At 47.3% G+C, this 106,282-nt stretch overlaps 5 non-coding genes and 24 pseudogenes across 5 annotated transcripts; all 29 read right to left on the minus strand.

The window, feature by feature from the left end:
* Positions 1-1,422: 1,422 nt before the first annotated feature.
* On the minus strand, positions 1,423-1,541 carry LOC147039920 (5S ribosomal RNA; annotated as a pseudogene).
* Positions 1,542-2,512: 971 nt separating this feature from the next.
* On the minus strand, positions 2,513-2,621 carry LOC147039921 (5S ribosomal RNA; annotated as a pseudogene).
* A 4,012-nt stretch (positions 2,622-6,633) lies between these two features.
* Positions 6,634-6,752, minus strand: LOC147039922 (5S ribosomal RNA; annotated as a pseudogene).
* A 1,851-nt stretch (positions 6,753-8,603) lies between these two features.
* LOC147039923 (5S ribosomal RNA) lies at positions 8,604-8,720 on the minus strand (annotated as a pseudogene).
* A 14,895-nt stretch (positions 8,721-23,615) lies between these two features.
* Positions 23,616-23,734, minus strand: LOC147039924 (5S ribosomal RNA; annotated as a pseudogene).
* Positions 23,735-25,409: 1,675 nt separating this feature from the next.
* LOC147039925 (5S ribosomal RNA) lies at positions 25,410-25,528 on the minus strand (annotated as a pseudogene).
* A 653-nt stretch (positions 25,529-26,181) lies between these two features.
* On the minus strand, positions 26,182-26,300 carry LOC147039926 (5S ribosomal RNA). Its single transcript, XR_015063250.1, has one exon. It is a non-coding gene; the product is annotated as a 5S ribosomal RNA (ribosomal RNA).
* A 1,134-nt stretch (positions 26,301-27,434) lies between these two features.
* On the minus strand, positions 27,435-27,551 carry LOC147039927 (5S ribosomal RNA; annotated as a pseudogene).
* Positions 27,552-28,682: 1,131 nt separating this feature from the next.
* Positions 28,683-28,791, minus strand: LOC147039928 (5S ribosomal RNA; annotated as a pseudogene).
* A 4,012-nt stretch (positions 28,792-32,803) lies between these two features.
* LOC147039929 (5S ribosomal RNA) lies at positions 32,804-32,922 on the minus strand. The gene has a single exon (XR_015063237.1). It is a non-coding gene; the product is annotated as a 5S ribosomal RNA (ribosomal RNA).
* Positions 32,923-44,078: 11,156 nt separating this feature from the next.
* LOC147039930 (5S ribosomal RNA) lies at positions 44,079-44,197 on the minus strand (annotated as a pseudogene).
* A 1,676-nt stretch (positions 44,198-45,873) lies between these two features.
* Positions 45,874-45,992, minus strand: LOC147039931 (5S ribosomal RNA; annotated as a pseudogene).
* A 604-nt stretch (positions 45,993-46,596) lies between these two features.
* LOC147039932 (5S ribosomal RNA) lies at positions 46,597-46,713 on the minus strand (annotated as a pseudogene).
* A 1,131-nt stretch (positions 46,714-47,844) lies between these two features.
* Positions 47,845-47,953, minus strand: LOC147039933 (5S ribosomal RNA; annotated as a pseudogene).
* Positions 47,954-51,633: 3,680 nt separating this feature from the next.
* LOC147039934 (5S ribosomal RNA) lies at positions 51,634-51,752 on the minus strand. The gene has a single exon (XR_015063238.1). It is a non-coding gene; the product is annotated as a 5S ribosomal RNA (ribosomal RNA).
* A 1,853-nt stretch (positions 51,753-53,605) lies between these two features.
* Positions 53,606-53,722, minus strand: LOC147039935 (5S ribosomal RNA; annotated as a pseudogene).
* A 1,955-nt stretch (positions 53,723-55,677) lies between these two features.
* LOC147039936 (5S ribosomal RNA) lies at positions 55,678-55,794 on the minus strand (annotated as a pseudogene).
* An 11,280-nt stretch (positions 55,795-67,074) lies between these two features.
* Positions 67,075-67,193, minus strand: LOC147039937 (5S ribosomal RNA; annotated as a pseudogene).
* A 1,676-nt stretch (positions 67,194-68,869) lies between these two features.
* LOC147039938 (5S ribosomal RNA) lies at positions 68,870-68,988 on the minus strand (annotated as a pseudogene).
* A 604-nt stretch (positions 68,989-69,592) lies between these two features.
* LOC147039939 (5S ribosomal RNA) lies at positions 69,593-69,709 on the minus strand (annotated as a pseudogene).
* A 1,131-nt stretch (positions 69,710-70,840) lies between these two features.
* Positions 70,841-70,949, minus strand: LOC147039940 (5S ribosomal RNA; annotated as a pseudogene).
* A 4,018-nt stretch (positions 70,950-74,967) lies between these two features.
* On the minus strand, positions 74,968-75,086 carry LOC147039941 (5S ribosomal RNA). Its single transcript, XR_015063239.1, has one exon. It is a non-coding gene; the product is annotated as a 5S ribosomal RNA (ribosomal RNA).
* An 11,191-nt stretch (positions 75,087-86,277) lies between these two features.
* LOC147039942 (5S ribosomal RNA) lies at positions 86,278-86,396 on the minus strand (annotated as a pseudogene).
* A 1,676-nt stretch (positions 86,397-88,072) lies between these two features.
* Positions 88,073-88,191, minus strand: LOC147039943 (5S ribosomal RNA; annotated as a pseudogene).
* A 604-nt stretch (positions 88,192-88,795) lies between these two features.
* On the minus strand, positions 88,796-88,912 carry LOC147039944 (5S ribosomal RNA; annotated as a pseudogene).
* A 1,131-nt stretch (positions 88,913-90,043) lies between these two features.
* LOC147039945 (5S ribosomal RNA) lies at positions 90,044-90,152 on the minus strand (annotated as a pseudogene).
* A 4,018-nt stretch (positions 90,153-94,170) lies between these two features.
* LOC147039946 (5S ribosomal RNA) lies at positions 94,171-94,289 on the minus strand. Its single transcript, XR_015063240.1, has one exon. It is a non-coding gene; the product is annotated as a 5S ribosomal RNA (ribosomal RNA).
* A 1,853-nt stretch (positions 94,290-96,142) lies between these two features.
* LOC147039947 (5S ribosomal RNA) lies at positions 96,143-96,259 on the minus strand (annotated as a pseudogene).
* A 1,955-nt stretch (positions 96,260-98,214) lies between these two features.
* Positions 98,215-98,331, minus strand: LOC147039948 (5S ribosomal RNA; annotated as a pseudogene).
* Positions 98,332-106,282: the final 7,951 nt, after the last annotated feature.

Consider the following 106,282-nt stretch of genomic DNA (forward strand, 5'->3'; position numbering starts at 1 on the left):
ATTTATTGAGAGAAGAAGGGTGGGGGTGACAATTTACATGTGTGGTGGCCAAGGTGGGGGTGAAACACCTGGCCTCTGATCACATCATAGCGGGGATGTTTTACGATGTTGAGTAGACAGAACAACTTTGATTGCGTCTTCTACAATTGGTCAATCAGTGCAAAAGATCTTAGCACTTTGTTCTACTCCTTTGTTAAGACAGGACAAGCTTAGGTTAATTATTACTGATTACATTCCAACATAATATGATCAACCTAATCTATTCAACCCTAACATATGTGACTCAACAAAATATGACATGTTTAAAGTTAAAGGGAACCGGCATAAGTATTGGGACAATAGATTCCACATGGTGCAAATTCAATTTGTCACTGACTGTAACCTCTCCTCTCTCTCGTGCAGACATCTGGTTGTGGTGTGGTGATGACAAATTATATGATCGCTTGCCAAAGAATGCATCAGGTATCTGTGCCCTTGTGTCTTTGATAATTCCTGTGGTGGTTGTCCCCATTGAAATACAGAATCTCAATTGGGACCTGGAGTCCCCATTGGCGGAGCTCCTGAAGCGAGCCAAAAGAGACGTTTTGCCCCCGTGGTTGAGCGACGACGATCCAACATATATTGACGCTATAGGAGTGCCCCGAGGTGTACCAGATGAGTATAAACTCGTTAATCAAGTGGCCTCGGGATTCAAAAGTATCTTCCTATGGATCACCCCCAATAAAAATGTAGACCGTATTAATTACCTTCATTACAATGTCCAACGACTGGGTAATTATACAGCTGAATCGGAAGGACCGATAGCGCGCTGTTTTGCAAAACAGGCCCAGAGAGGGAGTTCCGGACGATAACACCTCAAGGTCGGTGAGGAACGAGAACAAAGAACAACACCACGTCCAGGTGGTCGGGCTTCGAGAGGAAAAAACCCAACTCCTGACCACAGTGATGACACCTCGACGGGGAGGAGATGACCATCGACCAATAATCACACAATATTTTGCATGCTTTAATATTCATATTGTGGTTCTTTAAAACTGGGCAACCCGGAAGAATGTGTCGTCTTTTGGTGGTCACAAAACCGCACGAGTTTTAGTGTGAGTGACCCGGGACCCAGGCCTGTATTAGTGTGCTTTGTTAGGAATCAACAATTGGTAAATTTGGCCTGATTGATCTACTGGTCTTCTCTTTGACAGAACGAACTCGCAAAATTGTTAGGTGCGCCAGTGTGTGGATTGGGACATAGAAACTTGTGTTAAGTGTTGATCGCAATTTGGAGTCAGATCAATAGCTAAAAATCCGTATCCTAACAAGTTTCAATGTCGGAGTTAAAACTAGGGCTGAAGTTTCCGAATGCCATACGTGATGGGTGTTGTAAAAAAATTGCTTGAATGATTGAATTGAAAAAAAATAAAATAAAATAAAAGCTTACAGCGCCTGGTATTCCCAGGCGGTCTCCCATTCAAGTACTAACCAGGCCCGACCCTGCTAAGTTTCCGAGATCGAATGAGATCGGACGTTCTCAGGGTAGTATGGCCGTAAGCCATCAGAATCTCCAGAGTTTTGCATTTTATAGACACAATCGTCCCTGAAAACCCGTGCCAAGCAACTTGATGGCTGTTGTAAAAGTTTCCTTTCACAATTGATGTGGGAAAAAAAAGGCTTTCAGCACCTGGTATTCCCTGAACATCTCCCATCCATGCTTTGCAGGCTGGCGCCCCCTTGGCTCCCCAGTGAGTTCCTAGCCCCCCCCCCCCCCCACTAAACACTCCACCAGTAACATTTTTGTCTCACACTTAATATTAATGGGATGGATGTGCTTGGTGCAGGGACACAAGCTTCTCAACATCAGGCTGGAACTCACTAAGAAGAAGTCGTAGATCCCCGTGGTCAGTAATTTTCAGTCGGTTTCTTTGCTTGGAAAGAAGCAAGGCGACTGCACTGAAGCCCCGTTCTACTAAATATGATGTTGGGAAGGCAATAAAGTACATCTTGACCTTGTTCCACAGCACTTGATAGCAGTCAGAGATTTTTTTTTGGAACCAAAAATCTTGATATGACTTTTTGAACTTTGGCCTTAGCTCAATGTCATTTTGAATTGAAATCAGTTCTTCCTCTGCCACTCCAGTTTCTTCACCGACGACATTTAGGAATGGATTGATCACCCAGTCTGGTATTTCAAGCAATAAAATGTCCTCAAATCTACCACTCGAACTTCTGACTTCGACTTCAGACTGCCGCCCCCCTACCGCCCCCTTCTTCCTCACCGCCCCCCCAGATCTTCCCACCGGTACCGCCCACTTTGGGAACCACTGCTGTACATAGTCTCCCCTCTAGCGGTAAGAAACGTGAACTGCAACGCTATGGATGACACCACACAATTTACGTTTAAAACTCGGGTTATAGTTTCAATGTCGGAGTTAAAACTAGGGCTGAAGTTTCCCAATGCCATACGTGATGGGTGTTGTAAAAGATTGCTTGAACGATTGAATTGAAAAAAATACAATAAAATAAAAGCTTACAGCACCTGGTATTCCCAGGCGGTCTCCCATCCAAGTACAAACCTGGCCTGACCTTGCTAAGCTTCCGAGATCGCGTGTTCTCAGGGTAGTATGGCCGTAAGCCATCAGAGTTCCCAGAGTTTTGCATTTTATAGACACAATTGCCCCTGAAAACCCGTGCCAAGCAACTTGATGGCTGTTGTAAAAGTTTCCTTTCACAATTGACGTGGGAAAAAAAAAGGCTTTTAGCACCTGGTATTCCCTGAACGTCTCCTATCCATGTCACAACCAGATCCGAAAAAGGCTTTCTTCCAAGACTTTTGGTGTTTCACGGAAACATGGCTATCGTGAAACGTTATTGACAGCTTTTTGTGTGGTAGCACGAATTTGCCGTTGCGACCTGCATTTCGCTGTATCAAAGTAAATGTCATGAAAAGGATAAAAACACTACATGGAAGCGCAATATGTATGTAATGTTGGGTTATTTTACAAATAAAGACTGCTGCTTTGAGTTCACAGGGAGCCAGGCTCTTTATTTACTGTACATAGTCTCCCCTCTAGCGGTAAGAAACGTGAACTACAACGGTATGTATGACACTACACAATTTACGTTTCAAACTCGGGTTATAGTTTCAATGTCGGAGTTAAAACTAGGGCTGAAGTTTCCGAATGCCATACGTGATGGGTGTTGTAAAAAAATTGCTTGAACGATTGAATTGAAAATAAATAAACCTTCACCTTCATCTTCTTCCGCTTATCCGGGGTCGGGTCGCGGGGGCAGCAGCTTTAGGAGGGACTCCTAGACCTCCCTCTCCCCAGCCACTTCCTCCAGCTCATCCCGGGGGATTCCAAGGCGTTCCCAGGCCAGCCGAGGGACGTAGTCTCTCCAGCGCGTCCTGGGTCGTCCCCGGGGTCTCCTACCGGTGGGACATGCCCGGAACACCTCCCCAGGGAGGCGTTCAGGAGGCATCCTAATGAGATGCCCGAGCCACCTCAACTGGCTCCTCTCAACGTGGAGGAGCAGCGGCTCTACTCCGAGTCTCTCCCGGATGACTGAGCTTCTCACCCTATCTCTAAGGGAGAGCCCGGACACCCTGCGGAGGAAACTCATTTCAGCCGCTTGTATCCTGGATCTTGTTCTTTCGGTCACGACCCATAGCTCGTGACCATAGGTGAGGGTAGGAGCGTAGCTCGACCGGTAAATCGAGAGCTTTGCCATTTGGCTCAGCTCTCTCTTCACCACGACGGACCGGTACAGAGTCCGCATTACTGCCGACGCTGCACCGATCCGCCTGTCGATCTCGCGCTCCATCCTGCCCTCACTCGTGAACAAGACCCCAAGATACTTGAACTCCTCCACTTGGGGCAGGCTCTCATCCCCGATCCGGAGAGGGCATTCCACCCTTTTCCGACCGAGGACCATGGACTTGGATTTGGAGGTGCTGACCCTCACCCCGACCGACCATGGACTCGGATTTGGAGGTGCTGACCCTCATCCCGACCGCTTCACACTCGGCTGCGAACCGCTCCAGTGAGAGCTGGAGATCACGGACTGAAGAAGCCAACAGCACCACGTCATCTGCAAAAAGCAGTGACGCAATGCTGAGGTCCCCAAACCGGACGCCCTCAACGCCTCGGCTGCGCCTAGAAATTCTGTCCATAAAAATTATGAACAGAATCGGTGACAAAGCGCAGCCTTGGCGGAGTCCAACCCTCACTGGGAACGAATCCGACTTACTGTCGGAAATGTGGACCAAACTCTGGCATCGGTGATACAGGGACCGAACCGCCCTTATCAGTTGGCTCGGCACCCCGTACTCCCGAAGCACCCTCCAGAGAACCTCCCGAGGGACACGGTCGAACGCCTTCTCCAAGTCCACAAAACACATGTGGACTGGTTGGGCGAACTCCCATGCACCCTCGAGGATCCTGCCGAGGGTGTAGAGCTGGTCCACTGTTCCACGGCCAGGAGGAAAGCCACACTGCTCCTCCTGAATCCGAGATTCGACCTCCCGACGGATCCTCCTCTCCAGCACCCCTGAATAGACCTTACCAGGGAGGCTGAGGAGTGTGATTCCCCTGTAATTGGAACACACCCTCCGGTCCCCCTTCTTAAAGAGGGGAACCACCACCCCAGTCTGCCAATCCAGAGGCACCGTCCCCGATGTCCACGCAATGCTGTAGAGGCGTGTCAGCCATGACAGCCCCACAACATCCAGAGCCTTTAAGAACTCCGGGCGGATCTCATCCACCCCCGGGGCCTTGCCACCAAGGAGTTTTTTAACTACCTCAGTGACTTCGACCTCCGAGATTGGAGAGTCCGCCTCAGAGTCCTCAGGCCCTGCTTCCACAATGGAAGGCGTGTCGGTCGAATTGAGGAGGTCTTCGTCACCGACTCACGACATCCCGAGTCGAGGTCAGCAGCACACCATCTCCACTGTAAACAGTGTTGACCGTGCACTGCTTCCCCCTCCTGAGACGCCGGATGGTGGACCAGAATTTCCTCGAAGCCGTCCGGAAGTCATTCTCCATGGTCTCGCCAAACTCCTCACACGCCCGAGTTTTTGCCTCAGCAACCGCCGAAGCCGCGTTCCGCTTGGCCATCCGGTACCTGTCAGCTGTCTCCAGAGTCCCGCAGGCCAAAAGGCCCTATAGGACTCCTTCTTCAGCTTGACGGCATCCCTTACCGCCGGTGTCCACCAGCGGGTTCGGGGATTGCCGCCACAACAGGCACCAACAACCTTAACGGCCACAGCTCCGGTCGGCTGCCTCAACAATGGAGGCGCGGAACAAGGTCCACTCGGACTCAATGTCCCCCGCCTCCCCGTGGGAAAAGCTCTGCCGGAGGTGGGAGTTGAAGCTCTTCCTGACAGGGGATTCTGCCAGACGTTCCCAGCAGACCCTCACAGAGCGTTTGGGTCTGCCAGGTCGGACCGGCATCTTCCCCCGCCATCGGAGCCAACCCACCACCAGGTGGTGATCAGTTGACAGCTCCGCCCCTCTCTTCACCCGAGTGTCCAAAACATGCGGCCGCAAATCCGATGACACGACTACAAGGTCGATCAACGAACTGCGGCCTAGGGTGTCCTGGTGCCAAGTGCACACATGGACACCCTTATGCCTGAACATGGTGTTCATTATAGAAAATCCGTGTCGAGCACAAAAGTCCAATAATAGAACACCGCTCTGGTTCAGATCGGGGGGGCCGTTCCTCCCAATCATGCCCTTCCAGGTCTCACTGTCATTGCCCACGTGAGCATTGAAGTCACCCAGTAGAACGATGGAGTCCCCAGAAGGAGCGCTCTCCAGCACTTCCTCCAGGGACTCTAAGAAGGGTGGGTACTTTGAGCTGCCGTTCGGTGCATAGACACAAACAACAGGACCCGTCCCCCCACCCGAAGGCGGAGGGAGGCTACCCTCTCGCTCACCGGGGTGAACCCCAATGTGCAGGCGCCCAGCCGGGGGGCAATAAGTATGCCGACAGCTGCTCGACGCATCTCACCGTGGGCAACTCCAGAGTGGAAGAGAGTCCAGCCCCTCTCGATAGGGCTTGTACCAGAGCCCAAACTATGTGTGGAGGCAAGTCCGACTATGTCTAGTCGGAACCTTTCTGCCTCACACACCAGCTTGGGCTCCTTTCCAGCCAGAGAGGTGACATTCCATGTCCCTAGAGCCAGCCTCTGCAGCCGGGGATCGGACCGCCAAGGTCCCCGCCTTTGGCCGCCGCCCAGCTCACTATGCACCCGACCCCTTTGGCCCGTCCTATAGGTGGTGAGCCCATTGGAAGGGGAACCCATGTTTTCTTTTCGGGCTATGCCCGACCGGACCCCATGAGCGAAGCCCCGGCCACCAGGCGCTCGCCTTCGAGCCCCACCTCCAGGCCTGGCTCCAGAGAGGTGCCCCGGTGACCCGCGTCCGGGCGAGGGAAAACGACATCCATATATTTTTTTCATCATAAGGGGTCTTCTGACCCGTGCTTTGTCTGGCCCCTCACCTAGGACCCTTCTGCCATGGTTACCCTACCAGGGGCATGAAGCCCCAGACAACATGGCTCCTAGGATCATAGGGGCACGCAAATCCCTCCACCACGATAAGGTGACGACTCAAGGAGGGTGAAAATAAATAAATAAATAAAAGCTTACAGCACCTGGTATTCCCAGGCGGACTCCCATCTAAGTACTAACCAGGCCCGACCCTGCTAAGGTTCCGAGATCTGACGAGATCGGGGATTCTCAGGGTAGTATGGCCGTAAGCTGTCAGAATATCCAGAGTTTTGCATTTTATAGACACAATCGCCCCTGAAAACTCGTGCCAAGCAACTTGATGGCTGTTGTAAAAGTTTCCTTTCACAATTGACGTGGAAAAAAAAGGCTTTCAGCACCTGGTATTCCCTGAACGTCTCCCATCCATGTCACAACCAGGTCCGAAAAAGGCTTTCTTCCATGACTTTTGGTGTTTCATGGAAACATGGCTATCATGAAAAGTTATTGACAGCTTTTTGTGTGGTAGCACGAATTTGCCGTTGCGACCTGCATTTTGCCGTATCAAAGTAAATGTCTTGAAAAAGGGAAAAACACTATATTGGAAGTGTTTTTCCCATTTCAAGACATTTGACTGCTGCTTTAAGTTCACCGGAAGCCAGGCTGTTTATTTACTGTACATAGTCTACCCTCTAGCGGTAAGAAACGTGAACTGCAACGCTATGGATGACACCACACAATTTACGTTTCAAACTCGGGTTATAGTTTCAATGTCGGAGTTAAAACTAGGGCTGAAGTTTCCGAATGCCATACGTGATGGGTGTTGCAAAAGATTGCTTGAACGATTGAATTGAAAAAATAAATACATAAATAAATAAATATTAGCTTACAGCACCTGGTATTCCCAGGCGGTCTGTCATCCGAGTACTAACCAGGCCCGACCGTGCTAAGTTTCCGAGATCAGGCGTTTTCAGGGTAGTATGGCCGTAATCCGACAAAGTTTCCAAAGTTTTGCATTTTATAGAAACAAATGCCCCTGAAAACCCGTGCCAAGCAACTTGATGGCTGTTGTAAATGTTTCCTTTCACAATTGACGTGGGAAAAAAAAGGCTTTCAGCACTGGTATTCCCTGAACATCTCCCATCCATGTAACAACCAGGTCCGAAAAAGGCTTTCTTCCAAGACTTTTGGTGTTTCACGTGAACATGGCTATCATGAAACGTTATTGACAGCTTTTTGTGTGATAGCACGAATTTGCCGTTGCGACCTGCATTTTGCTGTATCAAAGTAAATGTCATGAAAAGGGTAAAAACACTACATGGAAGGGCAATGTGTATGTAATGTTGGGTTATTTTACAAATAAAGACTGCTGCTTTGAGTTCACAGGGAGCCAGGCTCTTTATTTACTGTACATAGTCTCGCCTCTAGTGGTAGTACATGCAAGTACTAACCGGGCCCGACCTTGCTAAGCTTCCGAAATCGGACGAGATCAGGCGTTCTCAGGGTAGTATGGCCGCAAGCCATCAGAGGCTCCAGAGTTTTACATTTTATAGACACAATCGGCCCTGAAAACCCGTGCCAAGCAACGATGGTACTTGATGCCTGTTGTAAAAGTTTCCTTTCACAATTGACGTGGGAAAAAAAAGGCTTTCAGCACTGGTATTCCCTGAACGTCTCCCATCCATGTAACAACCAGGTAAGAAAAAGGCTTTCTTCCAAGACTTTTGGTGTTTCACGGAAACATGGCTATCATGAAACGTTATTGACAGCTTTTTGTGTGGTAGCACGGATTTGCCGTTGCGACCTGCATTTTGCCGTATCAAAGTAAATGTCTTGAAAAGGGGAAAAACACTACATTGGAAGTGTTTTTCCCCTTTTCAAGACATTTGACTGCTGCTTTGAGTTCACAGGGAGCCAGGCTCTTTATTTACTGTACATAGTCTCCCCTCTAGTGGTACGAATCGTGAACTACAACGGTATGGATGACACCACACAATTTACATTTCAAACTCGGGTTACAGTTTCAATGTCGGAGTTAAAACTAGGGCTGAAGTTTCCGAATGCCATACGTGATGGGTGTTGTAAAAGATTGCTTGAACGATTGAATTGAAAAAAATAAAATAAAAGCTTACAGCACCTGGTATTCCCGGGCGGTCTTCCATCCAAGTACTAACCAGGCCCGACCTTGCTAAGCTTCCGAGATCGGACAATCGGGCGTTCTCAGGGTAGTATGGCCGTAAGCCGTCGAAGTCACCAAAGTTTTGCATTTTATATAAACAATCGCCCCTGAAAACCTGTGCCTAGCAACTTGATGGCTGTTGTAAAAGTTTCCTTTCACAATTGATGTGGGAAAAAAAAGGCTTTCAGCACCTGGTATTCCCTGAACATCTCCCATCCATGTTTTGCAGGCTGGCGCCCCCTTGGCTCCCCAGTGAGTTCCTAGCCCCCCCCCCCCCCTAAACACTCCACCAGTAACATTTTTGTCTCACACTTATTATTAATGGGATGGATGTGCTTGGTGCAGGGACAAGCTTCTGAACATCAGGCTGGAACTCACTAAGAAGAAGTCGTAGATCCCCGCGGTCAGTAATTTTCAGTCGGTTTCTCTAGTCGCTACCTTCTAGCGGTAAGAAACGTGAACTGCAACGCTATGGATGACACCACACAATTTACGTTTCAAACTCGGGTTATAGTTTCAATGTCGGAGTTAAAACTAGGGCTCAAGTTTCCGAATGCCATACGTGATGGGTGTTGCAAAAGATTGCTTGAACGATTGAATTGAAAAAATAAATACATAAATAAATAAATATTAGCTTACAGCACCTGGTATTCCCAGGCGGTCTGTCATCCGAGTACTAACCAGGCCCGACCGTGCTAAGTTTCCGAGATCAGGCGTTTTCAGGGTAGTATGGCCGTAATCCGACAAAGTTTCCAAAGTTTTGCATTTTATAGAAACAAATGCCCCTGAAAACCCGTGCCAAGCAACTTGATGGCTGTTGTAAAAGTTTCCTTTCACAATTGACGTGGGAAAAAAAAGGCTTTCAGCACTGGTATTCCCTGAACATCTCCCATCCATGTAACAACCAGGTCCGAAAAAGGCTTTCTTCCAAGACTTTTGGTGTTTCACGGGAACATGGCTATCATGAAACGTTATTGACAGCTTTTTGTGTGATAGCACGAATTTGCCGTTGCGACCTGCATTTTGCTGTATCAAAGTAAATGTCATGAAAAGGGTAAAAACACTACATGGAAGGGCAATGTGTATGTAATGTTGGGTTATTTTACAAATAAAGACTGCTGCTTTGAGTTCACAGGGAGCCAGGCTCTTTATTTACTGTACATAGTCTCGCCTCTAGTGGTAGTACATGCAAGTACTAACCGGGCCCGACCTTGCTAAGTTTCCGAAATCGGACGAGATCAGGCGTTCTCAGGGTAGTATGGCCGCAAGCCATCAGAGGCTCCAGAGTTTTACATTTTATAGACACAATCGGCCCTGAAAACCCGTGCCAAGCAACGATGGTACTTGATGCCTGTTGTAAAAGTTTACTTTCACAATTGACGTGGGAAAAAAAAGGCTTTCAGCACTGGTATTCCCTGAACGTCTCCCATCCATGTAACAACCAGGTAAGAAAAAGGCTTTCTTCCAAGACTTTTGGTGTTTCACGGAAACATGGGTATCATGAAACGTTATTGACAGCTTTTTGTGTGGTAGCACGGATTTGCCGTTGCGACCTGCATTTTGCCGTATCAAAGTAAATGTCTTGAAAAGGGGAAAAACACTACATTGGAAGTGTTTTTCCCCTTTTCAAGACATTTGACTGCTGCTTTGAGTTCACAGCAGTTTCAAGCAATAAAATGTCCTCAAATCTACCACTCGAACTTCTGACTTCGACTTCAGACTGCCGCCCCCCTACCGCCCCCTTCTTCCTCACCGCCCCCCCAGATCTTCCCACCGGTACCGCCCACTTTGGGAACCACTGCTGTACATAGTCTCCCCTCTAGCGGTAAGAAACGTGAACTGCAACGCTATGGATGACACCACACAATTTACGTTTCAAACTCGGGTTATAGTTTCAATGTCAGAGTTAAAACTAGGGCTGAAGTTTCCGAATGCCATACGTGATGGGTGTTGTAAAAGATTGCTTGAACGATTGAATTGAAAAAAATACAATAAAATAAAAGCTTACAGCACCTGGTATTCCCAGGCGGTCTCTCATCCAAGTACTAACCAGGCCTGACCTTGCTAAGCTTCCGAGATCGCGTGTTCTCAGGGTAGTATGGACGTAAGCCATCAGAGTCTCCAGAGTTTCGCATTTTATAGACACAATTGCCCCTGAAAACCCGTGCCAAGCAACTTGATGGCTGTTGTAAAAGTTTCCTTTCACAATTGACGTGGGGGAAAAAAAGGCTTTTAGCACCTGGTATTCCCTGAACGTCTCCTATCCATGTCACAACCAGATCCGAAAAAGGCTTTCTTCCAAGACTTTTGGTGTTTCACGGAAACATGGCTATCATGAAACGTTATTGACAGCTTTTTGTGTGGTAGCACGAATTTGCCGTTGCGACCTGCTTTTTGCTGTATCAAAGTAAAAGGCTCTTTATTTACTGTACCTAGTCTCCCCTCTAGCGGTAAGAAACGTGAACTACAACGGTATGGATGACACCACACAATTTACGTTTCAAACTCGGGTTATAGTTTCAATGTCGGAGTTAAAACTAGGGCTGAAGTTTCCGAATGCCATACGTGATGGGTGTTGTAAAAGATTGCTTGAACGATTGAAGTTAATGTGTCGTCTTTTGGTGGTCACAAAAACGCACGAGTTTTAGTGTGAGGGACCCTGGACCCAGGCCTGTATTAGTGTGCTTTGTTAGGAATAAACAATTGGTAAATTTGGTCTGATTGATCTACTGGTCTTCTCTTTCACAGAATGAACTCGCAAAATTGTTAGGTGCGCCAGTGTGTGGATTGGGACATCCAAACTTGTGTTAAGTGTTGATTGCAATTTGAAGTCAGATCAATAGCTAAAAATCCGTATCCTAACAATTTCTTGGTGACCCCGACATAATGTCAAGAGAAGGGTAATTGGCAACTCGTGGTCTGAATCCAGGACACCGGACAGCGTCTGGGACGCTGTCTCTCAGTCGGCGAACCGTTTGGGTTAAGTGCACAACGTTGAGCTGGTACAACGTCTCCTCAACCCTGAGCGCTCATCACTGATAAGGTTAGCAGAATACCTGTTACTATAAGTCTAAATTCTGCAAATTGAAAGAGGAAATTTAAGAGGAGACTGTTGTTCAGATCAAATAAAGTGTGCAAGAAGTTAAGATACATACGGTGAATAAGTTTGGAACTTATGTGTGTGACGTGTACGGTAAAGTCAGGGACTTATGCGTATTACGGATAGGTCCGGGACCTAGCTTCGTCGTGGTGGACAAGGGTACGTTGACGAGCGTATTCAAATAGCCAGGTTTTTTGAGATCCTGGGAGAAGTGAGGCCTCCCCAAAACATCCGGTGGTAGCAGTTCCTCCTGTGAGAGATTAGACCGCTAAAATATCCTAAATGAATAAAATTGGGGGGAATGTGTGTGTGTGTGTGTGTGTGTGTGTGTGTGTGTGTGTGTGTGTGTGTGTGTGTGTGTGTGTGAGATGAGAGGAGTGCGTAAATAGGGAGTTGCAGCGGCAACTGAACTGACATATGAACAAATGCAATGGTTCAAAATGACAGAGAAAGGGGTGCCACACATTTCGCCGGCTATTGCCCCAGGACACGAGGCCAGACAATTGGGCTCAATGGTCAAGCAGTTGTTGCAACAGACCGATTGGCGGAAAACTCACGTTCCTAATTTGTACTGGTTTGAGTCTCAGAATGCATTCCAAATTAAACAACCCATGGCAGACAGGATTGCTGGAGATGATGTTGGTGTCCCGCGGTCCAGTAATCTGGACGGGGAACACCTAGACTCCTGTTTTTTGGATTTTTCAGAATTAATTTTAGTAGTGCTATTTTTATGATTTTGTGTGGACATTGATGACAATTGATGGGACCATCCAGCAGAAAACGTCCCAGATTCAAATTTCACCCACCTATAGACAATATTGATGCAGAGTGTTAGGGTTTATAAACTATCTTGATCGTATGATTATGTTGGGATGTAGACTAGAATGATGAACTTTGTTTGAACCTTTTACCTTCCCGTGACTCTGAAAAGTTTAACCATTCAGTTGTTGAAGCTTTCCAGATGGTGTGGAGGCGTCCTTGTTTTGCTCCACTAGGATTTATGTCCACGGCCTCGTGGAGCGATAAACTGGGACCCTCCCCAAGTGGTTAATCATTTGCTGAGGTGACCACCACACATGTCAAATTTCACCCCCACCTTGGCTGACTCTCACCCCCACCCTTCTTCTCTCAATAAATACTCTCTTGCATGACTTCAACGGCAGACTTTGTTCGGACATTGCTGTATCTACAGTAACGAACAAATTCTCCACTTGCAAGTGTTCAAAGGGCATATTGTCTCTCGCGTGGTTCTTGCAAAATAAGTTAGAGTCGGAACATCTCTAACATTTTGGTGCCGTGACCCGGATCCAACATACCCACTGCTGATCGACGGAGGACGACGTGCTGCATTGTCGACAAGCCAGCGTCCATTAGGAGGATCTGGTAAAGAAAAGACCTGGCAAGAAAATTCTTCGCTGGGCCAGCATCTTAGGTCTGCCTTCGTCGGACTACAGTGGATTGACGGGATCCGGCAGTGCAACGAACCAGGGGACAAGTAAGTTAAAGCCCTAAAATTGTGTGATTGTGCTGTTGTGAAACGCGTAAGAGTGGAAGGTGCACGGAATATAGCTTGGGTTTAAGTCCCAGTGGAAGGAACAGACTAAGGAAAACAGAGCTTCCTTTTCATTCATTGAAGAGGTGCGTAGATTCTTCTTTGTCTGTTCTTCCAAGCTGCAGGATTTCAGCTTTCAGCACCTGGTATTCTTTGAACATCTCCCATCCATGTTTTGCAGGCTGGCGCCCCCTTGGCTCCCCAGTGAGTTCCTAGCCCCCCGTCCCCCCACAGACACATATGGAAACAAATACCTCTTTCTTGATATTTGGTATGCTGCAATTTGAAAAGAGGTTAAACACTGATGTGTATTTCACAAATAAAACCCAATTTAGCAAACCAATTCATTTTTTAACTGTTTTAACTGTTTCAGCAACATAGAATGGTAAAGACCTAAACACTCCACCAGTAACATTTTTGTCTCACACTTAATATTAATGGGATGGATGTGCTTGGTGCAGGGACACAAGCTTCTCAACATCAGGCTGGAACTCACTAAGAAGAAGTCGTAGATCCCCGCGGTCAGTAATTTTCAGTCGGTTTCTTTGCTTGGAAAGAAGCAAGGCGACTGCACTGAAGCCCCGTTCTACTAAATATGATGTTGGGAAGGCAATAAAGTACATCTTGACCTTGTTCCACAGCACTCGATAGCAGTCAGAGATTTTTTTTTGGAACCAAAAATCTTGATATGACTTTTTGAACTTTGGCCTTAGCTCAATGTCATTTTGAATTGAAATCAGTTCTTCCTCTGCCACTCCAGTTTCTTCACCGACGACATTTAGGAATGGATTGATCACCCAGTCTGGTATTTCAAGCAATAAAATGTCCTCAAATCTACCACTCGAACTTCTGACTTCGACTTCAGACTGCCGCCCCCCTACCGCCCCCTTCTTCCTCACCGCCCCCCCAGATCTTCCCACCGGTACCGCCCACTTTGGGAACCACTGCTGTACATAGTCTCCCCTCTAGCCGTAAGAAACGTGAACTGCAACGCTATGGATGACACCACACAATTTACGTTTCAAACTCGGGTTATAGTTTCAATGTCAGAGTTAAAACTAGGGCTGAAGTTTCCGAATGCCATACGTGATGGGTGTTGTAAAAGATTGCTTGAACGATTGAATTGAAAAAAATACAATAAAATAAAAGCTTACAGCACCTGGTATTCCCAGGCGGTCTCTCATCCAAGTACTAACCAGGCCTGACCTTGTTAAGCTTCCGAGATCGCGTGTTCTCAGGGTAGTATGGACGTAAGCCATCAGAGTCTCCAGAGTTTCGCATTTTATAGACACAATTGCCCCTGAAAACCCGTGCCAAGCAACTTGATGGCTGTTGTAAAAGTTTCCTTTCACAATTGACGTGGGAAAAAAAAAGGCTTTTAGCACCTGGTATTCCCTGAACGTCTCCTATCCATGTCACAACCAGATCCGAAAAAGGCTTTCTTCCAAGACTTTTGGTGTTTCACGGAAACATGGCTATCATGAAACGTTATTGACAGCTTTTTGTGTGGTAGCACGAATTTGCCGTTGCGACCTGCTTTTTGCTGTATCAAAGTAAAAGGCTCTTTATTTACTGTACCTAGTCTCCCCTCTAGCGGTAAGAAACGTGAACTACAACGGTATGGATGACACCACACAATTTACGTTTCAAACTCGGGTTATAGTTTCAATGTCGGAGTTAAAACTAGGGCTGAAGTTTCCGAATGCCATACGTGATGGGTGTTGTAAAAGATTGCTTGAACGATTGAAGTTAATGTGTCGTCTTTTGGTGGTCACAAAAACGCACGAGTTTTAGTGTGAGGGACCCTGGACCCAGGCCTGTATTAGTGTGCTTTGTTAGGAATAAACAATTGGTAAATTTGGTCTGATTGATCTACTGGTCTTCTCTTTGACAGAATGAACTCGCAAAATTGTTAGGTGCGCCAGTGTGTGGATTGGGACATCCAAACTTGTGTTAAGTGTTGATTGCAATTTGAAGTCAGATCAATAGCTAAAAATCCGTATCCTAACAATTTCTTGGTGACCCCGACATAATGTCAAGAGAAGGGTAATTGGCAACTCGTGGTCTGAATCCAGGACACCGGACAGCGTCTGGGACGCTGTCTCTCGGTCGGCGAACCGTTTGGGTTAAGTGCACAACGTTGAGCTGGTACAACGTCTCCTCAACCCTGAGCGCTCATCACTGATAAGGTTAGCAGAATACCTGTTACTATAAGTCTAAATTCTGCAAATTGAAAGAGGAAATTTAAGAGGAGACTGTTGTTCAGATCAAATAAAGTGTGCAAGAAGTTAAGATACATACGGTGAATAAGTTTGGAACTTATGTGTGTGACGTGTACGGTAAAGTCAGGGACTTATGCGTATTACGGATAGGTCCGGGACCTAGCTTCGTCGTGGTGGACAAGGGTACGTTGACGAGCGTATTCAAATAGCCAGGTTTTTTGAGATCCTGGGAGAAGTGAGGCCTCCCCAAAACATCCGGTGGTAGCAGTTCCTCCTGTGAGAGATTAGACCGCTAAAATATCCTAAATGAATAAAATTGGGGGGAATGTGTGTGTGTGTGTGTGTGTGTGTGTGTGTGTGTGTGTGTGTGTATGTGTGTGAGATGAGAGGAGTGCGTAAATAGGGAGTTGCAGCGGCAACTGAACTGACATATGAACAAATGCAATGGTTCAAAATGACAGAGAAAGGGGTGCCACACATTTCGCCGGCTATTGCTCCAGGACACGAGGCCAGACAATTGGGCTCAATGGTCAAGCAGTTGTTGCAACAGACCGATTGGCGGAAAACTCACGTTCCTAATTTGTACTGGTTTGAGTCTCAGAATGCATTCCAAATTAAACAACCCATGGCAGACAGGATTGCTGGAGATGATGTTGGTGTCCCGCGGTCCAGTAATCTGGACGGGGAACACCTAGACTCCTGTTTTTTGGATTTTTCAGAATTAATTTTAGTAGTGCTATTTTTATGATTTTGTGTGGACATTGATGACAATTGATGGGACCATCCAGCAGAAAACGTCCCAGATTCAAATTTCACCCACCTATAGACAATATTGATGCAGAGTGTTAGGGTTTATAAACTATCTTGATCGTATGATTATGTTGGGATGTAGACTAGAATGATGAACTTTGTTTGAACCTTTTACCTTCCCGTGACTCTGAAAAGTTTAACCATTCAGTTGTTGAAGCTTTCCAGATGGTGTGGAGGCGTCCTTGTTTTGCTCCACTAGGATTTATGTCCACGGCCTCGTGGAGCGATAAACTGGGACCCTCCCAAGTGGTTAATCATTTGCTGAGGTGACCACCACACATGTCAAATGTCACCCCCACCTTGGCTGACTCTCACCCCCACCCTTCTTCTCTCAATAAATACTCTCTTGCATGACTTCAACGGCAGACTTTGTTCGGACATTGCTGTATCTACAGTAACGAACAAATTCTCCACTTGCAAGTGTTCAAAGGGCATATTGTCTCTCGCGTGGTTCTTGCAAAATAAGTTAGAGTCGGAACATCTCTAACATTTTGGTGCCGTGACCCGGATCCAACATACCCACTGCTGATCGACGGAGGACGACGTGCTGCATTGTCGACAAGCCAGCGTCCATTAGGAGGATCTGGTAAAGAAAAGACCTGGCAAGAAAATTCTTCGCTGGGCCAGCATCTTAGGTCTGCCTTCGTCGGACTACAGTGGATTGACGGGATCCGGCAGTGCAACGAACCAGGGGACAAGTAAGTTAAAGCCCTAAAATTGTGTGATTGTGCTGTTGTGAAACGCGTAAGAGTGGAAGGTGCACGGAATATAGCTTGGGTTTAAGTCCCAGTGGAAGGAACAGACTAAGGAAAACAGAGCTTCCTTTTCATTCATTGAAGAGGTGCGTAGATTCTTCTTTGTCTGTTCTTCCAAGCTGCAGGATCTGGCTTGGGTTTAAGTCCCAGTGGAAGGAACAGACTAAGGAAAACAGAGCTTCCTTTTCATTCATTGAAGAGGTGCGTAGATTCTTCTTTGTCTGTTCTTCCAAGCTGCAGGATCTGGCTTGGGTTGGAGTCCCAGTGGAAGGAACGTGCTAAGGAACACAGAGCTTCTTTTTTGTGATTCAAAGAAGGGTGTAGATTTTTCTTTGTACGTTTTTCCGAGCCATAGAACAGCTTGGGTTGGAGTCCCAGTGGAAGGAACAGGTTAAAAAAAAGACAGAGCTTCTTTTTCTTAATTGAAGAAGGGCGTAGATTCTTTTTTTGGTCTGTTTTTCCGAGCTGTTTGCATGAAAGTTGTGTGCTTGAGAGTGTGAATGGTAGGATAAATTGAAAAAAAAACAGTACTAGCAAAAACCAACGGTAATACACAGGCTAGTAATTTTGTTGAAGGGTAAATTTAATCCTGCATTGAGGATCCTCAAAAAAGAAAAACAAAAAATTGAAAAAAAAAAATTGGAAAAATCTAAAAATACCAAGTTAAGATGGGAAATAAAAACGGTAAATCTCTAGCTCTTGAAGGTGATGAGAAGTCCATTCCATTAACATTTAAAAAATAATTTAGGGTGCATAATGGCATTCCATTCAATGATGCAACACTAGTGAAGTCTAGTGTGGAGCTGGAGTTGGGGGCGGAACGGAACTCAGAGGCGGAGCTGGAGGCGGAGCTGAAGTCAGAGGCAGATCTGGTGTGAAGCTGGTATCAGAAGCAAAGATAATGTGGAGCAGGAGTTGGAGGAGAACTTGGAGTCAGATGCAAATCTGGTGTGGAACTGGAGTCGGAGGTGGTGCAGAAGTCAGACACTGGTGTGGAGGTAGAACCGTAGTCAGAGGCAGAACTAACCGCGGTGCTGTGGTCAAAGGTGGAGCAGGTGTGGAGCTGAAGTCAGAGGCAGAAATGGTATGAAGCTGGTACCGGCGCTGAAGTCAGAGGTGGAGCTGAAGTCAGAGGCAGAGCTGGTGTGACACTGGTATCGGAATTGAAGTCGGTAGCGAAATTGATGTGAACCTGAAGTCAAAGACGGAGCTGAAATTATAGTCAGATGCAAAGCTGGTGTGGAGCTGGAGTTTGAGGTGGAGCTGAAGTCAGGGGCATTGCTGGTGAGCAGCTGGAGTCAGAGATGGAGCTGAAGTCAGTGGCAGAACTGGTGTGGAGCTGGAGTCGGTATCGGCGCTGAAGTCAGAGGCAGAGCTGGTGTGGAAGTGGAGTCAGAGGCTGTTCCATTAAACCATATAGTGTACATTCCTTCCCTGCAACACTAGTGAAATCTTCATGGTATAGTGGATAGTGCTCTGGACTCTCACCCCAGCGACCCGAGTTCAAATCCCGGTGGGACCAAAAAAAATATGTCATCATGGAACAGGCGTTGGCGGCGGAGCTGGTGTGGAGCTGGAGTCGGAGGCGGAACGGAAGTCAGAGGTGGCGCTGGAGCTGGAGGCGGAGCTGAAGTCAGAGGCGGAGCTGAAGTCAGAGGCAGATTTGGTATGGCGCCGGAATCGAAGGCAGAGCTGAAGTCAGTGACAGAGATGGTTTGGAGCTGGAGTTGGAGGAGCTGTAGTCAGAGGTGAAGTTGAAGTCAGATGCAGAACTGGTGTGGAGCTGGAGTCAGAGGCGGAGCTGAAGTCAGGATCGGAGGTAGTGCCGAAGTCAGAAACTGGTGTGGAGCTGGAGGCGGAGCTGGAGGCGGAAGTAGGGCTGAAGTCAGAGGCAGAGATGCTGGAGTCAGATGTAGAACTGGTGTGGAGCTGAAGTCAGAGGCGGAGCTGAAGTTGGAGTCAGATGCAAAGCTGGTGTGGAGCTGGAGTCAGAGGTGGAGCTGTAGTCAGAGACTGGTGTGGAGCTGGAGGCGGAGCTGAAGGCAGAGGCAGAGCAGGTGTGGAGCTGGAGGCAAAGTTGAAGGCGGAAGTGGGGCTGAAGTCAGAGGCAGAACTGGAGGCGGAGCTGAAGTCAGAGGCAGAGCTGAAATTGGAGTCAGATGCAAAGCTGGTGTGGAGCTGGAGTTGCAGGCAGAGCTGATGTGGAGCTGGAGTCAGAGGTGGAACTGGTGTGGAGCTGGAGTCGGAGGAGGAGCTGTAGTCAGAGGCGGAGCTGAAGTTGAAGTCAGATGCAAAACTGGTGTGGAGCTGGAGTCGGAGGTGGAGCTGAAGTCAGAGGAAGAGCTGATGTGAAGCTGGAGTCAGAGGCGGAGCTGAAGTCAGGGTCGGAGGTGGAGCTGAAGTCAGAGATTGGTGTGGAGCTGGAGGGGGAGCTGGAGGCGGAAGTGGGGCTGAAGTCAGAGGCAGACATGGTGTAGAGCTGGAGTCAGAGGCAGAGCTGGAGGCGGAGCTGAAGTCAGAGGCAGAGCTGGAGGCGGTGCTGAAGTCAGAAGTGGAGCTGAAGTCAGAGGCAGAGCTGGTGGTGGAGTCAGAGACTGCTCCATTAAAACATATAGTGTACATTCCTTCCCTGCAACACTAGTGAAGTCTTCATGGTATAGTGGATAGTGCTCTGGACTCTCACCCCAGCGGCCCGAGTTCAAATCCCGGTGGGACCAAAAAAAATATGTCATCATGGAAAAGGCGTTGGAGACGGAGCTGGTGTGGAGCTGGAGTTGGAGGCGGAACGGAACTGCCTTCAGCTGTAGTCAGAGGCAGCTCTGGTGTGGGGCCGGGATCGGAGGCAGAGATGGTGTGAAGCTGGAGTTGGAGGAGGAGCTGGAGTTAGAGGCAGAGCTAGTGAGGAGCTGGAGTCAAATGCGGAGCTGAAGTCAGAGGCAGAGCTGGAGGTGGTGCTGAAGTCAGACGTGGAGCTGAAGTCAGAGGCAGAACTGGTGGTGGAGTTAGACACTGCTCCATTAAACTTGCTTATCAGCAACAGCTAAAATATGCGCTCCTCAATGGTTCCCCACCTGAATTAGACAACAGGGTGTGGAAACACTTGGTGGAAGCACACACTGCTTGTGTTACAACAACCATGTAGTGGGCCAGAGACGCTGACAAAGTGTTCAAGAAAGGCAAAGGTTCTGATGTATTTCATCTAGATGATGATGATAATCATGTAGATGAAGATGCAACAGTTTTCTTCCAAAGTTCCCAATGGGGCAGAGGAAGAGGTCAAGGCCAACAAGGTCGCAGGCCGCCATATGGTTCAAAACCCCCACCAGATTCTGACAACTGTTGGAACTGTGGGAGACGAGGACACTTTGCAAGAGTGTGTCGTTATGCAAAACGAGACCAATCAAAGGGTGGAGGGAGGGGCAGAGGAAAAGCCAAATTTTCAGCATAACGGGCTTCCTCCCCTTTGACCGCTCATCCTCCTACTTTTGGTTTAAAACATTTTTTTTAGGTTATTAGAACCCCTGTACATACAATGAAATTATGACAATGCTGATTGTATGCCCGGCAAATGACAAGGGGTCAAATTATGTGTGCACACTAAAGTTAAAATTTGCAAATCAAGTGGTAAAGTAATACAACTTGTTTCTAAAAGATAAATAGAAAAATTAGAATGTGCTGTCCTCGCGTGCGTGGGTGGGACCAGCTTCATGATCGACCGCAAGAAATGGCCAGCTTGTGACGAATCATTGTTGCCAGGTCCCCTCCCCTCGCACCGAGAGCTGTGCACGTGTGTGCATATTTGTTAAACTGATAAAATTGGCTAAACCTGTGTACAAAAGAAATTTGTTAGACTGTGGTCTATCCAATTTGCACCGCAAAACAGAAACAATTTTGAAGAATAAAATAAATAAATAAATAAATAAATAAGAGAAGAAAAGAAAGAAATCTGTTTGTAGACAGAAAACTGGTTTAATTCGCAAGCTGTGTTTTTTTTTTTATGTGTTGAGTTTTGTTTTTTTTTGGACTGGTGAATTGTTCTATCGGAAACATTAGGATAGGGATTGTGCTGAGAATGGTATATGAATGTTGTGTGGAGGACTTGGATAGCTTGGGACCAATGTGTTGAAAAGACTCCTCTTTGGTGACTGTGTGTGAGATGCAAATGAGCAGGGACGAATGATTTCCTGAATGAAAGGAAAGTATTGGTTGAATGGTTGAAGTTGTTGGAGACTACTATGGGAAATTGGTAGAGCAGCTTGGACAAAAGAGTGATTTTGTGCAAGTTAAATGCTAAGAAAACAAAAACAAAAAACCCAAAGAAAAAGTTGTTGCTAATTACTAACGAAGTTATGAGGAAGTGGTGTGGGTGTTTAGAAGGGCACGCGCTTATGCGCTTCCCTGGCTCATCAACATTTGTTTGACTGATCAAAGGAACCATTTGCTACAGGACTTAACATCCAAATCTAACCGGGATCAGAGAATCTCCTTTAAACCAGGAGGCAATAAATGGGATAGCCCCTGTCGTAAATGATCTTTTGTCAGGAGGGATCATTAGGAAGTGCTCAGATATTCCTTGCAACACTCCTATTTTTCCAGTCCAAAAGGCCAACAAGATTGATTGGCGAATGATACAAGATTTACGAGCAGTAAATGAGGCAATACAAACGAGCACCTAATGTGCCTGACCCGCACACACTTCTGAACACTTTGAAACCATACCAGAAGTTTTTCACGGTGATTGATCTTAGCAATGCATTTTTCTCAGTGCCAATCCACCCAGACTCACAGTTTTGGTTTGCGTTTACCTTTAAAGGACTAAGTTATACGTACACCAGATTGCCGCAGGGATTTGCTGATAGTCCAACTATTTTCACTCAAGCTATCATGGCATGTTTGGCTGATTTTCAAATTTCAAACAAAAGCCAACTTCTAGTTTATGTAGATGATCTCTTGATAGCCTCTGAAACTGAAGCTGCTTGCAAGGAAGACTCCTTAGCTTTGTTACACTATCTCTGTAAAGCAGGGAATAAAGTAAGCAAAAATAAACTACAATGGATCAAACAGGAAGTGAACTATTTAGGTCACACGTTGTCAGCTGCTGGAAGACAGATACAAAAAAACTGAAAACAAATCATTGCAGATGCACCAAAACCTGAATAAAAAAAAAAAAATGTCATTTTTGGGGCTCTGCAATTACTGCAGAGCATGGATCCCACATTATGCAGAAAAGACGCAACCACTGCTGAATATTGTGCATGGAGTCCGCCAAACTGTTCACAAAATAACAGGTTTTGCGCCATTCGAACTGTTGACTGGTCGCCTAATGCCAGGGCCTGCCTCCACCTTGGTCCCGCCAGCTGACGTACCGACACCTGATTTATCACACGCTGCATACTGGAAGTATCTTCATTCACTTGTATCCAGTGTGTCTACGCAGGTCGCAGACAAAGCGGTTGCAGATTTGTCATCAGCATCACCGGAGTCGGACATCACTCCGTATGTCTACCTCCGGGTGCTTTCCCGGAAGTGGACTGAACCTCGCTGGAAAGGACCGTTTAGGGTTCTGGCTAGAACTTCACACGCCGTCCAATTGGAAACTAAAGGACAAAAGTGGTACCATTACTCACAGTTGCGCCAGGCCCCAGACTTTGTGCCTGCCTATGGTGAGCATAAAGGTTGACCGCCCGGACGGGCAGGTCAAGAGAGGGAACGTGACGATGGCGAGAATTGGATCAAAGTCGGACTTGAAAGTGTCTGAACCAAGACGACGACGATGCAAATGTTTAACTTTATTGACTATTTTGCTTGCTGGCTTGTGCTTTGTGTGGACTATGTTGGCGTTTGAACATATGGTGCGGGATGGCAGAAGTGATGGAGCGAAAGGAGAACGAGTGAGGGTGTATCATTCCTGTAATGGAACGGTATGGTATGAAGCAGAGCAAGATGGTGGTAAGACGCTGACACAGACACAACAACTACTGCTAAATCTGAAGTATAAACAACCGACCATCGACAGCGTCCCCGCCCCCAGTTCAAATAGAGGCAGAATAATCCTCTTCCCCCTTGGTGGCCAGGTAGTCTCCCCTGGCCACTGAAGACTGAAGACGACAACCGCGCGGCAGACATTTCCAAGTTCTCCCCCGATGAAGCAGTGCTGCAAAGGGGGTGAGAATTGTGCTCACCCTCCAACAGTGGGCATGCCAAGCCCCCGACGGCTGAACAATCACGAGCAATTTTTGTCTTGACTGTTGTTATTGGTAACATTCTGGTCGCCTAAGGCAGAGGGACCGTGTGAGACTTTTCCTGCATTATGACATCTTGCCGCAGGATTGGGACATAGAAACTTGTGTTAAGTGTTGATCGCAATTTGGAGTCAGATCAATAGCTAAAAATCCGTATCCTAACAAGTTTCAATGTCGGAGTTAAAACTAGGGCTGAAGTTTCCGAATGCCATACGTGATGGGTGTTGTAAAAAAATTGCTTGAATGATTGAATTGAAAAAAAATAAACTAAAATAAAAGCTTACAGCGCCTGGTATTCCCAGGCGGTCTCCCATCCAAGTACTAACCAGGCCCGACCCTGCTAAGTTTCCGAGATCGAATGAGATCGGACGTTCTCAGGGTAGTATGGCCGTAAGCCATCAGAATCTCCAGAGTTTTGCATTTTATAGACACAATCGTCCCTGAAAACCCGTGCCAAGCAACTTGATGGCTGTTGTAAAAGTTTCCTTTCACAATTGATGTGGGAAAAAAAAGGCTTTCAGCACCTGGTATTCCCTGAACATCTCCCATCCATGTTTTGCAGGCTGGCGCCCCCTTGGCTCCCCAGTGAGTTCCTAGCCCCCCCCCCTAAACACTCCACCAGTAACATTTTTGTCTCACACTTAATATTAATGGGATGGATGTGCTTGGTGCAGGGACACAAGCTTCTCAACATCAGGCTGGAACTCACTAAGAAGAAGTCGTAGATCCCCGCGGTCAGTAATTTTCAGTCGGTTTCTTTGCTTGGAAAGAAGCAAGGCGACTGCACTGAAGCCCCGTTCTACTAAATATGATGTTGGGAAGGCAATAAAGTACATCTTGACCTTGTTCCACAGCACTTGATAGCAGTCAGAGATTTTTTTTTGGAACCAAAAATCTTGATATGACTTTTTGAACTTTGGCCTTAGCTCAATGTCATTTTGAATTGAAATCAGTTCTTCCTCTGCCACTCCAGTTTCTTCACCGTCGACATTTAGGAATGGATTGATCACCCAGTCTGGTATTTCAAGCAATAAAATGTCCTCAAATCTACCACTCGAACTTCTGACTTCGACTTCAGACTGCCGCCCCCCTACCGCCCCCTTCTTCCTCACCGCCCCCCCAGATCTTTCCACCGGTACCGCCCACTTTGGGAACCACTTCTGTACATAGTCTCGCCTCAAATTTTTGTCTTAACTGTTGTTATTGGTAACATTCTGGTCGCCTAAGGCAGAGGGACCGTGTGAGACTTTTCCTGCATTATGACATCTTGCCGCAGGTTTTTCACTCACACATTAAAATTGATCTACGTAGATTGCGTAAATGATGTTTAGCCGAGCATGTTTTACAGAACACTAATGATTTTGAAATGATGATCGAAAATGCTTTGCAAGTGATGGACACAATGATGTGCTGTTTCTGTGTTTAGATTTTGTTGTTGTTTTTCTTTCTTCATTATATTTTCTTACTTATGTTTTATTGATCGGGGTGGGCATAATCATATGATAAACAGGAGGGATATGTTAGGGTTTATAAACTATCTTGATCGTATAATTATGTTGAGATGTAGACTAGAATGATGAACTTTGTTTGAACCTTTTACCTTTCCTTGACTCTGAAAAGTTTAACCATTCAGTTGTTGAAACTTTCCAAATGGTGTGGAAACATCCTTGTTTACTTAGTCATCTAAAATGCTCCACTAGGTTTTATTTCCAAGACCTCGTAAAACAATAAACTGGGACCCTCTGCACTGGTTAACCATTTGCTGAGGTGACCACCAACTGGGACCCTCTGCACTGATTAACCATTTGCTGAGGTGACCACCAAACATGTCAAATGTCACCCCCACCCTACTTGTTCTCAATAAATATGCTCTTGTAAGAGACTAACGGCTGAGTCTGTTAGGACATTGCTGTACCTACAGTAACAGACAAGCTCTCCACCTGCAAGTGCTTAAAGGGCATACTGTCTCCAGTGTGGTTCTTGCAAAATAAGTTAGAGTCAGAACATCTCTAACAGGTGTTGTAAAAGATTGCTTGAACAATTGAAGTGAAAAAAAATAAAATAAAATAAAAGCTCACAGCACCTGGTATTCCCAGGCGGTCTCCCATGCAAGTACTAAGTAGGCCCGACCCTGCTAAGCTTCCGAGATTGGACGAGATTGGGCGTTCTCAGGGTAGTATGGCCGTAAGCCGTCAGAGTCTCCAGAGTTTTACATTTTATAGACACAATCGCCCCTGAAAACCCGTGCCAAGCAACGACGGTACTTGATGCCTGTTGTAAAAGTTTCCTTTCACAATTGACGTGGGAAAAAAAAGGCTTTCAGCACTGGTATTCCCTGAACGTCTCCCATCCATGTAACAACCAGGTCAGAAAAAGGCTTTCTTCCAAGACTTTTGGTGTTTCACGGAAACATGGCTATCATGAAACGTCATTGACAGCTTTTTGTGTGGTAGGACGGATCTGCCGTTGCGACCTGCATTTTGCCGTATCAAAGTAAATGTCTTGAAAAGGGGAAAAACACTACATTGGAAGTGTTTTTCCCCTTTTCAAGACATTTGACTGCTGCTTTGAGTTCACAGGGAGCCAGGCTCTTTATTCACTGTACATAGTCTCCCCTCTAGCAATAAGAAACGTGAACTGCAATGCTATGGATGACACTACACAATTTACGTTTCCAACTCGGGTTATAATTTCAATGTAGGAGTTAAAACTAGGGCTGAAGTTTCCGAATGCCATACGTGATGGGTGTTGTAAAAAAACTGCTTGAACGATTGAATTGAAAATAAATAAATAAATACATAAATACATAAATACATAAATGCATAAACGCATAAATAAATAAAAGCTTACAGCACCTGGTATTCCCAGGCGGTCTCCCATCCAAGTACTAAGCAGGCCTGACCCTGCTAAGCTTCCGAGATCGGACGAGATCGGGCATTCTCAGGGTAGTATGGCCGTAAGCCATAGGAATCCCCAGAGTTTTGCATTTTATAGACACAATCGCCCATGAAAACCGGTGCCAAGCAACTTGATGGCTGTTGTAAAAGTTTCCTTTCACAATTGACGTGGGAAAAAAAAGGCTTTCAGCACCTGGTATTCCCTGAACGTCTCCCATCCATGTCACAACCAGGTCCCAAAAAGGCTTTCTTCCAAGACTTTTGATGTTTCACGGAAACATGGCTATCATGAAACGTTATTGACAGCTTTTTGTGTGGTAGCACGAATTTGCCGTTGCGACCTGCATTTTGCTGTATCAAAGTAAATGTCATGAAAAGGGTAAAAACACTACATGGAAGGGCAATGTGTATGTAATGTTGGGTTATTTTACAAATAAAGACTGCTGCTTTGAGTTCACAGGGAGCCAGGCTCTTTATTTACTGTACATAGTCTCGCCTCTAGTGGTAGTACATGCAAGTACTAACCGGGCCCGACCTTGCCAAGCTTCCGAAATCGGACGAGATCAGGCTTTCTCAGGGTAGTATGGCCGCAAGCCATCAGAGGCTCCAGAGTTTTACATTTTATAGACACAATCGGCCCTGAAAACCCGTGCCAAGCAACGATGGTACTTGATGCCTGTTGTAAAAGTTTCCTTTCACAATTGACGTGGGAAAAAAAAGGCTTTCAGCACTGGTATTCCCTGAACGTCTCCCATCCATGTAACAACCAGGTAAGAAAAAGGCTTTCTTCCAAGACTTTTGGTGTTTCACGGAAACATGGCTATCATGAAACGTTATTGACAGCTTTTTGTGTGGTAGCACGGATTTGCCGTTGCGACCTGCATTTTGCCGTATCAAAGTAAATGTCTTGAAAAGGGGAAAAACACTACATTGGAAGTGTTTTTCCCCTTTTCAAGACATTTGACTGCTGCTTTGAGTTCACAGGGAGCCAGGCTCTTTATTTACTGTACATAGTCTCCCCTCTAGTGGTACGAATCGTAAACTACAACGGTATGGATGACACCACACAATTTACATTTCAAACTCGGGTTACAGTTTCAATGTCGGAGTTAAAACTAGGGCTGAAGTTTCCGAATGCCATACGTGATGGGTGTTGTAAAAGATTGCTTGAACGATTGAATTGAAAAAAATAAAATAAAAGCTTACAGCACCTGGTATTCCCGGGCGGTCTTCCATCCAAGTACTAACCAGGCCCGACCTTGCTAAGCTTCCGAGATCGGACAATCGGGCGTTCTCAGGGTAGTATGGCCGTAAGCCGTCGAAGTCACCAAAGTTTTGCATTTTATATAAACAATCGCCCCTGAAAACCTGTGCCTAGCAACTTGATGGCTGTTGTAAAAGTTTTCTTTCACAATTGATGTGGGAAAAAAAAGGCTTTCAGCACCTGGTATTCCTTGAACATCTCCCATCCATGTTTTGCAGGCTGGCGCCCCCTTGGCTCCCTAGTGAGTTCCTAGCCCCCCGTCCCCCCACAGACACATACGGAAACAAACACCTCTTTCTTGATATTTGGTATGCTGCAATTTGAAAAGAGGTTAAACACTGATGTGTATTTCACAAATAAAACCCAATTTAGCAAACCAATTCATTTTTTAACTGTTTTAACTGTTTCAGCAACATAGAATGGTAAAGACCTAAACACTCCACCAGTAACATTTTTGTCTCACACTTAATATTATGGGATGGATGTGCTTGGTGCAGGGACACAAGCTTCTCAACATCAGGCTGGAACTCACTAAGAAGAAGTCGTAGATCCCCGCGGTCAGTAATTTTCAGTCGGTTTCTTTGCTTGGAAAGAAGCAAGGCGACTGCACTGAAGCCCCGTTCTACTAAATATGATGTTGGGAAGGCAATAAAGTACATCTTGACCTTGTTCCACAGCACTTGATAGCAGTCAGAGATTTTTTTTTGGAACCAAAAATCTTGATATGACTTTTTGAACTTTGGCCTTAGCTCAATGTCATTTTGAATTGAAATCAGTTCTTCCTCTGCCACTCCAGTTTCTTCACCGACGACATTTAGGAATGGATTGATCACCCAGTCTGGTATTTCAAGCAATAAAATGTCCTCAAATCTACCACTCGAACTTCTGACTTCGACTTCAGACTGCCGCCCCCCTACCGCCCCCTTCTTCCTCACCGCCCCCCCAGATCTTCCCACCGGTACCGCCCACTTTGGGAACCACTGCTGTACATAGTCTCCCCTCTAGCGGTAAGAAACGTGAACTGCAACGCTATGGATGACACCACACAATTTACGTTTAAAACTCGGGTTATAGTTTCAATGTCGGAGTTAAAACTAGGGCTGAAGTTTCCCAATGCCATACGTGATGGGTGTTGTAAAAGATTGCTTGAACGATTGAATTGAAAAAAATACAATAAAATAAAAGCTTACAGCACCTGGTATTCCCAGGCGGTCTCCCATCCAAGTACTAACCTGGCCAGACCTTGCTAAGCTTCCGAGATTGCGTGTTCTCAGGGTAGTATGGCCGTAAGCCATCAGAGTTCCCAGAGTTTTGCATTTTATAGACACAATTGCCCGTGAAAACCCGTGCCAAGCAACTTGATGGCTGTTGTAAAAGTTTCCTTTCACAATTGACGTGGGGAAAAAAAAGGCTTTTAGCACCTGGTATTCCCTGAACGTCTCCTATCCATGTCACAACCAGATCCGAAAAAGGCTTTCTTCCAAGACTTTTGGTGTTTCACGGAAACATGGCTATCGTGAAACGTTATTGACAGCTTTTTGTGTGGTAGCACGAATTTGCCGTTGCGACCTGCATTTCGCTGTATCAAAGTAAATGTCATGAAAAGGATAAAAACACTACATGGAAGCGCAATATGTATGTAATGTTGGGTTATTTTACAAATAAAGACTGCTGCTTTGAGTTCACAGGGAGCCAGGCTCTTTATTTACTGTACATAGTCTCCCCTCTAGCGGTAAGAAACGTGAACTACAACGGTATGTATGACACTACACAATTTACGTTTCAAACTCGGGTTATAGTTTCAATGTCGGAGTTAAAACTAGGGCTGAAGTTTCCGAATGCCATACGTGATGGGTGTTGTAAAAAAATTGCTTGAACGATTGAATTGAAAATAAATAAATCTTCACCTTCACCTTCTTCCGCTTATCCGGGGTCGGGTCGCGGGGGCAGCAGCTTTAGGAGGGACTCCTAGACCTCCCTCTCCCCAGCCACTTCCTCCAGCTCATCCCGGGGGATTCCAAGGCGTTCCCAGGCCAGCCGAGGGACGTAGTCTCTCCAGCGCGTCCTGGGTCGTCCCCGGGGTCTCCTACCGGTGGGACATGCCCGGAACACCTCCCCAGGGAGGCGTTCAGGAGGCATCCTAATGAGATGCCCGAGCCACCTCAACTGGCTCCTCTCAACGTGGAGGAGCAGCGGCTCTACTCCGAGTCTCTCCCGGATGACTGAGCTTCTCACCCTATCTCTAAGGGAGAGCCCGGACACCCTGCGGAGGAAACTCATTTCAGCCGCTTGTATCCTGGATCTTGTTCTTTCGGTCACGACCCATAGCTCGTGACCATAGGTGAGGGTAGGAGCGTAGCTCGACCGGTAAATCGAGAGCTTTGCCATTTGGCTCAGCTCTCTCTTCACCACGACGGACCGGTACAGAGTCCGCATTACTGCCGACGCTGCACCGATCCGCCTGTCGATCTCGCGCTCCATCCTGCCCTCACTCGTGAACAAGACCCCAAGATACTTGAACTCCTCCACTTGGGGCAGGCTCTCATCCCCGATCCGGAGAGGGCATTCCACCCTTTTCCGACCGAGGACCATGGACTTGGATTTGGAGGTGCTGACCCTCATCCCGACCGACCATGGACTCGGATTTGGAGGTGCTGACCCTCATCCCGACCGCTTCACACTCGGCTGCGAACCGCTCCAGTGAGAGCTGGAGATCACGGACTGAAGAAGCCAACAGCACCACGTCATCTGCAAAAAGCAGTGACGCAATGCTGAGGTCCCCAAACCGGACGCCCTCAACGCCTCGGCTGCGCCTAGAAATTCTGTCCATAAAAATTATGAACAGAATCGGTGACAAAGCGCAGCCTTGGCGGAGTCCAACCCTCACTGGGAACGAATCCGACTTACTGTCGGAAATGTGGACCAAACTCTGGCATCGGTGATACAGGGACCGAACCGCCCTTATCAGTTGGCTCGGCACCCCGTACTCCCGAAGCACCCTCCAGAGAACCTCCCGAGGGACACGGTCGAACGCCTTCTCCAAGTCCACAAAACACATGTGGACTGGTTGGGCGAACTCCCATGCACCCTCGAGGATCCTGCCGAGGGTGTAGAGCTGGTCCACTGTTCCACGGCCAGGAGGAAAGCCACACTGCTCCTCCTGAATCCGAGATTCGACCTCCCGACGGATCCTCCTCTCCAGCACCCCTGAATAGACCTTACCAGGGAGGCTGAGGAGTGTGATTCCCCTGTAATTGGAACACACCCTCCGGTCCCCCTTCTTAAAGAGGGGAACCACCACCCCAGTCTGCCAATCCAGAGGCACCGTCCCCGATGTCCACGCAATGCTGTAGAGGCGTGTCAGCCATGACAGCCCCACAACATCCAGAGCCTTTAAGAACTCCGGGCGGATCTCATCCACCCCCGGGGCCTTGCCACCAAGGAGTTTTTTAACTACCTCAGTGACTTCGACCTCCGAGATTGGAGAGTCCGCCTCAGAGTCCTCAGGCCCTGCTTCCACAATGGAAGGCGTGTCGGTCGAATTGAGGAGGTCTTCGTCACCGACTCACGACATCCCGAGTCGAGGTCAGCAGCACACCATCTCCACTGTAAACAGTGTTGACCGTGCACTGCTTCCCCCTCCTGAGACGCCGGATGGTGGACCAGAATTTCCTCGAAGCCGTCCGGAAGTCATTCTCCATGGTCTCGCCAAACTCCTCACACGCCCGAGTTTTTGCCTCAGCAACCGCCGAAGCCGCGTTCCGCTTGGCCATCCGGTACCTGTCAGCTGTCTCCAGAGTCCCGCAGGCCAAAAAGCCCTATAGGACTCCTTCTTCAGCTTGACGGCATCCCTTACCGCCGGTGTCCACCAGCGGGTTCGGGGATTGCCGCCACAACAGGCACCAACAACCTTAACGGCCACAGCTCCGGTCGGCTGCCTCAACAATGGAGGCGCGGAACAAGGTCCACTCGGACTCAATGTCCCCCGCCTCCCCGTGGGAAAAGCTCTGCCGGAGGTGGGAGTTGAAGCTCTTCCTGACAGGGGATTCTGCCAGACGTTCCCAGCAGACCCTCACAGAGCGTTTGGGTCTGCCAGGTCGGACCGGCATCTTCCCCCGCCATCGGAGCCAACCCACCACCAGGTGGTGATCAGTTGACAGCTCCGCCCCTCTCTTCACCCGAGTGTCCAAAACATGCGGCCGCAAATCCGATGACACGACTACAAGGTCGATCAACGAACTGCGGCCTAGGGTGTCCTGGTGCCAAGTGCACACATGGACACCCTTATGCCTGAACATGGTGTTCATTATAGAAAATCCGTGTCGAGCACAAAAGTCCAATAATAGAACACCGCTCTGGTTCAGATCGGGGGGGCCGTTCCTCCCAATCATGCCCTTCCAGGTCTCACTGTCATTGCCCACGTGAGCATTGAAGTCACCCAGTAGAACGATGGAGTCCCCAGAAGGAGCGCTCTCCAGCACTTCCTCCAGGGACTCTAAGAAGGGTGGGTACTTTGAGCTGCCGTTCGGTGCATAGACACAAACAACAGGACCCGTCCCCCCACCCGAAGGCGGAGGGAGGCTACCCTCTCGCTCACCGGGGTGAACCCCAATGTGCAGGCGCCCAGCCGGGGGGCAATAAGTATGCCGACAGCTGCTCGACGCATCTCACCGTGGGCAACTCCAGAGTGGAAGAGAGTCCAGCCCCTCTCGATAGGGCTTGTACCAGAGCCCAAACTATGTGTGGAGGCAAGTCCGACTATGTCTAGTCGGAACCTTTCTGCCTCACACACCAGCTTGGGCTCCTTTCCAGCCAGAGAGGTGACATTCCATGTCCCTAGAGCCAGCCTCTGCAGCCGGGGATCGGACCGCCAAGGTCCCCGCCTTTGGCCGCCGCCCAGCTCACTATGCACCCGACCCCTTTGGCCCGTCCTATAGGTGGTGAGCCCATTGGAAGGGGAACCCATGTTTTCTTTTCGGGCTATGCCCGACCGGACCCCATGAGCGAAGGCCCGGCCACCAGGCGCTCGCCTTCGAGCCCCACCTCCAGGCCTGGCTCCAGAGAGGTGCCCCGGTGACCCGCGTCCGGGCGAGGGAAAACGACATCCATATATTTTTTTCATCATAAGGGGTCTTCTGAGCCGTGCTTTGTCTGGCCCCTCACCTAGGACCCTTCTGCCATGGTTACCCTACCAGGGGCATGAAGCCCCAGACAACATGGCTCCTAGGATCATAGGGGCACGCAAATCCCTCCACCACGATAAGGTGACGACTCAAGGAGGGTGAAAATAAATAAATAAATAAAAGCTTACAGCACCTGGTATTCCCAGGCGGACTCCCATCTAAGTACTAACCAGGCCCGACCCTGCTAAGCTTCCGAGATCTGACGAGATCGGGCATTCTCAGGGTAGTATGGCCGTAAGCTGTCAGAATATCCAGAGTTTTGCATTTTATAGACACAATCGCCCCTGAAAACTCGTGCCAAGCAACTTGATGGCTGTTGTAAAAGTTTCCTTTCACAATTGACGTGGAAAAAAAAGGCTTTCAGCACCTGGTATTCCCTGAACGTCTCCCATCCATGTCACAACCAGGTCCGAAAAAGGCTTTCTTCCATGACTTTTGGTGTTTCATGGAAACATGGCTATCATGAAAAGTTATTGACAGCTTTTTGTGTGGTAGCACGAATTTGCCGTTGCGACCTGCATTTTGCCGTATCAAAGTAAATGTCTTGAAAAAGGGAAAAACACTATATTGGAAGTGTTTTTCCCATTTCAAGACATTTGACTGCTGCTTTAAGTTCACCGGAAGCCAGGCTGTTTATTTACTGTACATAGTCTACCCTCTAGCGGTAAGAAACGTGAACTGCAACGCTATGGATGACACCACACAATTTACGTTTCAAACTCGGGTTATAGTTTCAATGTCGGAGTTAAAACTAGGGCTGAAGTTTCCGAATGCCATACGTGATGGGTGTTGCAAAAGATTGCTTGAACGATTGAATTGAAAAAATAAATACATAAATAAATAAATATTAGCTTACAGCACCTGGTATTCCCAGGCGGTCTGTCATCCGAGTACTAACCAGGCCCGACCGTGCTAAGTTTCCGAGATCAGGCGTTTTCAGGGTAGTATGGCCGTAATCCGACAAAGTTTCCAAAGTTTTGCATTTTATAGAAACAAATGCCCCTGAAAACCCGTGCCAAGCAACTTGATGGCTGTTGTAAATGTTTCCTTTCACAATTGACGTGGGAAAAAAAAGGCTTTCAGCACTGGTATTCCCTGAACATCTCCCATCCATGTAACAACCAGGTCCGAAAAAGGCTTTCTTCCAAGACTTTTGGTGTTTCACGTGAACATGGCTATCATGAAACGTTATTGACAGCTTTTTGTGTGATAGCACGAATTTGCCGTTGCGACCTGCATTTTGCTGTATCAAAGTAAATGTCATGAAAAGGGTAAAAACACTACATGGAAGGGCAATGTGTATGTAATGTTGGGTTATTTTACAAATAAAGACTGCTGCTTTGAGTTCACAGGGAGCCAGGCTCTTTATTTACTGTACATAGTCTCGCCTCTAGTGGTAGTACATGCAAGTACTAACCGGGCCCGACCTTGCTAAGCTTCCGAAATCGGACGAGATCAGGCGTTCTCAGGGTAGTATGGCCGCAAGCCATCAGAGGCTCCAGAGTTTTACATTTTATAGACACAATCGGCCCTGAAAACCCGTGCCAAGCAACGATGGTACTTGATGCCTGTTGTAAAAGTTTCCTTTCACAATTGACGTGGGAAAAAAAAGGCTTTCAGCACTGGTATTCCCTGAACGTCTCCCATCCATGTAACAACCAGGTAAGAAAAAGGCTTTCTTCCAAGACTTTTGGTGTTTCACGGAAACATGGCTATCATGAAACGTTATTGACAGCTTTTTGTGTGGTAGCACGGATTTGCCGTTGCGACCTGCATTTTGCCGTATCAAAGTAAATGTCTTGAAAAGGGGAAAAACACTACATTGGAAGTGTTTTTCCCCTTTTCAAGACATTTGACTGCTGCTTTGAGTTCACAGCAGTTTCAAGCAATAAAATGTCCTCAAATCTACCACTCGAACTTCTGACTTCGACTTCAGACTGCCGCCCCCCTACCGCCCCCTTCTTCCTCACCGCCCCCCCAGATCTTCCCACCGGTACCGCCCACTTTGGGAACCACTGCTGTACATAGTCTCCCCTCTAGCGGTAAGAAACGTGAACTGCAACGCTATGGATGACACCACACAATTTACGTTTCAAACTCGGGTTATAGTTTCAATGTCAGAGTTAAAACTAGGGCTGAAGTTTCCGAATGCCATACGTGATGGGTGTTGTAAAAGATTGCTTGAACGATTGAATTGAAAAAAATACAATAAAATATAAGCTTACAGCACCTGGTATTCCCAGGCGGTCTCTCATCCAAGTACTAACCAGGCCTGACCTTGCTAAGCTTCCGACATCGCGTGTTCTCAGGGTAGTATGGACGTAAGCCATCAGAGTCTCCAGAGTTTCGCATTTTATAGACACAATTGCCCCTGAAAACCCGTGCCAAGCAACTTGATGGCTGTTGTAAAAGTTTCCTTTCACAATTGACGTGGGAAAAAAAAAGGCTTTTAGCACCTGGTATTCCCTGAACGTCTCCTATCCATGTCACAACCAGATCCGAAAAAGGCTTTCTTCCAAGACTTTTGGTGTTTCACGGAAACATGGCTATCATGAAACGTTATTGACAGCTTTTTGTGTGGTAGCACGAATTTGCCGTTGCGACCTGCTTTTTGCTGTATCAAAGTAAAAGGCTCTTTATTTACTGTACCTAGTCTCCCCTCTAGCGGTAAGAAACGTGAACTACAACGGTATGGATGACACCACACAATTTACGTTTCAAACTCGGGTTATAGTTTCAATGTCGGAGTTAAAACTAGGGCTGAAGTTTCCGAATGCCATACGTGATGGGTGTTGTAAAAGATTGCTTGAACGATTGAAGTTAATGTGTCGTCTTTTGGTGGTCACAAAAACGCACGAGTTTTAGTGTGAGGGACCCTGGACCCAGGCCTGTATTAGTGTGCTTTGTTAGGAATAAACAATTGGTAAATTTGGTCTGATTGATCTCCTGGTCTTCTCTTTGACAGAATGAACTCGCAAAATTGTTAGGTGCGCCAGTGTGTGGATTGGGACATCCAAACTTGTGTTAAGTGTTGATTGCAATTTGAAGTCAGATCAATAGCTAAAAATCCGTATCCTAACAATTTCTTGGTGACCCCGACATAATGTCAAGAGAAGGGTAATTGGCAACTCGTGGTCTGAATCCAGGACACCGGACAGCGTCTGGGACGCTGTCTCTCGGTCGGCGAACCGTTTGGGTTAAGTGCACAACGTTGAGCTGGTACAACGTCTCCTCAACCCTGAGCGCTCATCACTGATAAGGTTAGCAGAATACCTGTTACTATAAGTCTAAATTCTGCAAATTGAAAGAGGAAATTTAAGAGGAGACTGTTGTTCAGATCAAATAAAGTGTGCAAGAAGTTAAGATACATACGGTGAATAAGTTTGGAACTTATGTGTGTGACGTGTACGGTAAAGTCAGGGACTTATGCGTATTACGGATAGGTCCGGGACCTAGCTTCGTCGTGGTGGACAAGGGTACGTTGACGAGCGTATTCAAATAGCCAGGTTTTTTGAGATCCTGGGAGAAGTGAGGCCTCCCCAAAACATCCGGTGGTAGCAGTTCCTCCTGTGAGAGATTAGACCGCTAAAATATCCTAAATGAATAAAATTGGGGGGAATGTGTGTGTGTGTGTGTGTGTGTGTGTGTGTGTGTGTGTGTGTGTGTGTGTGTGTGTGTGTGTGTGTGTGTGTGTGTGTGTGTGTGTGTGTGTGTGTGTGTGTGTGAGATGAGAGGAGTGCGTAAATAGGGAGTTGCAGCGGCAACTGAACTGACATATGAACAAATGCAATGGTTCAAAATGACAGAGAAAGGGGTGCCACACATTTCGCCGGCTATTGCCCCAGGACACGAGGCCAGACAATTGGGCTCAATGGTCAAGCAGTTGTTGCAACAGACCGATTGGCGGAAAACTCACGTTCCTAATTTGTACTGGTTTGAGTCTCAGAATGCATTCCAAATTAAACAACCCATGGCAGACAGGATTGCTGGAGATGATGTTGGTGTCCCGCGGTCCAGTAATCTGGACGGGGAACACCTAGACTCCTGTTTTTTGGATTTTTCAGAATTAATTTTAGTAGTGCTATTTTTATGATTTTGTGTGGACATTGATGACAATTGATGGGACCATCCAGCAGAAAACGTCCCAGATTCAAATTTCACCCACCTATAGACAATATTGATGCAGAGTGTTAGGGTTTATAAACTATCTTGATCGTATGATTATGTTGGGATGTAGACTAGAATGATGAACTTTGTTTGAACCTTTTACCTTCCCGTGACTCTGAAAAGTTTAACCATTCAGTTGTTGAAGCTTTCCAGATGGTGTGGAGGCGTCCTTGTTTTGCTCCACTAGGATTTATGTCCACGGCCTCGTGGAGCGATAAACTGGGACCCTCCCAAGTGGTTAATCATTTGCTGAGGTGACCACCACACATGTCAAATGTCACCCCCACCTTGGCTGACTCTCACCCCCACCCTTCTTCTCTCAATAAATACTCTCTTGCATGACTTCAACGGCAGACTTTGTTCGGACATTGCTGTATCTACAGTAACGAACAAATTCTCCACTTGCAAGTGTTCAAAGGGCATATTGTCTCTCGCGTGGTTCTTGCAAAATAAGTTAGAGTCGGAACATCTCTAACATTTTGGTGCCGTGACCCGGATCCAACATACCCACTGCTGATCGACGGAGGACGACGTGCTGCATTGTCGACAAGCCAGCGTCCATTAGGAGGATCTGGTAAAGAAAAGACCTGGCAAGAAAATTCTTCGCTGGGCCAGCATCTTAGGTCTGCCTTCGTCGGACTACAGTGGATTGACGGGATCCGGCAGTGCAACGAACCAGGGGACAAGTAAGTTAAAGCCCTAAAATTGTGTGATTGTGCTGTTGTGAAACGCGTAAGAGTGGAAGGTGCACGGAATATAGCTTGGGTTTAAGTCCCAGTGGAAGGAACAGACTAAGGAAAACAGAGCTTCCTTTTCATTCATTGAAGAGGTGCGTAGATTCTTCTTTGTCTGTTCTTCCAAGCTGCAGGATCTGGCTTGGGTTTAAGTCCCAGTGGAAGGAACAGACTAAGGAAAACAGAGCTTCCTTTTCATTCATTGAAGAGGTGCGTAGATTCTTCTTTGTCTGTTCTTCCAAGCTGCAGGATCTGGCTTGGGTTGGAGTCCCAGTGGAAGGAACGTGCTAAGGAACACAGAGCTTCTTTTTTGTGATTCAAAGAAGGGTGTAGATTTTTCTTTGTACGTTTTTCCGAGCCATAGAACAGCTTGGGTTGGAGTCCCAGTGGAAGGAACAGGTTAAAAAAAAGACAGAGCTTCTTTTTCTTAATTGAAGAAGGGCGTAGATTCTTTTTTTGGTCTGTTTTTCCGAGCTGTTTGCATGAAAGTTGTGTGGTTGAGAGTGTGAATGGTAGGATAAATTGAAAAAAAAACAGTACTAGCAAAAACCAACGGTAATACACAGGCTAGTAATTTTGTTGAAGGGTAAATTTAATCCTGCATTGAGGATCCTCAAAAAAGAAAAACAAAAAATTGAAAAAAAAAAATTGGAAAAATCTAAAAATACCAAGTTAAGATGGGAAATAAAAACGGTAAATCTCTAGCTCTTGAAGGTGATGAGAAGTCCATTCCATTAACATTTAAAAAATAATTTAGGGTGCATAATGGCATCCCATTCAATGATGCAACACTAGTGAAGTCTAGTGTGGAGCTGGAGTTGGGGGCGGAACGGAACTCAGAGGCGGAGCTGGAGGCGGAGCTGAAGTCAGAGGCAGATCTGGTGTGAAGCTGGTATCAGAAGCAAAGATAATGTGGAGCAGGAGTTGGAGGAGAACTTGGAGTCAGATGCAAATCTGGTGTGGAACTGGAGTCGGAGGTGGTGCAGAAGTCAGACACTGGTGTGGAGGTAGAACCGTAGTCAGAGGCAGAACTAACCGCGGTGCTGTGGTCAAAGGTGGAGCAGGTGTGGAGCTGAAGTCAGAGGCAGAAATGGTATGAAGCTGGTACCGGCGCTGAAGTCAGAGGTGGAGCTGAAGTCAGAGGCAGAGCTGGTGTGACACTGGTATCGGAATTGAAGTCGGTAGCGAAATTGATGTGAACCTGAAGTCAAAGACGGAGCTGAAATTATAGTCAGATGCAAAGCTGGTGTGGAGCTGGAGTTTGAGGTGGAGCTGAAGTCAGGGGCAGTGCTGGTGAGCAGCTGGAGTCAGAGATGGAGCTGAAGTCAGTGGCAGAACTGGTGTGGAGCTGGAGTCGGTATCGGCGCTGAAGTCAGAGGCAGAGCTGGTGTGGAAGTGGAGTCAGAGGCTGTTCCATTAAACCATATAGTGTACATTCCTTCCCTGCAACACTAGTGAAATCTTCATGGTATAGTGGATAGTGCTCTGGACTCTCACCCCAGCGACCCGAGTTCAAATCCCGGTGGGACCAAAAAAAATATGTCATCATGGAACAGGCGTTGGCGGCGGAGCTGGTGTGGAGCTGGAGTCGGAGGCGGAACGGAAGTCAGAGGTGGCGCTGGAGCTGGAGGCGGAGCTGAAGTCGGAGGCGGAGCTGAAGTCAGAGGCAGATTTGGTATGACGCCGGGATCGAAGGCGGAGCTGAAGTCAGTGACAGAGATGGTTTGGAGCTGGAGTTGGAGGAGCTGTAGTCAGAGGTGAAGTTGAAGTCAGATGCAGAACTGGTGTGGAGCTGGAGTCAGAGGCGGAGCTGAAGTCAGGGTCGGAGGTAGGGCCGAAGTCAGAAACTGGTGTGGAGCTGGAGGCGGAGCTGGAGGCTGAAGTCAGAGGCAGAGATGGTGTAGAGCTGGAGTCAGATGTAGAACTGGTGTGGAGCTGAAGTCAGAGGCGGAGCTGAAGTTGGAGGCAGAGCTGGTGTGGAGCTGGAGTCAGAGGTGGTGCTGTAGTCAGAGACTGGTGTGGAGCTGGAGGCGGAGCTGAAGGCAGAGCAGGTGTGGAGCTGGAGGCAAAGTTGGAGGCGGAAGTGGGGCTGAAGTCAGTGGCAGAGCTGGAGGCGGAGCTGAAGTCAGAGGCAGAGCTGAAATTGGAGTCAGATGCAGAGCTGATGTGGAGGTGGAGTCAGAGGTGGAACTGGTGTGGAGCTGGAGTCGGAGGAGGAGCTGTAGTCAGAGGCGGAGCTGAAGTTGAAGTCAGATGCAAAACTGGTGTGGAGCTGGAGTCGGAGGTGGAGCTGTAGTCAGAGGAAGAGCTGATGTGAAGCTGGAGTCAGAGGCGGAGCTGAAGTCAGAGTCGGAGGTGGAGCTGAAGTCAGAGATTGGTGTGGAGCTGGAGGCGGAGCTGGAGGCGGAGCTGGAGGCGGAAGTGGGGCTGAAGTCAGAGGCAGACATGGTGTAGAGCTGGAGTCAGAGGCAGAGCTGGAGGCGGAGCTGAAGTCAGAGGCAGAGCTGGAGGCGGTGCTGAAGTCAGAAGTGGAGCTGAAGTCAGAGGCAGAGCTGGTGGTGGAGTCAGAGACTGCTCCATTAAAACATATAGTGTACATTCCTTCCCTGCAACACTAGTGAAGTCTTCATGGTATAGTGGATAGTGCTCTGGACTCTCACCCCAGCGGCCCGAGTTCAAATCCCGGTGGGACCAAAAAAAATATGTCATCATGGAAAAGGCGTTGGAGACGGAGCTGGTGTGGAGCTGGAGTTGGAGGCGGAACGGAACTGCCTTCAGCTGAAGTCAGAGGCAGCTCTGGTGTGGGGCCGGGATCGGAGGCAGAGATGGTGTGAAGCTGGAGTTGGAGGAGGAGCTGGAGTTAGTAGCAGAGCTAGTGAGGAGCTGGAGTCAAATGCGGAGCTGAAGTCAGAGGCAGAGCTGGAGGTGGTGCTGAAGTCAGACGTGGAGCTGAAGTCAGAGGCAGAACTGGTGGTGGAGTTAGACACTGCTCCATTAAACTTGCTTATCAGCAACAGCTAAAGTATGCGCTCCTCAATGGTTCCCCACCTGAATTAGTCAACAGGGTGTGGAAACACTTGGTGGAAGCACACACTGCTTGTGTTACAACAACCATGTAGTGGGCCAGAGACGCTGACAAAGTGTTCAAGAAAGGCAAAGGTTCTGATGTATTTCATCTAGATGATGATGATAATCATGTAGATGAAGATGCAACAGTTTTCTTCCAAAGTTCCCAATGGGGCAGAGGAAGAGGTCAAGGCCAACAAGGTCGCAGGCCGCCATATGGTTCAAAACCCCCACCAGATTCTGACAACTGTTGGAACTGTGGGAGACGAGGACACTTTGCAAGAGTGTGTCGTTATGCAAAACGAGACCAATCAAAGGGTGGAGGGAGGGGCAGAGGAAAAGCCAAATTTTCAGCATAACGGGCTTCCTCCCCTTTGACCGCTCATGCTCCTACTTTTGGTTTAAAACATTTTTTTTAGGTTATTAGAACCCCTGTACATACAATGAAATTATGACAATGCTGATTGTATGCCCGGCAAATGACAAGGGGTCAAATTATGTGTGCACACTAAAGTTAAAATTTGCAAATCAAGTGGTAAAGTAATACAACTTGTTTCTAAAAGATAAATAGAAAAATTAGAATGTGCTGTCCTCGCGTGCGTGGGTGGGACCAGCTTCATGATCGACCGCAAGAAATGGCCAGCTTGTGACGAATCATTGTTGCCAGGTCCCCTCCCCTCGCACCGAGAGCTGTGCACGTGTGTGCATATTTGTTAAACTGATAAAATTGGCTAAACCTGTGTACAAAAGAAATTTGTTAGACTGTGGTCTATCCAATTTGCACCGCAAAACAGAAACAATTTTGAAGAATAAAATAAATAAATAAATAAATAAATAAGAGAAGAAAAGAAAGAAATCTGTTTGTAGACAGAAAACTGGTTTAATTCGCAAGCTGTGTTTTTTTTTTATGTGTTGAGTTTTGTTTTTTTTTGGACTGGTGAATTGTTCTATCGGAAACATTAGGATAGGGATTGTGCTGAGAATGGTATATGAATGTTGTGTGGAGGACTTGGATAGCTTGGGACCAATGTGTTGAAAAGACTCCTCTTTGGTGACTGTGTGTGAGATGCAAATGAGCAGGGACGAATGATTTCCTGAATGAAAGGAAAGTATTGGTTGAATGGTTGAAGTTGTTGGAGACTACTATGGGAAATTGGTAGAGCAGCTTGGACAAAAGAGTGATTTTGTGCAAGTTAAATGCTAAGAAAACAAAAACAAAAAACCCAAAGAAAAAGTTGTTGCTAATTACTAACGAAGTTATGAGGAAGTGGTGTGGGTGTTTAGAAGGGCACGCGCTTATGCGCTTCCCTGGCTCATCAACATTTGTTTGACTGATCAAAGGAACCATTTGCTACAGGACTTAACATCCAAATCTAACCGGGATCAGAGAATCTCCTTTAAACCAGGAGGCAATAAATGGGATAGCCCCTGTCGTAAATGATCTTTTGTCAGGAGGGATCATTAGGAAGTGCTCAGATATTCCTTGCAACACTCCTATTTTTCCAGTCCAAAAGGCCAACAAGATTGATTGGCGAATGATACAAGATTTACGAGCAGTAAATGAGGCAATACAAACGAGCACCTAATGTGCCTGACCCGCACACACTTCTGAACACTTTGAAACCATACCAGAAGTTTTTCACGGTGATTGATCTTAGCAATGCATTTTTCTCAGTGCCAATCCACCCAGACTCACAGTTTTGGTTTGCGTTTACCTTTAAAGGACTAAGTTATACGTACACCAGATTGCCGCAGGGATTTGCTGATAGTCCAACTATTTTCACTCAAGCTATCATGGCATGTTTGGCTGATTTTCAAATTTCAAACAAAAGCCAACTTCTAGTTTATGTAGATGATCTCTTGATAGCCTCTGAAACTGAAGCTGCTTGCAAGGAAGACTCCTTAGCTTTGTTACACTATCTCTGTAAAGCAGGGAATAAAGTAAGCAAAAATAAACTACAATGGATCAAACAGGAAGTGAACTATTTAGGTCACACGTTGTCAGCTGCTGGAAGACAGATACAAAAAAACTGAAAACAAATCATTGCAGATGCACCAAAACCTGAATAAAAAAAAAAAAATGTCATTTTTGGGGCTCTGCAATTACTGCAGAGCATGGATCCCACATTATGCAGAAAAGACGCAACCACTGCTGAATATTGTGCATGGAGTCCGCCAAACTGTTCACAAAATAACAGGTTTTGCGCCATTCGAACTGTTGACTGGTCGCCTAATGCCAGGGCCTGCCTCCACCTTGGTCCCGCCAGCTGACGTACCGACACCTGATTTATCACACGCTGCATACTGGAAGTATCTTCATTCACTTGTATCCAGTGTGTCTACGCAGGTCGCAGACAAAGCGGTTGCAGATTTGTCATCAGCATCACCGGAGTCGGACATCACTCCGTATGTCTACCTCCGGGTGCTTTCCCGGAAGTGGACTGAACCTCGCTGGAAAGGACCGTTTAGGGTTCTGGCTAGAACTTCACACGCCGTCCAATTGGAAACTAAAGGACAAAAGTGGTACCATTACTCACAGTTGCGCCAGGCCCCAGACTTTGTGCCTGCCTATGGTGAGCATAAAGGTTGACCGCCCGGACGGGCAGGTCAAGAGAGGGAACGTGACGATGGCGAGAATTGGATCAAAGTCGGACTTGAAAGTGTCTGAACCAAGACGACGACGATGCAAATGTTTAACTTTATTGACTATTTTGCTTGCTGGCTTGTGCTTTGTGTGGACTATGTTGGCGTTTGAACATATGGTGCGGGATGGCAGAAGTGATGGAGCGAAAGGAGAACGAGTGAGGGTGTATCATTCCTGTAATGGAACGGTATGGTATGAAGCAGAGCAAGATGGTGGTAAGACGCTGACACAGACACAACAACTACTGCTAAATCTGAAGTATAAACAACCGACCATCGACAGCGTCCCCGCCCCCAGTTCAAATAGAGGCAGAATAATCCTCTTCCCCCTTGGTGGCCAGGTAGTCTCCCCTGGCCACTGAAGACTGAAGACGACAACCGCGCGGCAGACATTTCCAAGTTCTCCCCCGATGAAGCAGTGCTGCAAAGGGGGTGAGAATTGTGCTCACCCTCCAACAGTGGGCATGCCAAGCCCCCGACGGCTGAACAATCACGAGCAATTTTTGTCTTGACTGTTGTTATTGGTAACATTCTGGTCGCCTAAGGCAGAGGGACCGTGTGAGACTTTTCCTGCATTATGACATCTTGCCGCAGGATTGGGACATAGAAACTTGTGTTAAGTGTTGATCGCAATTTGGAGTCAGATCAATAGCTAAAAATCCGTATCCTAACAAGTTTCAATGTCGGAGTTAAAACTAGGGCTGAAGTTTCCGAATGCCATACGTGATGGGTGTTGTAAAAAAATTGCTTGAATGATTGAATTGAAAAAAAATAAACTAAAATAAAAGCTTACAGCGCCTGGTATTCCCAGGCGGTCTCCCATCCAAGTACTAACCAGGCCCGACCCTGCTAAGTTTCCGAGATCGAATGAGATCGGACGTTCTCAGGGTAGTATGGCCGTAAGCCATCAGAATCTCCAGAGTTTTGCATTTTATAGACACAATCGTCCCTGAAAACCCGTGCCAAGCAACTTGATGGCTGTTGTAAAAGTTTCCTTTCACAATTGATGTGGGGAAAAAAAAGGCTTTCAGCACCTGGTATTCCCTGAACATCTCCCATCCATGTTTTGCAGGCTGGCGCCCCCTTGGCTCCCCAGTGAGTTCCTAGCCCCCCCCCCTAAACACTCCACCAGTAACATTTTTGTCTCACACTTAATATTAATGGGATGGATGTGCTTGGTGCAGGGACACAAGCTTCTCAACATCAGGCTGGAACTCACTAAGAAGAAGTCGTAGATCCCCGCGGTCAGTAATTTTCAGTCGGTTTCTTTGCTTGGAAAGAAGCAAGGCGACTGCACTGAAGCCCCGTTCTACTAAATATGATGTTGGGAAGGCAATAAAGTACATCTTGACCTTGTTCCACAGCACTTGATAGCAGTCAGAGATTTTTTTTTGGAACCAAAAATCTTGATATGACTTTTTGAACTTTGGCCTTAGCTCAATGTCATTTTGAATTGAAATCAGTTCTTCCTCTGCCACTCCAGTTTCTTCACCGTCGACATTTAGGAATGGATTGATCACGCAGTCTGGTATTTCAAGCAATAAAATGTCCTCAAATCTACCACTCGAACTTCTGACTTCGACTTCAGACTGCCGCCCCCCTACCGCCCCCTTCTTCCTCACCGCCCCCCCAGATCTTTCCACCGGTACCGCCCACTTTGGGAACCACTTCTGTACATAGTCTCGCCTCAAATTTTTGTCTTAACTGTTGTTATTGGTAACATTCTGGTCGCCTAAGGCAGAGGGACCGTGTGAGACTTTTCCTGCATTATGACATCTTGCCGCAGGTTTTTCACTCACACATTAAAATTGATCTACGTAGATTGCGTAAATGATGTTTAGCCGAGCATGTTTTACAGAACACTAATGATTTTGAAATGATGATCGAAAATGCTTTGCAAGTGATGGACACAATGATGTGCTGTTTCTGTGTTTAGATTTTGTTGTTGTTTTTCTTTCTTCATTATATTTTCTTACTTATGTTTTATTGATCGGGGTGGGCATAATCATATGATAAACAGGAGGGATATGTTAGGGTTTATAAACTATCTTGATCGTATAATTATGTTGAGATGTAGACTAGAATGATGAACTTTGTTTGAACCTTTTACCTTTCCTTGACTCTGAAAAGTTTAACCATTCAGTTGTTGAAACTTTCCAAATGGTGTGGAAACATCCTTGTTTACTTAGTCATCTAAAATGCTCCACTAGGTTTTATTTCCAAGACCTCGTAAAACAATAAACTGGGACCCTCTGCACTGGTTAACCATTTGCTGAGGTGACCACCAACTGGGACCCTCTGCACTGATTAACCATTTGCTGAGGTGACCACCAAACATGTCAAATGTCACCCCCACCCTACTTGTTCTCAATAAATATGCTCTTGTAAGAGACTAACGGCTGAGTCTGTTAGGACATTGCTGTACCTACAGTAACAGACAAGCTCTCCACCTGCAAGTGCTTAAAGGGCATACTGTCTCCAGTGTGGTTCTTGCAAAATAAGTTAGAGTCAGAACATCTCTAACAGGTGTTGTAAAAGATTGCTTGAACAATTGAAGTGAAAAAAAATAAAATAAAATAAAAGCTCACAGCACCTGGTATTCCCAGGCGGTCTCCCATGCAAGTACTAAGTAGGCCCGACCCTGCTAAGCTTCCGAGATTGGACGAGATTGGGCGTTCTCAGGGTAGTATGGCCGTAAGCCGTCAGAGTCTCCAGAGTTTTACATTTTATAGACACAATCGCCCCTGAAAACCCGTGCCAAGCAACGACGGTACTTGATGCCTGTTGTAAAAGTTTCCTTTCACAATTGACGTGGGAAAAAAAAGGCTTTCAGCACTGGTATTCCCTGAACGTCTCCCATCCATGTAACAACCAGGTAAGAAAAAGGCTTTCTTCCAAGACTTTTGGTGTTTCACGGAAACATGGCTATCATGAAACGTTATTGACAGCTTTTTGTGTGGTAGCACGGATTTGCCGTTGCGACCTGCATTTTGCCGTATCAAAGTAAATGTCTTGAAAAGGGGAAAAACACTACATTGGAAGTGTTTTTCCCCTTTTCAAGACATTTGACTGCTGCTTTGAGTTCACAGGGAGCCAGGCTCTTTATTTACTGTACATAGTCTCCCCTCTAGTGGTACGAATTGTAAACTACAACGGTATGGATGACACCACACAATTTACATTTCAAACTCGGGTTACAGTTTCAATGTCGGAGTTAAAACTAGGGCTGAAGTTTCCGAATGCCATACGTGATGGGTGTTGTAAAAGATTGCTTGAACGATTGAATTGAAAAAAATAAAATAAAAGCTTACAGCACCTGGTATTCCCGGGCGGTCTTCCATCCAAGTACTAACCAGGCCCGACCTTGCTAAGCTTCCGAGATCGGACAATCGGGCGTTCTCAGGGTAGTATGGCCGTAAGCCGTCGAAGTCACCAAAGTTTTGCATTTTATATAAACAATCGCCCCTGAAAACCTGTGCCTAGCAACTTGATGGCTGTTGTAAAAGTTTTCTTTCACAATTGATGTGGGAAAAAAAAGGCTTTCAGCACCTGGTATTCCTTGAACATCTCCCATCCATGTTTTGCAGGCTGGCGCCCCCTTGGCTCCCTAGTGAGTTCCTAGCCCCCCGTCCCCCCACAGACACATATGGAAACAAACACCTCTTTCTTGATATTTGGTATGCTGCAATTTGAAAAGAGGTTAAACACTGATGTGTATTTCACAAATAAAACCCAATTTAGCAAACCAATTCATTTTTTAACTGTTTTAACTGTTTCAGCAACATAGAATGGTAAAGACCTAAACACTCCACCAGTAACATTTTTGTCTCACACTTAATATTATGGGATGGATGTGCTTGGTGCAGGGACACAAGCTTCTCAACATCAGGCTGGAACTCACTAAGAAGAAGTCGTAGATCCCCGCGGTCAGTAATTTTCAGTCGGTTTCTTTGCTTGGAAAGAAGCAAGGCGACTGCACTGAAGCCCCGTTCTACTAAATATGATGTTGGGAAGGCAATAAAGTACATCTTGACCTTGTTCCACAGCACTTGATAGCAGTCAGAGATTTTTTTTTGGAACCAAAAATCTTGATATGACTTTTTGAACTTTGGCCTTAGCTCAATGTCATTTTGAATTGAAATCAGTTCTTCCTCTGCCACTCCAGTTTCTTCACCGACGACATTTAGGAATGGATTGATCACCCAGTCTGGTATTTCAAGCAATAAAATGTCCTCAAATCTACCACTCGAACTTCTGACTTCGACTTCAGACTGCCGCCCCCCTACCGCCCCCTTCTTCCTCACCGCCCCCCCAGATCTTCCCACCGGTACCGCCCACTTTGGGAACCACTGCTGTACATAGTCTCCCCTCTAGCGGTAAGAAACGTGAACTGCAACGCTATGGATGACACCACACAATTTACGTTTAAAACTCGGGTTATAGTTTCAATGTCGGAGTTAAAACTAGGGCTGAAGTTTCCCAATGCCATACGTGATGGGTGTTGTAAAAGATTGCTTGAACGATTGAATTGAAAAAAATACAATAAAATAAAAGCTTACAGCACCTGGTATTCCCAGGCGGTCTCCCATCCAAGTACTAACCTGGCCAGACCTTGCTAAGCTTCCGAGATTGCGTGTTCTCAGGGTAGTATGGCCGTAAGCCATCAGAGTTCCCAGAGTTTTGCATTTTATAGACACAATTGCCCCTGAAAACCCGTGCCAAGCAACTTGATGGCTGTTGTAAAAGTTTCCTTTCACAATTGACGTGGGGAAAAAAAAGGCTTTTAGCACCTGGTATTCCCTGAACGTCTCCTATCCATGTCACAACCAGATCCGAAAAAGGCTTTCTTCCAAGACTTTTGGTGTTTCACGGAAACATGGCTATCGTGAAACGTTATTGACAGCTTTTTGTGTGGTAGCACGAATTTGCCGTTGCGACCTGCATTTCGCTGTATCAAAGTAAATGTCATGAAAAGGATAAAAACACTACATGGAAGCGCAATATGTATGTAATGTTGGGTTATTTTACAAATAAAGACTGCTGCTTTGAGTTCACAGGGAGCCAGGCTCTTTATTTACTGTACATAGTCTCCCCTCTAGCGGTAAGAAACGTGAACTACAACGGTATGTATGACACTACACAATTTACGTTTCAAACTCGGGTTATAGTTTCAATGTCGGAGTTAAAACTAGGGCTGAAGTTTCCGAATGCCATACGTGATGGGTGTTGTAAAAAAATTGCTTGAACGATTGAATTGAAAATAAATAAATCTTCACCTTCACCTTCATCTTCTTCCGCTTATCCGGGGTCGGGTCGCGGGGGCAGCAGCTTTAGGAGGGACTCCTAGACCTCCCTCTCCCCAGCCACTTCCTCCAGCTCATCCCGGGGGATTCCAAGGCGTTCCCAGGCCAGCCGAGGGACGTAGTCTCTCCAGCGCGTCCTGGGTCGTCCCCGGGGTCTCCTACCGGTGGGACATGCCCGGAACACCTCCCCAGGGAGGCGTTCAGGAGGCATCCTAATGAGATGCCCGAGCCACCTCAACTGGCTCCTCTCAACGTGGAGGAGCAGCGGCTCTACTCCGAGTCTCTCCCGGATGACTGAGCTTCTCACCCTATCTCTAAGGGAGAGCCCGGACACCCTGCGGAGGAAACTCATTTCAGCCGCTTGTATCCTGGATCTTGTTCTTTCGGTCACGACCCATAGCTCGTGACCATAGGTGAGGGTAGGAGCGTAGCTCGGTAAATCGAGAGCTTTGCCATTTGGCTCAGCTCTCTCTTCACCACGACGGACCGGTACAGAGTCCGCATTACTGCCGACGCTGCACCGATCCGCCTGTCGATCTCGCGCTCCATCCTGCCCTCACTCGTGAACAAGACCCCAAGATACTTGAACTCCTCCACTTGGGGCAGGCTCTCATCCCCGATCCGGAGAGGGCATTCCACCCTTTTCCGACCGAGGACCATGGACTTGGATTTGGAGGTGCTGACCCTCATCCCGACCGACCATGGACTCGGATTTGGAGGTGCTGACCCTCATCCCGACCGCTTCACACTCGGCTGCGAACCGCTCCAGTGAGAGCTGGAGATCACGGACTGAAGAAGCCAACAGCACCACGTCATCTGCAAAAAGCAGTGACGCAATGCTGAGGTCCCCAAACCGGACGCCCTCAACGCCTCGGCTGCGCCTAGAAATTCTGTCCATAAAAATTATGAACAGAATCGGTGACAAAGCGCAGCCTTGGCGGAGTCCAACCCTCACTGGGAACGAATCCGACTTACTGTCGGAAATGTGGACCAAACTCTGGCATCGGTGATACAGGGACCGAACCGCCCTTATCAGTTGGCTCGGCACCCCGTACTCCCGAAGCACCCTCCAGAGAACCTCCCGAGGGACACGGTCGAACGCCTTCTCCAAGTCCACAAAACACATGTGGACTGGTTGGGCGAACTCCCATGCACCCTCGAGGATCCTGCCGAGGGTGTAGAGCTGGTCCACTGTTCCACGGCCAGGACGAAAGCCACACTGCTCCTCCTGAATCCGAGATTCGACCTCCCGACGGATCCTCCTCTCCAGCACCCCTGAATAGACCTTACCAGGGAGGCTGAGGAGTGTGATTCCCCTGTAATTGGAACACACCCTCCGGTCCCCCTTCTTAAAGAGGGGAACCACCACCCCAGTCTGCCAATCCAGAGGCACCGTCCCCGATGTCCACGCAATGCTGTAGAGGCGTGTCAGCCATGACAGCCCCACAACATCCAGAGCCTTTAAGAACTCCGGGCGGATCTCATCCACCCCCGGGGCCTTGCCACCAAGGAGTTTTTTAACTACCTCAGTGACTTCGACCTCCGAGATTGGAGAGTCCGCCTCAGAGTCCTCAGGCCCTGCTTCCACAATGGAAGGCGTGTCGGTCGAATTGAGGAGGTCTTCGTCACCGACTCACCAACAACCTTAACGGCCACAGCTCCGGTCGGCTGCCTCAACAATGGAGGCGCGGAACAAGGTCCACTCGGACTCAATGTCCCCCGCCTCCCCGTGGGAAAAGCTCTGCCGGAGGTGGGAGTTGAAGCTCTTCCTGACAGGGGATTCTGCCAGACGTTCCCAGCAGACCCTCACAGAGCGTTTGGGTCTGCCAGGTCGGACCGGCATCTTCCCCCGCCATCGGAGCCAACCCACCACCAGGTGGTGATCAGTTGACAGCTCCGCCCCTCTCTTCACCCGAGTGTCCAAAACATGCGGCCGCAAATCCGATGACACGACTACAAGGTCGATCAACGAACTGCGGCCTAGGGTGTCCTGGTGCCAAGTGCACACATGGACACCCTTATGCCTGAACATGGTGTTCATTATAGAAAATCCGTGTCGAGCACAAAAGTCCAATAATAGAACACCGCTCTGGTTCAGATCGGGGGGGCCGTTCCTCCCAATCATGCCCTTCCAGGTCTCACTGTCATTGCCCACGTGAGCATTGAAGTCACCCAGTAGAACGATGGAGTCCCCAGAAGGAGCGCTCTCCAGCACTTCCTCCAGGGACTCTAAGAAGGGTGGGTACTTTGAGCTGCCGTTCGGTGCATAGACACAAACAACAGGACCCGTCCCCCCACCCGAAGGCGGAGGGAGGCTACCCTCTCGCTCACCGGGGTGAACCCCAATGTGCAGGCGCCCAGCCGGGGGGCAATAAGTATGCCGACAGCTGCTCGACGCATCTCACCGTGGGCAACTCCAGAGTGGAAGAGAGTCCAGCCCCTCTCGATAGGGCTTGTACCAGAGCCCAAACTATGTGTGGAGGCAAGTCCGACTATGTCTAGTCGGAACCTTTCTGCCTCACACACCAGCTTGGGCTCCTTTCCAGCCAGAGAGGTGACATTCCATGTCCCTAGAGCCAGCCTCTGCAGCCGGGGATCGGACCGCCAAGGTCCCCGCCTTTGGCCGCCGCCCAGCTCACTATGCACCCGACCCCTTTGGCCCGTCCTATAGGTGGTGAGCCCATTGGAAGGGGAACCCATGTTTTCTTTTCGGGCTATGCCCGACCGGACCCCATGAGCGAAGGCCCGGCCACCAGGCGCTCGCCTTCGAGCCCCACCTCCAGGCCTGGCTCCAGAGAGGTGCCCCGGTGACCCGCGTCCGGGCGAGGGAAAACGACATCCATATATTTTTTTCATCATAAGGGGTCTTCTGAGCCGTGCTTTGTCTGGCCCCTCACCTAGGACCCTTCTGCCATGGTTACCCTACCAGGGGCATGAAGCCCCAGACAACATGGCTCCTAGGATCATAGGGGCACGCAAATCCCTCCACCACGATAAGGTGACGACTCAAGGAGGGTGAAAATAAATAAATAAATAAAAGCTTACAGCACCTGGTATTCCCAGGCGGACTCCCATCTAAGTACTAACCAGGCCCGACCCTGCTAAGCTTCCGAGATCTGACGAGATCGGGCATTCTCAGGGTAGTATGGCCGTAAGCTGTCAGAATATCCAGAGTTTTGCATTTTATAGACACAATCGCCCCTGAAAACTCGTGCCAAGCAACTTGATGGCTGTTGTAAAAGTTTCCTTTCACAATTGACGTGGAAAAAAAAGGCTTTCAGCACCTGGTATTCCCTGAACGTCTCCCATCCATGTCACACAACCAGGTCCGAAAAAGGCTTTCTTCCATGACTTTTGGTGTTTCATGGAAACATGGCTATCATGAAAAGTTATTGACAGCTTTTTGTGTGGTAGCACGAATTTGCCGTTGCGACCTGCATTTTGCCGTATCAAAGTAAATGTCTTGAAAAAGGGAAAAACACTATATTGGAAGTGTTTTTCCCATTTCAAGACATTTGACTGCTGCTTTAAGTTCACCGGAAGCCAGGCTGTTTATTTACTGTACATAGTCTACCCTCTAGCGGTAAGAAACGTGAACTGCAACGCTATGGATGACACCACACAATTTACGTTTCAAACTCGGGTTATAGTTTCAATGTCGGAGTTAAAACTAGGGCTGAAGTTTCCGAATGCCATACGTGATGGGTGTTGCAAAAGATTGCTTGAACGATTGAATTGAAAAAATAAATACATAAATAAATAAATATTAGCTTACAGCACCTGGTATTCCCAGGCGGTCTGTCATCCGAGTACTAACCAGGCCCGACCGTGCTAAGTTTCCGAGATCAGGCGTTTTCAGGGTAGTATGGCCGTAATCCGACAAAGTTTCCAAAGTTTTGCATTTTATAGAAACAAATGCCCCTGAAAACCCGTGCCAAGCAACTTGATGGCTGTTGTAAATGTTTCCTTTCACAATTGACGTGGGAAAAAAAAGGCTTTCAGCACTGGTATTCCCTGAACATCTCCCATCCATGTAACAACCAGGTCCGAAAAAGGCTTTCTTCCAAGACTTTTGGTGTTTCACGTGAACATGGCTATCATGAAACGTTATTGACAGCTTTTTGTGTGATAGCACGAATTTGCCGTTGCGACCTGCATTTTGCTGTATCAAAGTAAATGTCATGAAAAGGGTAAAAACACTACATGGAAGGGCAATGTGTATGTAATGTTGGGTTATTTTACAAATAAAGACTGCTGCTTTGAGTTCACAGGGAGCCAGGCTCTTTATTTACTGTACATAGTCTCGCCTCTAGTGGTAGTACATGCAAGTACTAACCGGGCCCGACCTTGCTAAGCTTCCGAAATCGGACGAGATCAGGCGTTCTCAGGGTAGTATGGCCGCAAGCCATCAGAGGCTCCAGAGTTTTACATTTTATAGACACAATCGGCCCTGAAAACCCGTGCCAAGCAACGATGGTACTTGATGCCTGTTGTAAAAGTTTCCTTTCACAATTGACGTGGGAAAAAAAAGGCTTTCAGCACTGGTATTCCCTGAACGTCTCCCATCCATGTAACAACCAGGTAAGAAAAAGGCTTTCTTCCAAGACTTTTGGTGTTTCACGGAAACATGGCTATCATGAAACGTTATTGACAGCTTTTTGTGTGGTAGCACGGATTTGCCGTTGCGACCTGCATTTTGCCGTATCAAAGTAAATGTCTTGAAAAGGGGAAAAACACTACATTGGAAGTGTTTTTCCCCTTTTCAAGACATTTGACTGCTGCTTTGAGTTCACAGGGAGCCAGGCTCTTTATTTACTGTACATAGTCTCCCCTCTAGTGGTACGAATCGTGAACTACAACGGTATGGATGACACCACACAATTTACATTTCAAACTCGGGTTACAGTTTCAATGTCGGAGTTAAAACTAGGGCTGAAGTTTCCGAATGCCATACGTGATGGGTGTTGTAAAAGATTGCTTGAACGATTGAATTGAAAAAAATAAAATAAAAGCTTACAGCACCTGGTATTCCCGGGCGGTCTTCCATCCAAGTACTAACCAGGCCCGACCTTGCTAAGCTTCCGAGATCGGACAATCGGGCGTTCTCAGGGTAGTATGGCCGTAAGCCGTCGAAGTCACCAAAGTTTGTCATTTTATATAAACAATCGCCCCTGAAAACCTGTGCCTAGCAACTTGATGGCTGTTGTAAAAGTTTCCTTTCACAATTGATGTGGGAAAAAAAAGGCTTTCAGCACCTGGTATTCCCTGAACATCTCCCATCCATGTTTTGCAGGCTGGCGCCCCCTTGGCTCCCCAGTGAGTTCCTAGCCCCCCCCCCATGATGGCTGTTGTAAAAGTTTCCTTTCACAATTGATGTGGGAAAAAAAAGGCTTTCAGCACCTGGTATTCCCTGAACATCTCCCATCCATGTTTTGCAGGCTGGCGCCCCCTTGGCTCCCCAGTGAGTTCCTAGCCCCCCCCCCCCCTAAACACTCCACCAGTAACATTTTTGTCTCACACTTATTATTAATGGGATGGATGTGCTTGGTGCAGGGACAAGCTTCTGAACATCAGGCTGGAACTCACTAAGAAGAAGTCGTAGATCCCCGCGGTCAGTAATTTTCAGTCGGTTTCTCTAGTCGCTACCTTCTAGCGGTAAGAAACGTGAACTGCAACGCTATGGATGACACCACACAATTTACGTTTCAAACTCGGGTTATAGTTTCAATGTCGGAGTTAAAACTAGGGCTGAAGTTTCCGAATGCCATACGTGATGGGTGTTGCAAAAGATTGCTTGAACGATTGAATTGAAAAAATAAATACATAAATAAATAAATATTAGCTTACAGCACCTGGTATTCCCAGGCGGTCTGTCATCCGAGTACTAACCAGGCCCGACCGTGCTAAGTTTCCGAGATCAGGCGTTTTCAGGGTAGTATGGCCGTAATCCGACAAAGTTTCCAAAGTTTTGCATTTTATAGAAACAAATGCCCCTGAAAACCCGTGCCAAGCAACTTGATGGCTGTTGTAAATGTTTCCTTTCACAATTGACGTGGGAAAAAAAAGGCTTTCAGCACTGGTATTCCCTGAACATCTCCCATCCATGTAACAACCAGGTCCGAAAAAGGCTTTCTTCCAAGACTTTTGGTGTTTCACGTGAACATGGCTATCATGAAACGTTATTGACAGCTTTTTGTGTGATAGCACGAATTTGCCGTTGCGACCTGCATTTTGCTGTATCAAAGTAAATGTCATGAAAAGGGTAAAAACACTACATGGAAGGGCAATGTGTATGTAATGTTGGGTTATTTTACAAATAAAGACTGCTGCTTTGAGTTCACAGGGAGCCAGGCTCTTTATTTACTGTACATAGTCTCGCCTCTAGTGGTAGTACATGCAAGTACTAACCGGGCCCGACCTTGCTAAGCTTCCGAAATCGGACGAGATCAGGCGTTCTCAGGGTAGTATGGCCGCAAGCCATCAGAGGCTCCAGAGTTTTACATTTTATAGACACAATCGGCCCTGAAAACCCGTGCCAAGCAACGATGGTACTTGATGCCTGTTGTAAAAGTTTCCTTTCACAATTGACGTGGGAAAAAAAAGGCTTTCAGCACTGGTATTCCCTGAACGTCTCCCATCCATGTAACAACCAGGTAAGAAAAAGGCTTTCTTCCAAGACTTTTGGTGTTTCACGGAAACATGGCTATCATGAAACGTTATTGACAGCTTTTTGTGTGGTAGCACGGATTTGCCGTTGCGACCTGCATTTTGCCGTATCAAAGTAAATGTCTTGAAAAGGGGAAAAACACTACATTGGAAGTGTTTTTCCCCTTTTCAAGACATTTGACTGCTGCTTTGAGTTCACAGGGAGCCAGGCTCTTTATTTACTGTACATAGTCTCCCCTCTAGTGGTACGAATCGTGAACTACAACGGTATGGATGACACCACACAATTTACATTTCAAACTCGGGTTACAGTTTCAATGTCGGAGTTAAAACTAGGGCTGAAGTTTCCGAATGCCATACGTGATGGGTGTTGTAAAAGATTGCTTGAACGATTGAATTGAAAAAAATAAAATAAAAGCTTACAGCACCTGGTATTCCCGGGCGGTCTTCCATCCAAGTACTAACCAGGCCCGACCTTGCTAAGCTTCCGAGATCGGACAATCGGGCGTTCTCAGGGTAGTATGGCCGTAAGCCGTCGAAGTCACCAAAGTTTGTCATTTTATATAAACAATCGCCCCTGAAAACCTGTGCCTAGCAACTTGATGGCTGTTGTAAAAGTTTCCTTTCACAATTGATGTGGGAAAAAAAAGGCTTTCAGCACCTGGTATTCCCTGAACATCTCCCATCCATGTTTTGCAGGCTGGCGCCCCCTTGGCTCCCCAGTGAGTTCCTAGCCCCCCCCCCATGATGGCTGTTGTAAAAGTTTCCTTTCACAATTGATGTGGGAAAAAAAAGGCTTTCAGCACCTGGTATTCCCTGAACATCTCCCATCCATGTTTTGCAGGCTGGCGCCCCCTTGGCTCCCCAGTGAGTTCCTAGCCCCCCCCCCCCCTAAACACTCCACCAGTAACATTTTTGTCTCACACTTATTATTAATGGGATGGATGTGCTTGGTGCAGGGACAAGCTTCTGAACATCAGGCTGGAACTCACTAAGAAGAAGTCGTAGATCCCCGCGGTCAGTAATTTTCAGTCGGTTTCTCTAGTCGCTACCTTCTAGCGGTAAGAAACGTGAACTGCAACGCTATGGATGACACCACACAATTTACGTTTCAAACTCGGGTTATAGTTTCAATGTCGGAGTTAAAACTAGGGCTGAAGTTTCCGAATGCCATACGTGATGGGTGTTGCAAAAGATTGCTTGAACGATTGAATTGAAAAAATAAATACATAAATAAATAAATATTAGCTTACAGCACCTGGTATTCCCAGGCGGTCTGTCATCCGAGTACTAACCAGGCCCGACCGTGCTAAGTTTCCGAGATCAGGCGTTTTCAGGGTAGTATGGCCGTAATCCGACAAAGTTTCCAAAGTTTTGCATTTTATAGAAACAAATGCCCCTGAAAACCGGTGCCAAGCAACTTGATGGCTGTTGTAAAAGTTTCCTTTCACAATTGACGTGGGAAAAAAAAGGCTTTCAGCACTGGTATTCCCTGAACATCTCCCATCCATGTAACAACCAGGTCCGAAAAAGGCTTTCTTCCAAGACTTTTGGTGTTTCACGGGAACATGGCTATCATGAAACGTTATTGACAGCTTTTTGTGTGATAGCACGAATTTGCCGTTGCGACCTGCATTTTGCTGTATCAAAGTAAATGTCATGAAAAGGGTAAAAACACTACATGGAAGGGCAATGTGTATGTAATGTTGGGTTATTTTACAAAAAAAGACTGCTGCTTTGAGTTCACAGGGAGCCAGGCTCTTTATTTACTGTACATAGTCTCGCCTCTAGTGGTAGTACATGCAAGTACTAACCGGGCCCGACCTTGCTAAGCTTCCGAAATCGGACGAGATCAGGCGTTCTCAGGGTAGTATGGCCGCAAGCCATCAGAGGCTCCAGAGTTTTACATTTTATAGACACAATCGGCCCTGAAAACCCGTGCCAAGCAACGATGGTACTTGATGCCTGTTGTAAAAGTTTCCTTTCACAATTGACGTGGGAAAAAAAAGACTTTCAGCACTGGTATTCCCTGAACGTCTCCCATCCATGTAACAACCAGGTAAGAAAAAGGCTTTCTTCCAAGACTTTTGGTGTTTCACGGAAACATGGCTATCATGAAACGTTATTGACAGCTTTTTGTGTGGTAGCACGGATTTGCCGTTGCGACCTGCATTTTGCCGTATCAAAGTAAATGTCTTGAAAAGGGGAAAAACACTACATTGGAAGTGTTTTTCCCCTTTTCAAGACATTTGACTGCTGCTTTGAGTTCACAGCAGTTTCAAGCAATAAAATGTCCTCAAATCTACCACTCGAACTTCTGACTTCGACTTCAGACTGCCGCCCCCCTACCGCCCCCTTCTTCCTCACCGCCCCCCCAGATCTTCCCACCGGTACCGCCCACTTTGGGAACCACTGCTGTACATAGTCTCCCCTCTAGCGGTAAGAAACGTGAACTGCAACGCTATGGATGACACCACACAATTTACGTTTCAAACTCGGGTTATAGTTTCAATGTCAGAGTTAAAACTAGGGCTGAAGTTTCCGAATGCCATACGTGATGGGTGTTGTAAAAGATTGCTTGAACGATTGAATTGAAAAAAATACAATAAAATAAAAGCTTACAGCACCTGGTATTCCCAGGCGGTCTCTCATCCAAGTACTAACCAGGCCTGACCTTGCTAAGCTTCCGAGATCGCGTGTTCTCAGGGTAGTATGGACGTAAGCCATCAGAGTCTCCAGAGTTTCGCATTTTATAGACACAATTGCCCCTGAAAACCCGTGCCAAGCAACTTGATGGCTGTTGTAAAAGTTTCCTTTCACAATTGACGTGGGAAAAAAAAAGGCTTTTAGCACCTGGTATTCCCTGAACGTCTCCTATCCATGTCACAACCAGATCCGAAAAAGGCTTTCTTCCAAGACTTTTGGTGTTTCACGGAAACATGGCTATCATGAAACGTTATTGACAGCTTTTTGTGTGGTAGCACGAATTTGCCGTTGCGACCTGCTTTTTGCTGTATCAAAGTAAAAGGCTCTTTATTTACTGTACCTAGTCTCCCCTCTAGCGGTAAGAAACGTGAACTACAACGGTATGGATGACACCACACAATTTACGTTTCAAACTCGGGTTATAGTTTCAATGTCGGAGTTAAAACTAGGGCTGAAGTTTCCGAATGCCATACGTGATGGGTGTTGTAAAAGATTGCTTGAACGATTGAAGTTAATATGTCGTCTTTTGGTGGTCACAAAAACGCACGAGTTTTAGTGTGAGGGACCCTGGACCCAGGCCTGTATTAGTGTGCTTTGTTAGGAATAAACAATTGGTAAATTTGGTCTGATTGATCTACTGGTCTTCTCTTTGACAGAATGAACTCGCAAAATTGTTAGGTGCGCCAGTGTGTGGATTGGGACATCCAAACTTGTGTTAAGTGTTGATTGCAATTTGAAGTCAGATCAATAGCTAAAAATCCGTATCCTAACAATTTCTTGGTGACCCCGACATAATGTCAAGAGAAGGGTAATTGGCAACTCGTGGTCTGAATCCAGGACACCGGACAGCGTCTGGGACGCTGTCTCTCGGTCGGCGAACCGTTTGGGTTAAGTGCACAACGTTGAGCTGGTACAACGTCTCCTCAACCCTGAGCGCTCATCACTGATAAGGTTAGCAGAATACCTGTTACTATAAGTCTAAATTCTGCAAATTGAAAGAGGAAATTTAAGAGGAGACTGTTGTTCAGATCAAATAAAGTGTGCAAGAAGTTAAGATACATACGGTGAATAAGTTTGGAACTTATGTGTGTGACGTGTACGGTAAAGTCAGGGACTTATGCGTATTACGGATAGGTCCGGGACCTAGCTTCGTCGTGGTGGACAAGGGTACGTTGACGAGCGTATTCAAATAGCCAGGTTTTTTGAGATCCTGGGAGAAGTGAGGCCTCCCCAAAACATCCGGTGGTAGCAGTTCCTCCTGTGAGAGATTAGACCGCTAAAATATCCTAAATGAATAAAATTGGGGGGAATGTGTGTGTGTGTGTGTGTGTGTGTGTGTGTGTGTGTGTGTGTGTGTGTGTGTGTGTGTGTGTGTGTGTGTGTGTGTGTGTGTGTGAGATGAGAGGAGTGCGTAAATAGGGAGTTGCAGCGGCAACTGAACTGACATATGAACAAATGCAATGGTTCAAAATGACAGAGAAAGGGGTGCCACACATTTCGCCGGCTATTGCCCCAGGACACGAGGCCAGACAATTGGGCTCAATGGTCAAGCAGTTGTTGCAACAGACCGATTGGCGGAAAACTCACGTTCCTAATTTGTACTGGTTTGAGTCTCAGAATGCATTCCAAATTAAACAACCCATGGCAGACAGGATTGCTGGAGATGATGTTGGTGTCCCGCGGTCCAGTAATCTGGACGGGGAACACCTAGACTCCTGTTTTTTGGATTTTTCAGAATTAATTTTAGTAGTGCTATTTTTATGATTTTGTGTGGACATTGATGACAATTGATGGGACCATCCAGCAGAAAACGTCCCAGATTCAAATTTCACCCACCTATAGACAATATTGATGCAGAGTGTTAGGGTTTATAAACTATCTTGATCGTATGATTATGTTGGGATGTAGACTAGAATGATGAACTTTGTTTGAACCTTTTACCTTCCCGTGACTCTGAAAAGTTTAACCATTCAGTTGTTGAAGCTTTCCAGATGGTGTGGAGGCGTCCTTGTTTTGCTCCACTAGGATTTATGTCCACGGCCTCGTGGAGCGATAAACTGGGACCCTCCCAAGTGGTTAATCATTTGCTGAGGTGACCACCACACATGTCAAATGTCACCCCCACCTTGGCTGACTCTCACCCCCACCCTTCTTCTCTCAATAAATACTCTCTTGCATGACTTCAACGGCAGACTTTGTTCGGACATTGCTGTATCTACAGTAACGAACAAATTCTCCACTTGCAAGTGTTCAAAGGGCATATTGTCTCTCGCGTGGTTCTTGCAAAATAAGTTAGAGTCGGAACATCTCTAACATTTTGGTGCCGTGACCCGGATCCAACATACCCACTGCTGATCGACGGAGGACGACGTGCTGCATTGTCGACAAGCCAGCGTCCATTAGGAGGATCTGGTAAAGAAAAGACCTGGCAAGAAAATTCTTCGCTGGGCCAGCATCTTAGGTCTGCCTTCGTCGGACTACAGTGGATTGACGGGATCCGGCAGTGCAACGAACCAGGGGACAAGTAAGTTAAAGCCCTAAAATTGTGTGATTGTGCTGTTGTGAAACGCGTAAGAGTGGAAGGTGCACGGAATATAGCTTGGGTTTAAGTCCCAGTGGAAGGAACAGACTAAGGAAAACAGAGCTTCCTTTTCATTCATTGAAGAGGTGCGTAGATTCTTCTTTGTCTGTTCTTCCAAGCTGCAGGATCTGGCTTGGGTTTAAGTCCCAGTGGAAGGAACAGACTAAGGAAAACAGAGCTTCCTTTTCATTCATTGAAGAGGTGCGTAGATTCTTCTTTGTCTGTTCTTCCAAGCTGCAGGATCTGGCTTGGGTTGGAGTCCCAGTGGAAGGAACGTGCTAAGGAACACAGAGCTTCTTTTTTGTGATTCAAAGAAGGGTGTAGATTTTTCTTTGTACGTTTTTCCGAGCCATAGAACAGCTTGGGTTGGAGTCCCAGTGGAAGGAACAGGTTAAAAAAAAGACAGAGCTTCTTTTTCTTAATTGAAGAAGGGCGTAGATTCTTTTTTTGGTCTGTTTTTCCGAGCTGTTTGCATGAAAGTTGTGTGGTTGAGAGTGTGAATGGTAGGATAAATTGAAAAAAAAACAGTACTAGCAAAAACCAACGGTAATACACAGGCTAGTAATTTTGTTGAAGGGTAAATTTAATCCTGCATTGAGGATCCTCAAAAAAGAAAAACAAAAAATTGAAAAAAAAAAATTGGAAAAATCTAAAAATACCAAGTTAAGATGGGAAATAAAAACGGTAAATCTCTAGCTCTTGAAGGTGATGAGAAGTCCATTCCATTAACATTTAAAAAATAATTTAGGGTGCATAATGGCATCCCATTCAATGATGCAACACTAGTGAAGTCTAGTGTGGAGCTGGAGTTGGGGGCGGAACGGAACTCAGAGGCGGAGCTGGAGGCGGAGCTGAAGTCAGAGGCAGATCTGGTGTGAAGCTGGTATCAGAAGCAAAGATAATGTGGAGCAGGAGTTGGAGGAGAACTTGGAGTCAGATGCAAATCTGGTGTGGAACTGGAGTCGGAGGTGGTGCAGAAGTCAGACACTGGTGTGGAGGTAGAACCGTAGTCAGAGGCAGAACTAACCGCGGTGCTGTGGTCAAAGGTGGAGCAGGTGTGGAGCTGAAGTCAGAGGCAGAAATGGTATGAAGCTGGTACCGGCGCTGAAGTCAGAGGTGGAGCTGAAGTCAGAGGCAGAGCTGGTGTGACACTGGTATCGGAATTGAAGTCGGTAGCGAAATTGATGTGAACCTGAAGTCAAAGACGGAGCTGAAATTATAGTCAGATGCAAAGCTGGTGTGGAGCTGGAGTTTGAGGTGGAGCTGAAGTCAGGGGCAGTGCTGGTGAGCAGCTGGAGTCAGAGATGGAGCTGAAGTCAGTGGCAGAACTGGTGTGGAGCTGGAGTCGGTATCGGCGCTGAAGTCAGAGGCAGAGCTGGTGTGGAAGTGGAGTCAGAGGCTGTTCCATTAAACCATATAGTGTACATTCCTTCCCTGCAACACTAGTGAAATCTTCATGGTATAGTGGATAGTGCTCTGGACTCTCACCCCAGCGACCCGGGTTCAAATCCCGGTGGGACCAAAAAAAATATGTCATCATGGAACAGGCGTTGGCGGCGGAGCTGGTGTGGAGCTGGAGTCGGAGGCGGAACGGAAGTCAGAGGTGGCGCTGGAGCTGGAGGCGGAGCTGAAGTCGGAGGCGGAGCTGAAGTCAGGGGCAGATTTGGTATGACGCCGGGATCGAAGGCGGAGCTGAAGTCAGTGACAGAGATGGTTTGGAGCTGGAGTTGGAGGAGCTGTAGTCAGAGGTGAAATTGAAGTCAGATGCAGAACTGGTGTGGAGCTGGAGTCAGAGGCGGAGCTGAAGTCAGGGTCGGAGGTAGGGCCGAAGTCAGAAACTGGTGTGGAGCTGGAGGCGGAGCTGGAGGCTGAAGTCAGAGGCAGAGATGGTGTAGAGCTGGAGTCAGATGTAGAACTGGTGTGGAGCTGAAGTCAGAGGCGGAGCTGAAGTTGGAGTCAGATGCAAAGCTGGTGTGGGGCTGGAGTTGGAGGCAGAACTGGTGTGGAGCTGGAGTCAGAGGTGGTGCTGTAGTCAGAGACTGGTGTGGAGCTGGAGGCGGAGCTGAAGGCAGAGGCAGAGCAGGTGTGGAGCTGGAGGCAAAGTTGGAGGCGGAAGTGGGGCTGAAGTCAGTGGCAGAGCTGGAGGCGGAGCTGAAGTCAGAGGCAGAGCTGAAATTGGAGTCAGATGGAGAGCTGATGTGGAGGTGGAGTCAGAGGTGGAACTGGTGTGGAGCTGGAGTCGGAGGAGGAGCTGTAGTCAGAGGCGGAGCTGAAGTTGAAGTCAGATGCAAAACTGGTGTGGAGCTGGAGTCGGAGGTGGAGCTGAAGTCAGAGGAAGAGCTGATGTGAAGCTGGAGTCAGAGGCGGAGCTGAAGTCAGGGTCGGAGGTGGAGCTGAAGTCAGAGATTGGTGTGGAGCTGGAGGCGGAGCTGGAGGCGGAGCTGGAGGCGGAAGTGGGGCTGAAGTCAGAGGCAGACATGGTGTAGAGCTGGAGTCAGAGGCAGAGCTGGAGGCGGAGCTGAAGTCAGAGGCAGAGCTGGAGGCGGTGCTGAAGTCAGAAGTGGAGCTGAAGTCAGAGGCAGAGCTGGTGGTGGAGTCAGAGACTGCTCCATTAAAACATATAGTGTACATTCCTTCCCTGCAACACTAGTGAAGTCTTCATGGTATAGTGGATAGTGCTCTGGACTCTCACCCCAGCGGCCCGAGTTCAAATCCCGGTGGGACCAAAAAAAATATGTCATCATGGAAAAGGCGTTGGAGACGGAGCTGGTGTGGAGCTGGAGTTGGAGGCGGAACGGAACTGCCTTCAGCTGAAGTCAGAGGCAGCTCTGGTGTGGGGCCGGGATCGGAGGCAGAGATGGTGTGAAGCTGGAGTTGGAGGAGGAGCTGGAGTTAGTAGCAGAGCTAGTGAGGAGCTGGAGTCAAATGCGGAGCTGAAGTCAGAGGCAGAGCTGGAGGTGGTGCTGAAGTCAGACGTGGAGCTGAAGTCAGAGGCAGAACTGGTGGTGGAGTTAGACACTGCTCCATTAAACTTGCTTATCAGCAACAGCTAAAGTATGCGCTCCTCAATGGTTCCCCACCTGAATTAGTCAACAGGGTGTGGAAACACTTGGTGGAAGCACACACTGCTTGTGTTACAACAACCATGTAGTGGGCCAGAGACGCTGACAAAGTGTTCAAGAAAGGCAAAGGTTCTGATGTATTTCATCTAGATGATGATGATAATCATGTAGACGAAGATGCAACAGTTTTCTTCCAAAGTTCCCAATGGGGCAGAGGAAGAGGTCAAGGCCAACAAGGTCGCAGGCCGCCATATGGTTCAAAACCCCCACCAGATTCTGACAACTGTTGGAACTGTGGGAGACGAGGACACTTTGCAAGAGTGTGTCGTTATGCAAAACGAGACCAATCAAAGGGTGGAGGGAGGGGCAGAGGAAAAGCCAAATTTTCAGCATAACGGGCTTCCTCCCCTTTGACCGCTCATGCTCCTACTTTTGGTTTAAAACATTTTTTTTAGGTTATTAGAACCCCTGTACATACAATGAAATTATGACAATGCTGATTGTATGCCCGGCAAATGACAAGGGGTCAAATTATGTGTGCACACTAAAGTTAAAATTTGCAAATCAAGTGGTAAAGTAATACAACTTGTTTCTAAAAGATAAATAGAAAAATTAGAATGTGCTGTCCTCGCGTGCGTGGGTGGGACCAGCTTCATGATCGACCGCAAGAAATGGCCAGCTTGTGACGAATCATTGTTGCCAGGTCCCCTCCCCTCGCACCGAGAGCTGTGCACGTGTGTGCATATTTGTTAAACTGATAAAATTGGCTAAACCTGTGTACAAAAGAAATTTGTTAGACTGTGGTCTATCCAATTTGCACCGCAAAACAGAAACAATTTTGAAGAATAAAATAAATAAATAAATAAATAAATAAGAGAAGAAAAGAAAGAAATCTGTTTGTAGACAGAAAACTGGTTTAATTCGCAAGCTGTGTTTTTTTTTTATGTGTTGAGTTTTTTTTTTTTTTGGACTGGTGAATTGTTCTATCGGAAACATTAGGATAGGGATTGTGCTGAGAATGGTATATGAATGTTGTGTGGAGGACTTGGATAGCTTGGGACCAATGTGTTGAAAAGACTCCTCTTTGGTGACTGTGTGTGAGATGCAAATGAGCAGGGACGAATGATTTCCTGAATGAAAGGAAAGTATTGGTTGAATGGTTGAAGTTGTTGGAGACTACTATGGGAAATTGGTAGAGCAGCTTGGACAAAAGAGTGATTTTGTGCAAGTTAAATGCTAAGAAAACAAAAACAAAAAACCCAAAGAAAAAGTTGTTGCTAATTACTAACGAAGTTATGAGGAAGTGGTGTGGGTGTTTAGAAGGGCACGCGCTTATGCGCTTCCCTGGCTCATCAACATTTGTTTGACTGATCAAAGGAACCATTTGCTACGGGACTTAACATCCAAATCTAACCGGGATCAGAGAATCTCCTTTAAACCAGGAGGCAATAAATGGGATAGCCCCTGTCGTAAATGATCTTTTGTCAGGAGGGATCATTAGGAAGTGCTCAGATATTCCTTGCAACACTCCTATTTTTCCAGTCCAAAAGGCCAACAAGATTGATTGGCGAATGATACAAGATTTACGAGCAGTAAATGAGGCAATACAAACGAGCACCTAATGTGCCTGACCCGCACACACTTCTGAACACTTTGAAACCATACCAGAAGTTTTTCACGGTGATTGATCTTAGCAATGCATTTTTCTCAGTGCCAATCCACCCAGACTCACAGTTTTGGTTTGCGTTTACCTTTAAAGGACTAAGTTATACGTACACCAGATTGCCGCAGGGATTTGCTGATAGTCCAACTATTTTCACTCAAGCTATCATGGCATGTTTGGCTGATTTTCAAATTTCAAACAAAAGCCAACTTCTAGTTTATGTAGATGATCTCTTGATAGCCTCTGAAACTGAAGCTGCTTGCAAGGAAGACTCCTTAGCTTTGTTACACTATCTCTGTAAAGCAGGGAATAAAGTAAGCAAAAATGAACTACAATGGATCAAACAGGAAGTGAACTATTTAGGTCACACGTTGTCAGCTGCTGGAAGACAGATACAAAAAAACTGAAAACAAATCATTGCAGATGCACCAAAACCTGAATAAAAAAAAAAAAATGTCATTTTTGGGGCTCTGCAATTACTGCAGAGCATGGATCCCACATTATGCAGAAAAGACGCAACCACTGCTGAATATTGTGCATGGAGTCCGCCAAACTGTTCACAAAATAACAGGTTTTGCGCCATTCGAACTGTTGACTGGTCGCCTAATGCCAGGGCCTGCCTCCACCTTGGTCCCGCCAGCTGACGTACCGACACCTGATTTATCACACGCTGCATACTGGAAGTATCTTCATTCACTTGTATCCAGTGTGTCTACGCAGGTCGCAGACAAAGCGGTTGCAGATTTGTCATCAGCATCACCGGAGTCGGACATCACTCCGTATGTCTACCTCCGGGTGCTTTCCCGGAAGTGGACTGAACCTCGCTGGAAAGGACCGTTTAGGGTTCTGGCTAGAACTTCACACGCCGTCCAATTGGAAACTAAAGGACAAAAGTGGTACCATTACTCACAGTTGCGCCAGGCCCCAGACTTTGTGCCTGCCTATGGTGAGCATAAAGGTTGACCGCCCGGACGGGCAGGTCAAGAGAGGGAACGTGACGATGGCGAGAATTGGATCAAAGTCGGACTTGAAAGTGTCTGAACCAAGACGACGACGATGCAAATGTTTAACTTTATTGACTATTTTGCTTGCTGGCTTGTGCTTTGTGTGGACTATGTTGGCGTTTGAACATATGGTGCGGGATGGCAGAAGTGATGGAGCGAAAGGAGAACGAGTGAGGGTGTATCATTCCTGTAATGGAACGGTATGGTATGAAGCAGAGCAAGATGGTGGTAAGACGCTGACACAGACACAACAACTACTGCTAAATCTGAAGTATAAACAACCGACCATCGACAGCGTCCCCGCCCCCAGTTCAAATAGAGGCAGAATAATCCTCTTCCCCCTTGGTGGCCAGGTAGTCTCCCCTGGCCACTGAAGACTGAAGACGACAACCGCGCGGCAGACATTTCCAAGTTCTCCCCCGATGAAGCAGTGCTGCAAAGGGGGTGAGAATTGTGCTCACCCTCCAACAGTGGGCATGCCAAGCCCCCGACGGCTGAACAATCACGAGCAATTTTTGTCTTGACTGTTGTTATTGGTAACATTCTGGTCGCCTAAGGCAGAGGGACCGTGTGAGACTTTTCCTGCATTATGACATCTTGCCGCAGGATTGGGACATAGAAACTTGTGTTAAGTGTTGATCGCAATTTGGAGTCAGATCAATAGCTAAAAATCCGTATCCTAACAAGTTTCAATGTCGGAGTTAAAACTAGGGCTGAAGTTTCCGAATGCCATACGTGATGGGTGTTGTAAAAAATTGCTTGAATGATTGAATTGAAAAAAAATAAACTAAAATAAAAGCTTACAGCGCCTGGTATTCCCAGGCGGTCTCCCATCCAAGTACTAACCAGGCCCGACCCTGCTAAGTTTCCGAGATCGAATGAGATCGGACGTTCTCAGGGTAGTATGGCCGTAAGCCATCAGAATCTCCAGAGTTTTGCATTTTATAGACACAATCGTCCCTGAAAACCCGTGCCAAGCAACTTGATGGCTGTTGTAAAAGTTTCCTTTCACAATTGATGTGGGGAAAAAAAAGGCTTTCAGCACCTGGTATTCCCTGAACATCTCCCATCCATGTTTTGCAGGCTGGCGCCCCCTTGGCTCCCCAGTGAGTTCCTAGCCCCCCCCCCTAAACACTCCACCAGTAACATTTTTGTCTCACACTTAATATTAATGGGATGGATGTGCTTGGTGCAGGGACACAAGCTTCTCAACATCAGGCTGGAACTCACTAAGAAGAAGTCGTAGATCCCCGCGGTCAGTAATTTTCAGTCGGTTTCTTTGCTTGGAAAGAAGCAAGGCGACTGCACTGAAGCCCCGTTCTACTAAATATGATGTTGGGAAGGCAATAAAGTACATCTTGACCTTGTTCCACAGCACTTGATAGCAGTCAGAGATTTTTTTTTGGAACCAAAAATCTTGATATGACTTTTTGAACTTTGGCCTTAGCTCAATGTCATTTTGAATTGAAATCAGTTCTTCCTCTGCCACTCCAGTTTCTTCACCGTCGACATTTAGGAATGGATTGATCACGCAGTCTGGTATTTCAAGCAATAAAATGTCCTCAAATCTACCACTCGAACTTCTGACTTCGACTTCAGACTGCCGCCCCCCTACCGCCCCCTTCTTCCTCACCGCCCCCCCAGATCTTTCCACCGGTACCGCCCACTTTGGGAACCACTTCTGTACATAGTCTCGCCTCAAATTTTTGTCTTAACTGTTGTTATTGGTAACATTCTGGTCGCCTAAGGCAGAGGGACCGTGTGAGACTTTTCCTGCATTATGACATCTTGCCGCAGGTTTTTCACTCACACATTAAAATTGATCTACGTAGATTGCGTAAATGATGTTTAGCCGAGCATGTTTTACAGAACACTAATGATTTTGAAATGATGATCGAAAATGCTTTGCAAGTGATGGACACAATGATGTGCTGTTTCTGTGTTTAGATTTTGTTGTTGTTTTTCTTTCTTCATTATATTTTCTTACTTATGTTTTATTGATCGGGGTGGGCATAATCATATGATAAACAGGAGGGATATGTTAGGGTTTATAAACTATCTTGATCGTATAATTATGTTGAGATGTAGACTAGAATGATGAACTTTGTTTGAACCTTTTACCTTTCCTTGACTCTGAAAAGTTTAACCATTCAGTTGTTGAAACTTTCCAAATGGTGTGGAAACATCCTTGTTTACTTAGTCATCTAAAATGCTCCACTAGGTTTTATTTCCAAGACCTCGTAAAACAATAAACTGGGACCCTCTGCACTGGTTAACCATTTGCTGAGGTGACCACCAACTGGGACCCTCTGCACTGATTAACCATTTGCTGAGGTGACCACCAAACATGTCAAATGTCACCCCCACCCTACTTGTTCTCAATAAATATGCTCTTGTAAGAGACTAACGGCTGAGTCTGTTAGGACATTGCTGTACCTACAGTAACAGACAAGCTCTCCACCTGCAAGTGCTTAAAGGGCATACTGTCTCCAGTGTGGTTCTTGCAAAATAAGTTAGAGTCAGAACATCTCTAACAGGTGTTGTAAAAGATTGCTTGAACAATTGAAGTGAAAAAAAATAAAATAAAATAAAAGCTCACAGCACCTGGTATTCCCAGGCGGTCTCCCATGCAAGTACTAAGTAGGCCCGACCCTGCTAAGCTTCCGAGATTGGACGAGATTGGGCGTTCTCAGGGTAGTATGGCCGTAAGCCGTCAGAGTCTCCAGAGTTTTACATTTTATAGACACAATCGCCCCTGAAAACCCGTGCCAAGCAACGACGGTACTTGATGCCTGTTGTAAAAGTTTCCTTTCACAATTGACGTGGGAAAAAAAAGGCTTTCAGCACTGGTATTCCCTGAACGTCTCCCATCCATGTAACAACCAGGTAAGAAAAAGGCTTTCTTCCAAGACTTTTGGTGTTTCACGGAAACATGGCTATCATGAAACGTTATTGACAGCTTTTTGTGTGGTAGCACGGATTTGCCGTTGCGACCTGCATTTTGCCGTATCAAAGTAAATGTCTTGAAAAGGGGAAAAACACTACATTGGAAGTGTTTTTCCCCTTTTCAAGACATTTGACTGCTGCTTTGAGTTCACAGGGAGCCAGGCTCTTTATTTACTGTACATAGTCTCCCCTCTAGTGGTACGAATTGTAAACTACAACGGTATGGATGACACCACACAATTTACATTTCAAACTCGGGTTACAGTTTCAATGTCGGAGTTAAAACTAGGGCTGAAGTTTCCGAATGCCATACGTGATGGGTGTTGTAAAAGATTGCTTGAACGATTGAATTGAAAAAAATAAAATAAAAGCTTACAGCACCTGGTATTCCCGGGCGGTCTTCCATCCAAGTACTAACCAGGCCCGACCTTGCTAAGCTTCCGAGATCGGACAATCGGGCGTTCTCAGGGTAGTATGGCCGTAAGCCGTCGAAGTCACCAAAGTTTTGCATTTTATATAAACAATCGCCCCTGAAAACCTGTGCCTAGCAACTTGATGGCTGTTGTAAAAGTTTTCTTTCACAATTGATGTGGGAAAAAAAAGGCTTTCAGCACCTGGTATTCCTTGAACATCTCCCATCCATGTTTTGCAGGCTGGCGCCCCCTTGGCTCCCTAGTGAGTTCCTAGCCCCCCGTCCCCCCACAGACACATATGGAAACAAACACCTCTTTCTTGATATTTGGTATGCTGCAATTTGAAAAGAGGTTAAACACTGATGTGTATTTCACAAATAAAACCCAATTTAGCAAACCAATTCATTTTTTAACTGTTTTAACTGTTTCAGCAACATAGAATGGTAAAGACCTAAACACTCCACCAGTAACATTTTTGTCTCACACTTAATATTATGGGATGGATGTGCTTGGTGCAGGGACACAAGCTTCTCAACATCAGGCTGGAACTCACTAAGAAGAAGTCGTAGATCCCCGCGGTCAGTAATTTTCAGTCGGTTTCTTTGCTTGGAAAGAAGCAAGGCGACTGCACTGAAGCCCCGTTCTACTAAATATGATGTGGGGAAGGCAATAAAGTACATCTTGACCTTGTTCCACAGCACTTGATAGCAGTCAGAGATTTTTTTTTGGAACCAAAAATCTTGATATGACTTTTTGAACTTTGGCCTTAGCTCAATGTCATTTTGAATTGAAATCAGTTCTTCCTCTGCCACTCCAGTTTCTTCACCGACGACATTTAGGAATGGATTGATCACCCAGTCTGGTATTTCAAGCAATAAAATGTCCTCAAATCTACCACTCGAACTTCTGACTTCGACTTCAGACTGCCGCCCCCCTACCGCCCCCTTCTTCCTCACCGCCCCCCCAGATCTTCCCACCGGTACCGCCCACTTTGGGAACCACTGCTGTACATAGTCTCCCCTCTAGCGGTAAGAAACGTGAACTGCAACGCTATGGATGACACCACACAATTTACGTTTAAAACTCGGGTTATAGTTTCAATGTCGGAGTTAAAACTAGGGCTGAAGTTTCCCAATGCCATACGTGATGGGTGTTGTAAAAGATTGCTTGAACGATTGAATTGAAAAAAATACAATAAAATAAAAGCTTACAGCACCTGGTATTCCCAGGCGGTCTCCCATCCAAGTACTAACCTGGCCAGACCTTGCTAAGCTTCCGAGATTGCGTGTTCTCAGGGTAGTATGGCCGTAAGCCATCAGAGTTCCCAGAGTTTTGCATTTTATAGACACAATTGCCCCTGAAAACCCGTGCCAAGCAACTTGATGGCTGTTGTAAAAGTTTCCTTTCACAATTGACGTGGGGAAAAAAAAGGCTTTTAGCACCTGGTATTCCCTGAACGTCTCCTATCCATGTCACAACCAGATCCGAAAAAGGCTTTCTTCCAAGACTTTTGGTGTTTCACGGAAACATGGCTATCGTGAAACGTTATTGACAGCTTTTTGTGTGGTAGCACGAATTTGCCGTTGCGACCTGCATTTCGCTGTATCAAAGTAAATGTCATGAAAAGGATAAAAACACTACATGGAAGCGCAATATGTATGTAATGTTGGGTTATTTTACAAATAAAGACTGCTGCTTTGAGTTCACAGGGAGCCAGGCTCTTTATTTACTGTACATAGTCTCCCCTCTAGCGGTAAGAAACGTGAACTACAACGGTATGTATGACACTACACAATTTACGTTTCAAACTCGGGTTATAGTTTCAATGTCGGAGTTAAAACTAGGGCTGAAGTTTCCGAATGCCATACGTGATGGGTGTTGTAAAAAAATTGCTTGAACGATTGAATTGAAAATAAATAAATCTTCACCTTCACCTTCATCTTCTTCCGCTTATCCGGGGTCGGGTCGCGGGGGCAGCAGCTTTAGGAGGGACTCCTAGACCTCCCTCTCCCCAGCCACTTCCTCCAGCTCATCCCGGGGGATTCCAAGGCGTTCCCAGGCCAGCCGAGGGACGTAGTCTCTCCAGCGCGTCCTGGGTCGTCCCCGGGGTCTCCTACCGGTGGGACATGCCCGGAACACCTCCCCAGGGAGGCGTTCAGGAGGCATCCTAATGAGATGCCCGAGCCACCTCAACTGGCTCCTCTCAACGTGGAGGAGCAGCGGCTCTACTCCGAGTCTCTCCCGGATGACTGAGCTTCTCACCCTATCTCTAAGGGAGAGCCCGGACACCCTGCGGAGGAAACTCATTTCAGCCGCTTGTATCCTGGATCTTGTTCTTTCGGTCACGACCCATAGCTCGTGACCATAGGTGAGGGTAGGAGCGTAGCTCGACCGGTAAATCGAGAGCTTTGCCATTTGGCTCAGCTCTCTCTTCACCACGACGGACCGGTACAGAGTCCGCATTACTGCCGACGCTGCACCGATCCGCCTGTCGATCTCGCGCTCCATCCTGCCCTCACTCGTGAACAAGACCCCAAGATACTTGAACTCCTCCACTTGGGGCAGGCTCTCATCCCCGATCCGGAGAGGGCATTCCACCCTTTTCCGACCGAGGACCATGGACTTGGATTTGGAGGTGCTGACCCTCATCCCGACCGACCATGGACTCGGATTTGGAGGTGCTGACCCTCATCCCGACCGCTTCACACTCGGCTGCGAACCGCTCCAGTGAGAGCTGGAGATCACGGACTGAAGAAGCCAACAGCACCACGTCATCTGCAAAAAGCAGTGACGCAATGCTGAGGTCCCCAAACCGGACGCCCTCAACGCCTCGGCTGCGCCTAGAAATTCTGTCCATAAAAATTATGAACAGAATCGGTGACAAAGCGCAGCCTTGGCGGAGTCCAACCCTCACTGGGAACGAATCCGACTTACTGTCGGAAATGTGGACCAAACTCTGGCATCGGTGATACAGGGACCGAACCGCCCTTATCAGTTGGCTCGGCACCCCGTACTCCCGAAGCACCCTCCAGAGAACCTCCCGAGGGACACGGTCGAACGCCTTCTCCAAGTCCACAAAACACATGTGGACTGGTTGGGCGAACTCCCATGCACCCTCGAGGATCCTGCCGAGGGTGTAGAGCTGGTCCACTGTTCCACGGCCAGGACGAAAGCCACACTGCTCCTCCTGAATCCGAGATTCGACCTCCCGACGGATCCTCCTCTCCAGCACCCCTGAATAGACCTTACCAGGGAGGCTGAGGAGTGTGATTCCCCTGTAATTGGAACACACCCTCCGGTCCCCCTTCTTAAAGAGGGGAACCACCACCCCAGTCTGCCAATCCAGAGGCACCGTCCCCGATGTCCACGCAATGCTGTAGAGGCGTGTCAGCCATGACAGCCCCACAACATCCAGAGCCTTTAAGAACTCCGGGCGGATCTCATCCACCCCCGGGGCCTTGCCACCAAGGAGTTTTTTAACTACCTCAGTGACTTCGACCTCCGAGATTGGAGAGTCCGCCTCAGAGTCCTCAGGCCCTGCTTCCACAATGGAAGGCGTGTCGGTCGAATTGAGGAGGTCTTCGTCACCGACTCACGACATCCCGAGTCGAGGTCAGCAGCACACCATCTCCACTGTAAACAGTGTTGACCGTGCACTGCTTCCCCCTCCTGAGACGCCGGATGGTGGACCAGAATTTCCTCGAAGCCGTCCGGAAGTCATTCTCCATGGTCTCGCCAAACTCCTCACACGCCCGAGTTTTTGCCTCAGCAACCGCCGAAGCCGCGTTCCGCTTGGCCATCCGGTACCTGTCAGCTGTCTCCAGAGTCCCGCAGGCCAAAAAGCCCTATAGGACTCCTTCTTCAGCTTGACGGCATCCCTTACCGCCGGTGTCCACCAGCGGGTTCGGGGATTGCCGCCACAACAGGCACCAACAACCTTAACGGCCACAGCTCCGGTCGGCTGCCTCAACAATGGAGGCGCGGAACAAGGTCCACTCGGACTCAATGTCCCCCGCCTCCCCGTGGGAAAAGCTCTGCCGGAGGTGGGAGTTGAAGCTCTTCCTGACAGGGGATTCTGCCAGACGTTCCCAGCAGACCCTCACAGAGCGTTTGGGTCTGCCAGGTCGGACCGGCATCTTCCCCCGCCATCGGAGCCAACCCACCACCAGGTGGTGATCAGTTGACAGCTCCGCCCCTCTCTTCACCCGAGTGTCCAAAACATGCGGCCGCAAATCCGATGACACGACTACAAGGTCGATCAACGAACTGCGGCCTAGGGTGTCCTGGTGCCAAGTGCACACATGGACACCCTTATGCCTGAACATGGTGTTCATTATAGAAAATCCGTGTCGAGCACAAAAGTCCAATAATAGAACACCGCTCTGGTTCAGATCGGGGGGGCCGTTCCTCCCAATCATGCCCTTCCAGGTCTCACTGTCATTGCCCACGTGAGCATTGAAGTCACCCAGTAGAACGATGGAGTCCCCAGAAGGAGCGCTCTCCAGCACTTCCTCCAGGGACTCTAAGAAGGGTGGGTACTTTGAGCTGCCGTTCGGTGCATAGACACAAACAACAGGACCCGTCCCCCCACCCGAAGGCGGAGGGAGGCTACCCTCTCGCTCACCGGGGTGAACCCCAATGTGCAGGCGCCCAGCCGGGGGGCAATAAGTATGCCGACAGCTGCTCGACGCATCTCACCGTGGGCAACTCCAGAGTGGAAGAGAGTCCAGCCCCTCTCGATAGGGCTTGTACCAGAGCCCAAACTATGTGTGGAGGCAAGTCCGACTATGTCTAGTCGGAACCTTTCTGCCTCACACACCAGCTTGGGCTCCTTTCCAGCCAGAGAGGTGACATTCCATGTCCCTAGAGCCAGCCTCTGCAGCCGGGGATCGGACCGCCAAGGTCCCCGCCTTTGGCCGCCGCCCAGCTCACTATGCACCCGACCCCTTTGGCCCGTCCTATAGGTGGTGAGCCCATTGGAAGGGGAACCCATGTTTTCTTTTCGGGCTATGCCCGACCGGACCCCATGAGCGAAGGCCCGGCCACCAGGCGCTCGCCTTCGAGCCCCACCTCCAGGCCTGGCTCCAGAGAGGTGCCCCGGTGACCCGCGTCCGGGCGAGGGAAAACGACATCCATATATTTTTTTCATCATAAGGGGTCTTCTGAGCCGTGCTTTGTCTGGCCCCTCACCTAGGACCCTTCTGCCATGGTTACCCTACCAGGGGCATGAAGCCCCAGACAACATGGCTCCTAGGATCATAGGCGCACGCAAATCCCTCCACCACGATAAGGTGACGACTCAAGGAGGGTGAAAATAAATAAATAAATAAAAGCTTACAGCACCTGGTATTCCCAGGCGGACTCCCATCTAAGTACTAACCAGGCCCGACCCTGCTAAGCTTCCGAGATCTGACGAGATCGGGCATTCTCAGGGTAGTATGGCCGTAAGCTGTCAGAATATCCAGAGTTTTGCATTTTATAGACACAATCGCCCCTGAAAACTCGTGCCAAGCAACTTGATGGCTGTTGTAAAAGTTTCCTTTCACAATTGACGTGGAAAAAAAAGGCTTTCAGCACCTGGTATTCCCTGAACGTCTCCCATCCATGTCACACAACCAGGTCCGAAAAAGGCTTTCTTCCATGACTTTTGGTGTTTCATGGAAACATGGCTATCATGAAAAGTTATTGACAGCTTTTTGTGTGGTAGCACGAATTTGCCGTTGCGACCTGCATTTTGCCGTATCAAAGTAAATGTCTTGAAAAAGGGAAAAACACTATATTGGAAGTGTTTTTCCCATTTCAAGACATTTGACTGCTGCTTTAAGTTCACCGGAAGCCAGGCTGTTTATTTACTGTACATAGTCTACCCTCTAGCGGTAAGAAACGTGAACTGCAACGCTATGGATGACACCACACAATTTACGTTTCAAACTCGGGTTATAGTTTCAATGTCGGAGTTAAAACTAGGGCTGAAGTTTCCGAATGCCATACGTGATGGGTGTTGCAAAAGATTGCTTGAACGATTGAATTGAAAAAATAAATACATAAATAAATAAATATTAGCTTACAGCACCTGGTATTCCCAGGCGGTCTGTCATCCGAGTACTAACCAGGCCCGACCGTGCTAAGTTTCCGAGATCAGGCGTTTTCAGGGTAGTATGGCCGTAATCCGACAAAGTTTCCAAAGTTTTGCATTTTATAGAAACAAATGCCCCTGAAAACCGGTGCCAAGCAACTTGATGGCTGTTGTAAAAGTTTCCTTTCACAATTGACGTGGGAAAAAAAAGGCTTTCAGCACTGGTATTCCCTGAACATCTCCCATCCATGTAACAACCAGGTCCGAAAAAGGCTTTCTTCCAAGACTTTTGGTGTTTCACGGGAACATGGCTATCATGAAACGTTATTGACAGCTTTTTGTGTGATAGCACGAATTTGCCGTTGCGACCTGCATTTTGCTGTATCAAAGTAAATGTCATGAAAAGGGTAAAAACACTACATGGAAGGGCAATGTGTATGTAATGTTGGGTTATTTTACAAAAAAAGACTGCTGCTTTGAGTTCACAGGGAGCCAGGCTCTTTATTTACTGTACATAGTCTCGCCTCTAGTGGTAGTACATGCAAGTACTAACCGGGCCCGACCTTGCTAAGCTTCCGAAATCGGACGAGATCAGTTGTTCTCAGGGTAGTATGGCCGCAAGACATCAGAGGCTCCAGAGTTTTACATTTTATAGACACAATCGGCCCTGAAAACCCGTGCCAAGCAACGATGGTACTTGATGCCTGTTGTAAAAGTTTCCTTTCACAATTGACGTGGGAAAAAAAAGACTTTCAGCACTGGTATTCCCTGAACGTCTCCCATCCATGTAACAACCAGGTAAGAAAAAGGCTTTCTTCCAAGACTTTTGGTGTTTCACGGAAACATGGCTATCATGAAACGTTATTGACAGCTTTTTGTGTGGTAGCACGGATTTGCCGTTGCGACCTGCATTTTGCCGTATCAAAGTAAATGTCTTGAAAAGGGGAAAAACACTACATTGGAAGTGTTTTTCCCCTTTTCAAGACATTTGACTGCTGCTTTGAGTTCACAGCAGTTTCAAGCAATAAAATGTCCTCAAATCTACCACTCGAACTTCTGACTTCGACTTCAGACTGCCGCCCCCCTACCGCCCCCTTCTTCCTCACCGCCCCCCCAGATCTTCCCACCGGTACCGCCCACTTTGGGAACCACTGCTGTACATAGTCTCCCCTCTAGCGGTAAGAAACGTGAACTGCAACGCTATGGATGACACCACACAATTTACGTTTCAAACTCGGGTTATAGTTTCAATGTCAGAGTTAAAACTAGGGCTGAAGTTTCCGAATGCCATACGTGATGGGTGTTGTAAAAGATTGCTTGAACGATTGAATTGAAAAAAATACAATAAAATAAAAGCTTACAGCACCTGGTATTCCCAGGCGGTCTCTCATCCAAGTACTAACCAGGCCTGACCTTGCTAAGCTTCCGAGATCGCGTGTTCTCAGGGTAGTATGGACGTAAGCCATCAGAGTCTCCAGAGTTTCGCATTTTATAGACACAATTGCCCCTGAAAACCCGTGCCAAGCAACTTGATGGCTGTTGTAAAAGTTTCCTTTCACAATTGACGTGGGAAAAAAAAAGGCTTTTAGCACCTGGTATTCCCTGAACGTCTCCTATCCATGTCACAACCAGATCCGAAAAAGGCTTTCTTCCAAGACTTTTGGTGTTTCACGGAAACATGGCTATCATGAAACGTTATTGACAGCTTTTTGTGTGGTAGCACGAATTTGCCGTTGCGACCTGCTTTTTGCTGTATCAAAGTAAAAGGCTCTTTATTTACTGTACCTAGTCTCCCCTCTAGCGGTAAGAAACGTGAACTACAACGGTATGGATGACACCACACAATTTACGTTTCAAACTCGGGTTATAGTTTCAATGTCGGAGTTAAAACTAGGGCTGAAGTTTCCGAATGCCATACGTGATGGGTGTTGTAAAAGATTGCTTGAACGATTGAAGTTAATGTGTCGTCTTTTGGTGGTCACAAAAACGCACGAGTTTTAGTGTGAGGGACCCTGGACCCAGGCCTGTATTAGTGTGCTTTGTTAGGAATAAACAATTGGTAAATTTGGTCTGATTGATCTACTGGTCTTCTCTTTGACAGAATGAACTCGCAAAATTGTTAGGTGCGCCAGTGTGTGGATTGGGACATCCAAACTTGTGTTAAGTGTTGATTGCAATTTGAAGTCAGATCAATAGCTAAAAATCCGTATCCTAACAATTTCTTGGTGACCCCGACATAATGTCAAGAGAAGGGTAATTGGCAACTCGTGGTCTGAATCCAGGACACCGGACAGCGTCTGGGACGCTGTCTCTCGGTCGGCGAACCGTTTGGGTTAAGTGCACAACGTTGAGCTGGTACAACGTCTCCTCAACCCTGAGCGCTCATCACTGATAAGGTTAGCAGAATACCTGTTACTATAAGTCTAAATTCTGCAAATTGAAAGAGGAAATTTAAGAGGAGACTGTTGTTCAGATCAAATAAAGTGTGCAAGAAGTTAAGATACATACGGTGAATAAGTTTGGAACTTATGTGTGTGACGTGTACGGTAAAGTCAGGGACTTATGCGTATTACGGATAGGTCCGGGACCTAGCTTCGTCGTGGTGGACAAGGGTACGTTGACGAGCGTATTCAAATAGCCAGGTTTTTTGAGATCCTGGGAGAAGTGAGGCCTCCCCAAAACATCCGGTGGTAGCAGTTCCTCCTGTGAGAGATTAGACCGCTAAAATATCCTAAATGAATAAAATTGGGGGGAATGTGTGTGTGCGTGTGTGTGTGTGTGTGTGTGTGTGTGTGTGTGTGTGTGTGTGTGTGTGTGTGTGTGTGTGTGTGTGTGTGTGTGTGTGTGTGTGTGTGTGTGAGATGAGAGGAGTGCGTAAATAGGGAGTTGCAGCGGCAACTGAACTGACATATGAACAAATGCAATGGTTCAAAATGACAGAGAAAGGGGTGCCACACATTTCGCCGGCTATTGCCCCAGGACACGAGGCCAGACAATTGGGCTCAATGGTCAAGCAGTTGTTGCAACAGACCGATTGGCGGAAAACTCACGTTCCTAATTTGTACTGGTTTGAGTCTCAGAATGCATTCCAAATTAAACAACCCATGGCAGACAGGATTGCTGGAGATGATGTTGGTGTCCCGCGGTCCAGTAATCTGGACGGGGAACACCTAGACTCCTGTTTTTTGGATTTTTCAGAATTAATTTTAGTAGTGCTATTTTTATGATTTTGTGTGGACATTGATGACAATTGATGGGACCATCCAGCAGAAAACGTCCCAGATTCAAATTTCACCCACCTATAGACAATATTGATGCAGAGTGTTAGGGTTTATAAACTATCTTGATCGTATGATTATGTTGGGATGTAGACTAGAATGATGAACTTTGTTTGAACCTTTTACCTTCCCGTGACTCTGAAAAGTTTAACCATTCAGTTGTTGAAGCTTTCCAGATGGTGTGGAGGCGTCCTTGTTTTGCTCCACTAGGATTTATGTCCACGGCCTCGTGGAGCGATAAACTGGGACCCTCCCAAGTGGTTAATCATTTGCTGAGGTGACCACCACACATGTCAAATGTCACCCCCACCTTGGCTGACTCTCACCCCCACCCTTCTTCTCTCAATAAATACTCTCTTGCATGACTTCAACGGCAGACTTTGTTCGGACATTGCTGTATCTACAGTAACGAACAAATTCTCCACTTGCAAGTGTTCAAAGGGCATATTGTCTCTCGCGTGGTTCTTGCAAAATAAGTTAGAGTCGGAACATCTCTAACATTTTGGTGCCGTGACCCGGATCCAACATACCCACTGCTGATCGACGGAGGACGACGTGCTGCATTGTCGACAAGCCAGCGTCCATTAGGAGGATCTGGTAAAGAAAAGACCTGGCAAGAAAATTCTTCGCTGGGCCAGCATCTTAGGTCTGCCTTCGTCGGACTACAGTGGATTGACGGGATCCGGCAGTGCAACGAACCAGGGGACAAGTAAGTTAAAGCCCTAAAATTGTGTGATTGTGCTGTTGTGAAACGCGTAAGAGTGGAAGGTGCACGGAATATAGCTTGGGTTTAAGTCCCAGTGGAAGGAACAGACTAAGGAAAACAGAGCTTCCTTTTCATTCATTGAAGAGGTGCGTAGATTCTTCTTTGTCTGTTCTTCCAAGCTGCAGGATCTGGCTTGGGTTTAAGTCCCAGTGGAAGGAACAGACTAAGGAAAACAGAGCTTCCTTTTCATTCATTGAAGAGGTGCGTAGATTCTTCTTTGTCTGTTCTTCCAAGCTGCAGGATCTGGCTTGGGTTGGAGTCCCAGTGGAAGGAACGTGCTAAGGAACACAGAGCTTCTTTTTTGTGATTCAAAGAAGGGTGTAGATTTTTCTTTGTACGTTTTTCCGAGCCATAGAACAGCTTGGGTTGGAGTCCCAGTGGAAGGAACAGGTTAAAAAAAAGACAGAGCTTCTTTTTCTTAATTGAAGAAGGGCGTAGATTCTTTTTTTGGTCTGTTTTTCCGAGCTGTTTGCATGAAAGTTGTGTGGTTGAGAGTGTGAATGGTAGGATAAATTGAAAAAAAAACAGTACTAGCAAAAACCAACGGTAATACACAGGCTAGTAATTTTGTTGAAGGGTAAATTTAATCCTGCATTGAGGATCCTCAAAAAAGAAAAACAAAAAATTGAAAAAAAAAAATTGGAAAAATCTAAAAATACCAAGTTAAGATGGGAAATAAAAACGGTAAATCTCTAGCTCTTGAAGGTGATGAGAAGTCCATTCCATTAACATTTAAAAAATAATTTAGGGTGCATAATGGCATCCCATTCAATGATGCAACACTAGTGAAGTCTAGTGTGGAGCTGGAGTTGGGGGCGGAACGGAACTCAGAGGCGGAGCTGGAGGCGGAGCTGAAGTCAGAGGCAGATCTGGTGTGAAGCTGGTATCAGAAGCAAAGATAATGTGGAGCAGGAGTTGGAGGAGAACTTGGAGTCAGATGCAAATCTGGTGTGGAACTGGAGTCGGAGGTGGTGCAGAAGTCAGACACTGGTGTGGAGGTAGAACCGTAGTCAGAGGCAGAACTAACCGCGGTGCTGTGGTCAAAGGTGGAGCAGGTGTGGAGCTGAAGTCAGAGGCAGAAATGGTATGAAGCTGGTACCGGCGCTGAAGTCAGAGGTGGAGCTGAAGTCAGAGGCAGAGCTGGTGTGACACTGGTATCGGAATTGAAGTCGGTAGCGAAATTGATGTGAACCTGAAGTCAAAGACGGAGCTGAAATTATAGTCAGATGCAAAGCTGGTGTGGAGCTGGAGTTTGAGGTGGAGCTGAAGTCAGGGGCAGTGCTGGTGAGCAGCTGGAGTCAGAGATGGAGCTGAAGTCAGTGGCAGAACTGGTGTGGAGCTGGAGTCGGTATCGGCGCTGAAGTCAGAGGCAGAGCTGGTGTGGAAGTGGAGTCAGAGGCTGTTCCATTAAACCATATAGTGTACATTCCTTCCCTGCAACACTAGTGAAATCTTCATGGTATAGTGGATAGTGCTCTGGACTCTCACCCCAGCGACCCGGGTTCAAATCCCGGTGGGACCAAAAAAAATATGTCATCATGGAACAGGCGTTGGCGGCGGAGCTGGTGTGGAGCTGGAGTCGGAGGCGGAACGGAAGTCAGAGGTGGCGCTGGAGCTGGAGGCGGAGCTGAAGTCGGAGGCGGAGCTGAAGTCAGGGGCAGATTTGGTATGACGCCGGGATCGAAGGCGGAGCTGAAGTCAGTGACAGAGATGGTTTGGAGCTGGAGTTGGAGGAGCTGTAGTCAGAGGTGAAATTGAAGTCAGATGCAGAACTGGTGTGGAGCTGGAGTCAGAGGCGGAGCTGAAGTCAGGGTCGGAGGTAGGGCCGAAGTCAGAAACTGGTGTGGAGCTGGAGGCGGAGCTGGAGGCTGTAGTCAGAGGCAGAGATGGTGTAGAGCTGGAGTCAGATGTAGAACTGGTGTGGAGCTGAAGTCAGAGGCGGAGCTGAAGTTGGAGTCAGATGCAAAGCTGGTGTGGGGCTGGAGTTGGAGGCAGAGCTGGTGTGGAGCTGGAGTCAGAGGTGGTGCTGTAGTCAGAGACTGGTGTGGAGCTGGGGGCGGAGCTGAAGGCAGAGCAGGTGTGGAGCTGGAGGCAAAGTTGGTGGCGGAAGTGGGGCTGAAGTCAGTGGCAGAGCTGGAGGCGGAGCTGAAGTCAGAGGCAGAGCTGAAATTGGAGTCAGATGCAGAGCTGATGTGGAGGTGGAGTCAGAGGTGGAACTGGTGTGGAGCTGGAGTCGGAGGAGGAGCTGTAGTCAGAGGCGGAGCTGAAGTTGAAGTCAGATGCAAAACTGGTGTGGAGCTGGAGTCGGAGGTGGAGCTGAAGTCAGAGGAAGAGCTGATGTGAAGCTGGAGTCAGAGGCGGAGCTGAAGTCAGGGTCGGAGGTGGAGCTGAAGTCAGAGATTGGTGTGGAGCTGGAGGCGGAGCTGGAGGCGGAGCTGGAGGCGGAAGTGGGGCTGAAGTCAGAGGCAGACATGGTGTAGAGCTGGAGTCAGAGGCAGAGCTGGAGGCGGAGCTGAAGTCAGAGGCAGAGCTGGAGGCGGTGCTGAAGTCAGAAGTGGAGCTGAAGTCAGAGGCAGAGCTGGTGGTGGAGTCAGAGACTGCTCCATTAAAACATATAGTGTACATTCCTTCCCTGCAACACTAGTGAAGTCTTCATGGTATAGTGGATAGTGCTCTGGACTCTCACCCCAGCGGCCCGAGTTCAAATCCCGGTGGGACCAAAAAAAATATGTCATCATGGAAAAGGCGTTGGAGACGGAGCTGGTGTGGAGCTGGAGTTGGAGGCGGAACGGAACTGCCTTCAGCTGAAGTCAGAGGCAGCTCTGGTGTGGGGCCGGGATCGGAGGCAGAGATGGTGTGAAGCTGGAGTTGGAGGAGGAGCTGGAGTTAGTAGCAGAGCTAGTGAGGAGCTGGAGTCAAATGCGGAGCTGAAGTCAGAGGCAGAGCTGGAGGTGGTGCTGAAGTCAGACGTGGAGCTGAAGTCAGAGGCAGAACTGGTGGTGGAGTTAGACACTGCTCCATTAAACTTGCTTATCAGCAACAGCTAAAGTATGCGCTCCTCAATGGTTCCCCACCTGAATTAGTCAACAGGGTGTGGAAACACTTGGTGGAAGCACACACTGCTTGTGTTACAACAACCATGTAGTGGGCCAGAGACGCTGACAAAGTGTTCAAGAAAGGCAAAGGTTCTGATGTATTTCATCTAGATGATGATGATAATCATGTAGATGAAGATGCAACAGTTTTCTTCCAAAGTTCCCAATGGGGCAGAGGAAGAGGTCAAGGCCAACAAGGTCGCAGGCCGCCATATGGTTCAAAACCCCCACCAGATTCTGACAACTGTTGGAACTGTGGGAGACGAGGACACTTTGCAAGAGTGTGTCGTTATGCAAAACGAGACCAATCAAAGGGTGGAGGGAGGGGCAGAGGAAAAGCCAAATTTTCAGCATAACGGGCTTCCTCCCCTTTGACCGCTCATGCTCCTACTTTTGGTTTAAAACATTTTTTTTAGGTTATTAGAACCCCTGTACATACAATGAAATTATGACAATGCTGATTGTATGCCCGGCAAATGACAAGGGGTCAAATTATGTGTGCACACTAAAGTTAAAATTTGCAAATCAAGTGGTAAAGTAATACAACTTGTTTCTAAAAGATAAATAGAAAAATTAGAATGTGCTGTCCTCGCGTGCGTGGGTGGGACCAGCTTCATGATCGACCGCAAGAAATGGCCAGCTTGTGACGAATCATTGTTGCCAGGTCCCCTCCCCTCGCACCGAGAGCTGTGCACGTGTGTGCATATTTGTTAAACTGATAAAATTGGCTAAACCTGTGTACAAAAGAAATTTGTTAGACTGTGGTCTATCCAATTTGCACCGCAAAACAGAAACAATTTTGAAGAATAAAATAAATAAATAAATAAATAAATAAGAGAAGAAAAGAAAGAAATCTGTTTGTAGACAGAAAACTGGTTTAATTCGCAAGCTGTGTTTTTTTTTTATGTGTTGAGTTTTTTTTTTTTTTGGACTGGTGAATTGTTCTATCGGAAACATTAGGATAGGGATTGTGCTGAGAATGGTATATGAATGTTGTGTGGAGGACTTGGATAGCTTGGGACCAATGTGTTGAAAAGACTCCTCTTTGGTGACTGTGTGTGAGATGCAAATGAGCAGGGACGAATGATTTCCTGAATGAAAGGAAAGTATTGGTTGAATGGTTGAAGTTGTTGGAGACTACTATGGGAAATTGGTAGAGCAGCTTGGACAAAAGAGTGATTTTGTGCAAGTTAAATGCTAAGAAAACAAAAACAAAAAACCCAAAGAAAAAGTTGTTGCTAATTACTAACGAAGTTATGAGGAAGTGGTGTGGGTGTTTAGAAGGGCACGCGCTTATGCGCTTCCCTGGCTCATCAACATTTGTTTGACTGATCAAAGGAACCATTTGCTACGGGACTTAACATCCAAATCTAACCGGGATCAGAGAATCTCCTTTAAACCAGGAGGCAATAAATGGGATAGCCCCTGTCGTAAATGATCTTTTGTCAGGAGGGATCATTAGGAAGTGCTCAGATATTCCTTGCAACACTCCTATTTTTCCAGTCCAAAAGGCCAACAAGATTGATTGGCGAATGATACAAGATTTACGAGCAGTAAATGAGGCAATACAAACGAGCACCTAATGTGCCTGACCCGCACACACTTCTGAACACTTTGAAACCATACCAGAAGTTTTTCACGGTGATTGATCTTAGCAATGCATTTTTCTCAGTGCCAATCCACCCAGACTCACAGTTTTGGTTTGCGTTTACCTTTAAAGGACTAAGTTATACGTACACCAGATTGCCGCAGGGATTTGCTGATAGTCCAACTATTTTCACTCAAGCTATCATGGCATGTTTGGCTGATTTTCAAATTTCAAACAAAAGCCAACTTCTAGTTTATGTAGATGATCTCTTGATAGCCTCTGAAACTGAAGCTGCTTGCAAGGAAGACTCCTTAGCTTTGTTACACTATCTCTGTAAAGCAGGGAATAAAGTAAGCAAAAATAAACTACAATGGATCAAACAGGAAGTGAACTATTTAGGTCACACGTTGTCAGCTGCTGGAAGACAGATACAAAAAAACTGAAAACAAATCATTGCAGATGCACCAAAACCTGAATAAAAAAAAAAAAATGTCATTTTTGGGGCTCTGCAATTACTGCAGAGCATGGATCCCACATTATGCAGAAAAGACGCAACCACTGCTGAATATTGTGCATGGAGTCCGCCAAACTGTTCACAAAATAACAGGTTTTGCGCCATTCGAACTGTTGACTGGTCGCCTAATGCCAGGGCCTGCCTCCACCTTGGTCCCGCCAGCTGACGTACCGACACCTGATTTATCACACGCTGCATACTGGAAGTATCTTCATTCACTTGTATCCAGTGTGTCTACGCAGGTCGCAGACAAAGCGGTTGCAGATTTGTCATCAGCATCACCGGAGTCGGACATCACTCCGTATGTCTACCTCCGGGTGCTTTCCCGGAAGTGGACTGAACCTCGCTGGAAAGGACCGTTTAGGGTTCTGGCTAGAACTTCACACGCCGTCCAATTGGAAACTAAAGGACAAAAGTGGTACCATTACTCACAGTTGCGCCAGGCCCCAGACTTTGTGCCTGCCTATGGTGAGCATAAAGGTTGACCGCCCGGACGGGCAGGTCAAGAGAGGGAACATGACGATGGCGAGAATTGGATCAAAGTCGGACTTGAAAGTGTCTGAACCAAGACGACGACGATGCAAATGTTTAACTTTATTGACTATTTTGCTTGCTGGCTTGTGCTTTGTGTGGACTATGTTGGCGTTTGAACATATGGTGCGGGATGGCAGAAGTGATGGAGCGAAAGGAGAACGAGTGAGGGTGTATCATTCCTGTAATGGAACGGTATGGTATGAAGCAGAGCAAGATGGTGGTAAGACGCTGACACAGACACAACAACTACTGCTAAATCTGAAGTATAAACAACCGACCATCGACAGCGTCCCCGCCCCCAGTTCAAATAGAGGCAGAATAATCCTCTTCCCCCTTGGTGGCCAGGTAGTCTCCCCTGGCCACTGAAGACTGAAGACGACAACCGCGCGGCAGACATTTCCAAGTTCTCCCCCGATGAAGCAGTGCTGCAAAGGGGGTGAGAATTGTGCTCACCCTCCAACAGTGGGCATGCCAAGCCCCCGACGGCTGAACAATCACGAGCAATTTTTGTCTTGACTGTTGTTATTGGTAACATTCTGGTCGCCTAAGGCAGAGGGACCGTGTGAGACTTTTCCTGCATTATGACATCTTGCCGCAGGATTGGGACATAGAAACTTGTGTTAAGTGTTGATCGCAATTTGGAGTCAGATCAATAGCTAAAAATCCGTATCCTAACAAGTTTCAATGTCGGAGTTAAAACTAGGGCTGAAGTTTCCGAATGCCATACGTGATGGGTGTTGTAAAAAAATTGCTTGAATGATTGAATTGAAAAAAAATAAACTAAAATAAAAGCTTACAGCGCCTGGTATTCCCAGGCGGTCTCCCATCCAAGTACTAACCAGGCCCGACCCTGCTAAGTTTCCGAGATCGAATGAGATCGGACGTTCTCAGGGTAGTATGGCCGTAAGCCATCAGAATCTCCAGAGTTTTGCATTTTATAGACACAATCGTCCCTGAAAACCCGTGCCAAGCAACTTGATGGCTGTTGTAAAAGTTTCCTTTCACAATTGATGTGGGGAAAAAAAAGGCTTTCAGCACCTGGTATTCCCTGAACATCTCCCATCCATGTTTTGCAGGCTGGCGCCCCCTTGGCTCCCCAGTGAGTTCCTAGCCCCCCCCCCTAAACACTCCACCAGTAACATTTTTGTCTCACACTTAATATTAATGGGATGGATGTGCTTGGTGCAGGGACACAAGCTTCTCAACATCAGGCTGGAACTCACTAAGAAGAAGTCGTAGATCCCCGCGGTCAGTAATTTTCAGTCGGTTTCTTTGCTTGGAAAGAAGCAAGGCGACTGCACTGAAGCCCCGTTCTACTAAATATGATGTTGGGAAGGCAATAAAGTACATCTTGACCTTGTTCCACAGCACTTGATAGCAGTCAGAGATTTTTTTTTGGAACCAAAAATCTTGATATGACTTTTTGAACTTTGGCCTTAGCTCAATGTCATTTTGAATTGAAATCAGTTCTTCCTCTGCCACTCCAGTTTCTTCACCGTCGACATTTAGGAATGGATTGATCACGCAGTCTGGTATTTCAAGCAATAAAATGTCCTCAAATCTACCACTCGAACTTCTGACTTCGACTTCAGACTGCCGCCCCCCTACCGCCCCCTTCTTCCTCACCGCCCCCCCAGATCTTTCCACCGGTACCGCCCACTTTGGGAACCACTTCTGTACATAGTCTCGCCTCAAATTTTTGTCTTAACTGTTGTTATTGGTAACATTCTGGTCGCCTAAGGCAGAGGGACCGTGTGAGACTTTTCCTGCATTATGACATCTTGCCGCAGGTTTTTCACTCACACATTAAAATTGATCTACGTAGATTGCGTAAATGATGTTTAGCCGAGCATGTTTTACAGAACACTAATGATTTTGAAATGATGATCGAAAATGCTTTGCAAGTGATGGACACAATGATGTGCTGTTTCTGTGTTTAGATTTTGTTGTTGTTTTTCTTTCTTCATTATATTTTCTTACTTATGTTTTATTGATCGGGGTGGGCATAATCATATGATAAACAGGAGGGATATGTTAGGGTTTATAAACTATCTTGATCGTATAATTATGTTGAGATGTAGACTAGAATGATGAACTTTGTTTGAACCTTTTACCTTTCCTTGACTCTGAAAAGTTTAACCATTCAGTTGTTGAAACTTTCCAAAAGGTGTGGAAACATCCTTGTTTACTTAGTCATCTAAAATGCTCCACTAGGTTTTATTTCCAAGACCTCGTAAAACAATAAACTGGGACCCTCTGCACTGGTTAACCATTTGCTGAGGTGACCACCAACTGGGACCCTCTGCACTGATTAACCATTTGCTGAGGTGACCACCAAACATGTCAAATGTCACCCCCACCCTACTTGTTCTCAATAAATATGCTCTTGTAAGAGACTAACGGCTGAGTCTGTTAGGACATTGCTGTACCTACAGTAACAGACAAGCTCTCCACCTGCAAGTGCTTAAAGGGCATACTGTCTCCAGTGTGGTTCTTGCAAAATAAGTTAGAGTCAGAACATCTCTAACAGGTGTTGTAAAAGATTGCTTGAACAATTGAAGTGAAAAAAAATAAAATAAAATAAAAGCTCACAGCACCTGGTATTCCCAGGCGGTCTCCCATGCAAGTACTAAGTAGGCCCGACCCTGCTAAGCTTCCGAGATTGGACGAGATTGGGCGTTCTCAGGGTAGTATGGCCGTAAGCCGTCAGAGTCTCCAGAGTTTTACATTTTATAGACACAATCGCCCCTGAAAACCCGTGCCAAGCAACGACGGTACTTGATGCCTGTTGTAAAAGTTTCCTTTCACAATTGACGTGGGAAAAAAAAGGCTTTCAGCACTGGTATTCCCTGAACGTCTCCCATCCATGTAACAACCAGGTAAGAAAAAGGCTTTCTTCCAAGACTTTTGGTGTTTCACGGAAACATGGCTATCATGAAACGTTATTGACAGCTTTTTGTGTGGTAGCACGGATTTGCCGTTGCGACCTGCATTTTGCCGTATCAAAGTAAATGTCTTGAAAAGGGGAAAAACACTACATTGGAAGTGTTTTTCCCCTTTTCAAGACATTTGACTGCTGCTTTGAGTTCACAGGGAGCCAGGCTCTTTATTTACTGTACATAGTCTCCCCTCTAGTGGTACGAATTGTAAACTACAACGGTATGGATGACACCACACAATTTACATTTCAAACTCGGGTTACAGTTTCAATGTCGGAGTTAAAACTAGGGCTGAAGTTTCCGAATGCCATACGTGATGGGTGTTGTAAAAGATTGCTTGAACGATTGAATTGAAAAAAATAAAATAAAAGCTTACAGCACCTGGTATTCCCGGGCGGTCTTCCATCCAAGTACTAACCAGGCCCGACCTTGCTAAGCTTCCGAGATCGGACAATCGGGCGTTCTCAGGGTAGTATGGCCGTAAGCCGTCGAAGTCACCAAAGTTTTGCATTTTATATAAACAATCGCCCCTGAAAACCTGTGCCTAGCAACTTGATGGCTGTTGTAAAAGTTTTCTTTCACAATTGATGTGGGAAAAAAAAGGCTTTCAGCACCTGGTATTCCTTGAACATCTCCCATCCATGTTTTGCAGGCTGGCGCCCCCTTGGCTCCCTAGTGAGTTCCTAGCCCCCCGTCCCCCCACAGACACATATGGAAACAAACACCTCTTTCTTGATATTTGGTATGCTGCAATTTGAAAAGAGGTTAAACACTGATGTGTATTTCACAAATAAAACCCAATTTAGCAAACCAATTCATTTTTTAACTGTTTTAACTGTTTCAGCAACATAGAATGGTAAAGACCTAAACACTCCACCAGTAACATTTTTGTCTCACACTTAATATTATGGGATGGATGTGCTTGGTGCAGGGACACAAGCTTCTCAACATCAGGCTGGAACTCACTAAGAAGAAGTCGTAGATCCCCGCGGTCAGTAATTTTCAGTCGGTTTCTTTGCTTGGAAAGAAGCAAGGCGACTGCACTGAAGCCCCGTTCTACTAAATATGATGTTGGGAAGGCAATAAAGTACATCTTGACCTTGTTCCACAGCACTTGATAGCAGTCAGAGATTTTTTTTTGGAACCAAAAATCTTGATATGACTTTTTGAACTTTGGCCTTAGCTCAATGTCATTTTGAATTGAAATCAGTTCTTCCTCTGCCACTCCAGTTTCTTCACCGACGACATTTAGGAATGGATTGATCACCCAGTCTGGTATTTCAAGCAATAAAATGTCCTCAAATCTACCACTCGAACTTCTGACTTCGACTTCAGACTGCCGCCCCCCTACCGCCCCCTTCTTCCTCACCGCCCCCCCAGATCTTCCCACCGGTACCGCCCACTTTGGGAACCACTGCTGTACATAGTCTCCCCTCTAGCGGTAAGAAACGTGAACTGCAACGCTATGGATGACACCACACAATTTACGTTTAAAACTCGGGTTATAGTTTCAATGTCGGAGTTAAAACTAGGGCTGAAGTTTCCCAATGCCATACGTGATGGGTGTTGTAAAAGATTGCTTGAACGATTGAATTGAAAAAAATACAATAAAATAAAAGCTTACAGCACCTGGTATTCCCAGGCGGTCTCCCATCCAAGTACTAACCTGGCCAGACCTTGCTAAGCTTCCGAGATTGCGTGTTCTCAGGGTAGTATGGCCGTAAGCCATCAGAGTTCCCAGAGTTTTGCATTTTATAGACACAATTGCCCCTGAAAACCCGTGCCAAGCAACTTGATGGCTGTTGTAAAAGTTTCCTTTCACAATTGACGTGGGGAAAAAAAAGGCTTTTAGCACCTGGTATTCCCTGAACGTCTCCTATCCATGTCACAACCAGATCCGAAAAAGGCTTTCTTCCAAGACTTTTGGTGTTTCACGGAAACATGGCTATCGTGAAACGTTATTGACAGCTTTTTGTGTGGTAGCACGAATTTGCCGTTGCGACCTGCATTTCGCTGTATCAAAGTAAATGTCATGAAAAGGATAAAAACACTACATGGAAGCGCAATATGTATGTAATGTTGGGTTATTTTACAAATAAAGACTGCTGCTTTGAGTTCACAGGGAGCCAGGCTCTTTATTTACTGTACATAGTCTCCCCTCTAGCGGTAAGAAACGTGAACTACAACGGTATGTATGACACTACACAATTTACGTTTCAAACTCGGGTTATAGTTTCAATGTCGGAGTTAAAACTAGGGCTGAAGTTTCCGAATGCCATACGTGATGGGTGTTGTAAAAAAATTGCTTGAACGATTGAATTGAAAATAAATAAATCTTCACCTTCACCTTCATCTTCTTCCGCTTATCCGGGGTCGGGTCGCGGGGGCAGCAGCTTTAGGAGGGACTCCTAGACCTCCCTCTCCCCAGCCACTTCCTCCAGCTCATCCCGGGGGATTCCAAGGCGTTCCCAGGCCAGCCGAGGGACGTAGTCTCTCCAGCGCGTCCTGGGTCGTCCCCGGCGTCTCCTACCGGTGGGACATGCCCGGAACACCTCCCCAGGGAGGCGTTCAGGAGGCATCCTAATGAGATGCCCGAGCCACCTCAACTGGCTCCTCTCAACGTGGAGGAGCAGCGGCTCTACTCCGAGTCTCTCCCGGATGACTGAGCTTCTCACCCTATCTCTAAGGGAGAGCCCGGACACCCTGCGGAGGAAACTCATTTCAGCCGCTTGTATCCTGGATCTTGTTCTTTCGGTCACGACCCATAGCTCGTGACCATAGGTGAGGGTAGGAGCGTAGCTCGGTAAATCGAGAGCTTTGCCATTTGGCTCAGCTCTCTCTTCACCACGACGGACCGGTACAGAGTCCGCATTACTGCCGACGCTGCACCGATCCGCCTGTCGATCTCGCGCTCCATCCTGCCCTCACTCGTGAACAAGACCCCAAGATACTTGAACTCCTCCACTTGGGGCAGGCTCTCATCCCCGATCCGGAGAGGGCATTCCACCCTTTTCCGACCGAGGACCATGGACTTGGATTTGGAGGTGCTGACCCTCATCCCGACCGACCATGGACTCGGATTTGGAGGTGCTGACCCTCATCCCGACCGCTTCACACTCGGCTGCGAACCGCTCCAGTGAGAGCTGGAGATCACGGACTGAAGAAGCCAACAGCACCACGTCATCTGCAAAAAGCAGTGACGCAATGCTGAGGTCCCCAAACCGGACGCCCTCAACGCCTCGGCTGCGCCTAGAAATTCTGTCCATAAAAATTATGAACAGAATCGGTGACAAAGCGCAGCCTTGGCGGAGTCCAACCCTCACTGGGAACGAATCCGACTTACTGTCGGAAATGTGGACCAAACTCTGGCATCGGTGATACAGGGACCGAACCGCCCTTATCAGTTGGCTCGGCACCCCGTACTCCCGAAGCACCCTCCAGAGAACCTCCCGAGGGACACGGTCGAACGCCTTCTCCAAGTCCACAAAACACATGTGGACTGGTTGGGCGAACTCCCATGCACCCTCGAGGATCCTGCCGAGGGTGTAGAGCTGGTCCACTGTTCCACGGCCAGGACGAAAGCCACACTGCTCCTCCTGAATCCGAGATTCGACCTCCCGACGGATCCTCCTCTCCAGCACCCCTGAATAGACCTTACCAGGGAGGCTGAGGAGTGTGATTCCCCTGTAATTGGAACACACCCTCCGGTCCCCCTTCTTAAAGAGGGGAACCACCACCCCAGTCTGCCAATCCAGAGGCACCGTCCCCGATGTCCACGCAATGCTGTAGAGGCGTGTCAGCCATGACAGCCCCACAACATCCAGAGCCTTTAAGAACTCCGGGCGGATCTCATCCACCCCCGGGGCCTTGCCACCAAGGAGTTTTTTAACTACCTCAGTGACTTCGACCTCCGAGATTGGAGAGTCCGCCTCAGAGTCCTCAGGCCCTGCTTCCACAATGGAAGGCGTGTCGGTCGAATTGAGGAGGTCTTCGTCACCGACTCACGACATCCCGAGTCGAGGTCAGCAGCACACCATCTCCACTGTAAACAGTGTTGACCGTGCACTGCTTCCCCCTCCTGAGACGCCGGATGGTGGACCAGAATTTCCTCGAAGCCGTCCGGAAGTCATTCTCCATGGTCTCGCCAAACTCCTCACACGCCCGAGTTTTTGCCTCAGCAACCGCCGAAGCCGCGTTCCGCTTGGCCATCCGGTACCTGTCAGCTGTCTCCAGAGTCCCGCAGGCCAAAAAGCCCTATAGGACTCCTTCTTCAGCTTGACGGCATCCCTTACCGCCGGTGTCCACCAGCGGGTTCGGGGATTGCCGCCACAACAGGCACCAACAACCTTAACGGCCACAGCTCCGGTCGGCTGCCTCAACAATGGAGGCGCGGAACAAGGTCCACTCGGACTCAATGTCCCCCGCCTCCCCGTGGGAAAAGCTCTGCCGGAGGTGGGAGTTGAAGCTCTTCCTGACAGGGGATTCTGCCAGACGTTCCCAGCAGACCCTCACAGAGCGTTTGGGTCTGCCAGGTCGGACCGGCATCTTCCCCCGCCATCGGAGCCAACCCACCACCAGGTGGTGATCAGTTGACAGCTCCGCCCCTCTCTTCACCCGAGTGTCCAAAACATGCGGCCGCAAATCCGATGACACGACTACAAGGTCGATCAACGAACTGCGGCCTAGGGTGTCCTGGTGCCAAGTGCACACATGGACACCCTTATGCCTGAACATGGTGTTCATTATAGAAAATCCGTGTCGAGCACAAAAGTCCAATAATAGAACACCGCTCTGGTTCAGATCGGGGGGGCCGTTCCTCCCAATCATGCCCTTCCAGGTCTCACTGTCATTGCCCACGTGAGCATTGAAGTCACCCAGTAGAACGATGGAGTCCCCAGAAGGAGCGCTCTCCAGCACTTCCTCCAGGGACTCTAAGAAGGGTGGGTACTTTGAGCTGCCGTTCGGTGCATAGACACAAACAACAGGACCCGTCCCCCCACCCGAAGGCGGAGGGAGGCTACCCTCTCGCTCACCGGGGTGAACCCCAATGTGCAGGCGCCCAGCCGGGGGGCAATAAGTATGCCGACAGCTGCTCGACGCATCTCACCGTGGGCAACTCCAGAGTGGAAGAGAGTCCAGCCCCTCTCGATAGGGCTTGTACCAGAGCCCAAACTATGTGTGGAGGCAAGTCCGACTATGTCTAGTCGGAACCTTTCTGCCTCACACACCAGCTTGGGCTCCTTTCCAGCCAGAGAGGTGACATTCCATGTCCCTAGAGCCAGCCTCTGCAGCCGGGGATCGGACCGCCAAGGTCCCCGCCTTTGGCCGCCGCCCAGCTCACTATGCACCCGACCCCTTTGGCCCGTCCTATAGGTGGTGAGCCCATTGGAAGGGGAACCCATGTTTTCTTTTCGGGCTATGCCCGACCGGACCCCATGAGCGAAGGCCCGGCCACCAGGCGCTCGCCTTCGAGCCCCACCTCCAGGCCTGGCTCCAGAGAGGTGCCCCGGTGACCCGCGTCCGGGCGAGGGAAAACGACATCCATATATTTTTTTCATCATAAGGGGTCTTCTGAGCCGTGCTTTGTCTGGCCCCTCACCTAGGACCCTTCTGCCATGGTTACCCTACCAGGGGCATGAAGCCCCAGACAACATGGCTCCTAGGATCATAGGGGCACGCAAATCCCTCCACCACGATAAGGTGACGACTCAAGGAGGGTGAAAATAAATAAATAAATAAATAAAAGCTTACAGCACCTGGTATTCCCAGGCGGACTCCCATCTAAGTACTAACCAGGCCCGACCCTGCTAAGCTTCCGAGATCTGACGAGATCGGGCATTCTCAGGGTAGTATGGCCGTAAGCTGTCAGAATATCCAGAGTTTTGCATTTTATAGACACAATCGCCCCTGAAAACTCGTGCCAAGCAACTTGATGGCTGTTGTAAAAGTTTCCTTTCACAATTGACGTGGAAAAAAAAGGCTTTCAGCACCTGGTATTCCCTGAACGTCTCCCATCCATGTCACACAACCAGGTCCGAAAAAGGCTTTCTTCCATGACTTTTGGTGTTTCATGGAAACATGGCTATCATGAAAAGTTATTGACAGCTTTTTGTGTGGTAGCACGAATTTGCCGTTGCGACCTGCATTTTGCCGTATCAAAGTAAATGTCTTGAAAAAGGGAAAAACACTATATTGGAAGTGTTTTTCCCATTTCAAGACATTTGACTGCTGCTTTAAGTTCACCGGAAGCCAGGCTGTTTATTTACTGTACATAGTCTACCCTCTAGCGGTAAGAAACGTGAACTGCAACGCTATGGATGACACCACACAATTTACGTTTCAAACTCGGGTTATAGTTTCAATGTCGGAGTTAAAACTAGGGCTGAAGTTTCCGAATGCCATACGTGATGGGTGTTGCAAAAGATTGCTTGAACGATTGAATTGAAAAAATAAATACATAAATAAATAAATATTAGCTTACAGCACCTGGTATTCCCAGGCGGTCTGTCATCCGAGTACTAACCAGGCCCGACCGTGCTAAGTTTCCGAGATCAGGCGTTTTCAGGGTAGTATGGCCGTAATCCGACAAAGTTTCCAAAGTTTTGCATTTTATAGAAACAAATGCCCCTGAAAACCCGTGCCAAGCAACTTGATGGCTGTTGTAAATGTTTCCTTTCACAATTGACGTGGGAAAAAAAAGGCTTTCAGCACTGGTATTCCCTGAACATCTCCCATCCATGTAACAACCAGGTCCGAAAAAGGCTTTCTTCCAAGACTTTTGGTGTTTCACGTGAACATGGCTATCATGAAACGTTATTGACAGCTTTTTGTGTGATAGCACGAATTTGCCGTTGCGACCTGCATTTTGCTGTATCAAAGTAAATGTCATGAAAAGGGTAAAAACACTACATGGAAGGGCAATGTGTATGTAATGTTGGGTTATTTTACAAATAAAGACTGCTGCTTTGAGTTCACAGGGAGCCAGGCTCTTTATTTACTGTACATAGTCTCGCCTCTAGTGGTAGTACATGCAAGTACTAACCGGGCCCGACCTTGCTAAGCTTCCGAAATCGGACGAGATCAGGCGTTCTCAGGGTAGTATGGCCGCAAGCCATCAGAGGCTCCAGAGTTTTACATTTTATAGACACAATCGGCCCTGAAAACCCGTGCCAAGCAACGATGGTACTTGATGCCTGTTGTAAAAGTTTCCTTTCACAATTGACGTGGGAAAAAAAAGGCTTTCAGCACTGGTATTCCCTGAACGTCTCCCATCCATGTAACAACCAGGTAAGAAAAAGGCTTTCTTCCAAGACTTTTGGTGTTTCACGGAAACATGGCTATCATGAAACGTTATTGACAGCTTTTTGTGTGGTAGCACGGATTTGCCGTTGCGACCTGCATTTTGCCGTATCAAAGTAAATGTCTTGAAAAGGGGAAAAACACTACATTGGAAGTGTTTTTCCCCTTTTCAAGACATTTGACTGCTGCTTTGAGTTCACAGGGAGCCAGGCTCTTTATTTACTGTACATAGTCTCCCCTCTAGTGGTACGAATCGTGAACTACAACGGTATGGATGACACCACACAATTTACATTTCAAACTCGGGTTACAGTTTCAATGTCGGAGTTAAAACTAGGGCTGAAGTTTCCGAATGCCATACGTGATGGGTGTTGTAAAAGATTGCTTGAACGATTGAATTGAAAAAAATAAAATAAAAGCTTACAGCACCTGGTATTCCCGGGCGGTCTTCCATCCAAGTACTAACCAGGCCCGACCTTGCTAAGCTTCCGAGATCGGACAATCGGGCGTTCTCAGGGTAGTATGGCCGTAAGCCGTCGAAGTCACCAAAGTTTGTCATTTTATATAAACAATCGCCCCTGAAAACCTGTGCCTAGCAACTTGATGGCTGTTGTAAAAGTTTCCTTTCACAATTGATGTGGGAAAAAAAAGGCTTTCAGCACCTGGTATTCCCTGAACATCTCCCATCCATGTTTTGCAGGCTGGCGCCCCCTTGGCTCCCCAGTGAGTTCCTAGCCCCCCCCCCATGATGGCTGTTGTAAAAGTTTCCTTTCACAATTGATGTGGGAAAAAAAAGGCTTTCAGCACCTGGTATTCCCTGAACATCTCCCATCCATGTTTTGCAGGCTGGCGCCCCCTTGGCTCCCCAGTGAGTTCCTAGCCCCCCCCCCCCCTAAACACTCCACCAGTAACATTTTTGTCTCACACTTATTATTAATGGGATGGATGTGCTTGGTGCAGGGACAAGCTTCTGAACATCAGGCTGGAACTCACTAAGAAGAAGTCGTAGATCCCCGCGGTCAGTAATTTTCAGTCGGTTTCTCTAGTCGCTACCTTCTAGCGGTAAGAAACGTGAACTGCAACGCTATGGATGACACCACACAATTTACGTTTCAAACTCGGGTTATAGTTTCAATGTCGGAGTTAAAACTAGGGCTGAAGTTTCCGAATGCCATACGTGATGGGTGTTGCAAAAGATTGCTTGAACGATTGAATTGAAAAAATAAATACATAAATAAATAAATATTAGCTTACAGCACCTGGTATTCCCAGGCGGTCTGTCATCCGAGTACTAACCAGGCCCGACCGTGCTAAGTTTCCGAGATCAGGCGTTTTCAGGGTAGTATGGCCGTAATCCGACAAAGTTTCCAAAGTTTTGCATTTTATAGAAACAAATGCCCCTGAAAACCCGTGCCAAGCAACTTGATGGCTGTTGTAAATGTTTCCTTTCACAATTGACGTGGGAAAAAAAAGGCTTTCAGCACTGGTATTCCCTGAACATCTCCCATCCATGTAACAACCAGGTCCGAAAAAGGCTTTCTTCCAAGACTTTTGGTGTTTCACGTGAACATGGCTATCATGAAACGTTATTGACAGCTTTTTGTGTGATAGCACGAATTTGCCGTTGCGACCTGCATTTTGCTGTATCAAAGTAAATGTCATGAAAAGGGTAAAAACACTACATGGAAGGGCAATGTGTATGTAATGTTGGGTTATTTTACAAATAAAGACTGCTGCTTTGAGTTCACAGGGAGCCAGGCTCTTTATTTACTGTACATAGTCTCGCCTCTAGTGGTAGTACATGCAAGTACTAACCGGGCCCGACCTTGCTAAGCTTCCGAAATCGGACGAGATCAGGCGTTCTCAGGGTAGTATGGCCGCAAGCCATCAGAGGCTCCAGAGTTTTACATTTTATAGACACAATCGGCCCTGAAAACCCGTGCCAAGCAACGATGGTACTTGATGCCTGTTGTAAAAGTTTCCTTTCACAATTGACGTGGGAAAAAAAAGGCTTTCAGCACTGGTATTCCCTGAACGTCTCCCATCCATGTAACAACCAGGTAAGAAAAAGGCTTTCTTCCAAGACTTTTGGTGTTTCACGGAAACATGGCTATCATGAAACGTTATTGACAGCTTTTTGTGTGGTAGCACGGATTTGCCGTTGCGACCTGCATTTTGCCGTATCAAAGTAAATGTCTTGAAAAGGGGAAAAACACTACATTGGAAGTGTTTTTCCCCTTTTCAAGACATTTGACTGCTGCTTTGAGTTCACAGGGAGCCAGGCTCTTTATTTACTGTACATAGTCTCCCCTCTAGTGGTACGAATCGTGAACTACAACGGTATGGATGACACCACACAATTTACATTTCAAACTCGGGTTACAGTTTCAATGTCGGAGTTAAAACTAGGGCTGAAGTTTCCGAATGCCATACGTGATGGGTGTTGTAAAAGATTGCTTGAACGATTGAATTGAAAAAAATAAAATAAAAGCTTACAGCACCTGGTATTCCCGGGCGGTCTTCCATCCAAGTACTAACCAGGCCCGACCTTGCTAAGCTTCCGAGATCGGACAATCGGGCGTTCTCAGGGTAGTATGGCCGTAAGCCGTCGAAGTCACCAAAGTTTGTCATTTTATATAAACAATCGCCCCTGAAAACCTGTGCCTAGCAACTTGATGGCTGTTGTAAAAGTTTCCTTTCACAATTGATGTGGGAAAAAAAAGGCTTTCAGCACCTGGTATTCCCTGAACATCTCCCATCCATGTTTTGCAGGCTGGCGCCCCCTTGGCTCCCCAGTGAGTTCCTAGCCCCCCCCCCATGATGGCTGTTGTAAAAGTTTCCTTTCACAATTGATGTGGGAAAAAAAAGGCTTTCAGCACCTGGTATTCCCTGAACATCTCCCATCCATGTTTTGCAGGCTGGCGCCCCCTTGGCTCCCCAGTGAGTTCCTAGCCCCCCCCCCCCCTAAACACTCCACCAGTAACATTTTTGTCTCACACTTATTATTAATGGGATGGATGTGCTTGGTGCAGGGACAAGCTTCTGAACATCAGGCTGGAACTCACTAAGAAGAAGTCGTAGATCCCCGCGGTCAGTAATTTTCAGTCGGTTTCTCTAGTCGCTACCTTCTAGCGGTAAGAAACGTGAACTGCAACGCTATGGATGACACCACACAATTTACGTTTCAAACTCGGGTTATAGTTTCAATGTCGGAGTTCGAACTAGGGCTGAAGTTTCCGAATGCCATACGTGATGGGTGTTGCAAAAGATTGCTTGAACGATTGAATTGAAAAAATAAATACATAAATAAATAAATATTAGCTTACAGCACCTGGTATTCCCAGGCGGTCTGTCATCCGAGTACTAACCAGGCCCGACCGTGCTAAGTTTCCGAGATCAGGCGTTTTCAGGGTAGTATGGCCGTAATCCGACAAAGTTTCCAAAGTTTTGCATTTTATAGAAACAAATGCCCCTGAAAACCGGTGCCAAGCAACTTGATGGCTGTTGTAAAAGTTTCCTTTCACAATTGACGTGGGAAAAAAAAGGCTTTCAGCACTGGTATTCCCTGAACATCTCCCATCCATGTAACAACCAGGTCCGAAAAAGGCTTTCTTCCAAGACTTTTGGTGTTTCACGGGAACATGGCTATCATGAAACGTTATTGACAGCTTTTTGTGTGATAGCACGAATTTGCCGTTGCGACCTGCATTTTGCTGTATCAAAGTAAATGTCATGAAAAGGGTAAAAACACTACATGGAAGGGCAATGTGTATGTAATGTTGGGTTATTTTACAAAAAAAGACTGCTGCTTTGAGTTCACAGGGAGCCAGGCTCTTTATTTACTGTACATAGTCTCGCCTCTAGTGGTAGTACATGCAAGTACTAACCGGGCCCGACCTTGCTAAGCTTCCGAAATCGGACGAGATCAGGCGTTCTCAGGGTAGTATGGCCGCAAGCCATCAGAGGCTCCAGAGTTTTACATTTTATAGACACAATCGGCCCTGAAAACCCGTGCCAAGCAACGATGGTACTTGATGCCTGTTGTAAAAGTTTCCTTTCACAATTGACGTGGGAAAAAAAAGACTTTCAGCACTGGTATTCCCTGAACGTCTCCCATCCATGTAACAACCAGGTAAGAAAAAGGCTTTCTTCCAAGACTTTTGGTGTTTCACGGAAACATGGCTATCATGAAACGTTATTGACAGCTTTTTGTGTGGTAGCACGGATTTGCCGTTGCGACCTGCATTTTGCCGTATCAAAGTAAATGTCTTGAAAAGGGGAAAAACACTACATTGGAAGTGTTTTTCCCCTTTTCAAGACATTTGACTGCTGCTTTGAGTTCACAGCAGTTTCAAGCAATAAAATGTCCTCAAATCTACCACTCGAACTTCTGACTTCGACTTCAGACTGCCGCCCCCCTACCGCCCCCTTCTTCCTCACCGCCCCCCCAGATCTTCCCACCGGTACCGCCCACTTTGGGAACCACTGCTGTACATAGTCTCCCCTCTAGCGGTAAGAAACGTGAACTGCAACGCTATGGATGACACCACACAATTTACGTTTCAAACTCGGGTTATAGTTTCAATGTCAGAGTTAAAACTAGGGCTGAAGTTTCCGAATGCCATACGTGATGGGTGTTGTAAAAGATTGCTTGAACGATTGAATTGAAAAAAATACAATAAAATAAAAGCTTACAGCACCTGGTATTCCCAGGCGGTCTCTCATCCAAGTACTAACCAGGCCTGACCTTGCTAAGCTTCCGAGATCGCGTGTTCTCAGGGTAGTATGGACGTAAGCCATCAGAGTCTCCAGAGTTTCGCATTTTATAGACACAATTGCCCCTGAAAACCCGTGCCAAGCAACTTGATGGCTGTTGTAAAAGTTTCCTTTCACAATTGACGTGGGAAAAAAAAAGGCTTTTAGCACCTGGTATTCCCTGAACGTCTCCTATCCATGTCACAACCAGATCCGAAAAAGGCTTTCTTCCAAGACTTTTGGTGTTTCACGGAAACATGGCTATCATGAAACGTTATTGACAGCTTTTTGTGTGGTAGCACGAATTTGCCGTTGCGACCTGCTTTTTGCTGTATCAAAGTAAAAGGCTCTTTATTTACTGTACCTAGTCTCCCCTCTAGCGGTAAGAAACGTGAACTACAACGGTATGGATGACACCACACAATTTACGTTTCAAACTCGGGTTATAGTTTCAATGTCGGAGTTAAAACTAGGGCTGAAGTTTCCGAATGCCATACGTGATGGGTGTTGTAAAAGATTGCTTGAACGATTGAAGTTAATGTGTCGTCTTTTGGTGGTCACAAAAACGCACGAGTTTTAGTGTGAGGGACCCTGGACCCAGGCCTGTATTAGTGTGCTTTGTTAGGAATAAACAATTGGTAAATTTGGTCTGATTGATCTACTGGTCTTCTCTTTGACAGAATGAACTCGCAAAATTGTTAGGTGCGCCAGTGTGTGGATTGGGACATCCAAACTTGTGTTAAGTGTTGATTGCAATTTGAAGTCAGATCAATAGCTAAAAATCCGTATCCTAACAATTTCTTGGTGACCCCGACATAATGTCAAGAGAAGGGTAATTGGCAACTCGTGGTCTGAATCCAGGACACCGGACAGCGTCTGGGACGCTGTCTCTCGGTCGGCGAACCGTTTGGGTTAAGTGCACAACGTTGAGCTGGTACAACGTCTCCTCAACCCTGAGCGCTCATCACTGATAAGGTTAGCAGAATACCTGTTACTATAAGTCTAAATTCTGCAAATTGAAAGAGGAAATTTAAGAGGAGACTGTTGTTCAGATCAAATAAAGTGTGCAAGAAGTTAAGATACATACGGTGAATAAGTTTGGAACTTATGTGTGTGACGTGTACGGTAAAGTCAGGGACTTATGCGTATTACGGATAGGTCCGGGACCTAGCTTCGTCGTGGTGGACAAGGGTACGTTGACGAGCGTATTCAAATAGCCAGGTTTTTTGAGATCCTGGGAGAAGTGAGGCCTCCCCAAAACATCCGGTGGTAGCAGTTCCTCCTGTGAGAGATTAGACCGCTAAAATATCCTAAATGAATAAAATTGGGGGGAATGTGTGTGTGTGTGTGTGTGTGTGTGTGTGTGTGTGTGTGTGTGTGTGTGTGTGTGTGTGTGTGTGTGTGTGTGTGTGTGTGTGTGTGTGTGTGTGTGTGTGTGTGTGTGTGTGTGTGTGTGTGTGTGTGTGTGTGTGAGATGAGAGGAGTGCGTAAATAGGGAGTTGCAGCGGCAACTGAACTGACATATGAACAAATGCAATGGTTCAAAATGACAGAGAAAGGGGTGCCACACATTTCGCCGGCTATTGCCCCAGGACACGAGGCCAGACAATTGGGCTCAATGGTCAAGCAGTTGTTGCAACAGACCGATTGGCGGAAAACTCACGTTCCTAATTTGTACTGGTTTGAGTCTCAGAATGCATTCCAAATTAAACAACCCATGGCAGACAGGATTGCTGGAGATGATGTTGGTGTCCCGCGGTCCAGTAATCTGGACGGGGAACACCTAGACTCCTGTTTTTTGGATTTTTCAGAATTAATTTTAGTAGTGCTATTTTTATGATTTTGTGTGGACATTGATGACAATTGATGGGACCATCCAGCAGAAAACGTCCCAGATTCAAATTTCACCCACCTATAGACAATATTGATGCAGAGTGTTAGGGTTTATAAACTATCTTGATCGTATGATTATGTTGGGATGTAGACTAGAATGATGAACTTTGTTTGAACCTTTTACCTTCCCGTGACTCTGAAAAGTTTAACCATTCAGTTGTTGAAGCTTTCCAGATGGTGTGGAGGCGTCCTTGTTTTGCTCCACTAGGATTTATGTCCACGGCCTCGTGGAGCGATAAACTGGGACCCTCCCAAGTGGTTAATCATTTGCTGAGGTGACCACCACACATGTCAAATGTCACCCCCACCTTGGCTGACTCTCACCCCCACCCTTCTTCTCTCAATAAATACTCTCTTGCATGACTTCAACGGCAGACTTTGTTCGGACATTGCTGTATCTACAGTAACGAACAAATTCTCCACTTGCAAGTGTTCAAAGGGCATATTGTCTCTCGCGTGGTTCTTGCAAAATAAGTTAGAGTCGGAACATCTCTAACATTTTGGTGCCGTGACCCGGATCCAACATACCCACTGCTGATCGACGGAGGACGACGTGCTGCATTGTCGACAAGCCAGCGTCCATTAGGAGGATCTGGTAAAGAAAAGACCTGGCAAGAAAATTCTTCGCTGGGCCAGCATCTTAGGTCTGCCTTCGTCGGACTACAGTGGATTGACGGGATCCGGCAGTGCAACGAACCAGGGGACAAGTAAGTTAAAGCCCTAAAATTGTGTGATTGTGCTGTTGTGAAACGCGTAAGAGTGGAAGGTGCACGGAATATAGCTTGGGTTTAAGTCCCAGTGGAAGGAACAGACTAAGGAAAACAGAGCTTCCTTTTCATTCATTGAAGAGGTGCGTAGATTCTTCTTTGTCTGTTCTTCCAAGCTGCAGGATCTGGCTTGGGTTTAAGTCCCAGTGGAAGGAACAGACTAAGGAAAACAGAGCTTCCTTTTCATTCATTGAAGAGGTGCGTAGATTCTTCTTTGTCTGTTCTTCCAAGCTGCAGGATCTGGCTTGGGTTGGAGTCCCAGTGGAAGGAACGTGCTAAGGAACACAGAGCTTCTTTTTTGTGATTCAAAGAAGGGTGTAGATTTTTCTTTGTACGTTTTTCCGAGCCATAGAACAGCTTGGGTTGGAGTCCCAGTGGAAGGAACAGGTTAAAAAAAAGACAGAGCTTCTTTTTCTTAATTGAAGAAGGGCGTAGATTCTTTTTTTGGTCTGTTTTTCCGAGCTGTTTGCATGAAAGTTGTGTGGTTGAGAGTGTGAATGGTAGGATAAATTGAAAAAAAAACAGTACTAGCAAAAACCAACGGTAATACACAGGCTAGTAATTTTGTTGAAGGGTAAATTTAATCCTGCATTGAGGATCCTCAAAAAAGAAAAACAAAAAATTGAAAAAAAAAAATTGGAAAAATCTAAAAATACCAAGTTAAGATGGGAAATAAAAACGGTAAATCTCTAGCTCTTGAAGGTGATGAGAAGTCCATTCCATTAACATTTAAAAAATAATTTAGGGTGCATAATGGCATCCCATTCAATGATGCAACACTAGTGAAGTCTAGTGTGGAGCTGGAGTTGGGGGCGGAACGGAACTCAGAGGCGGAGCTGGAGGCGGAGCTGAAGTCAGAGGCAGATCTGGTGTGAAGCTGGTATCAGAAGCAAAGATAATGTGGAGCAGGAGTTGGAGGAGAACTTGGAGTCAGATGCAAATCTGGTGTGGAACTGGAGTCGGAGGTGGTGCAGAAGTCAGACACTGGTGTGGAGGTAGAACCGTAGTCAGAGGCAGAACTAACCGCGGTGCTGTGGTCAAAGGTGGAGCAGGTGTGGAGCTGAAGTCAGAGGCAGAAATGGTATGAAGCTGGTACCGGCGCTGAAGTCAGAGGTGGAGCTGAAGTCAGAGGCAGAGCTGGTGTGACACTGGTATCGGAATTGAAGTCGGTAGCGAAATTGATGTGAACCTGAAGTCAAAGACGGAGCTGAAATTATAGTCAGATGCAAAGCTGGTGTGGAGCTGGAGTTTGAGGTGGAGCTGAAGTCAGGGGCAGTGCTGGTGAGCAGCTGGAGTCAGAGATGGAGCTGAAGTCAGTGGCAGAACTGGTGTGGAGCTGGAGTCGGTATCGGCGCTGAAGTCAGAGGCAGAGCTGGTGTGGAAGTGGAGTCAGAGGCTGTTCCATTAAACCATATAGTGTACATTCCTTCCCTGCAACACTAGTGAAATCTTCATGGTATAGTGGATAGTGCTCTGGACTCTCACCCCAGCGACCCGGGTTCAAATCCCGGTGGGACCAAAAAAAATATGTCATCATGGAACAGGCGTTGGCGGCGGAGCTGGTGTGGAGCTGGAGTCGGAGGCGGAACGGAAGTCAGAGGTGGCGCTGGAGCTGGAGGCGGAGCTGAAGTCGGAGGCGGAGCTGAAGTCAGGGGCAGATTTGGTATGACGCCGGGATCGAAGGCGGAGCTGAAGTCAGTGACAGAGATGGTTTGGAGCTGGAGTTGGAGGAGCTGTAGTCAGAGGTGAAATTGAAGTCAGATGCAGAACTGGTGTGGAGCTGGAGTCAGAGGCGGAGCTGAAGTCAGGGTCGGAGGTAGGGCCGAAGTCAGAAACTGGTGTGGAGCTGGAGGGGGAGCTGGAGGCTGAAGTCAGAGGCAGAGATGGTGTAGAGCTGGAGTCAGATGTAGAACTGGTGTGGAGCTGAAGTCAGAGGCGAAGTTGGAGTCAGATGCAAAGCTGGTGTGGGGCTGGAGTTGGAGGCAGAACTGGTGTGGAGCTGGAGTCAGAGGTGGTGCTGTAGTCAGAGACTGGTGTGGAGCTGGAGGCGGAGCTGAAGGCAGAGGCAGAGCAGGTGTGGAGCTGGAGGCAAAGTTGGAGGCGGAAGTGGGGCTGAAGTCAGTGGCAGAGCTGGAGGCGGAGCTGAAGTCAGAGGCAGAGCTGAAATTGGAGTCAGATGGAGAGCTGATGTGGAGGTGGAGTCAGAGGTGGAACTGGTGTGGAGCTGGAGTCGGAGGAGGAGCTGTAGTCAGAGGCGGAGCTGAAGTTGAAGTCAGATGCAAAACTGGTATGGAGCTGGAGTCGGAGGTGGAGCTGAAGTCAGAGGAAGAGCTGATGTGAAGCTGGAGTCAGAGGCGGAGCTGAAGTCAGGGTCGGAGGTGGAGCTGAAGTCAGAGATTGGTGTGGAGCTGGAGGCGGAGCTGGAGGCGGAGCTGGAGGCGGAAGTGGGGCTGAAGTCAGAGGCAGACATGGTGTAGAGCTGGAGTCAGAGGCAGAGCTGGAGGCGGAGCTGAAGTCAGAGGCAGAGCTGGAGGCGGTGCTGAAGTCAGAAGTGGAGCTGAAGTCAGAGGCAGAGCTGGTGGTGGAGTCAGAGACTGCTCCATTAAAACATATAGTGTACATTCCTTCCCTGCAACACTAGTGAAGTCTTCATGGTATAGTGGATAGTGCTCTGGACTCTCACCCCAGCGGCCCGAGTTCAAATCCCGGTGGGACCAAAAAAAATATGTCATCATGGAAAAGGCGTTGGAGACGGAGCTGGTGTGGAGCTGGAGTTGGAGGCGGAACGGAACTGCCTTCAGCTGAAGTCAGAGGCAGCTCTGGTGTGGGGCCGGGATCGGAGGCAGAGATGGTGTGAAGCTGGAGTTGGAGGAGGAGCTGGAGTTAGTAGCAGAGCTAGTGAGGAGCTGGAGTCAAATGCGGAGCTGAAGTCAGAGGCAGAGCTGGAGGTGGTGCTGAAGTCAGACGTGGAGCTGAAGTCAGAGGCAGAACTGGTGGTGGAGTTAGACACTGCTCCATTAAACTTGCTTATCAGCAACAGCTAAAGTATGCGCTCCTCAATGGTTCCCCACCTGAATTAGTCAACAGGGTGTGGAAACACTTGGTGGAAGCACACACTGCTTGTGTTACAACAACCATGTAG

This window comes from Syngnathus leptorhynchus, chromosome 21 (assembly GCF_054491065.1).
Source record: "Syngnathus leptorhynchus isolate UIUO chromosome 21, UIUO_Slep, whole genome shotgun sequence".
NCBI classification, from domain to species: domain Eukaryota; kingdom Metazoa; phylum Chordata; class Actinopteri; order Syngnathiformes; family Syngnathidae; genus Syngnathus; species Syngnathus leptorhynchus.